Raw genomic sequence first — 144,179 nt, 5'->3', positions numbered from 1 at the left:
CATCCATAACAACTCATAGGCAATTTGACAGCATTTGATTAAGGACCACCGAGGGCATCACAGAGCCCATCCTGTGACGTCTGAGTGACATGTTTGCAAGAAGTGTTGGGAAGCTTCCTGCTGCATCCAGATTGATAGTTGAGCTCATCCTTTCATCAGAGGATGAACACATGGATCATCTAACACGGAGCCAGGCCAGGTTGAAAGGATGGATTAGAGGAAAGAGAGATACAGATGAAAGACAGGATGGATGCGCTGAGCAAGGCAGGAAAGATGAAAGAGTGGAGTGATGGAATGAGTGAAGGTCAAGAGAGAAAGAGTAAAGGATTGATGTGATTGATGTGATACAGCTTGTTCGCATAAGTCTGATGCAGACTGACTGCTCTGTACGTGGTGGTGTGTGTGCATTTATGCATCAAAGTGTGTGTGTTTGCACAGCGTCTCTCTGACTGTAGGCAGTCAGATAACTATTGATCTCAGGGTGTATCCAAGGACCTCGCTTCTCACAAGATTGTGCCCTGGCATTTGCATAGCACACACACACACACACACACACACACACACACACACACACACTCCTTCTCTAACCTCAGTCCTAGATAGATAATATCAGTCACAGCCCGTCTTACTTTTTCATTTCTTCTTCAATTTCTGATGTAAAACAAAAAAAGTCACACTCTTCTTGCCTTCCTCTCTGTCTCTCACTGTTTCTCACTCTAGTTTATGTAATCATGTGAGCACATGTGTCACAAAGGATGGTGTTTTCTTGAAAAACAGGGAGGTTTCTCTCTCTCATGTGGCTGTTGGTATTTTGATTACTTGCCATACACCACAGTGGGAGGTGAGGCTCAGCAGGGTGTCACAGGAACATTACAGTTTAGGTGTCAAGATTCTCCATGTGCCTGTCTGCTGTCCGCCACCTGTCTACTGCAGCTAGGTAGTTGGCACATTATGTACCTCATTCTTCTGCTCATTCATTTATGTTGGCGCATCTTTTGTCTGATTATGAACAAGGCAACAGGTTGAAGATTGATGTTAGATTCCTAACAGCATTCATCATACTCAACAGCTGATAAACCCTCAGCCAACTGAAGGCAGCAGGTATGAATACCAACTTGGAGGACATGCTAGTAATGTTTTGATTAAGCATGCCAGATCCACTGTTGTTGCTTTCATTAAGTCTTATGCAACCAGCAAACTTCTTCCCTACTTGACAGGTCAAGATTAATTATTTGTATACTGTGTCTCAGTTGAAGCAGTGCAAGTTATTGCAAGTTGAAAACAGTGATGCCTTTGGAGTTTCTTTGATACATTACCTTTGAAATTCAAGACAGAAGTTTAACATCTCTTGCCTCTTGGGAACCTGGTCCTCAAAATGATGTATAATAGATTTTAAAATGTCACTTTCAGTCCATTTGCTTTGGATCAATGCTATAGTCAAATACCCAAACCCAGAGTCTGAAGTCTGAGTCACAAGAAAATAATCTGAGTTGAGTCCAAGTCAGACCCCCATTACCTGAGTCTAAGTTCTCATTACTTACATTATTATTTATTATTACCTGACTCTCTTACTGATCTTCCAGTTGTGTAAGATGCTTGATTCTGATTGGTCAAAACCCCTTGACAACTGTGATTAGCTTTCACTAACATGAGGAACGCCAGAGGCAAACTGATCACACGTCATGTCAAATATATCCGCAGAAAAGAGTTCAGGCACATTTCGCTTCGGCTAGTTGATACCACAGACCGTAAGATGAGGGAAAACAGTTAGCTTCTGTATGCATCAAAACAATGTGGCTAAAACACTAGTTTCGGTTGGCATGCTAAATTGGCAGGCTACGTACATTGTCATATTGGATCCTGTCCAGCAGTGCAACTTTAAGTTACAGGTCGCTACAAAGAAACTTACACCATGAGCTGTGGTGACGGTATTAGCAGTGTTAAAAGTTGGACATATGCCTTGTTTATTTCTAAAGGCGCAGAGCTCAGAGAAGAAGTAGAGCTGAATGAGGACAGTTAAATCGACCGCAACAGGCGGCTAAGAATCCATCGCCATGGAACGCTAACTGGCGAATCACTGGGACTATTTTTAAAAACTGTATACATAAATCATTTTAAATCAATAAAATAATCTTAATCTTTTTTTGCCAACGTGTTTGTATTTTAAGTTAGTTACCGGGTACTAAGCGGGATAATGTATGGTTAGTAGGTAGTTAGCGGAAATAGAATCCTGACAGGGTGAGACGAGACCCAGACGCAATCTCTTATTTATAAAGAGGACTGCTGTTTCACTCCGAACTATTCACTGTGTGAACTTCAACTGACTGTGTGGAACCTTTTTGAAAACACATCATCTATCAACATTGGATTCTGACGTTGGCGTGTTTGAAGATTTAAATTATTGATAAAGTTAAAGGGCTGTGGATCACGTGTAAATGCCAATTGGGTCTTTCCTAAGAAGGAGACACTGTCATTGTTCTGCTGCAGTGTGATCACTGCAGGTGTCTAATAAACCGGAAAAAAAATGAAGACAGACTGCAAGTGAGTCAAATTTCCACTAACCAAACCTAATGACCCAGTGTTTATTCATGTTAGAGGCTAATGTTATCCTTAGCTTGGTAACAGTAAAATAATCAACAGACTAAGTAATGGTAGCACCTCGCTTACTTTTCTGGGTACGCAGTGTTAAAGTTTGAGTTTGTCCACATCTTCTCCTCCATGGTTCTTTCACAGTATCACAATATGCACTCCTTTCGCTTGCACTGTCCAATCTCAAACAGATTATTTGTAACGTCCCTTAAAGCACCCCGACAGTAGTCCTATCTGTTACTTAAAAACACAGCACATAAATGCACATAAAGGTGACCATAGGTGTCAGCCTTTGCTTGAAACTGAATCAATTATTAGGGCCTTCTACGAAAAATAGCAAATACAATAAAAGTTTGTCAATAAATAAGAGAGGGAGAGAGAGTCACCCTCTCTGTCTTCCGAGTTTAAATGCAGTTAATGCTTTAATCCAGCTCTGGATCTGAGTCATCAGTGCTTGAGTCACAAGTCCTAATAATCAGGATCTCAGTCAGACTTGAGTCAGAGTCCGGGTCTCAAGTACTGCAACACTGCCTTGGATACACCACATGCCTACAATAACAGAAATACCCTAAATGCTGCCTTCAGGTAATTTATCAAACCTTGCTTTTTCCTTTTTTTTTCACCTTTGATTTCCTCCATTTTCACCTCTTCAAAAAAATCAGGAAAAGGAGGACCGGAGATGGTAGAGCAGAAGATGAAAAATGGTGGAAACAGCAGCTGGGAGTCAGATATCATGTCATCTCTGACCTTGAAGATAGAAAACGGGAGTGAGACTGATAGCAACAAGGGACGGACACAGCACCCTGTAAAGTACCAAATGTAGCTGAAGAGGCAGAATGAAGGAGCACTCAGGGGCCTGCTCTTAATCACCAGTAGCTGTGACAGCATTGGGGGGAAGAGGGTTTAGAAAAAAAACTCAGTGAGAGAGAGAGGAAATGGGATGGAGATGTGTGATGATCGGTACAAAGAGGAGGAGGCTGATAACCGGTGCCAGACAGCTGGGAGTGTGTTACTCTGTCTCTGATTATGTGTGTGTGAGTGTGTGCTTCTGTTTGCCTGAGGGGGACTTTGAAAATTGTCCCTGTTATCCAATAAAATATTATTTTTATCAGGAAAAAATCTTCCAAACATCATCTTTTGTGTCTTGCAGCATCAGGATGTTTAGTTATTAAATGAAAATGCAGAGCTGTTACAATTCTGCACAAGAGTCTGTCGTAGATGAGCAGTGAAAACAGAACAGACCGTCTGACTCTGAGCTTAGACGAGCAAGCCCTCTCACTCTGTATCCTCGTTGCGTGTGGCTACAAGGTCACAGGGCTAGACAGCCAGCTTCACAGTCACACACACACACACACACACACACACACACACACACACACACACACACACACACACACACACACACACACACACACACACAGCACTACACACACACACACTCACTCACAAACACAAACACATTAACTGATCATGCCGCCAGAGAAGGGATTAGGCTGAGAAGCCGACAGGGTTAGGAGGTTTAGGGTAAAGTCTGTGTGTGTATATGTGTGTGTGTGAGAGTTTTTGTGTGGGTGTGTGGCGGGAGTAGCACATACGGTCATGGCACGCAGAATTAGAATTAAAACTGATTTCCAATTTACTTTCTCAAGAGCGAGCCAGCAGCTGTGCACGGAGGAAGAGGATGTTTTCAAAAAGATGGCTTCACACATGAATTAGTAACTAAAAGGATCTAAATTACTCATGAAGAGTTGTTTAGCTGGAAAATGATTACCAAAAGTATCTCGTGAGCCAAAATAGTCTTGATCTACAGTGAACTTTGTTGAACCGCAGCTGATCCCAGAGGGGTAAATTCACTGTTCAGCATGGCTTATTCCACATGGAGATTCAAGCGTAGGAGTACACGGAACAACAGCTGTATGGATTTGGTGTCTTGCTCAAGTTCTCTTCAATGACACTTGAAATGGTGAAAAACACACTCTGAGAGATGATATATCCCTCTGCCTGAATATGATATGTGGCTGCAATGAATCTGAATTGTATTTTAGGAAAAGAGGTTAGTATAACTCTTATTTTCAGCTGTGTAATTTACTGAGTCAACAAATCAAGTGACCGTGCCATGAACTTTGTGTCTTCAGGGAGCAGAGGAGACGGAGAGAGGAGCAGCTGTGCCAACTGAGAGACAGAGCAAAGAGGAAAGCTACTGAGGTATTCTAACCTTTCGTCTTTCTTTTCCTCTACACTTTTCTTTTTGTACCTCTTGATACATTCCCTGGCTCTTTTTTCGGCGACTTTCCCACAATAACTACTCTTTTTTTTCCCTCAGTATCATGCACTTCCTGTGCTCAATTTCTCTTCTCCAACTCCTTCCTCAGAGAGAGAGAGAGGGAGAGAGAGAGAGGTTGGGATATTAGTGTCATCTGAGATCTGCTCTTGGATCAGTTTAGGAGATCTTAGGCTCCATAAAGTGCCAGTGACACAGCAGAGTCTCGTGTGAGGCTGGTGCAACAGATGGAAGCACTCCTTAGTTGGCATGGAGTCATGTTCCTCACACACACACACATCTGTACACTGAGGCACACACATATTGTAGATATGCACAGGCAGACACATGAGCGCACACACCCTACCCACAGACAGACAGACATACACACACATTGCCTCTCATCTTTCCATGCAGGCGTTAGATGTATGTGGGGTGTGTGTTTTTTTCTCATGGAATCTGCTGGTATTCTTTTTCTAAGCCACTGGCAGCCTGGTGCGTTCAATTACACTGTCGATTTATTTCCCTTCCCACACAGCAGTCTCTGATCTCACCCTCTGGCTCCTATACAGCTCAACATATGATAGCACTCCTCTGGGGGGTTGGAGGCTATTTTAGAAGGGATGAGAGGTGCCTTGTGGGAGGGAGCAACCCCCCACTGCTGAAATAAAATGTAATAGGAGGCAACAATTCACCAAACTGCCAAAAATTGGATACGACGGAGGCTTAAAGATTATGTTTATTTTCTCAAGAAGCATTAGTTTTCACAGAGGAATCAACTAGCCTTTTCTTATATTGGAGAGTGACAGATTTCTAAAACACCTCTACCTTTGGTTATAGCATTTAACTGCTCTTTGGTCTGCCTGCCTTTCTCTTTCTTTACTTGCACTCTTTACAAAAAGTTCTGTGTTTTTGATCAGGGTGAAGACAACCGATGATACTGCACAAATGCAGGCCAACACACTCAATAATCTGCATTGATTTGTATGTGTGTATCCTCAGTACTACTTTACATACCAAAGTTCACTGTCAGAACAACACCAAAGGGATGTGTCATTCGGTGGGTGTTTGATTTGGGGTTGGCCCAGTTTTGGTGTGTTTGTGTGCCAGCCTCTTGACTTTTAGGATTCTGATAAGGCTGGAGAATAAACAGCTTTACTCTTATGTAACTGATTGCTCTGACGCTTACACTCACCCTGTGACCTGTCAGTGTAGGTTTACTGTGTTGCCCGCAGGTGTGTTCATTTGTGTGATTGTTTAAAACATGCTTACACGTGCCCTACATTATAACGGTGTGGGCTATAGCTGATCACACTCTCATCTGCCTTTTTTTTTCTCTACAGGTTAAAATAGGAGTTTGAGAGTTGTCATGGCAACGCAGGTGCAACACTTTACAAGAACAGCTGACGTCACTGCATCAGAGAGAGGAACAAATTAATAGGAAGTGCTGCACAGCTGAAGAGGAAGTAACATGGCTGAGGGAGGCTTTGAAGAGGGTTCAGCAGGAAATACGAGTGATGAGGAGAGAAAAGTCTCGTTTGTGTGTCTGTAGTACTCTGTTTATTCATACCTTATCTTATATATTGCCTCTCTTAGTAAGGCAATCTTAAAATGCAGCACTACTAATAGGCTGGTGTGCAAACTGACCCATCTTAAAGGCCCTGAAAACAGCATTGTATCATGTTAATGTCACACAGAGACGAAATAGTGTCAAAGAGTTTGGTTATTTCAACTAAGAGATTCATGTTTGTTTGTTTTTTCTGATCTCTTCGACCTGGATTGAGGTTGGTTGGTTTCAAAGTACATGATCTCACACACAGAGAACTAATCACTGTTTTGACATATTGGAATGAAAAGACATTTGTAGAGTCAGATTTAATCAAATCACAACGGCTGTTGCACCGTGGGCTCAGTGGTAGAATCGCTCATCTCTAAATCGCAAGGTCGGGGGGGCTCCTGCAGTCACATGCTTAAATTGGTCAGCGTTGTGTGAATTTGTATGAATGAGATTAGCTAATACTGATGGTCCCTTACTATAGCAGCCTCTGCTATCAGTGTGAGAAATAGGTGTGAATGGGTGAGTCTCTTAGAGGCCTGGGCAAAAAGGAAAAACTGTGAGGGGCACTCACTCATGAGCTAATCATCCCAGAGCAGTCAGGTGTGTGCGTGGCTGATTGGTCATGATAGAGACCAGGTGTGGTTAGTTTATATATACCAGTGAGTGTCAGTGCTCTGTGCTGACTCATTGTCTCACTTTAAGAGATAGTGAGAGGTTCCCTCTGTGTGTTTGAGCAATCAAAGTGTGTCCATAGTAAAGTAGTTAGTATTCCCTGGGCCTATACAAAATATGAATAAATATTGAAGCCACTTTTGCCATCTTTGTGTTTCCAGAGGAATTTTCCCAGGGTCTCCCTGAGAGTTTACTTTCTGGTCTGCTGCTTGGCAGCGGTGGTTTTGTTTGCCTTGCCCCAGTTTCGTTTTGGTTGTTTCTTGCTCATTATTATTGTCTTTTTCCTCTCTCTTGCAATATTGGTGGTTATTCCTTTGGGATAACTTTCAGAACCCGCCTTCCCTCCAAGTCCGCAATTGTGTCCCACTCCCTTAGTTTTGCTAACTAAGTGTGTGAAATAGTTGCAAATGAGACACAAAAGAGCAGGGATTCAGACATGCTTGCTTTCAAAGTTTGTCAAAAAACGGTCTAATTTTTGGAAGATGATGTCAAATATTGACCCCCGCCAACAACGCTTTGAGTTTAAGTGCTGAGTCGCTGACTCAAACAGGGAGTCAGCCTTTGTGCACAGCCAGCCTTAGTCCCTTGTTTGGACCAGACTGTTTTGTTCTACTGCTAAATATTTACCTCTCTTTTGTGACTGAGAGGACATGGGGTGAGAACAGGCAGGAATCCTGTGTATGTGTTCTGCCTGCGTCTTTCCCCAGGAACACGGTGACTTGATGTAATAGAGTGTTGGGAGCTGTGCCCAGTCTCTTATGTAAGGTGTTACAGCTCCCTGTGTGGCTGGATCACACCAGCCAGCACACTGTTCAATAACCTTGCTTTTACCAATGTTTATCTATGTCAATACTCTTTCTATGTTTGGTTTTTTTTTCTGTCTAAATGTCCCTGATTCTAGATAAGCTAAAGCACTCTGCACTCAAGGATATTTGAGAGCTCTACATTTATCAGAAACTTGAAGTTTGACAGAGTTTCAGTGAAAATGTCTGTAGTTAAAACAGGGTTTTTTGTTGCTCCTGGAAAATACTTTATTCCCTCAACTTGCACACCTCAGAGACAGAAAGGAACCATTTTAAGCATTTTGTAACCACAGCCATCTCATTTTGAGCAGGTCTGAGGTGTTAATAAATGCATACAAGCATTTGAATGCAATAAATAGTTGCATAATGAAACAGGCAATGGAGTCAAAACCCTGCCATGCAGATTAATGACAGAGCTGACTGACCTTAGAGTGGAATAAACCTTGTATGCTCCTTTTTAGTTGGCTCCAAGTAACCTTTTTTATTTTTTCCCTTAGATCTACATCAAACATGACTTGTCGTTGTAAATAGCTGAACTAACAAACTAAGTAAAGAAAATAAATGGATGGCATAGAGCATTAAAATGTATAAAAACACAACCACACATCAAATTCTGTCCCCCCCATACATTTTATAAATATTTATTTAAATGTAGTTTTATATTCTCTATTCTTAAGATTGACGATTGCTTCATACAACTCCATTTTCAAATATAACAACAACATCCCTTTAAAGCTTGTGTGATATACATACAATATATCAGCAAAAAATGATGACAGTGCTGTCCGGTAAGCCTACACCTAACATTCATCAACAGAGAAAAAGTATTCCCTATGTTTATATTTCCATGCAGGGCCAAAGAAGTGTAGGAGTTGACCTCAATGTGAAAAGCAGACATAAATGTGATCAGTCTTCTCTGCTGGAAATGACTTCACTGCAGCAAAAAACATAATTCCACCTGGCAAACACCCGTGACCCCTGACACTAGACTATAAAGCTGCTATCCTCCTGAAAACAACAAATCTTTTGACAAATTTCAAGGATACTCTGATCAGCTAATGGAACCAGCAATGGTACAGTCAAATGTTCCAAGCAAGAAAGGACTGTTCACAAGTAATTGATGTTTGTGCTGTGTCCACTAATTGTTTTTTGCGTTGGGAGCGCCCATGACCTCAATTTCAGAGCACTTCTTACCCCCGTTTGCTTTTACTACGGAAGTAGTCCCATACTTCCCTAAGGAGTGCATCTCTAGACTTGGAAATTGTACCTCGAAAAAAGGGGTCTGATAACTTTTCCCCTACGTACAGACCTTTAACATTGTTGTTGACAATTCAATTTCAGTCCCGCCCCTTCTTGATTCTGATTGGTTGGTGATCAAGAAGTGATATTGATGAGTGCGGTGTTGTTCCAAAAGTTGAATTGTTTTCAACTGAGAGCGCTGACAGCGCTGCGACACAAATCTGCAGACGCTGCCAGTGCAAAAAACGGCGCCAGTGGACACAGCACCTTAAAGATTCAGAGACTTAAGACAAGGAGGTGGAATCACCTTTTTTCTTTAAATTTTGCAGTCAAAACAAAACAAAAGCAGCTAATGACACTAAGACAATCCAGGATTTATTTGACAACAAATACTTCCCCCAAAAAAACTTCTAGCAAATGGAAGAATAAAGCACATTATCAGTATAATTTACGATCTCATAGTCATTGTTTAATGACTTTTGATAATGCACCCTAAGAATGATCATGTAAGAAAGGGTCAGGAAGGCCCATAATGTAGTTCATAAAAATGTGTGACACTGACAGAAGCTTCAAACAGTGATCCTTAGAATTAATGTACCTAGAAGGGCATATTTTTTAGAATACTATATATATTGCATTTATTAATGCAATATATGATGGACTAATGTAATATTCTTTTTAAAATTGATTTTTGTCTTGAGTATAAATAGGTCTCTTCCATAACTGATATTTGCAAAATTAGGTGCAGTTGTAAATTAGTGATTCGACAGCCAACTTTTATTCCATCAATTCTTGCAGCTGCAAAAGGTTACTTACTCACAGTGTCTGGGATAATTTCCCCTTGGTTGACTTGCACCTGCAGTTCTGAACCTTGTAACATGGCACAACGCAGATGTTGATGAAAACCAGTTGTGAAGTCACAGTGGAAAGACAAGCGAAGTAACCTGCAGTCTGTGGTTCCCCCAGGCCATCATAGAAAGGAGGGGTGACGGGATTGTGGGATTGAAGAAAGTGGGGGAAAGATGTAATGGAGGAAAGAGGATGAAAGAGAGGAACAAGAAAGGACACAAGTGGGGAGGGCAGGAAGGAAGGAAGAAAGAAAGAAAGGAAGGAAGGACAAAGGAAAGGCAGAGGTAAGAGGAGACAGGGAGGGAGGCAGGAGTTGATGGATTGTTGTAGGGCGAAGGGATGGAGACCGTGACTGTGAATGCAGTGGTTACTTCACACACTGTCTGGCTCTCGCATGCACACAGCCTGGGTCACAGGGGCCGCACACCATCTACACATACACACACAGCGAACATGACAGCTTACCGTGCATTCAGTATAACTGACACAAAGTTAAAAACAGACAGACAGCGCGAGAGAGAAAACGAGGAGGGCGAGGAGGAAAGAGCGGTGAAAGTGGCAGAAAGTGGAGTGAGTAAAAGATTTAAAAGTCAAGAGAGGTCAGGAGTATCTGTGCGGTTCCTCATCCATCTGTTAAATGTGAGAGGACTTGTTTCAAGTGGTTTCAAGCAGTGAAGGAATGTTTTCGTGACAGAAATTATGATCCCCAAAACTCTCCCTTCTGTCTGCTCCTATGCAGAGAAGTGGTTCAATGCCTCAGGCTTTACACAATCAGGCTAATAAAGGACTTTTGAAGATTAATGTTTACAGCACAGCTGTAAGATACTTCCTCTAACCATGTTTACTGCTCCCTAACAGCTCTTTTCTCACTCTTGTGTTTCTGTATTTTCTATATTTTTCTTATTGCGTCCCACAGTGGAAAGTATTATATCATCCTTGTCTGGGTCTTCACTTTTATTGAGGCTTTCAGTTCTTTTTACCCAGTTGTCATAAATTGCTGAAAATTCATATGTCAAATTTTTACAAGGCAGCTTTTTCCTGCTTTGGAAACTTGGTTCAGAGTGTAAGAAGCCTTTAAATGCTAATTATATTTCCAGGCTGAGTAGTGTATTCCTGACATGGAGGATGTGAGATTCCTGTAAAGCGTTGATCTGCATTCTGCTTCATACACACAAATATTAAAATTGCACTTGAGCTTTGCTACATAAATCGGATATTATTTGGAGTTGAGTCAGCCTTCGTTGTGTGCGTGTGCCCACAAAGATTATATCAGCATAACGTGGAAAAATGGAATATGCCTTTTGATGAGGTAGCAGCCGCTCACACTCACATGCACACACAAACCTCACTGCACACATACACACTCGCCTGTCCTTAAAAGCAGCCTGGCGTGTGAGTGAATGAGAGAGTGCTCCCAGATTTTCCCATCATTCCTTCCTGTAATCCCCCCAGACCTCCTTCTGAGGGCTGAATTTGCACGCTCACACTCCCCGGGGGGTCATACACACACCCACACACACACATGCAACTCAAATATTCACACACTCACGAGCTATACTGGCTCAAAGTTGATTTAAAACTTCTGGTACACTACCTTTGCAGGGGTGTACTTGTTTTTGATAATCAAGAGCAAGAACTACAACTTACAGTGCGGCACAAGCACGCAACCATTCACACACACTCACGACACTCCATGCATCAGCAGTTTGTTACATATTAAAAAGGCTTCATAAAACTGTCAAATCCTCACTTCCAGGGGGCTTTACACCAGCTAAGACTTAACTGAAAAGCTGGTCTGGTGTGTACTTTCATAATGCTTGTTTAACAGCAACAGCCTTTTTTAAGCTCCATATCTCCTCCCTGACTCCCATCCTGTATAAAGCCGGGACACATTTAAATTAGCTTTAGGAGTCAGATCTTGGCATCAAACTTGCAACTCTTGCAGAGCGTTCATGCATGACTCTCTGTCTGCATCTATTTTTGTGCTTCTGTGTGTGTGTGTGTGTGTGTGTGTGTGTGTGTGTGTGTGTGTGTGTGTGTGTGTGTGTGTGGTGAGTAGGCTGATGTGATTAGCCAGAGCCAGTGGAGTGAATAATATTGTGTCTGCCCCGACGAGGACGAGTTGGAATGTAGCTGCTGCTCTTTATTATACTGTAGATCATCTGCTCATCTATCAGATAAACACAGAGTCAAGTGTGCTCACTCGTACACAGACAGCAGCAATCACGCTTTCTCATACAGAAGGGGCTACTTATGAACACAGAGGGCTAATAGGCAATTGCCGTGTCAAACAGGGTTACAAGTCTGAAATGTTGTTATGTCACTGTCTTCATGCCAAAAGCAGAATATTCAGACAGCTAAAGATGATTTTATTTATATGTATTTCTTTTAGCGTTCCCTAAAAGAGCCTTGCATGTCAGCTCTTACTTTATAATCAGTTGTGATAAACAGTTATTTCCTTTACTTGTCCTTGGCTTGAACAAGAGTAATGCCCCTGCCCGTCTTATCAGCCTGACCACCTGCTAAAATGAAATATTATATCAAAAGAAGAAAAAATCTATAAAATCCACCCTTTTCCACATCATTGCTATCTCAACTCAATCTCCCTTTTCCTTTTCCTTTCACCTCCACCCCTCTCTTTCCATGGACACTTGTCCTCAGAACATTCTTGGTACATAATATGTAACCTGACATGCAGAGAGGTTCATCAAAAAAGAAGCATGTGTAAATATTATCAGAGCTTTTTGGTTCCTGGCAGATATGGATGTGATGTTGGCTTACTTACTTATCTATCAAACTGCAGGAAGTGCTGGAAAAATGGCAAATATGATCTTGAATGAGAGTTAGTGTGTGTGTGAGAGAGAGAGAGAGAGAGAGAGAGAGAGAGAGAGAGAGAGAGAGAGAGAGAGAGAGAGAGAGAGAGAGAGAGAGAGAGAGAGAGAGAGAGAGAGAGAGAATTGTAGCAAATTGACCCATGTAACACCTCTTCTCTGATTGTGTATTGATAATTAGATTATATGCATAACGTGTTTGACTCTTTTGTATTTTTTCTGTCAGGTTTTCTTTATTTACGTGAAAAACACGGAGGATCTTTGAAAACCTCCAGAGCATATAGCAGTCAGTGACTGTGAACATATTATTTGGTCTCTTATGAGACTCTTAAGGCTTTTACAGCAGAGCCGTAATGGTTTCAGAAACAGATGGGGAATGAGTTATTTGGTCTGAGGGCAGTTGCTACTTGAACATGAATTCAGATCTTGTGGTTGTTAGATATATTTAGGCTTGGTCTTGATTTTAAAGGCACAGTACTCAAGATTAAATTAAATTAGGTCATAGCTATCAATCAATCAATGAGTCCTTATTTGTATAGCGCCAAACAGAGAACTGGTCTAGACCATACTCTATGGTAAATTATTAACAAAGACCCAACATCAAGACAGGATATAATCCAGTCCCCTCTTACAGACAGGACTCGATCTTATCTCGTCTTAATCCACCATGAGCATTGCACTTCGCAGTATTTAGCTTGTTACCGCGGCAAGGAAAGAACTTCATTTTAACAGGCAGAAACCTCAAGCAGAACCAGACTCATGTTAGACAGCCATCTGCCTCGACCGAGTTTGGGTTAGAGAGAGAGAGAGAGAGAGAGAGAGAGAGCGAGAGAGAGAGAGAGAGAGAGAGAGAGAGAGCATTCCCATTCTTGTCTGATGTAGGATTTCGGCTGCTCAACACTCAAGGGTCTTCTTTTTTGTCAGTTCATGACTTGAAAATGTATTCAACCAATGACTTTTTTTTATTTTTTTTATTTTTTTTATTTAACCTTTATTTAACCAGGTAAGTCATTAAGAACAAATTCTTACTTCCAGTGACGACCTGGCAAAAGGCACAACCTTTTGAGGTGTAAAGGGTCAGGGATAGCAGTAATGAGACAAACACAAGGGTAAAAAAACTAAAAAAAAAAAAAGTTAAAGATGACAGAACAGAACATGACAAATTGGGATCCCTCTACTACAGTGGTCTGTCTCCTCTTGAGAGTGGAGAATTTGGCGTCCATGATTTCCAAATAAAAGGTCAAATTTTGATTTGTCAAACCACGGGACAGTTTTCCACTTATAGCCTCAATCTATCTTAAACGGTCTTGGGTCTACAGAAGTTTCGTGATCATGTCCACGCACAGTTTCATTTTTGCATGAACAGTTTTAACTGACGTGTGAATGCAGCAATGAACTGTGTTTTTCGACAATGGTTTTAGGAAGTGATTTTGAGCCCATGCAGTGATTTCCACTACAGAGTTATGTCAGGTTTTAATGCAATACCACCTCCAGTGTTGGCTTTTGGCCCTGTCCTTTTTGTACAAAGATTCCCTCCAGATTCTCTACATCTTTTGATAACATTGCATACTATGTATAATGAAATCCCCAGATTCTTTGTAAGTTAGCCTTTCCCAGAGTCTAGAAATTCTTCCTATCCTCACTTCAAGAGACTTAGCCTCTGAAGTGTCCTTTTTATACCTCTTAAGATAAAGTTTATTGCAGCATACAGTATTGTGTTTGGCGTATGGGCTCCGAACCTCATTACTCAGCATATATTATTTAAATGCATACATTTAGGAGCGATGAGATAGGACTAACCCCCCTCGGAGCCCGCAGGTGGATGCCAGGGAGGAGGTGGGTACAAAGTTTGCACACAGCACTGAGCAGGACAGCAGGAGCACTTGCAAAGCAGAGGCAGAGACAGAGACGGGGAGACATGCAGCTTAAATAGACCGCCAAATGAGGATATTGAGATCAGCTGATAGGGAGGATGATGACGTGTCAGTATGACTGAGCGCAGCTCGAGTTGTCTGCCTGAACTAGCTTGCAGGCGGCGCTCCATTCATGTTACTATCCAGTTGCAAATTCACCTAATTAGTAGGAAGATGTTCCTCCAGGTTTTTCTTTCAACACAATTTCTTCTGTGTCTTATTGTCCCTGTCCCAACTGTTATGACATGTGGTGCTGGCATCAAATCTAAAAAGACCATTTATTTTTCATTTTTTATATGTTGTCTTTGTCCTACTTTCAGTATAGCATTTAAATGATTTATAGACATCTGTTTTTATTAACATTTAACAAAGTGTCCAACTTTTTTCAACTTGGAGTTGAGTGTCGCCCTGAGTATTCTTATTGATTCTATTTCTTGTGTGTGTGGGAGGTGGCGGTTGGAGGAAGACTGCAGACAGGACATAGTCTCAAAGGTAATTCTTCTCAACACTTAAAGTAACCCAAGCTATTTAGACGGTACCTTTAAATATCAATCAATAAAAACAAAGATATGTGAGTTTAAACCCAAGCCAATGTGCAGAACGGTGAGCTGAATCAATCTAAACATTGTATTCTGTGGATTTATGTCAGCTTGTACAAGTTTGATCCATTCCGAGCTGTTTGCTAAAATGTCCCATCATGATCTTTTAAAGCATTGTGACCACATATAACTGGGAACCATTAAGCAGCTGCTCAACATATTCCAGTTTATTTGCTTTGGAAATTGAGTTACTCTGGGATTACAGCAACATCAGTTTGTATTTGAATTACCTCAAAACATAATACAAGTAAAATAAAATGAAATAAAAACAATGGCCCAGTTCATTTTTTTATTGACTAAAATTACAAGTTGGCCAAAAAACAACATGGTAGAGAAGTGTAATCTGATTGCCTTTTGTAACTGGACACTAGCCATTTTGTCTTTAGATGTAATGCTTTTATTATATATGATAAACCTTGGAGAAGAAAACATTTCCCACAAGTTCAAGTGACTGTTGGTGAATCATTCTTGGAAATACAAACATTTAGTCTCAGTCTGTTGAAGTCATTAAAGGTTTAGGACATTATCCAGGCCATTGTCACAGCTCAGAGCAGTTTAACAAGGATGATCCTGACACACACAATGTGGAGAAGATTATGAGGCTGTGAGACCACCAGTCTGTTTGACACCAGATAAACTAAATACATACAGAAACACACAGGCACAAAAACCCAATATGCCTTTTATTAGTCAGACAGTGTAGCAATGTCTCTTGCACTGTCTGACTGTCTGGCGGTAAGTGTTGCTAGGGTTCATTGAAACATTACAACAAAGAGGAAACTTTACTAGAAAAGAAAGGAAGAAATAAGAGCCTTCTGTGAGAACTGTCAGCTGTCAGTTGTAATTTTAAGAGGGAAACAGAATCAGTTCTTTTTTAAATGTAATAGAATATAATAGGAAGGAAAGTCAACTCTGGCTTTTATGTAAATCCAATTAAATTACCATTATCTCTGTCCAATTATGAAAGTCTTTGTAACATATGAAGATAGCTCTGCACATTTTAGCAGCAGTGGAAAACCTCTTCAGTTTGAATGAGGTTTTGGTTTGTTTAAACTCATGAAGAAGCACAAGAAGAGCAATCGGATGTTAAACATTTGGTTGTCTTATTTTAAGGCACACCATTAGGTCTGTGGCATCAATGGGCCTTTCACAACAGCAAGTTTAAAAGTTAAGTTTGATTTGAGCAACATGCATACAAAGGTAACACGATAACTGACATCTCTGTGTCATCAGATGTCAGTGATTAAAGAGACTATGTGACAGATAAGACATTTATGTTTAGTTTATTTGATTGTAGTTTACTTTTGATCACCAAAAGTGACATACATACTGTGGGTATGAAACCATCACATGCAGTACATGCCGAATCATTAAAGAACACACACTTAGAAATTTATTGCAGGTCTTATGACTGATGTACGCATGAGTGTGTGGCTGCTTCTACACACGCACACACACACACACGTCCATAATGTTTATTGTTCATCATGGGCTTCCTGACCTCACATGGGCTTCTACACATGGGAAGGAAGTGGTCACTCTTTTGCACTTTTTAAATACAAACAGCAGCTGTGTGCGTACACACAAACACACTCTCACACACACAAAAGGGATATACACACACGCACATATACACACACACACACACTATCCATGCTCCTCACACGTACATTCAGTCAGCAAAGAGGAAGTGGTGTTTTCTTTTTTGATCTAACACACGCAATCTTTGTCTTTCATACAGTCTCTCAAACCACAAGCATAACACACACACGCACACACTCAGGCTCAAATACACATTTTCACACGCCAATCCATCTTTGTTTTCCTCTGACGCCCACATCCACTGTTTCTCTTTTTAAATGCTTGCACGCATAAATACGCACACTCAGATAAACACACACTCACAGCCAAATCGTTTCAGCCCAGGACACTGACGCTTAGTTTGTCTGAACTCCAAGGAAAAAAGGTAGGCTAAGCCAAGCCTGACTAAAAATACACCAGATGCAACTTTGCCCTCACTCTTACAACAAAGCAACTGTTGACTGTCACAGTCTGATGACAAGGCCAGTCACACCGCTGTCATTGTCACGCTATGTGACAAAGCTGCTCATAACCAAAGTCCCTGTCGTATATTATGGATCGGGTTAAGACATTATTTCTATTTAGAGCTTGCACCAAAAATTATATATTTCAAGCAGCATGAAACAAAAACATGTTTATCAAAGTGTCAGTTAGAGGTTAGAGACTGTGGGTAGGACAGCATTTCTTTTGAGAATGTGTTTAAAGAAGCAGGGGGAGGGTGCAACTTCAAATCTTTTCATAAACCTTGCCTTGCAAAAACGTTCAAATGTTTTTATTGGATGTATTTCCGTTTTGTTAGTGTTCCATTTGCAACATTTTGATAGACCACTGCTGTGTCCTTGTGCCTGTCTCAGCACTTCTAGTTAAACTTTGTTACAAAGCTTTGTGTGACCTTCCTCCTTCCTGTTTATTTCATGAAAAATCAACACTTCTTTCAGGACTCTGAATTTGATACAGGCCTTATGATGTGGTCCAGACTGAATCACCGTCTAGGGTTTCATAAACTTCTTAGTGTATTTATTTTTTATAATAAAAGTGTATTTCATATGGTCAAAAGTCTCTTTTTTAAATGGCAAAACCCATATGTTCAAAAGTGCTGTTATTACTGTGTGTTAGAAAAAAAACACCTGATGTGCTAATGTATTCTTGTGAGGTGCAGAGAACTCAGAATGCATTGCTCAAGAGAGAGCAAATGAAGGAGCTTTGCAGAGAGAGGAAGTTAGAGCGGACAACCAGCAAGGAGAATAAACAAATGCAGCTTCTGCAGCTTCAGCAAGAAAGCACACAGCTTCAGCAAAAGGTTGTTTCTCTGTTTGAAAAAAAAATCACATCAAAATATATTCGGCTTTGTCACTTCAACACATATCAATAACACACATTTGGTGTCACATGTTGCCCTCCCTCTCTCTCCAGTTGTCCTGTCCTATGTTCCTTCCTCTTCACACATCTTTAATCCATTAGAATCTGAGATACAATTATGAATAAATGTCATGATTGGTTGCAGAGTGCCCTCTTCTGTGGCTCTTTGTTCTTCCCCCCTGTCTCGTCTATGTTGTCTACTATCTGAGTGATGTCTCTCTGTGCCCTCCTGAAGTTTAAGAGCAGGACTTTCCTCTTTGTTACTGTACTGAGTTAATGTCTGCATGTGACTTTGAGAAGAATATGTGTGATTAATTTCCTTTCATGCCCTGTGCATGATTGGTATGGCTGTTATAACCACTCACTCTACAGATTACTGACACACATGCATGCAGACAGTGTGTATGACGCAGTGATGAGTCTCTGTGTGTACCAAGGAGATAAACTAGAAAAAGGAAAGAGAAAGACAAAGAGAGAGATCAGACTTTAAATCCAGACAGTGGGATGAGACTTCAGAAAACAATGACTCATTAGGTGAACTGGTTTTCTTCTTAACCACACCATGATATTTATATCTGCCCACTGCAGTGAAGCTTGCAGAGTCAACAACTTAAACAAAGTAACATAGAAATAGAGTAAAGATACATAATATAACAGGTTTGTAAAGGTTAATGGATTTCCTGAGAGTTCTTGCTCAACTATTCAGCTCCTACAGTGTCTGCACACTGCAAATGCTCCTCCTACACACACCATAAAAATCAAAGTCTAGGCAAGATAACAGAAAATACGTTTCCCTTCTGCAACACATTTGGGTTAGACAGAATATTGAAATAAGATCCATGTTGTGCTATTGGAGAAATAATTGGTTGTTTGAAATGTATGAATGAAAGAGCAAAGTTGTTCTCCAGCTTTTCTAGTGATGCTATCAGAAATCAGAATCAGAATCAGAATAAGACATACTTTATTTTTCCCGGGGGGAAATTCAGTCAATAAAGTTTCTCCTATACACAATAAGTAAGAATATCAAATAATATTAATGGAATAAGTAATTAATTAGATATAAATACTAATACAATGAAAAGAATGATAATAAAAGAATGTACAGAAGACAAAATAAGCTATGTCGAAAATAAATGAGGCCCAAAACACTCTCGGTGCTATCCAGGTCTGCCAGACAGTCTGGAAGCCGTCAATGGAGACGTTGTGGTCGGGAATATTCAGATGCAGCCACGTGTCCGTGAAGCACACCATGCTACATTCCCGAAACTCCGTCTGACGCCTGGCTAGTCAGGATTTGACTCAAAATGTAGAGGAATTAATGGATACAATACTCCAGAATTAACCTCACAAAAAGTCCCCATGAAGCGGCACACTTAAAACAGGTTTAGATGTTCTTCAGAAGATTATAAATAATATTATACCCATTGATAATTTTGGCCTTGCCTTTTCCAAACTCAAACTCCTCACTCAACAGACGTTAAAGAGTGTTCTCTGTATGACTGTGAGTCCTTATAGGGAAGTCCCTAGGTCACATCCTCAAGTGTTATAGCTTTCTAATGTAAACATTACGAAGCAAAATTATGCTTTCCATGAGTCCACATTTCTGCTGACTTCATTGTTCGACTTACCCAGAGCTCATTATAAACTTAGCAACATGAAATAAGTTAGTGTCAACTAAGTGTAAACAAGTCTGAGACTTCAGGGTGGACATTGGGATCGAGAATCTGATACCCCTGTAGATGACATTTTACTGTTCATCATCAGCATTTATGAAATAGTCTCGTATATAATGTTTCTAGCTAGCAAGCTAATCACTGAGTTGCCATCGCAGTAGTGGCAGCTATGCAAGATGGCAGAACAGACTAATTACTCTCCAAGTTCATTGACAGTCTAAATAGATAGTTAACCGTATTGTCAAATTGTATTAGCTAGATGTTTAATGAATTAGAAATTATTACAAATTGCATCTAAATCGACTTCTGGAACATCTTCAGCTGGAGAGGAGACAGAGAAATATCTGGACTGCAGGATGAGCTACAGAAGATAAGGCAGAGAAGAGAGGAGACAACCCAGGAGCTTAGCCATAGCTGATGACTGAAGAGAGGAATCATTAACTTGTGTGCTGCTAATGTTCCTCTATTGTGCAGTGTGTTCACTTGTCTTCAAGTGTGAGGAAATGTTGTCACTGAACATGTAAAAAAAAAAGAGAGATTAGCATATATAAATTCTACTAATGGGTTTATGTTACAGAACCATTCAGACAGAGCCAGATTAGATTTAAGAAGTGTGTGACTGTGGTCAAAGCAACAAGGATCTAAGTAAGAGAGTTTAGAGAGGAAGAGAGAGAGAGAGAGAGACTGACAGACAGACAGATGGACGGACAGACGGACAGACAGACAGTGCTCATATTTGCTCTGACAGCAGTGAGTGTGCAGTGATGGATTTCTGTGCCAGCACCTTCCAAATGGAGCTGAATTAAATAGCGACACAAAAAGTGAAAGAGGGAGGCAGTGCTTAGAAGGAAGCAGGAAGGAGTGTACATATGAAGAGCCTGCAGGAAGGAAGGCAACTGTGCATCTGTGGTGTGTGTATTTGTGTGTATATGAGAGAGAGCGAGAGAGAGCGAGAGAGAGCGAGAGAGAGAGAGAGAGAGAGAGAGAGAGAGAGAGAGAGAGAGAGAGAGAGAGAGAGAGAGAGAGAGAGAGAACAGTAAAAAGGGCACCCCAGACATTTAACTATGTGTATCTGCACAACCTTATGTGTGTGAGTGATACACATCTCAGTTATCTGACCACTAACGCACAGAGGTCATTCAGGCCTGGTATTGACATCCCTCTCAGGTGATTGGATCACAAGTGGACAGCTTTTGGTACGAGGGTTCGCACTTTGCATCATTATGAGCCTCCAAATGCAACCACTTTTGAGCTGCTCTCTCACCTTCTTGCTCTTTATGCAAACAAAAATTGAGCCCTATTCACCTCCATTATATCTTTAAAAAACATCAAATCACAAAAAATGCTGCAGAGGGAGATAGCTGCACTCATGAAAAGCAGTAGGGGCAGAGGAGTGAGTGATCACAGAGTGAGGCGATGACGTGATATGAAACTCGATTGGACCGTGAGGCCTGATGTACCTCTCTCATTTCTTTTGATAATATCATTTATCCAAATGATTATTTTTATTTTTCTCTCATCTATTTCACAAAGACAACATGTGTTGTCACTATACAATTAGTGGGATCATTTTGAAATTACATTTTTTATATAATATCTGCCACTAGAGCCTCTCAACTTAAATTTTACAATAAAAATAGAAGAGTTTGATAATGTAATTAAGGATCAATTGCTTTTACCAGGATTTCATTGCAAATGTGCAATGTTAATCATGCTAAATTTAGCCACAATAGCATCCGTTGTCCTTCCTCACTCTGTAATGTATCTGAATGAAACATACCATTACCCTGTATATCAATCATAAGGATGTTTCTCAGTTTAAACATTGTTGGAATAGTTAAGGATAATAATGTAACTGGACACATCATGTATCTGGATCTTATCCTTGTCAAACATTTAAATACACAAAATTACAAATTGTACCCTTTAAAGCAGTGTTCTTTCATTTTGGCTATTTAAAAAAGGTTGATAATTGTAAATACGGCAAATTTACTTGAAAGTTAATTATTCAATATAAACAGTTGCTGTAGTGGGTGTTTTTGTCTTGTCAATGAATGTAGTTCATGTATCTCCACTGAAGCATCTGTAAGACTGTGTTTAAGTCTCTGTTGACTCCTGAGGGAAATATATGGTGTTTTATCTTAAAACATGGAGGATATTTATTTAAACAATGCCAGAAGAATAGAGGATGAGGGGACAAAGATACTACTAAATCCCTGGTTTTGTGTTTCAGTCTGAACAAGCAACAGTTGTATTCTGGATAAATGTGACCATATTGCCATTTTCTGCTCCCAGTAGAGGACTCATTTCAGTCCGAAAACAGCAGGTCAGATTATTTTTAAAGCTGGCAGTTGATTAACCTAAGGTGGCTGGTTCACTAATGGATATAATAATTACTGATAATTAAGATATTAGATTCTTGTTTTATAAGGTCAAACTAACTCAAGTCAGGACCCTCTCTTTCTTTTACTTCCTTTTATCTCCCTTCCTACTTCTCCTCCTCCTCATTCTCTCATCCAGCTCAGCTTTGTACTGTTGCAATTATACAGCCTTCTCTTCCTCCTCACCCTCTGTCCCTTTAACCGTCTCCCTCTCAAAGTGCCTGTCCAGATAGGTCCAGCCAGTTCAAGGTGCCCTGATGCCAATTTCACAGCTGACATGCTCTTTTATGTCATTCCTGGACCTTCAGCACAGCAGCTCCTTCCACCCACTGCCACCCCCTTTTTTCTTTTCTTTCTCATCTAATTTAAAGGGATCTTCTTTTGTGCTGTAGTTTTAAAACAGATCAATGAATATAATCCCTTTAGATGACCTCGGTTTTTTTCTTGATCTTTCGATCTGAATTTCTCATCTTCTGCCTGTGTTCTTCAGTTGTATCACTGATGATCACTCTCAGTTCTTTCTAATTCAAACCCCAGCCTTAACCATCTGTCTTCCATCAATTTTATCTTTCATCGTTAAAACACTTTTTTTGATCAATGCTTGTTTGTGTGTGGGTGGGTTGCTTAGAGATAATTAGGTTTTGATCATGACCTTGTGATAATGCTTCATTGCCAAGATATGGTTGCAATGTCAAACAGGCATCTTCATCATTCAGTGTTGAGGTGTGAGAGTTAGTTTTTACCAAGTCAGTTTTCAGGTCATTAAATGCCTCAACAATTTCCTTTAGGGAAAAAGAACATTAATGTCTTAACCCTAAACTTCTTCTTCTTGTCTGTATGGCCTATCTCGGAGGGCACCATCAATAAAAAAAGAAAGATAAACTGTGCACCCTGCCTTTGATTTTATCCAAAACATAATCCCTATTATCACCACTTCGTTGCTAAGGTCCTTGACCAACATTTAAGCAAACAGAGGTTCTCTGAACAACTGAATTTCAGGTTTTATTTACGTCAACTTTTACATTCTGTCTCCTGGCACCAAAACCAAATTTCCCTTTTTTTACCCCTCATGTTGGTTCTCTCTCTCTGTCCCCCCCCCCCTCCCTTTCTCTTCTTGACTCCCATCTCCCCTTCCTCCCTCCCTTTGCGGCTTTGTTGAAGATGGCACAGGATAAGAGGGAAAAGGTCAGTGTGTCTGGAGGAAAAGATGTCTGACCTTTAACCTCCTGCTAACAACAGGGAGGTCACACAGCACACACAGGACAAGCAAGGTCAGACATGTGTATGTGTGTGTTTATAACTTTGAATCAGAAGCTTTACCTTTATATTCTGGTGCGATTGTTTTTTTTCAACACAAGTTTCAGTGTTTCCCTAAATACAGTAAATGCTAATGAGGATCTTTGGCAGTTTTAGCTACAAAAGTACATACTTTTTTTGTGTGTGTGTGTGTGTGTGCGTGTGTGTGTGAGAGTGTGTTGGCGGTGGAATGTGGTTTACAGTTTTAGATTAAATGCAGAGGCCCTGTGGGTCTGCGTGTGACTTCCATCTACTAGCCCTGTAATCCTGCTCTCACTAGGAGCCCCTAATCATGGCTGTCTGTCTCTACAGCCAGGCTGGCATGCACATCCTTGCACACATGCATACACACGTAAACACACATGCATGGACTCACATACACTGACGCAGAGTTATTGCAAACAGTAGCTTTAAGCGTGACGCACTGCACAAGGACCATAGATATAGTGGCATACAGGCACCCTATACCCAACGCTTACACATATGTTGACAATTACAGACATTTAATGAAAACCACAGGGCTGACTGTATTTCAGTCATTATTTCCCTCACTGAATACTGACAGTAAGATTTTGGATTATAGAACACTGATCCCTTATATGTCAGCAGAGCCACATTTATGTACTCACACTGACTGACAGACCAGGCACAGATAACTCAAGTCATATGCATCATTACATATAACTCTGATTAAGGAAACATGTTTGGATCATCCCTTTACCTTTAATCATTCTGCATGACAGCACACTGCCGAAATCAACAGGCAACTGGAGTTAAGTGTTTTCAATTCAATATTTGACACAGATCTGAAAGTGTTTGTAGCATGATGAACCATTCAGAAAAATAGCATCATAAGTGGACTGTATTGATGTTAGCCTAGAAATGCAGCATACTGGACTGAAAGCTTTGGAATCATGGGCCAAGTTCCAAGTAGTGCAGAGGCCCTAATGTTTTTGCCAGGGTTGTCCCAGTGCCAAATAAATCACATTTTTGAGGGGATAAGTGTGTTCAAAAACTTGTGAAACTTTGCACTTGCATCAGATGTGGTGAAATTAAATTTGGTATGGGTCAGGCACATGGGGTTTGCTAAATAGCTACATGGGACTTAATGCTACTGAGCGAGTAATTATGTTCTACTATGCTGAGTTAAAGAAATCTCCCTGCCAGGTTTCAAAATGTGAAATGTGAAAGTGGGAATTATTGAAACTGGTTAAAGATTTGTACATCTTCCCATTGCCCTTTTCTGTAGTTGTTCTTAAAGAACATATGTTCCAATGTTGAAGCCAGTGACTTATGATTTGTGTGGAGTCGCTGCAGACTGCCAACTGGAGGCTGTCTGAGTCGTACATATAGTGTCTGTTAAATTCTAGTATTTAAGTTTGACACCCCAGCCATTTAGGGATGCATATAACAAGTGTCTGTTATCAAACAGCAGATGGTCGTACTGATGGGAACCATTAAATAGCACATGTTTGTAATTAAAGGAGCCAGTAAGCAGTATTTATGACTGTGCTCTATAGTAGTAGGAAACATGTAAAGTGATAAGAACGCATATAACACAGAGCAGGAGGCTTGTAAATGTGGGTTCCAGAAGTGTTGTTATGTAGGTAGTTCCTTTTTTATCTGTTTGTCTTTCAGTTTCAGTCTTGGCCTGACTAAACCAAACATGGCGTGACTCCAACTTGGGTCAAAACACACAGTCATGGGATTATATCGATTTTTTAATTTCTCTCAAAAAGCTGGTGAACAGCATCCTTTTTCCAAGGCTTTTATGTCTTTTGACAATAAAGAGATGAAGTTCCGTAAAGAAAATCAATCAATCAATCTTTATTTGTTACTCGCAATATTTAACTAGGTACAGCGGAAAGGAAAAACATCCTTCTAACAGGCAGAAACCTCAAGCAGAACCAGACTCATGTGAGACAGCCATCTGCCTCAACCGAGTAGGGGTTGGAAAGAGAGATAGAGGAGAATAAGAGAGAGAGATGATAGTGATGAGACGGATAATAGTAGAAGTAACTGTTGCCACTGGAGTCAGGCACGTCTGTAACAGCTGGAGTCTGCCACGTCCACAGCAGCAGGCTGTCTACGGCAGCGACTCAGAGGAACCTACGAGACAAGGGAGCTCAGGGACTCCAGAAAGGACTATGTTTAGTAACTTTAATGGGACAGGGACTTAAGAAGAAAATTTTTAAATTTAGAAAATTGCCTCAATACTACACTAAATGACATTGCTTCCTCAGGTTCTGCAGGAGACAGTAAGACGAGAGTGTGAGGAAAGGGAGGAGCTTACTGCTGCTCTGTCTCCACCTCAGGAGGAGCTCCTTGGGCTGCAGACCGTGGCATCCCAAGAGGGCTTCCCCTGATTGCCAGAAGATTCCACAGGGAGACACACCACCCAAGAGAAGAGGCATTTCTATCAAGCCCGGGTACCTCTGACTCGCCCGTCTACCTCCATGAACGCACACCAGCCCACCCCTTTCTGCCCTGACAAAGACTGAGGCTGGGGTGGCCATGGAGGAGGAGAGGGGGGAGTTTTGAGTAATCCTGGTGGTATTTTAGGTGGAGAAAAGGCGTGAAGGGATACTGCCCGGACTGAGAGCAAGCAGCAGAGTAAGCTAATTTAAACACAAGGTCCATTAAATGGTGTAGAGAAAGGAGTGCCATATGTGAACTCAACACTTATTGCATATTCAGAAATAAAGCATAATACCGTGTTGTTTAGAATTATCACTGAAATGATAATTTAATAGCATTTTAAAATAAAAGTTACTTTTCTATTAGCACTTTGATTGTTCTCTTAAGATTAAAAATCACATGTGTTTAGTCTAATGCTCCTCTAATTGCTGCTCTAAAAGTCAGTCAGTCCTGTTCGTACACAGCTAAACTCCCAGGACACACACTCTCAGTCAGACATGCACTTGTTTTCTCACAGCCCGACTCATGCAGTCTCAATGGCACGGACTGGATTTCACAGACAAACACCCGCACACCCACACATGTTCACAGACACACGCAAGCACACAGACTGTCACAAGAGCAGGGCTGAAGGAGCATGACAGTGTCCCTTGCCACCCGCGGACACAAACAAAAGGCAGGCAAACACAAAAGAAACTGTAAAGCAAGCACCCCTTGACAGACACACACACACACACACACACACACACACACACACACACACACACACACACACACACACACACACACACACACACACACACACACACACACACACACACACACACACACACACACCAATTACCCAGCACTCTCCCCCCAGGCATTGTGTGTTATTGACATCATTCACTCCGTGCAAGGTCTTTCCATCCTTTCCTCCCTCGCTCTCTTCCTCTCCCTCTACATTTGGGATGAATTGGCATGATGGGAGAAATGCGTGAAGTGTTAGTGTGTATGTGGCATGGAACTAATTTCCCCTCTTACTGGCACACATGGAAAGCTTTTAGTTTGACTTCCCCCGTGTCCCTGTCTTCTACTCCATCTGCGAAACAATACACGTGCACACTCTTCACACAGAAAGGTGGTGCCATAATGATTTTGTCATGCTAACATTACCTCAGTTGCCAAAACACATGCGCATAGCTTATGTGCTCGAACATCTCTGTCAGACAGAGGTGACCTGAAATAGGAAAAAAAAAACATTCTATGCATTAAAGCTTAGATTCAGGTTACATTAATAAAATAGGGTGCAACAAGGTGATGTTCTATCATATCCCCTTTTAATAAAACAATGCATATCACTTTTATTTGGCAGAGGCAGCATTTGCTTTTGTGGTTTGCAGCTGGCTTCTTGTTGCCTTCCTGTGTCTGATTGTGTTAGTGTGCATGGCCTTGTGTGTGTTTTCTCATTGCATGCGACTTGAGGTTGCCTTGCTTTTGTTGTGTGTCTCCAGTGAGTAATTGTTCCTGTCCTTACACCCCCATCACTCAGTTTTTGTGATCACGTAATGTCACTCAAGGACTTTGGTTGCCTAGTCATCATCACAATGTAGAGTTTGTTTGTCCATATGTGTGAAAGGGGGACGTGTTTATCTTCATTTTTTAGTCTGTTTGTTGCCTACTTTTCTCTATTTAATGTCTTCCCTTTCATTGCCTCGAGCTGTACACGACCAACGCCTGCATTCATTTATAAAAACAAGTGGAACCAATTTCACCTTGACCTCTGAACCCACAGATGAACAGAGTCTCACCTCACTTTTACTGACCCACTTGCTCCAAACTTTTTGACCCTGTAACATAGTCTTTATCAGAAGATAGAGCTTGCTTTGCTTACAGGGGAACTACATGTGCCCATGGTTTCCCTTGTTTGGGAATCTTGTCACACTGGTGTGACTCAAACAGGTACGTTTAAACATAACACACAAACACAACCTCAGGTCTTCTTTTTCTTATTTGACAATTTAAAATAGCAGCCATGAACATGTCCCATTGCGGTATATTTTGAAATCCGCTACCAATCTTCCTGCAAATGCCCTTCTGACCTTTGACCTTTCCTTTTATCCCTGTTAGACTTAGTCTCACCTCGACCTGCATGTCTTTATGTGCAATAAATAGATGCATCAACACAATCACCCACTCTTCTGTTCTGACCAAACATTCACTGAGTCTGCTCTGACCACACACAGTCTTCTTTTCTCCCCCCCTCTCTCTCTCATACATACACATATACTTGTCTCTGTGGTATCAATATTCTTTGAGTCTCTCTAGTCATCATTTAGTATTCAACCCTTCTGACCCTGTTGCTAAAAAGCAATTCCCCCTCAGTCTGTCCTCCTCAGCTATCTGTGCATGAACTTCATTTTTGATCCAGTCAGCTCCCACTTTTCTACTCTCCTCTGCTCTCCTGTCTGGGCTTTTCCCTTACCTTGTGCCCTTGCTTTGGAGCCCTTGACCTGGTCTCCATCCTGGTTTGAGTGCGAGTGTGTGTGTGATAGGAGCCACACATGCATATGAGAAAAATCTGGCCTGAATAAAAAATACTCCATGAAACACTTTCTACATCTTAATGGGCAATTCCATTTTTTTAAAGGCCATTCTGGTATTTTCATGTATTGCTGGGTTTAAATTACTAGTACGTATAAAATGCCTCTGAACTACTGCAGTATATCAGTTGGAGGATGGGAAATCTTTCCACTGAGGGGCTCAGATTGTTATCCCAAGTATATTACAGCACAACTGAAGGAGGCCGAGCAGATCTGGATATTCTGTTCAATTATAGGATACCCTATTTCTTTTCCCCAGCAAAAGCAGTTACATTGCTGTGCTTTAAGCCACTATACAACGATGATAAAAACAGTCAATTGTCATTGGCTGAACACATGAGTTACTGGTCTGCTGCTGCCCCGACAGCTGGCTTATTAATAAAATAGGAATTCATATCAGTGTCACATTAGTTCAACACATAATTACACACACATGCAAACCTAACTGGTTGAAGATGCACTTCACTAGTTCCTCATGGTTAAACTCTTGTAGTTTTGATGGCTCTGAAGGCAGCACATTCAAAACTTGTTCTAGCTCATTTTATACCCCAAACCAGGCCTAAATAAGAATTGGTCCCATAATCAAAGATAAGACTACTTTGATTCCCCTGCAATATGTGGCCCACTCACGAGGCCCACATAATAAAGAGTCATTACATGAAGATGACTTACGATGAGGCTGATTGCGTCCGAACAATAAAATGTGATTAGCCTCGACAAATGCTCACGCACACAAACATTGATATGTACACACACGCAGACCGGAGTGTGATCTCCTTGTAGTAATTATCATAGCAGGGCAGGCATGCACACGTGTCCCCGGGGAATCTGTGCAAGTTGCTCATAAACACACACACATACTTCAGGGAGTGGTGTGTGTGTATAACTAATCCCTTGTTCGTCACTGGGCGTCCCTGAACGCCTCTCTCCTGCGTCCTTATGGTCGTTCCGGAATTCTGCCGTCCCGTGAGCCCTCCCACACCCTATAATTAGTGTCACCCGGGCAACCATGGAAAGAATGCTCAGTATTCTTGTCGTCGTGGTAACTGCGTAAGTGCGAGGGCCGGAGGTGCTGGTTGTAGGTGTCGGTTAATGACAGGGACAATGAGCCCTCAGTCTGCCATCTCATGTGGTGTGCTGGTAAAAACTGAAGACATAAATCAGAGTGTGTATGGGTGTTTTTGAGGATTTATGTCTGTCTCTTAACCTACATTACACACGTGACAGTAGACCCATTTGCCATGTTTGCAGCATTACAGCTGTTTGCTTATGGCTGCAGAGGCCTACATTCAGATGGCCTCCATAAAACCTTAGAGAATGACTCACTATGCTTGAAAGTGCAAGTGGAGCTCAAGGCAATAATTTAGTCTGTGGACCCCCACTGACATGCACACCGCAGACAACATGTATTGTTTATTTTCATGCAGATCTGAATGTAAGAAGATTTGACCCTCGGGTTATCGTGTGTGAGTTGGTTTGTTGATATATTTTGAAAATAGCTTAGTTATTAGGCTATATGTATGAGTATGCCTCACATTTTGGGTCACAATAAATCAATGGGTCACAAGATGGTGACAAGAACAGATACGTTGATCTATACTCTCTTGTCAAATTAGCTTTTAGGTCATGTTCATTTTACAGTCTCTTTTATTTATCGTTTTATTATTAGCAGAAATAGTTCAACCATACAGTATTCATCCATCCATCCATCCATTATCTTGACCGCTTATCCCGTTAGGGGTCACGGGGGGCTGGAGCCTATCCCAGCTGGCTTCGGGCGGCATACAGTATTCAGGTTGGAAAAAATAGGTAAGATAGTCCTTTATTCGTCCCACAAAGGGGAAATTTAAAGTGATACAGCAGCAAAGTAGATAGTGCAAAACAGTATGAAGTAAACAAGAGCCTAGCAATTATTAAACATTTATTAGCAATTCAAATTAAAGAAGTCAAAATAAGCATATACACAACTTAATAAGTCAATTTACAAATATTTACAAAACCAGCGACGCAGTGAAAAATGTGCACAAGGTTGTTGCATATAAATAGATGGGGGAGACACTTGAGTCCGTGTTGGTGAGGTTATTGTTGTTGATTGTAAAGTCTGACCACTGCAGGAAGGACAGACCTGCGGAATCTCTCCGTGAGACAACACGGGTGAAGAAGTCTGTCACTGAACAAGCTTCCCAGTGTTGTTAGGGTCCCCTGCAGGGTGTGTGATGTGGTGACCATCAGAGAAGATAGCTTTGCTATCATTCTCTTGTCAGCCTGCCACCACCTCCACAGAGTCCAGCGGGCAGCCCAGGACAGAGCTGGCCTCCTTCACCAGCTGTAGCCTAGATGTACCCCCACAACTGAAAAGTCACTCCTTGGTTGACATAATTTGTTAGAAATAAACCTGTTGACCGGGTTACGAGTTATTTAGGCCTACAGGGTTTCTGTTCAACGTCAGTATGAGTTATCTCAGAACAAACTCTTGAAGTTTAGAATGACCACTCCACTACTTCAATTGATGTACCCATGTTTCAGAAACCCCAACCCATGTGTCTCTAGTTCTCTCTGCTGTTGAGTTTTAGTCACTACAAGCCTTCAGGTTATCAGTTCCTGAGGGCTGAGCAGTAAGTGAACACAATGTTCTCTGCACCTACTGCTTATTACGAACTGTACCTTATGTGACAAAAACAAGGCCAGACTTTTAAACTGTGGTTTACAGTTGGAAGAACTGCATGTCATTTTCTCTGAAAGGGATGCTATAATATGAAACTGTCTACATATATCAAGTAGAAAGCATAAATAAAAATATAATGTTCTCTAGTTGTCACTAACTCTGTACACCTTGTGTGTGAATTGTTTGAAAAAAAATGCATAAGTCATAAGTCACACAAACTACTACCTTTTTTAAACGGCGGATGGATATGTTCTAGACGTAATGGTGAGAAGTCTGGACTTTCCCGTAAAATACGTCACAGAAAACGTTGGTGGTGAGTCGTTTTCCTGCTGCCTTTAAGGAGCGTCGGAAAATGAACTACATGACTAAGCTACAGAACAATTTGAAGGCATGTTTATTTTCAGTGCGTGTCTTTTAAGGAGCTGACTATAGAAGTGTTGCTCTCATTGATGGCAAAACTGAGCGACGATATGGTCACAGTTGCAGACACTTGATAAAAGTGATCAATACATAGTCATTAATGGACTTTTTTGGCGTTTCCCCTCAACTGCAGGATGATAGAGCCGGTATTATTTTATAGTGATAATCTTTTGACACTGACATAGATGCTCTAAAGCAGGGTTATCCAAACTTTTTTCAAAGAGGGCCACATATGATGTTGTCAGAATACCTCAGGCCCAGTGGCTCCTACTGAGACTTTGGAATCCTAAAAGTTCTATATGAAATATCTATTTAATAACAATTATTTTAAATGTTTTCTCAATAAAACAGTAACTAGGAAGTACCATGTAAAGATTAGCAAATGTTATCTTCTTCTGGAGGAAAATGTTTTTCATTAGGGTCGGGCAATGTGGGAAAAAATATTGTATCATTATTTTCCTATGGCAGGATCACGATCTGGATTTCATCACACTTATTTTTCATGTTGTTTTTATAACTGTTCTGATCAGCAGACAACATTTTAAGAACAAAATAATTATTTTCCTGAGTTCTGAACATTTTTTATGCACCTAATTTTGCCTTTTTTTCAATTTCATAATTTTGATCTTGTGTCCTCTTTTGTGTCTTCTGACTTTTGTGTTCTTCAAGAACATTTTCACATCAAGATAAAACCATTAATTTGAAAACCTGTCAACTTTAAGAGTTCTTGTGTTTCTTTTTTATTGCCATCTCGCAGAATTCCCAGTGCTTTGGCTTTAGACAGGTAGTCCATTTGAAGCTTTTTGAGATGTTTCTGGATTGACTTTAGTTTGTTTGTGCGCTTGGAAGAAACTGCAAATGTACAGATGATTCTGAAGGTGATTAATTTCTGTGCTATAAATAACACGTTTTAAGATGGAAGCTTGGGGCCATAAATAAATGGACCTTGGGCCGCGATTGGCCCCCGGGCCATACTTTGGACATGCCTGATCTAAAGTGTATTTTTCCCAATTATTCTTTTGTGATGGTATACTTTAAATAGCGATAGCTGAGTTTCCGTGGAGCCCTTAAAGGGAGCATGAGCTTATTTACATTTCCAAAAATGCAACCAACTTAAACCTTAATGTATAAAAGGTCAGTGAATAAGTTCTTTGATCTGTTTATCCATTCATCTGTGGAAAAAAAATGTAAAATATCAAACTATATGGATTTCTTTGTTTACTTGATGTTCGAGTTATTTGTTGACTTTTTTTAGAGTTCGAAGTAAACAGTAAATTATAAAGAAAATCGTTTTCTAAAACAGTAAAATAAGCCTCTAAAATATTATCTAAGTTATTTTCCCGTTGAATAAATGGGATGTAATGAACGCAGTTATTGTCAATTATTGGATTCTATGGAACTATTTTACGACGCGGGTGTGCATATGAGTGAATTCACGAAAGTGACGTCACGTACTTTGTCGGTCATCCTGTTCCGCCATCGCTCCGTTTGTGGCAGGTCAAGCGATAGCTAGTAATCGCTGTTTTTCGGTTGAAGATGGCCGCAGGTCCTCTCTCTGTATCCTCCACTGCATCAACAAACAACGATGGCATCCTTATTGGTGACAAAGTTTACTCTGAAGTGTATCTTACCATCGACAACTCGCTCATACCTGAGGAAAGGCTTTCCCCGACGCCGTCAATGCTCGATGGCCTCGACCTAAACACGGAGACCGACCTTCGTATCCTTGGATGTGAGCTGATTCAGTCGGCGGGCATTCTTCTTCGGTTACCCCAGGTACGTTTTCCAACGAAGTGTCGAATATATGATATTGATACATGTTGAGAGTTTGATTCACATCGCCTCCGTGTTTAGCCCATAAACAGGCCTTTGCTTGGTTGTTAGCATCATGCTAATGTTAGCCCTAGACGTTGGCGTGGTGGAGTTAAAATGGCGCCGTTCCATTGTGCAAGGTTAGGCCTGAACATCAAGACAAAGTATCGACATTATGCGTCTACTTTCTCCGCAGGTGGCAATGGCAACAGGACAAGTGTTGTTTCATCGGTTCTTTTACTCCAAGTCCTTCGTCAAACACAGCTTTGAGGTAAGTTTTTGCTACTTTCTGGTGCTTAGTTAGCCTGGCGGTGTCTTGTCAGAACGTTATAGCTCCGTTTTGTGGCAGCCATGTTGTTGAAACGTAATGCTCGAGGTTAATTAACTACTGAACGAAGAACAGGAAGACCTGAAACACATACTCAGTCTCAAAACGATAAGAAAGGAGTTACAGCTTAAGAAACCACACTCACTGTAATAAATAAATGTAACTATCAGACGGTTAATATTTAAACGTTTTATTTTCATAAATGGCACCGTCGAAGATGTACCGTTTATTTTCTCACCAGCAACATTTCGTTAATACAGTTTTTAAGTTTAGTTTAGTTTATTTATTATTCATCGTGTCGTGCACCTTAAGGTGCCCAGCCCATATGGACTTACAAGACACTTAGAAAACAAAACAAAAACAAAAATAGGAACAACAACATAAGAAGAAAAAGAAGAGGTAGAAGAACAGTTACAATACTGCACGTGTCCAACAATGACCTAAAGTGATTCAAAAGCACAGTGGTACACATAAGACATTTGACAGTGACAACAACTAAATCAGAAATAGTGTGCTCCTATGCTGCTGAACAGCATTTAACACAAACTGAGCAAACTGAAACACTTTGTGAGTAAACAGGAACTGAAGTATCTCTTCATCAGACATGGAAAACAAATCAGGACATTTTTCTGATATTTTGTTGAAAAGGAGGCACCTGAGATCATGATATGAAGGACAGTAGAATAAAAAGTGCATTTCATTTTCAACTTCCTCCACATCACACAAGGAACACTTTCTCTCCTCTGGAACAGAGTGGAAGCAACCTGTTTCAGCTGAGCACAGACAGACCTCTGAGCTCTGGTTAGGTTAAGAGTGACATAAAGCTCTGGCTGATCTATTTTTTTGAACAGACAATATGTTCTTAGTTTGGGCTTACACATGACTTCTTCTAACCATTTGTGTTTGTAAGTGTCAAATAGTTTTAATACACCTACGCTTACATTGTCCCCTGATAAACATAAGATAGTGTTATGCTTCTGTATGTGTCAGATAAAAACAATGCCTGTTGACTCAAAAGGAACTATGTGGATTGTTGAATTATTAAAGCTTTCCTCACACTTGTTTAATGATGAGTTGTTTTGCCACAACCAAGCTAGATACAACAGTAAAGGGTCATACACACCTTGTAATACTTCGCTTTACTCCGTTTCTATTGTGGGAAACACTATATCCCTAGTTCCACATCTTGTAAACACAGTTTCTATCTCTCTGCCTTCCTTGTCTTCTCTCCAGATTGTTGCCATGGCTTGTATCAACTTGGCCTCCAAGATTGAAGAAGCGCCACGACGAATACGAGACGTCATCAATGTGTTCCACCACCTGAGGCAGATGAGAGGCAAAAAGTAAGTAGTAGCATTGAACCAAGTTTTCCTCCTTTGGATACATACAAAATAATACATATAACAGAAAGTATTGCTGTATTGGATTTGTTTTGGTTTACACTTGTATAATATTGTATGTTGTTGATCTGTTTTGCTGTGAAAGTGCTTTTTCTGTTCATCCATGCAATCTAAACCACTTTAAAACTTTTCAGTTTCCTCTTCACTGGTAGTTCAGAAGTATTATTGTCTACCTGTAACGCCTGAAATTGATTTCTCGGCAAATTCAGTTAAACATTGGATTTAATATTCATCATTGTAAGACAAGGCACTGCTTTATTAGTGCCTTTGTCTTCATAGAAATCTGTACATGTAAATAAATCAGGCCTTGGCATTAACTTGGCTTCTTTTTTCCCTTGCAACCAACTAACAGCGACCAGCTACATTTACCAAAGCCTGGGTGATGTGGAATGGTACGTAAGATGAAGCAGTCGGCATGACAACCATGATGCAAGGGGGTCTCTATCCTCCCCCAGGGCCACCCCACCCCCTTCCTGTGGGAGACGCCCGTGGTCTGAGCCACCGCGGGGCACTGGGATCGGGGATGACAGGTTGGCCGAAGGTCCTTGGCCCCTGGGGCTCCTTGAGGACTCCTGTGGTTCAATCTTAAGCATTGGGTATCAGTCCGTCTGCGGACCGTTGGGTAATGTAGATTTCATCTGACTGCTCCTCACCATGCATTTTGTTTGTGCTTCAAAAGCAAAACCCCATTCACCAACTGTTCTTCATGGCTTTATTAGAAATATCAGCTTGTTTGTCGAAGTGAGGGAATAATTTCTAGACCCGTAGACGATGCAGGTAATGTCTCTTTAGGATTTATTTAGAGTCGAGTGCATGCACTGTAGATTCAAGATCTACTTGGCACATGTAGTACATTTGATGATGTAATAGTTTGCTTATCATGCGTTTTGTAGACGTCTATTTTGGACTGAAAGATTTCACATTAAGCAATTGATGATACACTGATTTGGGGAAGTGTATCACTGCATGTGATTTGAAGCATGATGGTATTCAGTAGATCTGAACTGTCTTCTATTTGAGGCATCAGGATACCAGCTCTGGACTGTAACACTGATACGTATTGGAAGTGACTGTTATGTCTTTACATTTAAACAAATAATGGTTAGTCCATCAATGAACTCTTACACAGCCTGTAACAGGTTTCAGGCTCAGTGCATGCAGTGACATTTTTTTTAAGTGTAGTAGCGTATAAATATATTTAATTTTTTTATTCCAGCTAGTTATATAGCAGGTATCTTGGTCGCATGCATTAACATAAAATAATCAGATTTTTTTTGCATGTAGGACTTAGGTGTTAGTAGGTAGGTACAAGGCAACTTGGATGCCTCTTTGAATTTTGATATTACAAAAGTAAAACGAGAGAGTAACTTTTTTCATACTTACATTAGTGGAGAACACATTAGTATATAATGAGTGACAGATCAATAACGCAGTATTATATCGGTTTGACTTAGAGGTTAAGGTGTGAGGATCGCTTCATGTGTCTTGTTGAGGTAGTGGTTTAGGCAATGACGTGAGTTGATATTTCTTTTAAAGCTGTGACACAAGGTGATTGAGGTTGAGGACTGTCAACTAAACCCCATATGCTTTGACTGGAACCACAGGAGCCCGCAACCCCCCGCAAACTGTCAGGCATTCAAACATTCAAACCCTGTTGCTTTTAGTTGGTTGGAACGTGAAAAGAGAAACAGAAGTTCTTAGAACGAAAGGGCACTTTCTTTTATTTTAACTTTGATTTCTAAAGAGGGAAACGTTATTTTATTTTGATTCCTTTACAAACCAGGACACCAAGTTCATTGATACTTGATCAGAACTACATTAATACCAAAAACCAAGTCATCAAAGCGGAGCGGCGGGTACTGAAGGAGCTGGGCTTCTGTGTGCATGTCAAGCATCCACACAAGGTGAGTAAAAGACACACACTCAACATTTTGACACAATGTAGCTCAACTTAAGATTGTTCCTCTATGCCGAGGTAACCAATCAGTGAGCAGCTTTGACTTCTCGCACTTCCTATAACAAGTTTGAGCTTGTACAATAACCCACATCATGTGCTTGTGTGGTTTGTGACCGGCAATCATTTCATGTTTCAGATCATCGTCATGTACCTCCAAGTCCTGGAATGTGAGAAGAACCAGACGCTGGTCCAGACGGCCTGGTAAGTTCATTCCTAGTTCTTCACTCACCGTATCCCACAGCAGCAACTCGTGTCATGTCCGCAAGAAGTATCACTAGACCTGGGCTAAACCCTGATTTGAACGAGTTTCAAATGGTTGACATGCTCAAAGGCACTCGATTTACCTGCCTGGATCTAATAAGTGATGACTTAGTGCTCTTGAGGTTCTAAGCTCAGGTTTGAAACTCATTCAACAACCATTTTGCTCAGGTCTGGAACATTCCCTCACTCCATTTTAACCCTTCCACCTCCTTTTTTTTCTAATGGAGCAATTGATTTTATTGCCTAAATGAGTTTGGTGTCTCACTCTCTTGTCTGCCCTTACATGGCTTTGCTGTAAAGTCTGTTTGATTTGCGTTGCACAGGGAACTTGGTTTAACTTTGTCCTTTCTCTCTACTCTTTGATTAAAGGGTAGTCCATGCTGGTAAGTCACATAAAGAACCTCTGAACTCTGCCTCCTCCAACCACATGACCTCAGGAAGCTCCTCTCATTGGCTGGCTGGCCCTCTACAGACAGCCAATCCCAATGCCGAGATTCTCTGAACGGGGAGGGCGGGCCTTTCCCAACAGCCAACAACGTCTTGTTTTCTCTTGGGTGTCCAAAGGATTTGTATTTTTGGTTTCAACTGTAATAGCTATTTTGCCAAGTAGCTATGGATACACTTATTTTTAAACCTTTTTTTCTAGTTCACTAGCATCAAGTAAACTTTGCAAGAACAGAATATTTTTAAACGGGTTAACCTGCCTATTTATTAATATTTTCAGTAGTTGACTGTGTCCTGTCCCCAACTGACGTGGTGTCCAGACATGTGTCTGTCTTACAGGCTGATCCAGCTCTGAGGTTTTGCCTCCAAGGACCTGTCTCGCCCCACGCAGCAGTCAGAAACCAACGGCCATGTGCTATCTATAGTCGCGTTAGCTTGGCACTCTCACACTGACCTGTCAAAGTGCAAGTCAGGTCGTTTGTTGATGGCATGTTAGATTTGGAGTTTTTGTTTTGGGCAGGCCTTCAACAAGTATTTGCAGCAAAACTCCATTAGAGCAGTGTATGGACACACACTTATTCTGAATGTGGGGAGTTGTCACCACCAGAGAGAGGACCTGTCACAGCTTTTTCCATCAGTTCTGCATTTTTGGCTGGTTGTACTGTCTTCTGAGGAGTTGATATATGGGGATTTTACCATCATGTTTCTGTCATCACATGTATTTCGCCCCCCTGACCTCTATGTTTCTTCAAGACATAGATGCTCACATCACCCTGTATTTGCCCGACTTACATCCTGGCCATATTGTCTCCTAATGCTCTCCTGATGGCTAATCCAATTTACCAGTTATTCTAGACAACCTGCTGACTCATCCCTTATCTGTTTTCTAGAACAAACATCACACCTGGCTTCTGTGGCAAGGTGGCCACTGTATATGTAGTGGGATTTGTAGTAGTCATATCGGGTCTTAAAGCAGGGTCAAAATCTGTGGATCATCAATAGAAAAACTAAAACGCTCTCCAAATACTGCACTAGCTCTGTCAGCCTGCCACCCGACCATACATCCAGTGTCTTCCTCTTCTCTCAGATCTAACAATCTGAAAGTGTGCTACATGAAAAGTTGTGCATGTCTGGCCCCCTCCCCCCCAACCTCCTATGGCATGTTTCATCTCCTGTGTCATTATTTTCTTTGATCAAGTTACTTCCTCCCTTCATAGTTTGGTCACATAGTCATGGCAAGTCTTCAATAGCTTCTTCCCCACTTGTGTCTTCATTCTTTCCCTGTGACATACAGCCACCACCATGGATGCCCCAGAGAGAAATGGACAAAGTTAAACTTCATAGATTATTTGATACTTAGAACTAGAAATGGGAAGTGTTTTCAAATGTCAAATACACCAATGAAACCATTTTTTTCTTCAACATGTAGCGACCAGTTATTGTTGTAAAGAAGCTGCATACCACAAAGGTCATGGTGAAGATTTCTACAAGTAACAAATTAAGTGAGGTCTAATCCACAGCTGCCAGAACAATCTGGATCACACTGATGATGCGTATTACTGATTGAAGATAATTATTATATCAATTAAGATTATCATCCTGTAGGGGAAACTTCAGGTTTTGGATGGGGGCTGGCTTTGTGTAGAGAAAATGCTATGTCTTTGTTTCTATGTGTGTTCTTTTTAATCATAGGAACTACATGAATGACTGTCTGAGGACCAATGTGTTCGTGAGGTTCCAAGCTGAAACTATCGCATGTGCCTGCATATTCCTGGCTGCCAGAGCTCTGCAGGTAAGAGGATGTTACTCTGAAACACTTATTTATATCTAACATGTTTTGACAAGTAAAAAGAAATCCTCTTAAGCAATTAAGCTAATTTTGGTGTGCGTATTTCCTAGATACCTCTACCATCAAGACCTCAGTGGTTCCTGCTGTTCGGAGCAACTGAAGAGGAGATCAAAGAGATCTGCATCACCACCCTTAGATTGTACACCAGGAAGAAGGTAGTTCTTTTTTGTTGACGTATCAAATGTTCATATATGCAGTGGCAAGGATACAAACTGTCTCAACCAATTGGAAATGTGTCGTCTCTATTAAGCCTACTAAGCCCCCGTTAGGTGTTGACTGTGTATAAATTTATTGCAATTTCTTTTTCAGCCTAACTATGATCATCTGGAGAAGGAGGTCGAGCGGAGGAAGGTGTTCCTGGCAGAGGCCAAGCTGAAAGCTAAAGGCCTGAACCCTGATGGTACCCCTGCTCTGTCCACTATGGGTGGCTTCTCTCCTGCTTCCAAACCCTGCTCCCCTGTGGTTAAGGTGGAAGAGAAGTCTCCGAATGCCCAGGCGCTGAAACTGGTTAAGAAAGAGCCAGACACACGGAACCCGGTTAACAAGAGTCCACATAATGGGTAAGAGACAAAATGACAGGGTTCTATTACCATTAGGGTGTTTTGGTCAAAGTCATCTTAGGTTTATTATTTCTTCTATAGCTTTATTAGCTTTAAGTATTTTTAACAGTTTATTTCTAACCGAGCTAGTGCTTAATTGTCTTACCTTAAATATATTGTTTGACTTTCAAACTTCTTTTAACCAGAATGAGGAAAGAGGTGAAACTCGGGAGGAACAGCAGAAGTGGAAGCCGATCCCGATCAAGAACGCGCTCTAGGTCTAGATCTCGCTCTCCGCGCCGACAGTAAGTTTGTACAACATTGTTGGTACATTCTCATGGCTGGTTTATACATCTGCGTTGAACCCTATGCAGAAGCAGTGGAGAGCGTATTATGTTAATTTAGAGCTGATACATGTTGCTGTTAGAAAACAGCGATGATTACAGGGCAGAATAGAGAGGACACATCGGAGAAGATGAAATACACAGCTGATGTGCAGGGAATACAGTGCAGCCGAGCGGACCGATCACAGGGCTTGTGGTCTACGTCTATTCGATGCGTAGTTTCATTTTGGAGGAGGTGCCCATCTGCTACGTGCATAGGTCTCTGTGTAGTTATGTTAGCTACGCCGACCTGTGGCTTAGGCCATGCTGTCAATTCAATGCAGATTTATAAATCAGGCTTTGGTGTTTTTTTTAATTGTGAGTGTTGCTAACTGTTAGTCTCTCAGTGGCTGGATTTGTTTCTGATCTTTCTCTCGTGTTCTGTTTCCACAGCTATAACAGCAGACGCAGTCGCTCAGGGACCTACAGCTCTCGCTCACGTTCGCGCTCCCACAGCCGCAGTCCATCGCCTAGGCGTCATCAGCCTTCGCCCCTCCTCCCCCACCTCAAGTCAAAGACCAGCCATCATAGCAACAGCGATTCCAAGTCGAGTGGACGTCACAGTAACAGCGGGGGAGGAGGAGGATCCGGTCACAAAAGGAAGCGCTCACGTTCTCGGACACGGTCCCGCACCCCGGTGAAAGCAGATAGGGACCGTGAACGAGAGCGAGAGCGCGAGAGAGACAGAGACCGCAGCTCCTTTGACCTCTCTTCGAAGAAACACAAACACGAGCGGGGAGCCGGTCACAGAGGAGACAGGAGGGAGAGGGAGAGATCTCGGTCCTATGACAGGGACAGAGAGAGGGAGCGTAGCCACAAGAGCAAACACCACAGCAGTAGTGGGCACTCAGGACATAGCCGCCACCGGCGCTGAGATACACTCAAACACGCAGACAGGCTCTAGGACTGATGGTCACCATTGTATAATCAGTGCACTCCAAATACATCCAACCTTGTGTGTTCTCTTATCCTGTTAAATACAGTTCAGCCAACTGGAGTTGTGTCAGCAAACATCTTTATGTACTTAGAATGGTTGAGTAAATATTATAACTCAAACTAGTCTTGTAAGTAAACAAAATATCTGTTGCCTGTAACATGGCAGGTGACATGGCTGACATGTCTTTGGGTTGACAACAAGAACAATGAGTATATTGGGCACGCAACGCAGCTTATCTTTAGCCCGATACAGCTAGCACGCAGAGTTTGATGTGATTTGGAGTACGATTTGCCATCATTGCTGGGTTTCTTACATGCATCCTGAAACTGACCAATTTTACTATGATTTACAGGAATCTTGAGTTTCTTTTGTTGCCTAAGGCCAAATAAGAAAACAATTATTTTTTCATAAAGAACTTTTTGTCCCAATTGACAACTTTGTAGTAAAGCCCTGACATTGAAACACTGTTGCCTGAATCATCGTCCTGCATGCACATACGTCTAAGTGATTATTTCTTTGACTCATCTACACAATGACACACTCAAAGCTGATATTTAGCCTGCAGTGGTTGTTATTGTGCTATTGTAGATCGAATGTGTGCATATGAGGAACCCAGGTAATCCAGTTTGAAGTTGACTGTAGCATTAGCTGCCTTTTGAGAGAAGGCACTAATGCATTATGACATTAGTCTAAAGCCTGTTATCATCATCATCTCAATATTAGGTTTTTTTCTTTCTTTTCCCATGATTCCCACTTTCACTCCACACTGCTACCATCTTTCTAGCCTACCTTTGTGTCCTTGGTTTTACATGTAAAGTTGTGGACTTGGGGGGAAAAAGGAACTTATTTACAGTGTAAAGATGGATTGACGTCTGCTGACAAGTGAATGCTTTGATTTATAAAAGCAAACTGCGCAGTAGAAGGATTGAATGACTAAATGTAAAGTAAAAACGATCATTCAGGGGAGATCAATATGTTTGCACATTAAGGGACTGACAGGCGAGTGTTTTTTTGTTTTCCTTTCATGTTTGGACATATATGTTGCTTAAAGCTGTATTTTGTACAGTTAAAAAAGAAGCTGATTAAAGATGTATGTTTTTTTTTTTTTTTACAGCAGGGGATGCAGACTTGATCTCAAACATTGTAGGATCTTCAATTTGTTACACTGGTTTTAGTCTGCACGTGTTCATGTCCAATTTTTATTCAACAATAAATGAGTTACGCCACTGAACTGTGTGCTCTCCTTCAATTGTTGCATGCTGAAACTAAAGGAATCTGCATAGTGCTGTAAGAGAAGGAAATAATCCAGGATTGATTGAATGTGTTGAATGGACTGTATGTGTGTGATTACATGAGTTAGAGCAGGGGTTCCCAAACTTTTCAGACTGACAGGGGTCAAAAGTATTCACATTCATTACTCAAGTAGAAGTATAGATGCTACAGTTTAAAAAGACTTCTGTAGAAGCTGAAGTATCAACTCGAGCTTTTTACTCAAGTAAAAGTATAAAAGTACTGGTTTCAAAACTACTGGAAGTATAAAAGTAATGTAAGGGGAAAAAAATGTCTTTAAGGACAAAATCTTAGGCTGCGCCACAGGGGCCTATAGTGCACTACCCCACCTCCCAGAAAAACGTGTTTCTAAAGGCCATAATGACTATAATATATTAATATGTTAATGTTGAAATATTTTGGGTTGCACCTGTTTCAGACGCATTTATGCCCATTGAAAATGAACGCATTTTCGTACAATGCAAATACACTTAAGAACCATATATGTGTACTCCTGAGCATTAACGTGTTTCATGGAGTGGAAGATATGATGACTAGTTGCCTATAAGTATTGTAATGGTGCAAAAAGTCAAACGTAATAGTTTATCAACAGCCTTTATTTGAGTGTCAATGTACATAAATGTATGTTTTTTTAAAGATGACAAGCCGGAATGAAATAGGAGTAACGAGGCTATTTCTAAAATGTAAGGACTAGAAGTAAAAAGTCAGCTGAAAAATAATTACTCCAGTAAAGTATAGATACCCAAAATGTCTACTTAAGTAAGGTAACGAAGTATTTGTACTTTGTTACTTCAAGATTCTGTTCCTCACCTACAAGGCCATCAACAACTTAGCTCCTCAGTACCTCATTGACTTCCTCCATACTAAAATTCCCACCCGTAGTCTCAGGTCCTCCTCTTCCATCCAACTCACCCTTCCACCTGCTCGCTTGACCTCCATGGGGTTGAGAGCCTTCAGCCGCTCGGCCCCCCGCCTCTGGAACTCTCTCCCCCTTGATGTAGTATTTATGTCTTTATTTACTGTTGAGTGTTGCTTTTATTATTGCTATGTTGTAAGGTGACCTTGGGTGTCCAGAAAGGCGCCTATAAATAAAATGAATTATTATTATTATTATTTACTTGACACCTCTGGACTGTGACCCCCAAATATAGGTGCCATAGACTCTCAACCCAAACTATCCCTCAAAGTGATTAAATGTTGCGTCATACTTCATTTAGCTGGTCTGCAGAAAATTAGCCTGCATGCACGCTGCTGTGTTTCCTATGCTACTGAGGCTATTGTTTAATTAACTGTTAACTGTTAACTAAAACTAATCTCATGAGTCATCTGGCAACAAAGAAAGGCAGAAAACTAATGAGAACAACTTTAATTCCAAATGTTACTACTACTACTACTTGTCAATATTTTTTTTCAATGATGAGTAAAATATGCAATTTTAGATTACTTACTAAAAAACAACATTCCAGAAGTCATCTCTTCACCCCTCATGGGTTCCTCCTGACTCCCACTTTGGGAATCCCTGAGTTAGAGCAACTGAAGTTTTAGGAAGCCAAATTTAAGCTAAAAGGGATGCACAGGTTTCAGTGCAGTCTTGCATTTTGATCTGGAATGTTTTTCCTTTTTGTCATGGCAGCCAGAGGGTGCTGTTTGCCATGACAAAAAGTAATGTTCATGTCTCACTTTTAATTTGATTGTTCAACCAGTACAGACATGCTCCCAAGCTTTAAACAAGAAAATTCATTTCAATAACATCCATAAGAATTCATGTGCTTAAAAAAACCCAAACCAAGGTATTACCCCACAGCATCACATTGCACTGATTTAAAGACATTTGTTAAACAGACTTCCACAGAGACTGTAAAACTGTGACTTAATACAGTTTGAGGTTGTGTGGTGATGGTTTCTTTGCCAAATATTATGTAAAACAAATTATTGCATAAAAATGCTTCAGCCAAATCCTAATAAATGAGAACTTAATAAATGAGATAAGGGGTGATCCTTCAGTGAATTGCCTCATATGGTGTCATCTATTAAATTGTTGGAAGCCACAAATGACCTGGGACTTTGTTAGTTCCTGTTTGAGTATATTTCAGCAAAGATGACCATTCTTTTTAGACAAGAGGACGAGGTTTAGGGGACATATTGGGGAGATTTTCTCTTGAATTTAACCAGCCCTAACCGCCCTCTGCTCTGATGTGGCTGTTCTGCTTCAGACTTTTCACTCATTGGTTGTTACACACTTCATCATGTTGCTGTCACACAGAAAGCACAAGGACATGATCACACGCAGACACAGTGACAGCCCTGTCATCTGATGTGCGACACATTTTAAAGATTGAGCAACAACAATCTAGAGTATCTCACCAAAGTATTAGGTAACAGCCAAATCATCTATGATGCACTTTAAAGCACCATTACATACAAATTCATATTGACCACTGTTACCTGGCTGCAGGACTGAGGGATTACAGAACCTTTTTGATGATACATACTAATGTGCAAAATCCAAGATTTTCACACACTAAAACACTGCAGCAGACTTCTTAACATAGACTGTATAAAGTATGGATGTAGTATCTGTGACGTCAACCATCCGTTCCTGAGCGTTGTTTTGAAGCCAATCGACGGCGGCAGCCATATTGGAAATGCGGAACTCAACTAGGCAGACTGTGATGTAAAGGGGCGGGGTTTGAGCCTCTTAACCAACAGCTATGTGTTCCCGACCGGGAGTCAACCGATAGAGAAATTAGCTTTGTAGGGGCCAAGCTGTTTTTTGAACCAGGCTGTAAACATGTTTATTAATGCTGCAAAGATCGTCTTTTTCCCATCATGTCTATGTGGTTTCCGGTGTTTCTGCAGCCAGCCTCAAGCGGATTCTCGATGAATTGCAGTTCATAACACTTCCGCATGGGCATCCTAGTTTGAGACCGGAGGTTGCCACTTGCTTCTTAATGACCGCCTACACTCTAGTTCAAGCTAGCACTGATTTACATCTGTCATTCTCACAATCACCTGACACACATTATCCTCTCAATTTGGTGCCCTGTACCAGTACTACGCTCATACTTTCAGCCCCACTACCTCTCCGGCATTGACCTGCAGGCTCTCGCTAGGGAGGCAGAAATATCATCTCATCAGTCCTCAAATTACTGCATGTAAATAAAACTGCTTGGTGATGAGGCCAACACAAACAATATTCTGCTGCGATGAAAGTTTCAAACAAATGTGAGCTGCCTTACTGAACTTTATGGTGAGTTCAATGCCAAAAAAGAAAAATGTGCTTGTGGCTGATGAAGAGTTTGTTTATAAGAGTAGGTATTCTTCTGTGGTTTTATTGAAAAGTTTTCTTCTGTCCACAATTCAGAAATGTAAAACCCCATGTCCATTATTTTGTAAAATGTTAGACATTCATATAATTAACGATTGAAAAAGGTTGAAATTGAATCATTTTCTTGAGCTCAAGGTTGATCTTGCAGTCAAACTTTTTTAAAGTTTGTTTCTTGAAAGCCTCAACTGGGGCAGTAATGTCAGTTTGTGAATGTTATGCAATAAGCTCTGCCACCCTGACTTTTTCTGGTGCTTAAAACTGGTTTCTGAATCAGGACAGTCATGACAAACTCACATTGGGGTAACAGTCTGAGGGGTTTGGTGCCAGAGAGCTCTCTGGGGTTGGACAGAAGTACCACGCACGGAAGAGGGTAGGTTTTGGTTTACTCTCTGTGCATACAGCATAACAGTCTTCCTCCCTTGTCTCTGGGGGTGTTTCCAGTGTTGGCACAGCATCTAACATTCAAGAGCACATTTTCCCTGTTCTTATGTGAGCATAATTGTGTCATGGAGATAGGAAATATAAATTACTGCCAGACAGTGTGTGTTTGTGTTTATGCATCATATCAGGAGTTTAGCTGTGAGCGCTGAATCAATAGTCGGAGCTTTTGGTTGGATAATCCCATCATTGTGGGCTCTGTGAGTCACTTCATCTGGACAGACACAAGCCCTACTTTGTTCAAATCAATTTCTCCTTTTCTCCATACAAAAATCCAAGAAATCATCATTCAAGTGACCAAAACCAAACCCAGGTGAGGACAGACAAAGAAGGAGATCCACTGATTTCACTGGCAAAGATTTATTGAACAGTTCTGTCAGGAAAAAGAAAAAGAAGGCAGTGTGAGACATGCAAAAGGTGCAACAGGTATGTATACAATCTTTCACAATATCAGTTTACATGTCAATAAATTACAGCATTCTTTGTTTTCATTGTTAATTCATAGTAATATAAAAACAATGGAGAAAAAACAGGAAGACAAGAGAAACAAGGCAACAAGTTAAAATCACAATTCATTCATTAGTAGTTTTTTCCAAGATGTGATTGAAGTGTTACAAATGTGATTGTTAAAAAATAAACAGTGACTTCATAAAAAAATCAAAAGTAATTTACCAGAAGACTAAAGTAACAGATAATCAAAGATGCCTAAACTGTATTCAAAAACGTTTTATACATTCCGAATCTTAAATACTTGCTTCAATCAATGTAAGATGTTTCCATTCTGATACCTGCTCTCTAAACTGAAACTGTAATCTCATTGTGCTTTAAAGTAAGAGCTCAGTATTCTCCAGTGTAGATAGATAGATAGATAGATAGATAGATAGATAGATAGATAGATAGATAGATAGATAGATAGATAGATAGATAGATAGATAGATAGATAGATAGATAGATAGATAGATAGATAGGTTGTACAGTATGTATCCTCTAGTCTATTTACACAGCTGCCTACAGATGTACTCAATTAAGAGGAAAGTACCCCCAAACATTTGTTCATTTTGGCTCTAAAAGCTGGCTCTGGAGTCTTGCTAACTAGACCACACATGGCAGCGTGATGACAGAGAGTGTTCACATTGTTATTTTACACTGTTTTGACATTCATATAATCAGACATTCACTTCAACATCAAGAAATCAACACAGCAATACTGAAAGATCAGTTGAGTAGTACCTTTGGAGCAGCAGGAACAGACGTTTTGAACTTCACTTTAGGATGGCAGTGAATGTTTCCTGCTTAGTTTTTGACTATCATCAAGTGTAAGTATGGGTGAGTGTATGTGTTCTTGTTTAGCACAGGGTGTAAAAGACATCCAATATTTACCATGCCATCAACTGTTGAACTATTTTTGTATGGAAGAAATTGGTGGACCAACCATCAGATAGATCAGGGGATCCCAAACTTCTCAGCCCACGACTCCCAAAATATAGGTGCCAAACACTTGCAACCCCCACTGTCCCTCAAAGTGATTAAATGTAGCTTCATACTTAATTTATCTAGTCTGCAGAAAAGTAGCCACCTACATGCACATGTGGCTGTGTTTCCTGTGCTGTTATGAATTAACCGCTGCTACTGATGCTTTTGTTAATTAACTAAACAGACCCTAACCTGAGGAGTCATCTAAAGAAAGGCAGAACACTACTGAAAAAAATCTATTTGCAAGAATGTATTTCTAAATGAATTACTTAAAAAAATGATTTTTTACAGTAATGGCAATATATACGAAATTTTAGATTACTTTAGAAAAAAAATTGCGACCCCCAATTAGATCCTGGCGACCCCCACTTTGGTAACCCCTGAGATAGATAGACATCACCAATGCTACAGCCATGAACGACGTTTGTTAAATTATGGCACAATTTAATAAAAAAGTAGGATGAAGGGAGGAAATCCAAATGTGAAAGAAAAGCACAATGTAAATAAAATGATTAATAAGCAGATAAAGGTCAGCTCGGCTGTGTCAGGGGCGATGTGCAGAGACAGCAGAAAGCACAGACTGGTAACTCGAGCTGGTGGGAAAGGCAGTGTTATGACTGCATGTACAAAGCTAACAGGATTTGGGCTTTGGGACAATTTAAGACCAAAGAAAAAGTGCTCGTCTGTCACACAAGTTAAAATTAAAACTACCATAGGCATTTTAGATATTCATAGCACTTTATTTCTGAAACCACAAACCTTACCAAAGCAGTGTGTTCACCTGTGGGCAGACACACACCTCGGATGTGGATCCAGATAAAGATCAGAATCAGACATTCAGAATAATTGATTCGCCACAGTCGACTGTGAAATTATCTGGGGCTGGCAGCTCAGAGCTTAACTAGATCAAGACGTGTTTGTCATCCTCCTTCGTGTAAGTGAGTAACAAAAGAGAGTTCATGCGCTCTACATTCACCATGTACTGCCACAGGCTGTCATTTTCAGGTAGAAAGTCAAGAATAAAGGAAGAAAGGAACTGTCTCAGTTCATTGAAGTCAGAAGAAAAACAACAGTGTTAACAGTCAGATGCTCACTTCCTCTGGGTTCAATCACTGCTTAATCTACAGAGCACAAAACACACAAACTTTCAAACTCAGATCTTTGAAAAGGGAACATTCTAAAATGAGAAACTGCTGCATATCAACTTTAGTATTTTGTTGTTTCAGAAAAATAAAATCAAAGAGTCCTTGTAGAAGCTAGACAATCCTGATTTACTTCTGTGTTTTCTTTCAAATCTGTGGTCCAAACTCTTCCTGTCACAATTACGCAACATTTGATTCAAATGCGTTCCCAGTGTACCAAGAAGTAAATGACTACAGACATTTCTTGTTTGGGGAAGCCAGAATTAGCTCAGTCCATACAGTGTTGATTTTTTTAAAAGACCAGAAATCTGACCACTGCACTCACTTCTAGGGGGGCTTGTTTCATAAGCTACTTTAGTACGAGAGCAAAACATGAAAACTGGGTCAAAATGTTTTCTTCCAACATCATGCTTTTATATGTTGGATGACAGATTTCTGACTTTTGAATTACTCAACTCCAGCAGCTGCACACTGATGTTTAGCTAACAACAATGTAAAAATACAAAATAAATGACAAATAAAGCACATAATTAAAAACATTGGACTAAGTATGTACATCCCAATTCCCAAATAAATAATCTGTATATTAAAGCAATTATTCAAAAAGATGAGAGGATTACAACTAATGTCAGTGTTGTTAAGATCAAGCTACAGCTAGCAGCTGGTTAGCTTAGTCATGAGTTGATGTTTACTTTAGTTTTTTCCTTGTGTTTCATGCCTGGGTTCCTCTCGTGTTTATTCTGTTATGAGTGATCCATGTCTCTTGTTGTATTTTCTCATGTGTCTTAGTCTTGTCTTGTGTTTCCTGTTTTGTAGTCCTGAATCACTGTGTTTCCAGTTTAGTTTTACTTCCTGCCCTTGTGTGTTTCCCTCCTCATGTTGCTCTGTTTCTGCTGCATCGGTCGAAAGCAAAACATATGATTGGTGGCGTCTCTTTCAACATGTAAATTTGGATGCAGGAACATGAGCATGAACACGTGGCGGCCCTTGCGTGAAACTGAATTAATTATTAGGGCGCAATACTTAAATACCAACAAAAAAATTAAACAGTCTTCATCAATACATAAATCAAAGTCCTAAAGCAGTCAATACTTGAATCTGAGTCCAAGTCAAGTCAGAAGTCCTGAAAATGAGGACTTGAGTCAAATTCCTGGATTGGAGTACTACAACACTGAGTTTGACAATACAACTTAAACAACCACTAGTCATATTTTTATTTTATTTTTCTTCACATAAAACAAACAAAACATAAATGAATGATTACTAAGCCTAAGAACTGCTGTTTGGTAGATTTTGTTAAAATTAGGCAGAGCCTTTAAAGCTGTTTCCCTAATTTCAAGTCTTGATGCTAAGCTAATCCAATCATCTTCTGACTGTGATTTTATATTAACAAACAAACATAAGAGTGGTTCGGGCATGTCGTATAACTGTTGGCAGGAAAGCAAATCAGGGGATTTCCCAAAATGTTGTAACTATTGCTTTTAAACTCTCTCTCTCTCTCTCTCTCTCTCTCTCTCTCTCTCTCTCTCTCTCTCACACACACGCGCGCACACACACATACACACATACACACACAAACACACACTTCTCTAGTATGAATGCCCTTCCATGTGCTGTCCATTAGTCTCCTCTTCATCTTCCTTCCTGCTTTGGAAAGAATCTGTTCAGTCTCATTATTGCTACAAGTCTGTATGAGGTCTGTGCTTCTATCAAGTCATTATTGCTAAATACTACTCTGGACTCAGTTACATCTCCATAATTATACATCATTAAAATCAGAAAATAATGAGATGCTGGTTTTTGTAGGGGTTGTTGACGCTCACAGCTGCGACTGGACTCTAGAGGAGGAAATTCAATTTTCCATCATGTGTGATCCAGTCATGTAACACTATCATCTGTAACACTTATGTACTGTAACATTAAATTCTAATAACATAGAGTATATGCACCAGAGAGTGTAACAGTAAGTACGGGCAGTCACTATATAAGAAATAAAACCATCCATTACTCTTGATAGACACCATTCAAGAGTCTGTTATTGCTGGTTTATTAGAAGTATTTGTTTTTCTGACGAAAAAAAAAACTGCATATTTAGTTTTTTAATTGTTTTTGTCCACTCACAATGGGTTTAATGATTTATATCACTGATTGCAGATATAAAATTAAGCTCCTGGCAGTGGATACTGTGTCTTCTTGTGTGCAGCTACACAAGAAATTCCTCATTGTATGATTGCCTGTGTGAAAATGTGCATTTGTTCCTGACATATATTGTCAATAACAGTGTTGCTGTGTCCTCATTGGTTTCTCTCACAGGTATGTGGTAGCCTCTCTGTTCTCCCTCTCTCTGGCTTGAGCCACGGCCACGTTGATGCACTGCAGCCACTCCTCAGCATGTTTCTCATCCTGAGCTTTCAGCACATATGTCTTACTGTCTGTGAAGATCTCAAAGGCCCGCGGCAGGCCTCTATCACGCCGCTTCTTGGCTACCACCTGTGGAACGAAGAACAAAAAAATAAAGGTAATAAAAAGGGGGATGAGAACATGAACAAGTCAGACTTAAACATCTGTCCACTGGGGAAAGACACTGCAGTCATAATTCAGATTTATGGGATTTGGCTTTATGCAGCACTATTCTTTACTAACTTACAGCTGGAGTGGTATTTGGGAATCTGACCTCCTAAATAATGATTACTAAGACTGGAAATGCTCAATGAAAGCTTGACTCCTCACCTTGACACTTTGCACCTTGCTTAGCTCAATTGGGATGTCATCCAGCTCATCTTTCTGCAGGGTGGACAGAAAACAGAAGAGGTAAAGAATCCAGTCAAACCAGAAAGTAAGCAGCGACTTTTGGTGGAAAGTCTCAATTTTCCAACAGCTTTTGTTACTTATCAACTGGAGCAGAAAAAAAATGTGCTCAATTAGTTAACGCAGGCTTCAATAATAGATCTGTAAATGGAGAAAAATCTAGTTTGCATTTTTCTTTTAAATCATAAAACTAAGTTGAAAAATGAAAATGTTAATCAAGTTACTGTTCAGGTACACTGGGCTCACTTGATCCAGCCTGATGATGCACTGATTCTTAGGGTCATGGTCTAGGAACTGAACTCAATATGAACCTTCTTAAATCCAGAATTTCAATGTATTAATAGTTTTTAAAAATTCCCTGTAATAAGTTAAACCTAGTGCATTCAAAATGTAGCTTAAACTAAAACACTAATCTTATGTATTACAATGTTACAATGTTACAATGTCATTTAGCAGACGCTTTTATCTAAAGCGACGTACATACAGTATTACAGTTTTGTTTTATCATGACTGAAGCATAAATATCCTTTTTATATTGTACATTGTTTATCTGTTTAACCACTGTCCACATCGCTTAAAAGGAGTGCAGATAGTTATAAGAGCCTCAAACCTGTACTTAAATAGTATATGTTTTTAATTAAATTTTAGCATTATTATTAGATGTATGAAAACATGAATACTGCTCAATATAAAATATTATAATGAACACCTAGATGCCAAGGACTAGTGAATAAAGAGTCAAACTCAGCCATCTTTCATGAGTTGATCTTTAGTTTTTTTTTTTTTTTCTTGTTATCATATCTTGTGTTATATTCCTTTGTGTATTTTCTTGTGTTTTATTCTACTTTATTTTGTTTGTAGTTTGTTATCCCTGTGTTTCCAGTTTATTTCCCCTCTTTTGATGAACCTGATTTGTTTCACCCGCCCCTGTCCTGTGTTGGATTATTGTAAGCCTTCCTTGTGTTCACAGTGTTTCTTTATCCCAGTGTTTCCTGTGTTTTTATTTTTAGATTTAGTTTCTCAGACATTTGATTAAGTTCGGTTGGTACCTTTAGCTCTTTTATTATTAAAATCTTTATTTTTCTGCACATGGGTCCTTCTCCGTTTTCCCCCATCGTGACACCATCTTTAATATGAAATGAAAATATCATGAACTTATAGTTTTATACAATTTGTTTATTTAAAGAGGGATTCATACTTGCAACAAGTTCCCTCCATGTTGGATTTTTATGGACTGTTGTAAGTTTTGTTTAAAGAAAAAAAACGTAATCTTTAGCCATGTTAAAAAGCCCTCAATACAAGATCACCCCATTTCAGCATCCTGATACAGCACACAGTTTTGTTCCCAGTACCTTCAACCTCAACCACAGCCCACTTACAGGATGAACAATTACTCTTTATTGTTCTGCTGCTTCTCTGGCACAGGAAACTAAATCCTCCTGCTCTGCTACACATTACATCCATGTATTATCCCACTCGGTGTGATTTTCACTGTGAGGTTGTGGCCAGAACCAGAGCTATCTGTAAGACTTATGGCAAATGCCTGCATCCTGTCTGCGGTGTGTGTTACAGTGTGTTTGTTGAAGAGCATTCAATCACAGAAGACATTTTGCAGCTTTAAGTCCCGGCTGTGCTCTGCTGAGGGTCAGTTTGCTGTTCTTTGACAAGCCAATGCATCAGCTGCTTCATGCAGAGGGCATTTGATAGGTTAAAGCCGTATTATTAGAACACTTTTTTACCAACCAGAAAGTAGATAAAGACATTATCTCTTCATACTCCACAAATTAAAACAACTCACCTGCTGTCAATTGCTAATTTTTTTACCTTTAATGTATCAACTGCTGCCATTTCATTGCATCTGACAGCTTTTTTTAGGGAAAAATGGTACTGGTATTTAATCAAACAGTTAAAAGTCCTTTGGATTTTACTTACCACACATATTCACCACAATGGATTATCAAACACAAGAAAGTTGAAGCAACTAAATAGTGAAATAATGGAAACTAATAGCTGCCTTGGAGGTAAGAAAATGACATTCAGAACATCTGAAAAGCAAACACAATATACAAAAAAGAAAACTGCCTTTGTGTAATATAATACAAAACAGGAGAGAAAATGAAATTAAAGTGAAGGGCAGCAAAAAGCAGGCAGGTTTCTGGACTGCTACAAAACAACCTGCCAAGCTTAAATCCAGGTCTGCCTGTTGTTTGGCATCAGTCTTTGTTCAGGCAGGGAAAAATTAACGCATAAAGAAAAGGACATTCCAGTGTGTCAACAATAACCTTCAATGCAGAGTAAATAGGTTTCCTACTTCTTAGTATGTTCCACATATAGAGTATGCTTCAGAAAATAAATAGCACAACCTGAGTGTTAGTAGTGAGGTACAAGTCAAAGCTTTGTGTGGGTTTGGGGAATGTTTCCAACCTCTCAGAGTGTCAACACTATTCTATCATTCAGGAAACCACACATGAATGTCTTCTTAATCTCTCTCCCCATTTGGGAAAAGTTCTTTCACAACATACCACCACCTCGGGAACATGCTGGCAGGGGGAAACTCAACTTTGAGAACAAAGACACTCAACATTTCCAGTTTGAGGCTGGTGAAAAAGCAAGAAATCTATTACCATCTGGGTAGGAACACAAAGACTATTGTTTGAAGTGAAAAAAAAAACCAAGAGCTCAGCTCAACTGCTACCTTGTTTCCAGATACTCTCCCTGTGATGTTCTGCCTCACTCTAGTTTTTGGGAAGCAGTCTGTGTCAACTTAACACAGTCCAAAGTTCCAGTGGATACCTAATCTACTGCTGGTGTGAAGAAAATTGTAATTATTAGCAATTATTTCATTCTGTTAGATGACTGCACATCTGATTTTCTCATGAACTACAGGGGTTTTTTTTAATCATAAGCTGGACGAAAAAGAACTTACTACTTCAGACAATTGACCTTAACACATTTTTGATCTTCCTCTTTGTGTTTGTGATTAAGCAGGGGTTTCCTGTCCGTAAGCTTGAAGGATAAAAATGTGATATTACAACCACTTGGGAACTCTCCTCACTTCTGTTCGCTGTCTTGTATTCGGTAACATACGCTGTTAAAGACAGTGCCTCCTTTTGTGTGTTTGCTACTTGTGCGTAACGGTATCTGCTTTGAGTTATAGTGGGTGAGAATGACTCATGAGGTTGCAGCATCATGCTTTGGCCTTGAGAGTCCCAGAAGTGTCCTCAGTGGCCAACGTTTGTTACAGATAAATCAAGGGCCTACTCCTAGGGAATTATTGCGCTTATCACAAGATGAGATTTCCACTGTTTCATACGGTTGCATCATGATTTGCATGACATAGAAAAAGGCGAATTAATGAAGATCTTCTCAAGGAGAGGCTGGGGACAGTGCGGATGTGTGAGTGTATTTGTGTGTACGGAGGCTTTGTCTTCATTAGCTACATACCGATTTGCCTCTCCGGAAGAGTAGTTGGTTTCCCGCCAGGGTGAAGTAACGGGTTTTCCAGCGCTTGATGAACTTCCAGCGGACCTGCTTCTCCTTCAGCTTCCCCTCGATTAGAGGCTGTCCCTCCTGGTTCACAACTGGATGGCACATAGAATTCAAAGACAGGAAGGGAGAAAATAATTAGGTTTAAATACTTTAAAAAGAAAGAGGGTAAATAAAAGACTGATGTAAGCTGTATGTAGGACTACTTCAGTTTGGAGAAGTGTTTTTATAAAATAAATACATAAAACCCCTTGATGATGATGAAGATGAGGGAGAGATAGGGGTTAGGTGTGACATTGTTGCAAATTTGTTGTCTGTATAGTGTTATTACCTAACTTTCTTACTGATCTTCCAGTTGTGTAAGATACTTGATTCTGATTGGTCAAAGCCCCTTGACAACCCCTTAACGATGGTTGTTTTAATTTTCACTAATATGAGCGTGTTGCTCATATTATTATTGCTTTATGTTGGGGTCTTGTCCAACCTGTCGAAATTATATTTTCCATAACTGCCTGCTAACCATACATTATCCCTTATGTAATGATTCACTGTGATGCTAATATTTACATTCAAATGATGAAATGTAACCAACTTCAAGCAAAGATGAACCCGGTTAATGGACTCTCAGTCTTTCCAGTTTGGCCCCAGGTAAATATATGAAAACCAAAGTTTCTGAATGCAACATATGTGTCATCAGTTGCTTTGTTTAGTTTGTGTTTTCCTTGTATTGTAATCTGTCATTGATTTCCTGTTTTATTTTCTAGATTTGCCTTGTGTTTCAGGTCTTGTTTCCTCCCTGTCTGTATTCTATTTTAAGTGAGTGACTGTGTGTGTGACTGTGTGTGTCACTGTGTGTGTCACTGTGTGTGTGTGTGTATGTGTGTGTGTACATTTTCACTTGTGTTTCCTAGTCAAATCTATTTCCTGTTTTTTATTTTGTAGTTCCTTATCCCTGTGTGTCTGGTTTACTTCTACTTCCTGCCCTTGCATGTTTTCCTCCGCTTTGATTACTCTGATTAGTTTCACCTGTGTCCTCTTAACACACCTGTGCACGATTACCATTTATGTATTTAGGCTACATACTACCTATGAATGTAGTTTGCAGTATGTACTGCATACTTTCAAACAACAACAAAAAAGCAGGTTCCTGTGGATTTGCATGTCGTGATTAGACTGGTCTGATTAGAACAAGTAGCCACATCAAAATCTTAGGCTGTTTTCGAAACTGCCTGCTACACACTACCTACTAATGTAGTATGCCATAGGTACTGCCTACTACATACTTTTTTTTAATTTAGTATGTAGTATGACTGTTCTGTTCAATATGTGTTGCAGTATGCTGGGCCAGACGTCACTGGATTTCCGGTTTCGGAATGCCGAAGTAAACAACAGACAAGCTGATAGAGAAACTGCTTCTTTAGCATCACTTCTGATTTAAAAAGTTAAGAAGTGGTTTATATGGAATTTATTAATTTTCACAGTACCCAAAAACTGAGTTCCGCCCTGTCAAAAAAATAAGAGAAGAGAAAAAGTGGAATGAGCGCTGTGCATTGTAGGAAACAGTACACGAGGCAGACTGGTCCGATGCATACTGAGAAATGTTCCAGAATCAGTAGTCACCTGGGGAGTTTTGGCTTACTGCAGATTTTGCTCTTTTTCACATTCTACTCACTGAATTTTGGCCAAATCAGTACATACTGCTAGTATAGTAGGCGGTTTCAAAAACAGCCTTAGACTAATGAGTAAAGTTTTGGTTTAAGTGTATGTGTGAATGATTTTTTCTGTGTTGTTGCCTGAGTTAAAAGTGTTTCTTCTTGTGTCATGAAGTACATGTTTTTTATTTTTACTTTTTTGTTCGGACCAACACAAAAAAAGCAAAGCGATCACAGATGACTTTTCAATCACTGATTGTGAAATAAGTGTGACTGTGTTCTTGGAGAGACTGTGATCCCCAGACTGCTGGTTCAGGGTTGGTGCCAGTTAACCAGAACATCAGAAGCTGACCATAAAACAGAGCCGCTCTTTGTATCTATGACGATGAGTAAAGCAGTACAGAGATTACTGCAATCTGATCGGAGTGTGTGAATGTGTGGGCATGCTGCTAGGATGATTCACACAAGTACCCAGCGCCAAAGAGGACAAACCTTTAAAGGCCATTAGAGTCTCACATAAGAAGAGCGCAGACAGAGAAGCAGCTTTTCTGATACTGCAGCTCTGGACAATTCAACATAATAGAGAACATCTTTCTAGAGCAGAGTTGTAACATTTTGTAATAATGAATTTTTGCATCGAACCATGCAGTACCTTTTAACAGATTTTGTCCTCTTTAAAAGTAACCATCTCTGACCTCAATGGAGGGAAAGTGACTGGAAATGTGTGAGTTGTTAACAGCATGTTTGTGTTTCAACATTCATTAAATCCACAGTTAAATGGCATGCATGGGCTCCATCAGTTAGAGGTAGATTCATTTCATACAGCAGAGAAAATTACATTCACCTCCACTGTACTGAAGGAGAGGAACAAAACTTCGTTTTAACAAAAAATAAAACTGAGAGTAATGTTTATCTATTTTCTATACTGATCTTGTGATTCTCTTGATTGGAAATCAGAGTTTCAAAATGATCACTGTGTGTTTTGGGCCTTCATATGCAGACACACTGCTTATATACAGCCGGACAGCAGTTCTGTCTGACGTCAACTAACAAACATTTCTTGCTGTGGGTGCAGAAATAAACTTGTCTGGAGCATAAATCATGATTTGGCGGATGCTCTTTGCTGGGATGCTGACACCTGGAAAGTGATACCTGGGTTTGTTGTCAGCCCCAGGCAGTGGTTCATGACACCTTGTCTGAGACAAACTGAAGTCAAAGAATGAGACACAAACACTGCAAGAAAATATTTAAACTAGGGTTCTATCAACAAGTAATGTTTGAAGGTGCCAGTATGTCACTGGACTATAACTACTTTTGTAGATTGATACTTCCATACAGCTACAGGAGGGGGGGGGGTATACTTTTGACCCTAATTTGTGTTGTGTAACCTAAATTTTAAAGCACTTTGATTAAAGATTGCTAATACAATTTGATAAGTTAAAAATTAAGACATATACTGCCATAAAATACGAGATAACATTATGTTGTTGCTTATGGAGAAGTATCCATGCTACCTAGAAGTATTAGAAATTAAATAGACTGCTTCCTTTTCCATTTGTATAATGAACATTTTTGCTTTCGGTATCTTTTTATATATTAATGCCTACATTTTCTACTTTCATTACAAATAAAAGTATCATTTTAAACACAACTTAACTTGTAACAGAGTATTTAACACATTGTATTGCTACCTTCACTTCTTCCATCACTTGACACAATTATGCTTATACACTACCATTAAAGATGTCTGCTCGAATAACAAATACTAGAACTGATAATTTATTCTGAACTGGACCAGTGTGGAAATATCCCCTTACTTTTCTACCTGTAACTCTCGTACTCCACGTCAAACCTCATGACTGACTGTATTTCAACACCGTAACAAGAGTCAAGTGTCTAATTGAAGTCTTTACCTGAAACAGCTGTCACTCCAAAAAGCCTTCATTACACCCTGAGGGTGACACACAAGAAGACTCTGATGTTTGTATTTGTCTTTTTGTTTGACTTGTATGGTGTTTGATAGCATTTATCTATAAATGTGACGGCTTTATTGTAGTTGTTGGCTTCTGTGGGTGACAGTGAAATGCATCCTCAATGAAAACAAGGGCTTAAAATAACACTGACGATACACTTACTCACTCTTGAAAAAAAAACAATGATCGGGAAAATGTGGTAGTAAACAAGTTGCCCAATCCTTCTTCCGAGTAAAATGTCAGCAGTCTTTTTACAGTGAAAGAATTTCATAAGTGGAAAAAATGACAAGTTATGATTAGAAGAAAACTGCTTTGTGTTATGAGTAACTGTTGTGTGACAGTTGATTTGATTCAGCTGTCAGGCTAATCAGTTACTATAGTTAGCCTACGTTTAGCATGGGTTTACCCACTGCTGGGATAACTCATTTTTGTTTTTCTGCTTTTGCTTTGTCTTGTCTTGACATTGTCTATCTCCTAGAGTACTTTTTTTTTTTTACTACATAGAACCTTCATAACGTTGATATTTCACAGGTATTATGTAGCACAATGTAGCCTTGACAAACTCAAAGTTAACTTTACATTACATTAAAAAGTCTGGTTTCCTTTTCACTCATCTTAGATAAAAGAAGAGATGAAAGATGGAAAGTTTAAGAGTGGAGCTTTCAAAATGAATTAAAAAACATTAACCTCCACTTGTCAATTTTAAAGAATTGGCTTACATCTTTTCTCATGTCCACAAGCCTGCCTGGTAGCCAAAATATGTAACAGCACCCCAGAGAAATGCTGTCTTTTATCACTCTGGAAATGTTCTCCAACTCTGCTAACTCCATTGGTAGTAATAATACTTCTTAGCCAGGGAATCTCCTAAATTTGCAAAACATTTCCTGGAGGTGAGAGTTTCTGTTGCGTTAGCTCACTGATTGATGGGTGGATGATGGAGAGTCTTACTTGGGGTTTTCCATACTTTTGCAGACAGAGGACCTGACTTCCAGTCATGAGTGAATGTGTGTTGAAATCCCCATGCAGGGGGCATGGGCAATGAAGGGTATGTATGATCATTTTAAATTGTGTGTGTATTTGTCAGTGCCAGCAGTCAAGACAAGGTGATAACAACTCTTCTAACTATTGTTACTAATAACCTCTGTGGGGAGTCGATTATTGGCTGATGGTGCGTGGAATATATTCAAGTAAAAATGCTAAACAAGCATCCAAAAATGAAGACGAGCGCTGAACCTGTGTACCTTATTCTGACACGTCCACACAGAACATGCACAAACACACACACAAAAACAACTAGCTCATTATTGCTAACTTCAAAAGCATTCCAGTAGTTAAAGTCAGCAGTATATCATAACACGTCATGGAGCTGCAGGAACCACCAGCTTCACTTTGGCCCTCACAATGGAACACATTTCACCTCTTCTGTTTTCTTTTTTACTATAGAAAACATGAAACCAGCTCCTTGCTTGTGTTCATGTGTGTGTGTAACCTCTGAGGTAATCACAGTGTACCACTCCGGCCAAGTCAGCAAGTTTTTATTATGGTAACGCAATATAACGCATTAACAAGAAAAAAAAGTTGGCTGGTTGTAGCTGGTAATGTGAACAGCATGCTCACTCAGTGAAAAATATGTGGAGTTTTACATGATGCATTCATGAAGACAATAAAAAAAGTGGGTCACCTAGAAGGGAAATGGCACTGAGTCTAGAGACCAGTTGTTTCATAAGTTTCAGTGAGATGAGGTGAATCATCAACATCACTTACTATAACTTGACTTAATATACTGGAGGGCTTTCAGCTGGACACTTAAGACGGTTTCTAGGGAACACATTTTGTTTGTTTTCTGGTTTTGACTGCCTATTGGTGGCTTGTTTATGGACATTTTCAGCTGGGTGAAAGACTTTTCTATGTTTCACTGCCCAATTATCAATTTGTGAACCATTTCATGTAATGGGGCCAATTTGATTTAGAATTTGGGTCCAATATTTAATGGAACAAATACGAAACTGTGGCTTTTTTTTTTTAACATTTTCTAAGCGGAGAACAACTGCCCTGTAAATCTATTCAGGTTGCATAAGAGGTCCTTGTTTTTTTTGTACTGATGAGTATCACTAAAGGGTAAAAAAAAATCTGCTTTCATTTTTGCTGCTGTATTTTGAAAGCATATCAAGTACTGAATGTGCCTCAAAAATAGCTCACTGAGTGCATTTACATAGACTTGAGTGTATGATTTGTTTTTTTAAGTATCCTGTTTTTGCGTTTGTGCATATAAACATCATATCTCAATTTTAAGAAACTGGCATAAGCCAATGTTTTGAGAAGCAAGATTTTGCTACCTGGAGAACTCTGGAAGAAAACATGAAAATCTGGCATGTGGTTTCTGACATCTGCCGACCACCTTCTCACGTGCAGCCTAAGCTAAGTGTTGTATCAGCAAAACAAACATGGAGGCAGCAACAGGTGTCTTACTAGGAGAAAGCACTGAAATGTTGACTTATTCACGTTCAGGTTACATTAGAAACTACTAAAGAAACATTACTCTGATACGCCATGTCTGCAACACCATGTTGGCCTTTCATATTGCTCAGCCAGCAATTAACCACAGTGTCCTGAAGTATTTATGATGTATACAGGGATATGAATAACCATTTTTCTCTATGTGCGTGTAAATACCATATCTGAAGCATAATCAAAACCAGGATAAGGCTCATTATGGGGATTCAAAAGTCTATGTAAACACTCACTGCCCTTGTGATCTAGGTTTGTATAACTCACCCATATATCCTTACTGTGAGGGGCACTCACTCTTGCTACTTTTTCAGTTTCTTGGGCAAATCATCCCAGAGCAGTCAGGTGTGTGTGTGTCCTGACTGAGACCAGGTGTGGGTAGTTTACATATACCAGTGATTGTCTGTGATCTGTGCTGACTCATTGTCTCACCTTCAGAGATTGTGAGAGGTTCCCACAGTGTGTTTGAGCTACCAAAGTGTGTCCATAGTAAAGTAGTTGGTTTTCGCTGGGCCGATATAAAATACAAATAAATATTGAAGCTCCTTGGGCCTTCTTTTTGTTTCCTGAGGAGTTTTTTCAGGTCTCCATGAGAGTTTGCTTTCTGGTCAAATGCTCAGCAGCGATGGTTTAGTTTGCCTTCCCCCAGTTCTGTTTAGGTTGTTTTTAGCTCATCATTATTGTCTTTCTCTCCTTTCCCTCTTATCGCTTGCGATATTAGTGGTTATTCGTTTGGGATAACTTTCAGAACCCCTTTCCCTTTCCTCCCAGTCCGCAATTGTGTCCCACTCCCCTGCATCCTGACACTCACATGTGAAACTGTATCATACAAAGTCTATTTTAGAAAAAAAAAGTGCCCCACACAATTTCAACCGAATAGATTTTCAACATACTGTATGAAGGTTTGTATATCCTATCCATATCTTTCCTCTGAGTAATCCAGCTGATTGTTAACAGTTGAGTAATGATCACCTGCAGATAGAGTTGGTTCATGCCACTGAGTTCACAAGGCTGACACAAACATGGCAGGTTAAGGTGTGAAAGGTCAAAGAGGGGTCACTTCTCTGACACTGTTGCCTGTTTGAATACAAAGCAGGGGAGATATATAGTTTCTTTATTTATTTATTTAACCAGGTATGAGACTCATTGAGATTTAAAACCTCTTTTTCAAGAGTGACCTGGCCAAGACGGCAGCCCAAAATAGTCATGGTGGGAGAATTTCCACACAAACTAGGGATACAGTATAAAGCACTGACTGGTTCCATCCTATTTAGAACTGGTCTTGATTTTAACAAGTGATGATGAGGTCTTTTTTAAAAATAATCTTAATGTAACAATTCGGGTTCATGCTTTTCTTTTTGTTTTTGGTTGTATCACGACATGCCGATCCGCAGGAACTTGTTTTTTGTTGTTGTTTGAAAGGAGTGCCAGTATAAGCTATTGACAGTGGGTCTTGGGAAATGTTTCTAGACAGAGAAGTGTCTCTTAACTCTCCAAATGTGATTTATCATTGACACCCGCAACACAGAAACAATTCCAGTTACTGTCGCTGCAGTGAGAGGCAAAATCTCAGACATATCTAAACAACAGTTTGGATACCTCAAAATGAAGAGATGCTAACTTCAAAGAGATACAGAGCAAAAAGGCCATCCAAGGTCCCAAGGACTATACACATATTAGAAGACACATGTATCTATAGTCACATCACGCAAACACAACAGGGAAGTTCAACTAATCCTGTTTGAAATTCTCCTGTACTGTCAAAGACTGTCATGAATCTGAAATGTAATCATGCGCTCCCTGCACTCATTCAGCCTGTGATTACTGGTTTGTTCGGAGCAGCAGAGCTGGAAGACTGGCTTCATTGGGTTTTTGTACTGTTTGGATCAGGCAACCGAACGTGAGTGTATGTGTGTGTGTTTACTTCTGTGCATGTGTTTGTGTATTTGATGAGATGGGTGATGACAAGACAATGACATGGAAGAATTAGAAAAAGAAGAGCTGTGAACCCAGCTTAATGACAGCTTCAGGACAGATGACCGAAATGACTATTAATACCGCTTAAATGAATGAGGATCATTCAATCGGAGAGATTTTCGGAGTGAATGTGCAGCGTTAGTCAGAGTAACTCCTACGCTAGAAGATTATTGCGATTAGAAAGTATAACTTAATGCGTACAAAGATACAGACATAACCAGGTATCGGCCTGTTCATTTCCCTCTGAGTGACAGTTTAAGTTGAGCTAAAAGCTAGCCGCTGCTGTTTTGCACTTCTAGCATCTTTGACCTCCTCAGTGAGCCTTTCCACCTGCATGGCGAAACTATGTTTAGCTTGCAAGCGTTTGTCCTCCAGGCAAATTATGTTGTTCTTGATCTTTTCACCCAAAACACTCAAAAATAATGAGAATATTTCCATGACAGTAAATGCTGTCTGCTCTGTCATCTCACACAAGCGCTAGTTCAATTAGCTAGCTAAGCATGAGCACTGACGCAACTGTAGGTTTACTTTCCACTGGTAAGCAGCTATAGTAGTAGTAGAGGAACAGAAACCGTGCAAATGCATTAGTAATTTTCTTTTTTTTGTAAAAGTAACTATGAAACACATTACTTAGATTGCAGAACTAACACGTTACGTTATTTGTTACAGCAAAAAAAGGAATCCAAGATCTCTTACTGATAACCTTGTAATGCGTTTTCGCCAACACTGCCCTTATCTTGCAAGAACAATGTCATGAGTTGATGTTCAGTTGTTTTTTTCCCTTGTGTTTCATGCTTGGTTCCTCCCTGTGTGTATTCTGTATTAGTTATCCTTTGTCTCCCTTGTGTGTTTAGTGATCCATGTCTCTTGTTGTATTTTCTTGTGTTTTAGTCCAGTCTGTTGTGTTTCCTGTTTTATTTCGTAGTTCTTGATTCCCTGTGTTTTCATTTTAGTTTTTCTTCCTGCCCTTGTGTGTTTCCCTCCTTTTTTGATTACCCTCACTAGTTTCACCTGTGTCCTGTGTTCCACACCTGTGTTAATTACTCTGTGTATTTAGTTCCTCTGTTTCCCCTATCCTGTGTTGGATCATTGTATGTCTCTCTTGTTTTGACTGTGTGTTTCTTTCCCCCTGTGTTTTCTTTTGGATTTAGCGCTTGGTTGTTATAAGTAAGTCTTATTTGTACCCTCTGCTCTTTTATTTCTAAGTCTTTCTTTATAAATGTCATAATGAACCTGATGCTTTGTTTTTCGCCACCTGTGCTCAGCTTTTCGAGCTTTCCTTTTTTTTACCAGTTTGACATGCATGGTATTCAGCCAAGGAGATTTTTTCTTATTGGGAACCACTTATACTTGGTGCAGTGGCATCAATAATATTTGTAATTTTAAAAGTCAATGGATCAGTCAAAGATCAATGTTACTTTCTACCAGGTTTCTAACCCCTTAAAGCTAATCAAACATCAATGTGATGGCAGGATCAAACATGAAGGAGATAAGATGGTAAAAGAAGGCGATAGTCTTATCAGAAGTATCCTCGATCATAATAGAGCTCTTTCTCTGGTGACATGACATGAATTACTCAACATACATCCACAGTGGGCAGAGATGAAGAAGAAGAGGGCATCACAGCTCACAAACAAGGAAGTAAATAATGGTTATAAAAACCAGATGATGTGTTTTATGAAAATGACTTTGCAAGACAGAAATGTTCGCACAATTGTTAGACATCAAAATGCACACAATGGTGAGAAATTCTAACTCTAATTGGTGTTTGGGAAAACTCGTCTTTGTATTTGAATCAGAATTCAGTATTTTGAATCATGATTGTACTTATTTAAATGCTTTCCATCTGTAGGTTCCTTTTCTGATTTTAGTTTTTCCCAATTATTAGGCAAAATTCACAAGTTATTTAAGAGGTGATCGCCCCTAATCTGAACTTTCCTCACTTCAGACAACAGAAATCTAAATAAACACAGTCACACATGCACACAGTAAACTTTAACTGCCTCTCCTCTGCCTGTTTCCTTCACCCAGCAAACAACTTCCTGACTTTAACTTTGGGAAATACCTGCTGGCTCCTTATTAGCTGCCATCAAACAGCAGTGCCTGAAACACCCCTATGCTGTGTGCGACAGAGGTTTACAGCTGCTTATTAGGGACACAACACTCCTCAAGTTTCAAAGAATACTGTCTCAGGAGCCTGTCCCTCACGTTTTTACCTTTTCGCCCCTCATATTTCTTCTTTTAAACATAACATCTGCCACAAACTGCCCTCTTCTTACTCCACTTATATAACTAATAACTACCTCCATGTGTGACTGACACGAAGATAAACTCTGATTTAGAGCCTGTTGCTTCCCAAACCTCTGTCACATTTGCTCTCCTGGGGCTAAATTGTCACTCATCGATTTAAAGACCTTTTAAATTTACACCATCATCACTCACCAACACACTGTCTTCCTGTTTTCTTTCTTTGTCAGAGTGAGGCGAGAAAAGACAAAGAGGATGAATGGTTTGCAGTGTATCATGCCTGAGCAGGACAGTCAGAATAGTGAGGATTATCTGTGTGAGGATAAGCATATACATACAAAAGTTTCAAGCCTTATGCATTAAATGATATATCTTTGTCTCCTTTTATATAGGTTTAAGCCCACGGTGTGTACAAGTGATGGACAAAAACACACACAAACACACTCAGTGATCTAATCTAAAGGATTTGGTCAAAATTCCAAGTCTGACTTCACCAAGACAAAGTGTTCATTGAAGGGGGTCGCTGGTTCAACATAGAGTGATCAGACCTGATGGCAGTGACTGATTTCAGTGACCCTTCATAAGCACACTAAAACCAGACTGGCAGCTTTTAAATCAGAGCTACTCTTTGCTCTGTTTTACTTCACCGTTCTGGGAATGATTATACCCCTTGAAGGCATTTCGAGCAAAAACATGCCATGGAGCTTTGCGTTGGTTGTACCATCAAACCCCAAGGGAACCACAATTGTGCCAAAGACAAGCTGTTGAAACAACTGAAAAATGAGAAAAACATCTTTAAAAATGCTACTTTTGTTATTCAGGGCTCTGTTTAGAGGAGAAAACAAGCGCAGGAGAGATTCCAAGGAAACCAAAGAGGAGCCTGTTAGGCAAAGTGTTAAATATGATACGTCTTTATTTTTGTCTATGCCTCACCCATTCATTTTAAGTTAGATGCTTCTGACAATATGTCTTCCTAAAGGGGATTCTTATAGTGTTCATTTATCATGTTTTACTCACACTATGATAACAAGGCTATCATCTGGTAGGGAAAAACATTTGGTTGTTGTCAAGGATAACTACGTGATGAGTGTATTTCACAAACTTTTCCATGCATACATACTTCACTATGTTGTAATCACTGTTATGTATACTTTGGCTTTTATGGAGGAGAGACTAAAAAAAGAGGGAGAAAGTGTGTGTGTGTGTGTGTGTGTGTGTGTGTACCTGTGGCCTTCTCAGGGTTGTTACACATGAAGCACAGCCAACCTCCTTCCTCCTCACTGTAGCCAAACAGGTCAAAGAAACGAACCTCTTCCAGCTGAATCTGGAGACTGTCCAGGTCCTACAGACATGAGGGAGGAAAAGAGAATACAAAGCAACTGTCATGTGAAACTTTCAAATTGGAGTTTATTTATTTCTTTAATAATACTAACAGTACAGCTTTTTTTCCCACCAACAGCATTTTGATATGTCAAATTAGAGAAACCACATGTGGAGGTAACATTATCTATGGCAAAATTCCATGTAGCTGCTTCAACTTCAGGAGCTTGGTAACATGTATGCTGGCTCACTGTCACACTGTCATGTCTCACTGGGATAGTGCATAAAACGTAACACTTTAAGGATGTTTTTGACAGCTGTTGGGAAATCAATATTACAGGTATGACAAATACAGCAGCTATTCTGAGTATCCAGTATCAGACTTTACAAGCAGTGCTTTAAACAGTATTCCTGGTGTGTGTGTGTGTGTGTTCGTGTGTGTGTTTGTGTGTGTGTGTGTGTGTGTGTGTGTGTGTGTGTGTGTGTGTGTGTGTGTGTGTGTGTGTGTGTTTTTTTTCAGTACAGAAAGCAACGGAAACTGAGGTCCCCATTTCAAAATCCCTGATGACCCTCCTGCACATGGTTAGAGTTACACTTCACTTTAAATACACAGCATAGCACACTCCAATGACACTTAGGCCCATGAGATAATACGTGTTTGTCTAGTATGGGGAGCAAAAACATTCATATAAAAGGAGATGATTGATTACTGTCATCAGTCTCCATAATGAAAAAAGACTATTCTCCTGTGTGTGAGTGTGTATGTGTGTGACTTGTGTGTGTTTTCATGCTGTATGTGCACAGTTAAACCAAATCTCTCTATAATGAATTCCTAGTTTAAACATCCTGACCACCAACTGAGCAGAATACTGTGCTTCATCATTTCCCTGACCTCTGACCCCACTGCACTACCTTCACATTTTCTGATGATCCATTTAAGAACGAGACTAAGCTGGACTCACATGAAACACCCAGATGGAGTTGATTTGATAAAGTGAAAGAAAAACAGGTAGCTATAATTGCTGAGCTACTAGTGTGTTTGACATTTAGACCTCTCAGTCCTAATCGTAAAAGATACGTCAATGAGGGAGGATACAAATGTGAAAGCTGTTTTTTATCTGTGTATTCCAGTTTAAAGGAAGCAGACTACAACTGACATTTTAACCAACACACACAAATGCACACACATGATAAAAGTAGTGGCATTTAGAGTGATCCATACATCATAGAATTACTTGTGTAGTTACAACTTAAATAACTGAGGTCAGAAGGCTTTGAGTGTGGATACTGGCAAACCAGGACCATGTGTGGCTGAGAGAGGATTGCATGAACATTAACAATGTGACACAATTCAGGCGGCTGAATTGTTTTCAGGAGAGATGTGTTGCAACGGTGAGAAATACTGGTTAAAAGTACGGAAACGTTAAGCACAGACAGAAGAAGTAGAAAATGCAGGAAAAAGAGAGACATATGGACAAAAAGACAAAACTAAACAAAAAAAAGTCCAAACTTTAACCAAGATATTTCACCACACTTTAGCAATGCTGTTGCCACTTGTAAGGGTACTTCTCTCAGTTTAAAGGCAGATAGTGTTCTTTTCATTCAACTGCATTAATTAAAATAATGTAAAAACAACATCTACTGGTGCAACTCAATGGGTAAGAATAATATGAAAAAGTCATCTTTGTACTTAATTCAAAAAGGAAAATTCTATATTCAGAGGATGTCAAGTGAAAACTTGTTCAAATCTTTTTTTCATTTTAATTTAATGATTTTCTTTTTTTTAAAGTTATATTTTTGGCCTATTTGCCTTCATTTTATAAGACAGCTGAAGAGAGACAGGAAATGTGGGGAGAGAGTGGGGGAAGACATGCAGGAAATGGTCGACCGGCCGGGAATCGAACTGGCGACCCCTGCGACGAGGACTGTAGCTTCTGTATGTGGGGCACTTAGGCTGCTAGGCCACCAGAGCCCCTGATGATTTGTTTTATAGCTACTGGAAATCAGAAATCCAGTATCTATGATTATTAGAGTATTTCCTAAGATCAAAACTAAAATTCAGAAATGCCCAACTTCTGAAAAGTAAGTTAATTTATCACTTAGTAAGATAAGATACTCCTTTATTCGTCCCACAATGGGGAAATTCATGGAGTTACAGCAGCAAACAAAAAGTCGTACAGTACAAGAATTTCAACAAGAATATATGTAGAAAAGAAATGTTCATCAAAGATGACACCTTGGGCATAATTCTCCTGTCAGCCACCACCTCCACAGGGTCCAGTACTTGGTTGGGGCTCCTTTACCACCAATTCCTGCATCACTGTGAAGTGGTGTAGAAGCAACCAGTGTGGCACTGCTGAGGTGTAATTGAAGCCCAGGCAGCTTTGATAGTGTCCTGTATTTTGGGGAGTTTCTCATATTCCTCTTCAAAAAAAGCCCAACAGATTCTCTCTGGGATCAGGTTAAGTGAGTCAGCTGGTCAGTCATGTATAGAGCAACATGGGGAGTAAACCATTATGTGGTAGTTTTGGCTCTGTGGGCAGGTGCTAAATTGTATGGAAAAGGAAAACAGTGGTTTAAGCGCATTCCCCATATACAAAAAAAGAAAGAAAAGGAAATCTGCATCTCTATAAATGAAGTGCTATATAATACAGTGGAGCAAAAAAGTATTTAGTCAGCCACTGATTTTGCAAGTTTTCCCACTTAGAAAGATGAGAGAGGTCTGTAATTTTCATCAGAGGTTCACTTCAACTATGAGAGACAAAATGAGAAAAAAAATCAAGGAAATCACATTGTAGGATTTTTAAAGAATTTATTTGTAAATTATGGTGGAAAATAAGTATTTGGTCACCCACAAAGCAAGATTTCTGTCTCTCACAAACCTGTAACTTCTTCTTTAAGGAGTTCTTCTGTCCTCCATTCGTTACCTGTATTAATGGCACCTGTTTGAACTCATTATTTGTATAAAAGACACCTGTCCACAGCCTCAAACACTCAGACTCCAAACTCAACCATGGCCAAGACCAAAGAGCTGTCGAAGGACACCAGGAAGAACATTGCGGACCTGCACCAGGCTGGGAAGAGTGAATCTACAATAAGCAAGCAGGTTGGTGTGAATAAATCAACTGTGGGAGCAATTGTAAGAAAATGGAAGACATACAAGACCATTGATAATCTCTCTCGCTCTGGGGCCCTACGCAAGATCTCATCCCGTAGGGTCAAAATAATCATGAGAACGGTTAGCAAAAATCCCAGAACTACACGGAGGGACCTGATGAATGACCTGCACAGAGCTGGGACCAAAGTAACAAAGGCTACCATCAGTAAGACACTACGCCGAGAGGGACTCAAATCCTGCAGCGCCAGGCGTGTCCCCCTGCTTAAGCCAGTACATGTCCAGGCCCGTCTGAAGTTTGCCAGAGAGAATATGGATGATCCAGAAGAGGATTGGGAGAATATCATGTGGTCAGATGAAACCAAAATAGAACTTATTGGTAAAAACTCAACTTGTCGTGTTTGTAGGAAGAAGAATGCTGAGTTGCATCCCAAGAACATCATACCTACTGTGAAGCATGGGGGTGGAAACCTCATGCTTTGGGGCGTTTTTTCTGCAAAAGGGACAGGACGACTGATCCATGTTAAGGGAAGAATGAACGGGGCCATGTATCGAGAGATTTTAAGCCAAAACCTCCTTCCATCAGTGAGAGCATTGAAGATGGAACATGGCTGGGTCTTCCAGCATGACAATGATCCCAAACACACCGCTCGGGCAACGAAGGAGTGGCTCCGTAAAAAGCATTTCAAGGTCCTGGAGTGGCCTAGCCCATCTCCAGACCTCAACCCCATAGAAAATTTGTGGAGAGTTGAAAGTCTGTGTTGCCCAGCGACAGCCCCAAAACATCACTGCTCTAGAGGAGATCTGCATGGAGGAATGGGCCAAAATATCAGCTACAGTGTGTGCAAACCTGGTGAAGACTTACATGAAACGTTTGACCTCTGTCATTGCCAACAAAGGTTATGTTACAAAGTATTGAGTTTAACTTTTGTTATTGACCAAATACTTATTTTCCACCATCATTTACAAATAAATTCTTTAAAAATCCTACAATGTGATTTCCTTGATTTTTTTTCTCATTTTGTCTCTCATAGTTGAAGCGTACCTCTGATGAAAATTACAGACCTCTCTCATCTTTCTAAGCAGGAGAACTTGCAAAATCAGTGGCTGACTAAATACTTTTTTGCCCCACTGTATATTGGTAAGTGGCAGTTTTGACTTTGGACTTGATGTAACACAATGGACAAACACCTGCAGATGACATGGCAAAACCCCAAATCATCCCATACTGCAGAAACTTCAAATAGGACTTAAAACTTCTTTGATTCATTTCTTTCAAAATTAAATATTCCCCCTTTTTTGAGCAGTAGACAATAATTATTCAATTTAGATTAAAAACGCTTGAAACATTCAAGGTTACATGTCAAGTCCAGGGTCCAGAATTTATTAAATCTTCACTTTCTTAAATAACTGATGGAAACAATTGAACTTTTACATGATATTCTAATTTCTAAATTTGAATGTACCAGTATATGATGAATGTATGTATATGGATAACATTGTATTGGTACCAATTCCAAATACCAAATACTAATACCAATACCAAATCATCAAATGATATTCTAGTAAAAGTGACAGTCCTCCTGGTTCAGTTTAATAACTCTTAATAACTCTGAAGACTGTTATAAGGCAGAGGTGGTCTATCAAATAGCATGAGTGACCCATCCTCGGTTTGAGGGTGTGATGACACTCAAAATACATAATTCTTTCAAAAGATACCCTCATCAAAAAGTCAAAACTGTAAAATGCGGCATCTAAAATATTACATAAAGTAATAGTCTGCCAGTGCTGCCACTTGATGAAGACATGCATTACTCCAGCCAGCTTTGGCTTCCAGAGATAATCTGGATTAGACAATCCAATCAGTTCCTAAAAGAATAACTTTTACATTGCTTTACAACATAATAGCAGAATCAAATAATTTGTCTCTAAAAATAAATAAACAAGAAACAGACAGAAGCAGGAAAATAATGAATGACAGACTGAGTCTGATTGTGAGTCACAATTGAGCAACAATGCGGGAGTGAGAACAAATCAGGGCACATGGAGCCCAAGTTTTTCAGGATACCGCAACAAGAAATGAATCATCAACAATGTGTAAGCCTGTATCTATGTACAGTTGAATCATACCCCAGACAACTTCAAACTAAAGGGGATTTGTGGCAGGCTCCCCACACTGTTACAAACAGGCCAAACTTTAATGACTAAATGATTTCTATATGGTTCACTAAGCTGGTCTTACTGTGTTTTCAGTGACAAATTTGCAGCCAGGCAACAGGCTGATGTGGAACAACATGACCCCATGTTTGATCTGTCAGGACAAGAGGTGTATTCAATATAAAGATGAAGAAACAATGGCTCAGCTATGTAAGCTATGAGCAAGCTGTCCTGATTTAACCCCTTTTACCCCTTCAATATGACCCCCATCTTTCTGCACCTCAACCTCCCTCCCTCTGACTCTGTCTGTACATCATTGTTATAATTTGATCAAGATGCAAGAATGAAACAACACATGACTAGTGACTTCAGGCAAACAACAACGATAGAGCACTGTGTTGAATCTGCCAAATATGTCACTTTTTTTTTTCATATTCTGATTCAAAATGGTATTTTATTCAAATAAGAAAAGCTACAAATAACTGTGTGTCTGAGCCAAGCCAATAAAGTTACAGTTCACATCCATCAGTGTTCCTACCAGGATGTTAGTGTAACTGATGGCAATACATTCAATTGGGGACAGGCGATGTCAGATTTACATAAAAAATCTGATAAAGACTATTCTAAAAAAACACAAGCAGCATTAGAAGGCCTCAATTGACCAGGGAAGGTCCCACCAAAGACATTAACAGGACATGTCAGAGTAGGTTTCTCTTCCTCATCCTCTCTCTGGTTCTCTGCAAAGTATGTGGTTGTTTGTGGACACTTCTCCAGTAAAATTTAAAATGTACTATTCAGTCAGATGTAATAAAGCTTCCCTGAGGAGTTGTTGTGGTTTTGTATTTATAGAATGATGAAGAATTGGACAACTTGCTTGAGTTAGAGTGTAATTATGTGTCAAATCTGAATATACTCCCTACAGCTGTTCCCTGGATATAAAATAAAACTCACAATTTCAATATTTTTTACGATTAGTCATTCGGGCATTTGTAATTTAAGTGGCCTTTATATTTTTCAAGTTGTGGCCAAACCAAGTGGCAAACTATGGTGTTGAAAAATGAGACAAGTTAAGCCAATGAAAATCTGTAGCTCATTGGGTGTCCATTTGAGGCATGGCTACAAAAGCCAAGGAATCCCCATTCGGTCCCATGTTTTACAGGAAAATGAAATATGTTTACAACCTGCTTCAAAAACCAGTATATATATCTCTTATTTAATAGTACATATTGTTAGGGAGTTGAAGTTTTTGTATAACCAGTTTGTCTTGGTGTTATCAAGACTAAGAGTTCTACATACATTTGAACGGTTGAGTAGACTGATGGGTCAGGTGTGTTTTGGCTGTTTGCCAGGCTAGCTAAAATATTATGTTCACATGAATGGACTGACACAGCTGTATTTACATACAGAAACACAGACAACTTGACAAACAAACATAATGCCTTCTTCCTTTTAAAGATATTTAGAGAAAATGAAAAAAGTTGTATAAATGTGATTAAAAAAGGACAGTAAGAGACAAGAACAGAGAAAGTTTTTGGAGGCTTCCTGAATAGCCTAACAGGTGGAAGAGAGAGAGAGGACAGTGGGAGCTGGAGGCAGGAAGAGGAGAAGAGAGGGTAGTGTAAGACAGGTTAACAGGTGAGTGGATGAGAAGTGGGAGTGTTTGCAGGTTTACATCAAACAACATTTTAAACAGGCTTTTAGGGTACATCTATATCTCTCTCCCCCAATCCAGTCCAGTTTTTTGTCTGTTCCTTCATTATCTAATTTAAGTCACAACTTGAATTTATCTTTTGTTTTTTTAAAGGTAAACAGTAAAATAGCAGTTGTTAAGTATCTCTCCACTCAGGCTTTCATTTCTCCAGGTCTATCCATTTTTTCTCTTACCACATCCTTTGGTGAATTTTATGTAGATTCTTCACATTCGTCACTTTATGCATGTTTAAACCTACTAACCTTTTATTACTAACACTTTATCTCTCTTAACCTTTCACTGTTGATAATGCCACTTTAGTCCTTTTTCATCTTTCCTTCTGGCTTAGCTCAACGTTCTTACATCTCTCTATCCTTCCTTTATTCTCTCACACCAGCTTTTCATTATCTCTCAGCCATTAAACTACAAAACGGTGCCGTCAGAAGCCGAACATAAATCCATATTACAACTCTTAAGCCTCATAAAGGCCGGCAGCCTTCCTTTAAATTTCCCTGTCAGTACAGACATAATGCATAATATATAATGTCTCGTATCTGTCTAAACTTTCCCCCATTTGGCATCTTCTGTCTTCTTGCTCTCCACTACATATGTTTCTGATTGGCTGACAGGGACCAGAGTGAAGCTATAGGTCTAATCAGGAGGGAAAGAAAGCAAATAGGAAACGCAGAGCACATGGATGGATAGAAAGGTTGTGACCTTCTTCTTCTCTCTCCTGTTCAATTTAATCTTCTTTTAGTGCTCACCTCGCTACTGAGCTTTGGAGTTTGTTTTATCAAAGCCAAAGTATTTTCTTAACCTATGTCCACACTTTATGCTAAGTTAAAGAGCGAATATGTCAAATCCAACCTGGACTCTAGGCTGGACCATATGTTCGTGTGGGCAAACATGTATATGCTTTGCATGCATTATGCACTTTCATCAGGATAGAGGTCGACTATTTCAGCCATTTGTACACCTTTTCATACCAAGGATGCCATCAATGCTTCGGTCGGGGCAGTCTTGTTCTGCTCGAGGTTTCTGCCTGTGAAAAAGGACATTTTTCCTTGCACTGTAACTAGCTAAATAATGTGAGGTGCAATGCTCATGGTGGGTTAAGATGAGATAAGACTGAGTCCTGACTATAAGATGGGAATGGATCGTATCCTGTCTTGATGTTGGATCTTTGTTAATAATTTAACATAGAGTATGGTCTAGACCTGCTATGTTTGTAAAAGCGTCTTGACATAACATTTGTTGCGACTTGGCGCTATACAAATAGAGATTGATTGATCGATCGATTGATGGAATGCTAGGGGTTTGGATTATCAAATTCAAGGTGCTTATGAAAGAATTATGGCAAACAGGTAGTCCTCATGTATGGCATGATAGCCAACAGTAAAGCGTCGCTAACAGGGTCATAAAACAACCACAAGCATCAGAGCCTCTGTTGTAAATATCTACATAAGCACTGGATTTGATTCTAAAAAAGTAATAATCATTTTCATTAATTCATAATCTTAATATTTTGGTAGTAAATGTTCCGAAGTAGGGTATTTAGCTGTGTTATATCCAGTGGTGGACAGTAACAGAGTAAATTTACTTGAGTACAGTACTTCAGTACATTTTTTGAGTATCTGTACTTTACTTGAGTATTATTTTTGGGGAGAACTTATTACTTTTACTCAACTACATTTAGAAGACAATTATTGTACTTTTTACTCCACTACATTTCTATCAATGCTCTAGTTACTCACTACTTTTGCTTTGAAGTCAGCTCATGAATTTCCTTCTCTTTTCTGAAATCTGATCCCTAAGACAGTAAAATGTGTTTGTGTAGTTCTCTTTGTCTCAGTGGTTTAGCCGTACCTGTATATCGTGCGTCTCCACAGTTGAATGTGGAGCAAACACAGAGCAAATTTCACTCAGATCAGGCAGTTCATGTAGAAGTGGTAATGATTGCTATAATTCTCCACCTGAGCACCCATGGTCATATCTTCAGCCCGTGTTAGAGGTTTTTGAAATGAAGAATGATACGTATCGTTTGAAATGTTCTCTCTGTTTCCCACTCTGCCCAAACATACAAACATTCACTGTCCAACCTGAGAAAGCGTGTTGAGCTACGTTTCATTCCAGATGAACATTTCAAACTAAGTTGTCTGTGCTTTGAGTAACTTAGTTTCTGTTTTTATTCCATGGTATAGTTTTTAGAGCTTTCAAGTAATGTTTTCTAGATAAAGATCTTCAAAATACAATGTTTTGAGATATTTTAAAAAGTACTTTGAATACTTAAGTATTTTTAAAGCAAGTACTCCAGTACTTTAACTCAAGTATTAATTTGAAAGAGCAACTTTCACTTGTATTGGAGTAATATTTGACATGAAGGATCTATACTTTGACTTAAGTAATGAAGCTGTGTACTTTGTCCACCACTGGTTATATCGGTCACCAAACTTAAAACTGGGACAATCTCTGACCCAGAGCTAAGCTAAGAAGAATTTTAAATGTTAAACTATACCTTTAAGCAGTCAAGTTGAGAGCAGAAGGAAACTTTATTTTAGTTGCAACACAGCAGGTAAATCAAAGATTTTACTGGTAATGGTGATGCAGAGAAGACAGTAAAAGCTGAAGTTTAAGACCATTTTTGAGCAGCTTAGTCACACAACATGAGTACTTCTGCCCTGAGTACATTGTGTGTGTGTGTGTGTGTGTGTGTGTGTGTGTGTGTGTGTGTGTGTGTGTGTGTGTGTGTCCATGCTCCATATGGAAACCATAGACGGTCCATCTTTTTGCCACCATAACACATGTTTAAAGAAAGACAAATAACAGCTGTATTTTCTTTGTGGGTCTAATTGTTTCCTAGCGACCACTTAGCTTGTCACATTATGAAGAGGCTGCTTTAGGAACATCAACCACATCCACCCTGTAACAATAACACTGAAACAGTCACATATTTACATTATGGTTCACACAAACACACACATAAGCAGACACGATAAAGATGAGGAGTCAGGGTGAGCAGAGGGAATGTATACAGAAATTTCCATTTAAGTGCATTCCAAACTTAAACAAAGTGGATCTTGAACTCTGACCCTTTCCTTACTTTGAGGGGATTTTTTTCCACCACTGATGACATCATTCCCTCTGCTGGAGACAGATAACTTTCAGCAGGAAACACATACACATACACATACACACAAACACATTGTCGTCCAGTACCTTCCTGTGTGGGGTCGTTTGCTGAGTCATAGCCATGGGGAAGCTGTGAGCTCCTTTCAGCTGCGTCTTCTCCCAAAGAGAAACAAGTCTCTGGACACAATCGTCCCTGGAGCACAAGGGGGCACTGGATTTACTCTGGTCAAAGGAGAGAGAAAAAAACACAGTGTGAAAAAATAAAAATAGGGTTCAAACATACATCAGTAAAAAGAGAAACAGAGGGTTGGGAAACAGTTTATGTTTAAACTTTTATATTTGCATTCCATGATATACCTCAACGGCAAAGTTATTTGCAGATGATAAGAAGATATATGATAGTAATTAGCTTACTGTATTGGCTGCCTTTCCAAATTAAAAAGGCAAAGTTTTTGAAAAGGGCATGAGATTTCTTCCCACTGTGAGATTACTTTGTAAGCCATGCTAGGCTACTTTGGTGGTACCACGATACGATACGATACGATACGATACGATACGATACGATACGATACAGTGCGGTACAGTACGGTACAGTACAGTACAGTACGGTATGGTACAGTACAGTACAGTACGGTACGGTACGATACGATGTCCTTTATTGTCCCCGTAGGGCAATTTGTCTTTAACATCATACTGTTAAGTTAGCATGATAAAATGCCAAACCAAGATCCTGTCTGTGGTAAACAATATGTTTAACAGGAACACATTTTCAGTTTGTCAGTGAATGTTGGAAAAAGATATATCAAAAATACATGTGCTTAATAAATACATTCGCCAGCACTACTGCTATGAAAGTATGCTGGCTAATGTGTCTTATAAAGCACAGCTGTGATTAAGTGGACTCTTGCTACATGGCCATAAACTGCTGGCCTATATTGTTGCAGAATTCTAAAATTCACATGGATGTGTAACATCATGAAGCGTCACCTGTAAATGTAGCAGCATGATGTGTATCCACAGGTGAGGCTGTCGGCTCGCCATGTTGAAACAGGATTTGGTGTACAGACAGTAGTGGCCCTTGAGAGGACAGGAGAACGACAGCCTTGCCACACATCCCCGATTTGAATCTGTTTCACAAACATGGACACATAAACTTTAAAAAAAAAGGCAAAAAAACCCCAATAATATCTAGCAGATACTCAAAATTTGCAAGTAATTAAGTAAAATTCACAATACAAAACTGAGACACTCATTCTCTCTGCGTGTCTCTCTCTTTGTCTTTGCACGGATGGACTTGTGCAACCTTGGGAACATATTTAGAGAATGATTCACAGCACGCAAGGACACTGAAGCTCTGATCATAAGAACATGGCTTCTCCTCCCACCAACACCTCCCACTAACCACCCCCTGCTCGAGTCAATGAGAGGAAACTAGCAAATAGCCAGCAGCTTCTGTACTTCTCATTGAAGCCATCTGTGAGGTGTTAGTATGGTGATGGAAATGAAACAGAGTAAGAAATGGTTACTTTGAACATTGCTCTATTCAAGTGTTAAATTTTTTTAATCCATTTATTTTAGGCCTTACAGACAAAACTAAAGAATAATGCTCTAGTAACCTGGTGACTGCTTTCAGCCAAGAAAACATTTGGCACAAAATTCCCCTATTTAACATTACTGTTTATTTCATGACACTAGTTTTTGGACAGGTTCAAGAAACTTATTTAAAGGGGTTTTGACTGCCATTCAGCAACTTGATTCACTGTTGCCTATTGTTCCTTTTCTGTTTGGCAAGATAAGCTGAACTATGTACGCTGGACAGATATTAGGGTGGTTTATATAAAGAATAATGTGAAAAGGATTCAAACTATTCTCTTTAACTTGGAAGTTGTCTTCTACACCAAAATGTGTAAAAAAATCTGCACATTATAATGAATAACTATTAACAATTTTAATATCATGAAACTATCATTGCTTGATGTGACAGCAGTGTTCCAAAGTGATTTACAGCTAAATTTAACATTTACTTGTTCTCTACAAAAATGAAAAAGAGATGGCCTCTAGTTAGAAAACATTTGATTGATTTGTACATCTTTGATCTGTTTACTGTATAAATACATTAATGAGTTAGCATGTTTTAGAATATTCTTTGGATGGTGCTATCAGACTTTTGGAAAACAGATAATTTGGTGACTGAATTTCTCAATGTGTATGTTAAAATGCACTTCCGTCATAAAGTGCGTCCCACTCAAAGCACCTTTACACTACATGTCACACTCATCCATTCACACACACTCATTCACTGAAGGCCATGCCAGTGACTTGTCCAATGCTTCCACATGTAGACTGCAGAAGCCAGGGATCAAATCATTAGCTTGGTGAATAACCCACTCTTCCACTGAGCCACAGCCACACAACTGCATGTGCTCTGTACTGCGTAATCCTCATCATCCCCAGAGAGGGAGCGTCAGCAGCAGATCTGTGGGCCAGCCAAGGCATGATGACATCCTTCAGCTGAGACAACCTGTGACATCATATCCTAAGTGCTTCAGACTATGAGAGACAATGCAAAACACCAATTATAGAATGAGAAATGAATGCATGTTGAACACGTGTATATTTACATTATTTTTCAGATTCAATCAATTAACCAGAGGCCAAAGGAGGAGTTTTGTTTTTTTTTTGGGTGTGTGTGTTCAGTGTGTATTTACCCTATGACTCCTGGCTGGCTCTTAGTTAAAATGACATTAAAGCCAAAGGAGGAGCAATAACATCCTCCCCTGTCCATCAAAATATCATCACCTCTGGTATCATGTGTGAGTTTGGTGCTGAGCGTGTGTGTGTGTGTAGGTGTGGTGTGTAGTTTTCCTGTTCTTAATATGTTAAAATAATAAAGCTGCGTCCCCATGGTGTGCATTTCACTGCCACAGATGTCTCAAAAAAAGGAACACAGAAAGGACAATGCTATCGTACTGCATATTTATGTACATAGATATGTGTGTGTAAAGTGTGAAATCATGGGTTGAATTTGTGCACGTGAATGTCAATGCACAAAATTCTTGTTGCCAAAGTCAATGAATTTTTTTGTCTTCTCATCAAATATGTGGCTGTTTTTTCTTTACGTTGTTGTCGGCTCATTGGAAGCTCCTGAGAGGAACGTTCTGTTTGAGCTGATTTTGGCGTCCCTGTGGACAAAGTAATACCTTTTACATCTTTGCTGAGTCTGACAAAAATCTCATTGTGCTCTATTTTAACAGTTTCTTAAATAACTCACTGAGAATATTTGCTATATTTTCAAAATCTGTTTTCAGCATACTGTAAATTGGTTGTGTTTACTTGTTAAAGAAAAGGCGCTATCATTAATCACCCCCCCCCCCCCCCCCCCCCCCCCCCCCCCCCCCCCCCCCCCCACCCTCCCATCACTTACTCTTTAACTCTCCCTGTCCCATTGAAAGTTAATAACCATAGATCTTTCTGGAGTCCCTGAGCTCCATTGTCTCGTAGGTTCTTCTGAGATTCCGCCGTAGACGTCCTGCTGCTGTGGACGTTCCAGACTCAAGCTGCTACGGATGTGCTGTACTCCAGTGGCAAAAACATTTACAACTACTACTATCCATCTCAGCACTATCATTGCTCTCTCTCTTATTCTTCTCTATCCCTCTTTCCAAACCCAACTTGGTTGAGGCAGATGGCTGTCTAACGTGAGTCTGGTTCTGCTTGAGGTTTCTGCCTGTTTAAAGGACGTTTTTCCTTGCCACTGTAACTAGCTAAATACTGCGAGGTGCAATGCTTATGGTGGATTAAGATGAGATAAGACTGAGTCCTGTTAGTAAGAGGGGACTGGATCGTATCCTGTCTTGACGTTGGTCTTTGTCAAAAATGTAACATAGACTATGATTTAGACCTGCTGCGTTTGTAAAAGCGTCTTGAGATGTGTGTTGTGATTTGGCGCTATACAAATAATTATTGATTGATGGATGGATGGATGGATGGATGGATGGATGGATGGATGGATGGATGGATGGATGGATGGATGGATGGATGGATGGATGGATTGATTGATTGATTGATTGATTGATTGATTGATTGATTGATTGATTGATTGATTGACTAATTAACTAATTGATTTATTTCAGTGTTTCCTAACCAGCTAAAAACTCCCTACAGGGCCTCTGAGCTAAATTATTTATATAACAATAAAAATCTGCTTCATTGCAGAAAACGTGACCGCATCTGCTCAAACACGGCAAAGAAGTCTCGACTCAAGTGAAGCAAATCAAATTGATAAGTGGAAAATGAGAACAAATCAAAAGAGATGAATGGAAATAAAATATCAAATCCCTGAACATGAGTAAAACCTGAAATATAAAAAATGTTTACAAAGTTTCAGAAAACTTTAGATGAGTTTAGAGAAGTTTTTTTTACATGAACTACTTGACCCTCCGGTTTGTGATTCACACACACTGCTATAGAGCTCTGGTGTAAATGCATGTGTGTATACTCAAACAACTCCAAATTATTGTTGTAAGTGAACTATATTTACTTCATGCATACTATGTATGGGCGCATAACAATCATCTGGTTCTACTTAATCCTGACCATGCTGTTTGGATGTAATAGAATATAATGACCCTGCCCACCTCAAAACAATCGTCCACCATACCTTGATTAATTTTTACATGAAATCAAATTAGCTCTATGACATCGACCCCATAGAGTTTGGCTCAAACACATACTTTCCCTCTGGATTAGAGCATGCAGTGGAGTCAGAGGCTGTACAGAGAGATAGATCTGGTTATACTCAAAATCCCATTAAAGACCAAATCCAAAAATTGATCATGCTAAATGTTTGTCTTGTGTAGCCAAACCAGGGGATTTATGGAAAATATATAGAACATAATTCAATACTGGTTGGCAAATATTAGACAGAAGTGGACTCCAGCTGGCGGGAACATGTTGACAACAAGTACTCCATCTTGGAGCCTTTAAGATGACACAAGTTTCAATCAGTGTGCAAGCATCAGACATCAAGAAAAATGTATAAACGCACTGTGATAGTTGTTGGAACGTGGAGCTACACATAAGGAAAAGCAAAGAATGATATCAATCATTGATCGATGAAGACCCAAGCAGCAGAGATCAAACTCTCTTGTTTTTCAGCTCAGAAGGTTCCCCTGGTGGAGGAAGGATGAAATCACGCTTTCATGCCCTCTAGACGGGATTAAATTCTCTCATTACTGCTTTATATATTGAAATCAACTTTTCCTTCCAGAGTAATTTATCCCTGTCTGATCATGGCTACCGAGACACTAATCAACCTGCAGATAGTTGTGTAAAGTTGCATCTGTATGCGTGCGTGCGTGTGTGTGTGTGTGTGTGTGTGTGTGTGTAAGATTAAGTGTGAAAATGAAAGGAACGAGGGCAAGAGGACGTGCACTGATACCACATCATTAATCATCCTCAGCCACCACAGCAGACTGTTATCTCAATAAGGTTTTAAAACCTTCCTCCTGCCTCCATATATCTCACTTTCATCATGGTAAATCTCAAAGAAAACACGTACTGACAAAGCTGTTCATCATGTTTATATTACCTTCTATCACACAGTGCTCTGGTATGGGGATCTGCTGCACCATGTCTTTACAGAACTCCCTGATGGTCTCCAGATTGTCTCTTAAATGGATGAAGAGTCTGTCGGCTTCCCCCTGGTCCTCCTTCTCTCGGTCCTTGTCTTTGCTCTGACCTCTCTCAGTCTCTCTGACCCCTCCATCCAGGGCAGCAGTGAAAGACATGGAGCCATCACCTGCTGGTTTCCGCTCAGTGGGTGGAGCTTCCTGGTTCTCAGAGAGGCAATTTGGCACTGTGCTGGAGAAGATGCTGTCCGGGGTTTGATCAAAGTCTTCCCCATCATCCCCAGTGTCTGAGTTGTTGGAGCGGGAGCGGACAGCATGGAGGGCCAGGCTCTTTGACCTAAGAAAGATCAGGTGAAACAGAAATAGTGATGAAGAAAATGTAGACCTATATTCCAAAATCGAGGACTCTTCACCTTCTAATAACTAAAATGTTTTTTGTTACTTGAATGCTTCACATTGACCCACCTGTTGAATCTCATCTCCCGTCTCTCCTCCCTGACAGCTTGGCTGAGGCTGTAGCGTCGCTGGGGAGGCAGGATGTCTTCCTCCACCTCCTCCTCTCCTCCATTCTCCTCCCCAATCTTCTCATCCAAGGCCTGGATCTTCACCTGCAGACGCTGCTCTGACCTCCCCAATTCTCCTCCCCCTGGAAGAGATGCACAGGGCGACAGCGTACACACCTCGTCCACCCTGCGAAATACACACACACACACACACACAAACACACAGAGGGCAGTGAGAGGTTTGCACGTGGCATTTGAGTTACGCCACAATATAGACACATTAAAACATACTCAATTGGGCAGACAAATAAAGATGGAGGCCTTACTCTCCCTCCCCCCTCCCTCACTCTCTGGCTAGCTGTCCAGTCGTTCTCACTCTCTCACAATGACTTGCTCTTTCTCTGTTCCTCTCAGCCATGTGCCCTCTTCTAACCCTATTTTGTTTACCACATTTCACCTTTTCCCCTCTCTCTTGTGCTTTGTTTTGATGCCTGTCTCTTTTTTTTTTTTGATCGTCAACTAAAACCAATTATTCCCTCATGCACTCACCCTCCAAAGTCTATGTATTCTTTACAAGAAGTTTTTTTAACGACATAAAACAGTCCACATGTTTGTTGAAAATTGACTTTTGACTGGCCCATTGCAGTGTTTCTTCTATCCTCAGCTTCTTGCTCTTTGACCAATAAACCACCCTGCCTTTCGCAACAAATCTTACCCTCAATCTTTCCTCCAGAAGACCCCAAGCAAAGTGTTTGGAAGCCTCTGACGCTGCACACAATGTTCTCATTTAGGAGGGAGCAGCGTGTGTCATTCCCACACTGCAGCCAGATGTCAACTAATGCGCATTAAGTCAAAAATGCAAACCCACCATTCCCATACACAAGCAGTCACTTTTAATGACTTCCATTTAATATAAAATTAGTAAAGAAGTCATCAGAGGATCCTTGATGTCAAAAGATCACAAAGAAGAAACATTACTGTGGTCTATGATGTCGAATTATTCTGTTTTTTTGTACCCTAAATGAGATAAATGTGTGGGCACTAAGTCTTGGCTTCGTGCAAGAAACACAATAAGTTGACACACACAGAGATCGGCCAATCGTCAAGGCTGACAGCCAATGTTTGGAAATGTGTATTAAAACTGAAACTGATACTTCATTAGCACTTTAAAGTGCATAACATTTAGGAAATCACTTCATCACAGCTGTGTGTGGCTTAATCATATCTGATTGGAAGAGGCCGTACAGGATAAGATAATTACCGCACAGATATCAAAACGGTTAAGAACTAATATATCTGGAGTTCATGCAGGATAACGCAAGTCTTAGTGAAGAGTTAGTGAGGACAATAGCAAAGAAAGAAACACAAATATTTAAATAACTTTAATATAAGCTTTTCTTAAATAGCCTACCCATGACAAAGACATGTAATCGAACTATAACGCTGTATCTAACCTCTCCTTTATCTCAAAGATCCTCCAGAAAAAGTGGACTATCAGTTTTGTCGCCAAGTTTATTTTAGTATTTTCGGTCAGGAGTCCATCACAGCACTGCAACAGGTGGAAGTTGCAAGTGGTCTTCTACTTGCTTTAGACAGAAGACTTCTCTTTGTTCTTGTCTTGTTAGTTTTAAATGAACTTTTTGACTCAACTGAACATCACATCCTGTTACAGGGATGACATAAACTGCTAAACAAGTGTGAATAAATTTACAATGAGATGTTTAAATGGAAACACGAGATAGTTTTCATTTTTATGGAGATAACAATGTTACTGATACATGTTGTCAGATGACTACAATCAGTTAACCAAACTCAATCATTGCCTTCAGGACATCAAGAAGTGGTTGATCAGCAGTTTTCAGATAAGCCAAGGTTACTGTACTTGATCCAAATCACCACAGAGACACGCACATACTATTTCAAAACTAAGCAGAAAAAATGTGTCCATGCAGGACATGTACTGACAAGAACTAGGAACTAGATGGAAAAACTCCTGTATCAGCTCCTCTGAACTGGCACCCTGACTCTCTAGAACCAGAAGCTGTTAGTGGTCAGACAGCATCATATTTTAAAAAGCTATGTTGCACTCACGGAACTCAGTTTTGCCTAACACTTCAAAAGTGGTATGGGAGGTAGAGCCTTTAACTTCAGGCCTTTTCTGTGGAATCATCCGCTTTGTTTGAGTTCCTCTCAACTTTTAAGAGTAGGCCTAACACTGTCTTTTCAAATACAGATGGTTGTTTGGGATGGTCTAAGCTTCTTAGTTATACTGCTTTGTGACTAGGTACACCAAGCTGCTGCTTCCTTTCTCTTTACCTGTATGCATTTTTGCATTTTTACGCAGCACACTAGTCTTGCAGGTTCCTGTGGAATGGTTGTTGCGGACCAGCTGTTAACGTGGACTGCTACTAATATTATCAACCATACATAAATAACCTTTAACATGGTTGATTTTGCTAATATAAGTCTTATTTTCTACATATTTTGTTGACATTGCTTTTTAAAGTTTTTATCATCTGTTGTTTTTGTTGCTGTTTGTCTCCATATCTATCTTCCTCTCTGTCTGTCTTCCTCTCTGTCTGTCTGTCTGTCTGTCTGCCTGCCTGCCACCTGTCTGTCTGTCTGTCTGTCTGCCTGCCTGCCACCTGTCTGTCTGTCTGTCTGCCTGCCTGCCTGCCTGCCTGCCTGCCTGCCTGCCTGCCTGCCTGCCTGCCTGTAAGTTTGTTTATCTGAATCCATACCTCTCTTTCTGTCTATTCCTCTGTCCCATAGTGTCTTGGCCCCCTGGTTGAGGAGGATGACTGTTAACTAATGAACCTTGTTTTGCTCGAGGTCTGTTAAATTGAAGTTTTTCCTTGCCACAAATGCCAAGTGTACCAGTAAACAATATAATTCAGAGTCAATTTTAGATCTGCTATGTGAAGATAACTTTTGTTGTGATTTGAACCTAATTAATGTTAAACCTAATGACTAATTAACTGATTATTTCACTGAATGATTGAATGATTGAATGATTGATAGCTTGATTGATTGATTGATTGATTGATTGACTGATTGATTGACTGAACCTAATTAATGTTAAACCTAATGACTAATTAACTGATTATTTCACTGAATGATTGAATGATTGAATGATTGATAGCTTGATTGATTGATTGATTGATTGATTGATTGATTGATTGACTGATTGATTGATTGATTGATTGATTGATTGATTGATTGATTGATTGATTGATTGATTGATTGATTGATTAAAAATGGTGCCTTTGCAGGAATGACAATGGAAGGAATGACAAACAGTATTATGCAGATGATGAATTTGTATTGGCTCTTGGTTTCGTCCATTAAAGTTTGACAAACATGCTAAATACCCCTTCTTGACAAGAGCAGGAAAGCAGATTTATAACCATGTCTATGTAAAATATTTATCACTGTAAATGCATCTCCTCAAACCTGCAGTGTGAGTCTGTGCTCTCCTCCAGTCTCCTCCCCAGCAGTCTGGCTATAGCAGTGAACGAGTTGCTCATCCTGTAGAGGTCTTTGCTGCAGCCTCCCAGTACAGTTGGGTAACGGTCGGTGAGTGCTCGGATTTCCAGCAGCAGAGTGTGGTGAAAGCTGTGCTCCATGCTGCCCAAGAGGGACACCAGGTAGACCAATACGCTGTGAGCATGAGCCTTGACACAAGAGACCACAGAAAGAGAGGTAAAATAATAAAACCTGTTTATGTGGTCTATGCTGGCATCATCATAAAATTAAATAAGGGAAATAAGAATCCAGAGAACGGACAAGATTCTTGCATAAGAACAAAGTGGAACCTACATGCAGAAAGCCACATCTAAAACATTTACCTACAACAGCCAAAACAATGTTTTGTGATTATGTAATACTAAGAACTTCTCTCAGGTGTCTCTTTCAAACACAGCTGAATTTGAATGATGAGTGCTTCCTTATAAATCCAAAAATATGCACAGTTGCCTAAAAACAGTGTAAATTTTTAGTGCATGTGCAGTCAATAGCTTTGATAGTAAGCTACTTTTTGGGATAGCGTGTGAGCTATAGATAAATTGAATGAGTGACTACTGGCTTGGCTAAAATTAGCTAATTTTAGTGGTAGATTCTCAAATGCTGCTTTTGAGGCCATGAAAAGATTAAATATGTAAGCTCTTACCCTTCAACATTTTGGATATTAGATATTATTCAACAAAATAGAGACATTGATGTGTTGGTAACCATTAAACACTGGAATCATTGTGACCTCAGATGAAAGAAGATAGCATGAGTTAGTACAGCTCTCAGCTATGTTTAAAGGCAGAACCAAAGCCAACAAAACCCCCATCTGAGAACAGAAATAAAAACAGAACTTTAAGAAAACTCTATGCTTGTAAAACCTTACACTGCCTGGACTGAAAGAAGAATAAAAGACCTCCTCTGACTCAGAAAGAATGTGGCTGATTGATGGGAGGACAGAAAAGACAGATAGAGCCAGCCTGTGCTTCCAAAGCTCAAGCACACCTTGTAACGAGTACAAAAGAATGCAGTTGCTGCACAGTTTAGACACGTTTCAAGGGTTAACTTGCTTGTGAATTTGCTAAATTATATGTGGTTGCTAAAAATACCAAAACGGCAGGACTTGACTTTGCAATGTAAGACATGTCAGGTAGGTACTCAGGAGTTTGCCAGGTCCAACTAAGAAGTTAAAGTCAAGTTAACCTGGGGTGCAGACAGGCACAAAAACCTCATTAGGATGTGTACTAGGGGTTGACAAATATTGTATTTTCAAAGCCTAAACCAATACCTGATATTAGCAGTTCATGGAACTGATAACGAATATTTGGAACCAATATAGTCCAAGCATGCAGGCATGCTTGTCATACCTAAAGTCTCTAAAAGTAGTATGGAAGGCAGAGCCTTCAGTTATCAGGCACCTCTCCTTCGGAATCATCTACCAGTCAAGGTCTGGGAGGCAGACACCCTCTCTACTTTTAAGATTAGGCTTAAAACTTTCCTTTATGATAAAGCTTATAGTTAGAGCTGGCTCAGGCTTGGACCAGCTCTTAGTTATGCTGCTATAGGCTTAGACTGTCGGGGGAACTGGCACACTGACACACTGGGATCCTATCTCAACAAATGTTTAACCAAAACTGAATCTTTCAACATCATACACAGGAACTAACAGGTAACCATTTACACTTGCATTACGGTTAGGTCACATAGTCATCTAGCCAATTTGATAATGTTGTGGGCGGGACTTTAGGTGACATATAGCGGTGAGTAAAAACAGACAGAGAGGGTATGACACTGGCAGTGGAGCCAAAGTAGCACAAGTTTTAATCAATTCATTTTATCTACCATCTATGAAATAAAGTCTGATACAGATAATAAGCCTAATGCCAAGTATTGGCCTCAATAATCAGCCTAGGATGATAATCGGTCTATCATTAATGTGCAGTTCTTCTGTTCTAGAGCTGGTACTTTCATCTTTGTGACAAAAGACTCAGCAATACTTTCAAACAGTACAGCATGTTCAGATCCAATAACATGTACAGTTTGTAAGTGAGAAATGTAACAGTTTCTTCTTTCTTTAGTTAAAACCTACCAAGTCATATGGAGCCAAGTTTGTGTTTAATTGTGCAGAGAATGAGAAACATTTGGCTTTGAAATGGGGCCCTGAACACATCACTGGTTTACTTAGGGTTAAAATCTTATGCAAAAGCTCTAAAAACTAGGACAAGAACAAGAAGCTTTGAAAAAAAACTTGATGAAGAAGTAGGTTTTAATTATATGTTATCATGATCTCCAAAAATGATAGCAGGGTAACAGATAAAGCTCCCAAGTGCAGATTCGACAGGCTAGATTCAGAGAAAACGATCCATTATTCCTGCCTCATGTCAATACACAAACATAGGAAAACACAACTTGGCACATGCATTTCCATCACTCGTCTTAATAAAAAGAACTTGAGGAGCCAGTCTCCTCTGGCAGTAGCACATGTGTTCATGTACAAGTGATATCTGTTGAAAAACATTAATGTAATGTTGAATGACTCACTTACAAGTAACAGAACGAAAAAAAGGAAACACTTCATCGCTCCAGTAACACGCCAGTTCTTTTTTCTGCTCGGTAACCTGTTTTTTTTAAGCTCTTTCCATGTTTGCATGGTCGCTTAGTTTCCCCTGATTGCAGATCAGATCTCTGATCTTGCTGCTTCCTTTGGAGCTGTAATCTGGCACACAGCTCCCTCCCTAACAAGATTCATAGAGAAAGCGCCATGTGCATTAATGTGCGAGTGATCTTGGATGCATCAACTATTAACAAGTATATACATACAGCGGGGGAGAGATTTCAACTTTGAAATCTAAACACAGTATCTCAGAGACAGTTGAGCGAAGTAATTCATGCGCCACATAACATCCCTGAGTGCCTCCATCTCTCTTATCAAAACTTGATGTTAATAGTTAAATGACTGGTTTGTTCTTCTGTGTTAAAAATGAAAGGAAGAGCAGTATGCCTACCAATTAAAACATTTGTCTAACTGCATGTTTTATATCCTTTAATCCAGCTGTTGTAAAACTCATGTCTCCACTTTACCAAGAAGAACCAAAGTTTTGAAGTCACATTTGTACTCCACCTTGGTGTTGAAAATATAACATTTCTGGAGTAAGCGTTACATAAGGCATTTGTTTATTTTAAGATATCATGTTCTTCCTCTCTGCCAGCTGTTCCCAACCTAGTTACGCTTTATGACAAAGCAAAGTTAACTTTGGAGCCCTCTTCTAAGTTTCAATAGTTTTATGAGCTTTGAGTTATTCTCAAGTTGTTATTTTGAAGTTTTTATGGACCTCATGGAGGCAAAAACGATCCAATATTTTGTGAAATAATAATAATCTAGACCTTTCTTGTAACCCTTTGAGGAGGCAGTTTTAAAACAGTGCAATTTCAAATGCTTCAATTTGCTAATTACAGCATTGTAATAATAAGGTATGAGCAGCATAAACAGCTGAGGTTTGTTTTCTGGATTTTTGGGATGTATGCTTAATGGTTAGGGATGCACTGATCCGATCCTGGGATCGGATATCGGCTAGATCGGGCTAAAAAAAGCTAGATCGGATAGCGGAGACAAGGGGGCCGATATATAGTGCCAATCCATATGGAAGATCTATTCATCTCAGTTCTATGCTTTTCTGTGTTTACAACAGCCACGTGCATCTCCTGTGCATTTTTGCCCGGTGGAGCATGATGGAGGATAACTACAGAGGCTCTGAAGTTTAGGTGCATGTCACGCTTCTTTTGCTAACAACTCTGCCGAAAACTTGCAACATGTGCAGCGCTAATGTTTCAATGGATGGCAGTTGCGCTGAAAAATATAATGGGAGCCCAAAGGAAGAAGTTTATGTCAGCTGTAGCCTACTGCAAAGAAGCAAGAAACCTTCTATTAATGGATTCAAAGTGTGAAAAAGCGGACAGGTTATTGGATTAATTGTTCTGGATCCTTGAAATTTCCAGCCTCTGGTTCAGCACTTGGAACCGAGGTACAGTTCACCATCAAGTCAGAAAAGCCTGAAGTTGCCAAAACATGATTCTATCCTCACATTAAGGAATGGAGATTGTTAAATCAATACCAGGATCAGATCGGCTAGTGTCGGTATCGGCAGATACCAAAGCCTAGGTTATCGATATCGGTATTGGGACCCAAAAAGTAGGATCGATGCATCCCTATTAATGGTCACAACTTTTTGGGACTTTATGATTCTAAAAACATTTTCTGAAGTGTTATTTTTCCCACATAATCAACAGAGAGAGAGAAAATGATAAAAGCTGACAAACATAGAGAAGAACAAGACAACCACAAAATTTCAAGCTCCATCAACACATTTCTATAACAGCAGTAACACCAAATAAAACATGTCCTTGCTCAAAACTTGAATTTATTACAGGACTGGTGGATTAGACTGCATTACAGCACACTGCGCTGGGGTTTGTTTCATGTGATGTAATTTGATGGATACTGTGATATAAATTGATCTATCAGGCAATGAGTCCAAAAGCACAGTATAGAATGATTTCCATCAGGAGGTAAAGGAGCCAGGGGGAGAGTTTTGCAATCCTGCTACAATCAAGTGCAAATGCACCCAAGTGTAAAAGTGTGTGTGTGTGTGTGTGTGTGTGTGTGTGTGTGTGTGTGTGTGTGTGTGTGTGTGTGTGCGTGCATGTGTTTGTGTTTGTGCGTAGGGCACAAAATGAAACCCACAGGAGGTACTCTCCACTGCCATCACCAGGAGGCCTCAGTGGAGGCCTTTCCCAGAAAAACATCATGGGTTATTTTCCAAATGGTTCCAATGTGAAGAAAGACAGGACACTGAGGTCTGAACAGCTCTATGTGTGTGTGTGTGTGTGTGTGTGTGTGTGTGTGTGTGTGTGTGTGTGTGTGTGTGTGTGTGTGTGTGTGTGTCTTCTCTGAAGCTGGGTTGGCAGGTTCTTCAACAAAAAGATCGAGGCTTTTGGAGGAAAGGTTGCCCCACAGCAGTTTCGAAAGCTTTATTGTTGTTTCCAGAACCATCATCTGGGTATGTGTGTGTATGTGTGTTTGGTGGAATTTGGCCGTTAATCTCTGTATGTGTGTGTAGTAAAGGGGCATGGTTTATTTAAAGACAGTCATGTAATGTTTCCCCCTTTACCTAATTCCCTCAATTTGTGGTTAAACTGCCTTAAATGGACCCGGGGGAAAAGAGAGGGAGCTCACGCTGTCATGCTGTCCCACTGACACCTTCATCACTCTGCACACACACATGACGGACTGTATGTGTGACTTCATCATGACACAGTTTTGTGTGGGCGATCACATGTTACTAATTATGTCAGCACAGAATAAGTTGATATATTATCTCATGCCATACACTCATAAGTCTGGCTAGCTCAACATGTGACCTCGGCACTAACGCTTTGTGCTGAGGGTAAAATCAGGTACTCCACAGCACGGACTATAGCTTATGTTGGCATGTAAAAGAGTAAGATAATCACTCAATGGGAAAACCCTTCTTAATTCTAACCAATATGTTTCTTTGCATTTGTAAACCATGCCCATGTGTGGCCTGATGTATTCGTGATGTAAAGAGACATATTAAGTGACGTAATGACGTGGCTCTCTTTTGGCCAAGTTGAACCAATTCTGAACTAGCTCTAGCACCATCCCAGAACTAGCACCAGGGCCACAAAAGGGGTAAAGGAGACTTGCGGGAAAATGTAGCCTTATCTGAAAAAATCATTGAAAGTTCTCCACAAACTCATAAAGAAAGTTGTCTTAGAGATAAGAACTGCTCCTTGAAATGGATGCAAAGAGTCTTGCAAAAATCCAGGCACGAAGTTCTTTCACAAAAGTAAAGATCACATGAACATTTTCTCTTCTGAATTCAGTGAGATGTGTAAAAATGACCCTCCTCTTAAGTTAATGTTCCCTTAAATTGTATTTTGCTTGCATTATTAGGTTGAAACAAACAACACTGCCTGTTAACCTGTTCCTCATATAAGATTTTACTCAACCTAACAGGACAGCAGTTTGTGTTGGCTCTTTTTTTGTGGAAAAACAAAACTCCCTGACAAGTGTTTGTTTAGGACAGACGCTCTGATTGGACACCAGTGTAAGTGTGTGACAGCAGTGAGAAGCCTCGATCTGCCCATCCTGTCCAGTGTTTAAGTGTGTATTTTAAACTTGGCAGGAAAACAGAGAACAAGTCATGTGGCAGTAAAGCAGATTCCTTCCCTCATTAAAATAATCACTCCTTCCTGTTTCAGTGTGTGACTTTTGTAAAGCCATGAGAGAAAACACTTACTACCAAGGAGGCTCCACGTGCAATAGTAGTTTTATTTTCATGCCATTATTTATTTAATGGCAGATATTAGTGTCTATATTTTAGTAGCAGTCGTTGGGAGCTAATGACACACCAAGAAAATGCAGTTTTTACATCCTGATTTTGTATTGTTTATATAAGAAAAAGCATTATGAGACTAAAAAGCAGGCAGTTTACTGGTGGAAACCCAGGTTTGTTTGAATTTGCGTCCATCTTTGCCATGGCACTACCTTAAACACTTGCTTGCCCTTCATTATAAACACCTTAAGTGATTATGAAACATATGCTTCCACTTTCTGCATCAACTCCAAATTACTGCTGCACAATGATGTGCCCCTTTTTTAAATATGTATGTGTGTGTTTGTATTTGTATGTGCCTTTGTACCTCACTTATGATACCCACGGCACCATGGATTTTGGCCACGTGACCCAGGAGAGCAGGGCATTGCTGTCCGACAATCCTCAGTGTTGGCAAAAAGCTGACTAATGATGAGGGGCTGGCCTGTGACACATCCACGAGTGCGCCCAGCAGGGCCTCAGTCAGGGATTGGTCTCCTAGGTGGCTGACTAATGCAGGCACTTGAGGGCTCAACATCTGTAGGAGTAGGAAGAAACAAAGATAGAGAGCATTGTTCATTATTTTGGATTAAAGCAGAAACCCTGTCAGCACTCAGCAATAATCACCAGCAGAGAGAAGCTTGATGTGTCTGTAATGAAGGTTGGAGGTGAGAGGAGTGACCTTGGACCGGGATGAAGGGACTAGTGACTAATAGTACACAAAAGCTTAACAGTAGGACTGTGTGGACAAACTGAGTGAATGAACAGTTCTTCCTCATTATCCGGACTGCACGAGACTGGATGTGACTAACAATGCCAAACATTCCCCTCCCTCCTGCTGGCACTTAATGAGTCTGAATAATTACAAACAATTAAAGTTATGTAATTCCAAAGTGTCATATTTTTGTAATTTCTGATCTTTTTTTTAATTCTTAGTCACTTCCAGTATGAAGATTTGTGATGAAGGATCTTTGGTAACTATTATGAGTGCACACAATCACAATAGAAATATTTCATGCATCTGCGCAGGGGGTGGAGATTAGAATAACTCCAGATGGCTGGTTTAGTCTCCCTAGTGCTTCACATGTGAGCGAGTCTGTCCATGTTTAGCACCATGTGCTCTGTTTGCTGGTATGTGGTACTTTCCCCTCATGTTAAACATCAGGAGCTGGGTTCCAGATATGAAGGATTAAGGGAATTCCTACTGAGAAATGTTTACTCCACATTCACTGCTCCATTTCTTCACTTCTGACTACGTTCCTTTGGCTTTTTTACATCTCCAAAAGAACTCTTAACAGGATATGGCCCAGTTAGATGGTAAAATGTCTAATTAAACTTGACTCATGGGAAGAAATGTTAGAAAACAACCAAACACATGCTTCATTTCAAAGCAAAGCCAAGTTAAATAGAAACCTATGTCATCCACAAAGAGGCTGAGTTTGGGTGTTGTTGGATTGTGCTTTATTTTCATGACACCTCACAATATGATGTATTAAAACGATATACAGTATCTCACAAAAGTGAGTACACCCCTCGCATCTCTGCACATATTTAATTATATTTTTTCATGGAACAACACTGAAGAAATGACACTTTGATACAATGTAAAGTGGTCAGTGTACAGCCATTAATGTCTAAACCACTGACAACAAAAGTGAGTACACCCAGTGAAAATGTCCATATTGGGCCCAAAGTGTCAGTATTTTGTGTGACCACCATTATTTTTCAGCACTGCCGCAACCCTCTTGAGCATGGAGTTCACCAGAGCTTCACAGGTTGCCACTGGAATCCTCTTCCACTCCTCCATGACGACATCATGGAGCTGGTGGATGTTAGAGACCTTGCGCTCCTCCACCTTCCGTCTGAGGATGCCCCACAGATGCTCAATAGGGTTTAGGTCTGGAGACATGCTTGGCCACTCCATCACCTTTACCCTCAGCTCCTTTGGCTATGCAGGGGCCATCTTGGAGGTGTGTTTGGGGTCATTATCATGTTGGAATTCTGCCCTGCTGCCCAGTTTCTGAAGGGAGGGGATCATGCTCTGCTTCAGTATGTCACAGTACATGTTGGCATTCATGGTTCCCTCAATGAACTGTAGCTCCCCAATGCCGACAGCACTCATGCAGACCCAGACCATGACACTCCCACCACCATGCTTGACTGTAGGCAAGACACACTTGTCTTTGTACTCCTCACCTGGGCGCCGCCACACATGCTTGACATCATCTGAACTAAGTAAGTTTATCTTGGTCTCATCAGACCACAAGACATGGTTCCAGTAATCCATGTCCTTAGTCTGCTGTCTTTAGCAAATTGTTTGCGGACTTTCTTTTGCATCAACTTTAGAAGAAATGTGAGGGGTGTACTCACTTTTGTGAGATACTGTAACTATATAATACAGCTGAAATGTATTCCATTCCTGACAATACAAATGCTAACAAAATGCTTTTAAATATCAACATAATTTAAAACACTCACGAGTGGATGCTGCTCTGCAACCACCTGAATGAGTCTAATCAGGTGTTGTTGCTCCGGGGACTCCAGCTGTGATATCATCCCGGTGAGGTTGCCCAGGTGACTGTGGATGGTGTCTGGCTGTCTGGGGTAGACTGAGGGCAACACTCGTAACAGCATGTGGTTACCTGCCAGAGAGAGACGCAGAGGATTTTGGTATGCAATGTACCCAAACTCAACACTGTGCAAAGACAAGTTTCATATAGACACAACAATGGGGTTAGATTTTGGAGTACAAAAAGGTTGTTAGACAGGGTAGAAAGGTTCTGAGTCCAGAGATAACAGAAGGAGCAATTAAAACCAATCTAATATGATATGCCTGAAATTTGAGAGTAGAGAGATTATGTTTTGTTTTGTTTAAATCCCAAAGACTTTCGGTCTTACCTACCTATTCAAAAAAGGGATAATCATATTCTGCTATCTGATCAAGAGGAAAAACTATTAGTACAAAAAGATAAGACATAAGTTTAGAATGGCAGTGCCAGGGGTGTGAATCTTTCAATATCTCACAATTTGATTTGATTCTTAAAGCAAAGTATCAATTCAAAATCGATCCTTGATTCAAACTCTCTCCCTGTTAAATAGGGTTAGAGTTACCTTGGATAATCATGTGATATGAAAGGAAAATGTGTTTAGGTTTAAACAGCTTCCATATTTGAAAATGTTTTTCACATGAATGCAATAAAGTGAAAAAAAAACAGAGGCAAAGCTAAGACAAAAGGTAATGTTTGTTTTATGCTAAACTTAAAGAAATAAAGTGTTTTTAGAACCTCTCAATTTTCAGTGACTTAAGTTGTAAAATGGTTAGAACAAAAAGTTCAGGTAATACAAAATCAAAGATATCCTTAAACATATAATGGAAGGCTTAACATAACATCGAATTGTTGTTAGGGATTACTATCAGTAGCAGTTGGTAGATTATTTTGCTGAAAAGGAAGTTGGTCTATGCTCTGTAGTCAGATTGCTGCACTGAGATGTCACAGTATCACTCGCATTGGAGAACGCTTTCTCATTTATTGACGAGTAGAGGAGCAGCTCCATCAAAATGAAGAAGACTATGAATCTTGAAATTCTTTTTGCCTGTCCAGAATCGTCTGGGAGTTTGGTAAAGTGGTGCGGTGCGAGTTGGTCATATGTTTTTGGCAGCTTCTTCAAACTCCAGGTGCTGGTATATGATGTGAGCTCACACATTTGAAGTGTTCCCTAACTTTGCACACTTATATGGAATACATCATGTAAAGCTCCTTTATATCTGGGAGATTTTAGTTCCACAGAGCAACTAAACGCTGTCCATCCATGAATACGGGACTAAAGGAATTTCTTGCTGCTCTATACACATAAATGAGCAATTCTGATGTAGATTCTAATGTAGCAGCACAAGCGTGACTGGCTAGCCAGGGTTGACTGACCACTTGCTGCAGCTGTGTGCTAGGAAGCCGGGGACGACAAACAATGTCAGGAGCGTGTTTGACGTACGTAAACAGGCTACTCAACTCAACTCAACACAACTTTATTTATAAAGCACTTTAAAACGACCATAGCCGGAACAAAGTGCTGTACATAAATAGACAAACAACGCAGGCATAAAAACAATTAAAACACAGGATAATAAAACACTAAAAACAATAAAACAATAAATAAAAACAAGCCATAAAACACTAAAACAGGAGCTGAGTCTCATGCAGGGTTGAAAGCCAAGGAGTAAAAATGGGTTTTAAGATGAGTTTTAAAAATGGACAGTGAGGAGGCTTGTCTAATGTGGAGGGGAAGCTCATTCCATAATTTTGGAGCAGCAACAGAGAAAGCTCTATCCCCTCTCAACTTCCGTTTTGCCCTCGGTACCTCCAGGAGCAGCAGATCAGCTGACCTGAGGCACCGAGCAGGAGCATAGGGGTGAAGGAGCTCAGAGAGGTAAGGCGGGGCCAGACCGTTTAAAGATTTAAATACAAATAACAGAATCTTAAAATGGACTCTGAAGTGCACAGGTAGCCAGTGGAGGGAGGCCAGGATTGGAGTAATGTGCTCTGGTGAAAGTTGAAGAAAAAAAGATGTAAAAAATCTTTTTTTTTTAGGATTTTTCAATTAATTAAGTAACCACAGCACAAACTAATACAGTTAAATATAACAGTCATAAAATATTCCTGTGGCTATAAGTGTCATAATGTTCAGTTTTTATAGAAATGTTTCAGATAATTGTCAGGTAAACTGGATGAGGATTCTGAAGTCTGCATTTAGTGATGCTGTTGAATCATATCCCCCTTTACTGACATGCATTTCTATCATGTTGTCCATCTCATATTGTTTAAATCATGAGTGTAGGCTTCAAGGACCATATCTCCTCTCTGTATAATGCTATACAGACCAGAACAGCATAACACGTTTCAGCCAACAGAAACCAGGACATGTTCCTGAACTGTATAGACTACTGGAATGGTTATTTGATTGGCTGAGGAAGACGTGTATTTCGACACACATACACACAGTCAGACCACATTGTTGAGCTAATGTGGTTTTCTCGTTACTTGAGCGCCAGTTAAATCACAGTCTGACAAATACTGGACATCTATTTCTTGCAGATAAATGTGAAAACCACAAAGACTCAAATGTGTGACTTTAAGAGGGAAAAACCAGAATAGGAATAGATAGGGCTGCATTTACAACTCACTGCATTGACACTTTCCTTGGACAGAATGACTGTGTTACTATGAAGAGACTTCTTGTTGCAAAATTAGAAAATAAGACTGGAATACCCCCCTTGTGATACAACATCTGTGTTGATGAAATAAATTTCAACATTCCTGTAATTATGGTAAAACACGTAACAAGAAAGTCAGGGCTGACGCATGGCTGGACTCAATGGCATTTGGAAATCAGCATGCAATCCTACAAAAACCATGGCATTACTCAACAGCCTTAGACTCACGTATGAGACATCTCTCAATGATTCACATTTCTAAACAAAGACTTTTGTTCTAAAATGGAAGGTTCATAGTCGCTGACATTTCAAGAAACAGACAATGGCTTCTGTGTCCTTTGATGAACCAAACACCAGAAAACACATTGTAAATTGAATGTGTAGAACAAGTGACATTTTTAAGCTGTATGTGTAATTAAGGATGTCACAGGTGTGTCAAATGATATAGAACTCTAAGAACAGATGGGAACAATGAGTGTGGATTGATGAGCAAGCAACAAAGAGATTACTGGCAGAGCTTAAACTCAAAACTCTCAATAGCCATGAATCATTTCCACCTATGGAGAAACAAGTTCTGTGTCCATGTGTGCTAATGTTATTCACATCATATTAACCATTTGACTGGGAAAAAAAACACATTTAGTGAGTAAAAGCACTTTCAGTGGTCAGAAAGACTAGAAAAACGCTATATAAGTACAAGTCCATTTACCAATTTAACCTGCAGTTCAGTGCGCACTAATTCCAATCAAATAAATTAGTGGAGTACATATAATAAAACAATAGACAGTATAAAAAAACTGATCTAATCTCTGTGATGTCATCCAAAAGTTCCTGAAGAGTGGTTTTCAAGCCAAACAATGGTGGTCACCATATTTGAAATGATGACTCAACCTAACTATCGGTCAACACGGCAACACCTGTAAGTTAATTCAATAACGCCTCTAGTTATGCAATCTATATATAACTCCTAGCCTTTATATCCTCTTATGGACAAGCTAGAAAAAAAATCACGCCTGTATAGTGCATACAAATAAAGAAATTAACATTTTTTGTACGTAATAATGTTAATTTACCGTAAAACTGGGCATTGGACTGAGGTGACAATGGGGATTCTTGGCATTTTGGAACCAGCCTCAAGTGGACACATGAGAAACTACACTTTTAAAACTTTTTTATTTGCCACTGCCTTCCTATCTTAGCTAATTTTAACTCACTTTAAATGCAAATTTTAATGTAATTTTTAGCATATTTTTAATTTTCCTTTTTTTTCTGTTGTATTATATTTGTCATTTAAATTGTGTTCTTTTATGCCTGTCTGAATGTTTCCAATGCTTTTAATGTTTTAATGTAAAGCATATTGAGTTGCCCTCATGTAAGAAATGCGTTGTACAAATAAAGTTGCCTTGCCTTGCCTTGCCTACCACTCTAGCTTTAATTGTTCAACACCAGAGGTTGGCGCTTGATAAAAGTGCAATCCTGCCGATGCTCTTCAGCTTTTTTTATTATTGTTTCAGGCTTAAACTCCCTAACTGATGCAATCCCAAAGTAAAGCTGAGAGAAGAGTATTGAGCTTTGCAGATGTTAAGTCAAAGTACCTGACAAAGCAAATGATGCAAAGTTAAGAGATCAAAGTTATGGCTAGAGGTAGCGTTGGTCTAGGGGATCAGCAAAGTCAGGTGATTTATCAATCAATGGAAAATGTTAAAATCAAACAGAAATCTATGCAATAACTGCAGATAAATTATATCTGGACCAAAGTGGTTGGAAAGAATTCAGTTCTGCTTAATTTCCATTCAGTTAACTTAACAGCATGAATGTTTTACATTGATACATTGCACTTTACCGCTGTGACTGCATGCACACATTACTGCACTTTCTCGCTGGTTTTAAACTACGTTTTTATATTTACTTACTGTAGGCTTTAGGTTATGTGTTTATTTATTTATTTATTTATTTATTTATTTATTTATTTATTTACTTATTTATTTATTTCTTTATTTGTAGAGTCTACTTTTAGCTTGTTATCTATTCTGTATGCTGCTGGACCTGAGTAATGTGTTTCGTTCCTTCATGTTTTTAAATGTGACTGAATGACAATAAAGTGAACCTTGAACCTTGAACCTTGAACCTTGATATCTAACATCAAAGTATGCAATCTAACAGTTTAGAGTATTTTTTTCTGTTCCACATTTCAAACAGCTCATAGGTCATGATGTGAACCTATGGTATTTCATTAAATCTTGCAGCAGTAACTAAAAAAAAGTTGTCAAACTACAGGTGAAACACATCGACAAATCACTTTAATCACAGTCATAACCCTGCGACAGATGACTTTAACTTATCAGTGGAAAGAACTGACTGTTCTGTAAACTCTGTGTAAAGACAAAGGAGGAGAAGAAGAGTGGTCATCTTCTCTGATGTCCCCGCTCTTCCCTAATTTAGTCATAGCTCACACTGTGTAATATCACACTGACACACCCATCTCTACACTAAACCACACAAATCACTGTAAGATGAGACAGATACAGTGCACACACAGAAGACACGAGCAAGTTATACCTGTAAAGTTTTTAGTTTTACAGTTCTGTTCAGAGGAATTTCATGAGGCAGGAGTGCACATGTCCACACAGAAGGACTCAGATTTGGGATTTATAGAGTTCACCTTTTGGAGCCCGAACATCTAACACACAGGCTTTACACACACCCTCATCACTGCAAGTTTATTTTGTGTTGCCACCTACTGTGTGAGTGTGCGTTTGTGTGTAGTATCTGACCTTAATGCCTTCATTCCAGCAAACGCCCCACTCATCCTGATGTAAAAATCTCAGCAAAATACCTCTTAATAACCTTTGTTGTTTTCGCACAACGGTGACATTTTTGAAAGGTTTCTCAGATATTTTCCATGGAGTCTGAGAAGAAACTGATCACTCAGACCTATTGTTACTTTCAGTGAAGAGGGAGGCAGCAGAGAACATGATGGCTTTCTTTTGGAGCGCTGTTTTCCAAATGTCCCATTTAAGGCCAGTCAAATATCACATATTCTGTAGGGCCAATAAGATTGAAAAACAAACTGTTGATTGGCTGTTTGACAACAATTCTGTCTTAAAATATCTTTGCAAAATGAAGGACCCACCACAGTGGACATTAAGACATCTTAAGTATCACTCACAGTGCTGGGACTAGTGCAGCCAAGTTAAAATCACCCTCTGAGATCTGAATCAAAAACACACATGTCAGCAAATTTTCTTCACCAGTGTCAAAGTCAAATGCAGCCATCAAAGTGTTGATGGCTGCATCAACAAAAATGGCTACCAACTGAAACCAGTCACTTGATAGCAAACACCCAACTGTTTTGTTGCTTGCAAAAAGCATAACTTACGACTGACTACTTTTCCTAATTTCATGTGCATTGACAAAGAAATCAAGTTTTGTTGTTAGCAGCTCTGTCTTGGACAAAGACAGGAACATTCCATTCATATGTATGATGTACATGACATGCCAAAATAAACTCTTAAACTCAGAACTCTTATGCAAGGGGGTTGTTGTACGGGAAAAAAATGCAGAGATCAGCACAAGTGGTATCCAGAGGGATGTTGCATAGCTTTACGACTAAGACATGTTCTTTTGCAGCTTACGGCTATCAATTTGTGTATGTGCAGTGTGTCTGGGAAGCCATATATTTAGCGGCAAGATATAACCTCAGGTGGGCGAGGGCAGTGAGAAACTGTCAAAACTAAATGTAAGAAGCAGGAGTCAAACATCTCCCAGACAGCTTATATAGTAGAGATGCTAGGCATTTTTTAAGATCAGCTATTCCTCCTAATGCAGTATTCAGGACTATATGAAGTCTGACTGCCCAGCTCTGCTTTTGTTATCAAGTGCAAAGAAAGAATGTAACATTTTTTCCTCACCTGCACACGACACTCAAAGTGTTTCATGCATAAAAACATTTCATACCTAAATCATAAAGTGAACACCATAACAGCAGGCCAGATGTGCACCACTGAAATTTATAGCTCCAACTCCATTTACACATGTACAGTCTCTCCTGCAGAGCTTAACTTTAAGACCGGCCTGTCCTTTCACCCAGATAACTTCATCCACACACACCGTCTGAATGTGAAAAACGAGAGCTCCACTTTGACTTGAACTCTCTTTTTGTTTTGCATCATAAACATATTTTTAGATTATAATGAATACTAAACAAAGTTACTCAGCAAGACTATCACACTGCTGAGATATTAAATGCAGCGGGAGCTGTATTGGACACATCTGTACTTTTTATGTCATAAGTCAATAAATTCTAATCAATAAGAAATCGTTGTTATCCAAAGTCAACCACTCTACAAAAGAGGAATATTTTACGCCCAACAATTCCAGGTGTGATCCTCTCCGAAGTTCTTTACTAATGTCACACTGTGTCCTTCTTTGGCCTCTTACACTTCAATCTTTTTAAACAAATGTCAAATGCAGTCATTTTTTTTTCCAGAAAACAACCTTATAAATTTGCCTTTTCAGTTGAATACAAGTGTGGTCATAAGCCTGGATTATAATTCTGCATCAAATCAACGCCATAGCGTACGCTGTAGGTTCCTGTAGCCCTAATTCAACGCAGGAGCCAACGCCACGTAGCCTGATGTGCACCTCCTTCACAATGTAACTAAACTGAAATGACGTGGACAACAAGCCCTGTGATTGGTCCACTGGGCTGCCTCATATTTCCTGCATTTGCAACATTTCTGGAATCGCTGTACATCGGCTGTACATTCTATCTCCTCCGACGTCTCCTCGCTGTTCTTCTTTGTAATATGTGCTGTATGATCAATGGTAACATTAATCAGCTCTTATTTAACAACATAATCAGAGACACCATTATTCCCTGTGGACAAGCAAGTAGAAAACATACAGGAAATCTGACTAGCTTAGATCACACTGTCTATTAGCATTTAGGTGGAGTATTGCAGAGTGACACGGACACAATGACGCACAAGTACAGTATGTGGTGCTCAAGACCATGTTGGGCACACACAGAGCCATCAGCTATTTCAATCAGATCAAGGTCTAAAACATATATATATACATATATATGTATAGTATAGTATTGTATTGAAGATCCAAACAGGCTGTACATGATTTTGGAACTATGTCTCTGAACTTATTCTATGTCACTGTTCATCAATCAGTTTCCTCTTTGTTTAAGTATTTTTCTTTCCCCTGTCCTTTCATGACTTTGTGTTGCAATGTAAAGTTCCTCCTGCAGTGCTGATGAAACAACTCACAATGCTCAGCTTGAAGCAAAAACATTATTATTATATATATTTTTTTCTATTGATAAAACAGGCAGTGGACACTCTGCACGTCTGTTGTGACTAATGGATGCACGAAGTAGGAAGTCCTCCAAGGTAACTGTACATTTGATCTTCAATCTGCAGTGTTTTTAATTCATCAAAACAAGACACTTTTATGAGGGACACTCACTTTTGTGCGTGCCTAATTGACCCTGATATGGAGCAGGTGTGGGAGGCTTATATATTCTCCTGGGGTCCAGTTCCCAGTGCTAACTCATTAGCTCACCTTCAGAGTTAATGAGAAGAGCTCCTCTGTGATCTCTGCATTGTACAGTTTTCCTAAGCACCAAAAATCCTTGTTTAGGTTTATATGAAAATAGTTATTGAAGTTGGGTTGGCTGTTACCCCAGTCTTTTGGTTTTCTTCCAAGGTCTCTAGCAGCCCTTAAGTTTCGCTAAAGGGTTTTCCTGGGTGTCCCTCATACCTTCGTTCCAGTCAGTTGCTCTGCAGCAGTGATTTAGTTCCTCTCATCATTTGTTTAGGTTTTGGAGTCTCTTTAGCCTTATTTTTTTTGGTTTTCCCCTCTCCATCTGATCGATTAACTTTAAGAAACCCTGTGGTCCGCACTTGTGTCCCACACCCCCTCATCCTGACACTTTTACCCCAGAAAGTATCACATTGGCCAAATACAAACATAAATAATGGACATGCACACACACTGGAGTGTTTTTTTTTTTTACTGGTCTGTGAGGGAAACATGTATGATGTGATTCCAGCTGGCTGAACTCCAACCTCAGGTGAGAGAAAATGTGGAAACATTTACTCTGCAGACATGCAGACAGAAACTATGTACCTACCCACATGTTTTTTTTTTTCGTTTTACATTGGGTTGCCTCTGCACTCCCTCTCTATGAGGAGACATGGTGAGGTGCAGGTCCAGGTGCTAATACAGCTCTGTTTTAATACATTTTCTGATACTGCTGAATCACACTTAATCAATTGAACCATTCTTGGCCAGTTAAAATGTGTTGTTCCTGTTAAGCCAAAACTATATTCAACTCAAAGTCAAAAACAGAATTGTGTTCAAGTTGAACATTTAGAGTCAGCATGTTTCCCTGTCATTTAGAGTCAAACACTTGACCTAATTCAGGAAAATTTGTTTTTCCTTGAGAGTCCAAACATTATTCACACACTTTTTGCCAAAATTCCAGGAACATCAGCTCAGTTTCTTTCACATCTTAAATGTGGAATCAATAGAAAGATGAAGGTCAATGCTTTCATCAGGCTTTCACTGCTTGTTTCTGTGTTTTTAGTTAAAGGACACATGGGTGTCCTCCAATGCCCCCCATTCAATGTTCTCTGAGCTTTAAAAGTTGTGTCCTTAGAAGTTCATGCTGAGCAGTGTTGTTAAACTGCTTTTATTTAATATGAATCTTATTGATTCCAGAGGGGGAAAACATGCAAAAGTACTGTAAAGTTAGCATGACATTAATTGATGAGAACAGGTTTTTACCATCAAAGTACCAGCTATTGCATATGTATCCATTGTTCCGTTAATCCTTGACTTAAAAAATATGTGGACTTGGCAAATTCTTAAACGTTTTGTTTTTGTTCCCAAAAATGTTTTCTCTTTTTTTCATTATGATTTAGAGATTACCTTCCAGATTTTCAGTTTCATCCATAAGCACCATACTAAATATAATGCAAATGCATTTCAGCTTGAAAAGAAGTAAAAGTCTAATAAGTCATATAATTTACTTAGTCGTTACTTAAGCCTGATTTGTACTTAAAACGCTATGTAGCCTACACAGCTTTCGTATCTACGCAGAGGCCGACGCATGTAGCCGGCGCGCACCTCCTCCAAAATCTAACTATGCTTCAAATCGACACGAACCACAAGCCCTGTGATTGGTCCACTCGGCGGCATTGTATTTCCTGCATTTACAGCACTTATGGGATCCCCACACATTGCAGTGTATTTCATCTCCTCTGACATGTCCTCTGTATTCAATGCAGAAGTGTGGAATAGAGAGGCCTTTAGTCTGCTGGCTTTTCTGCTCATAAAGAATGATGATATTGATATGAAATATGTGAACCTGAAAGTTTCATTTTGTTTCATTACTCAGCAGTTTGTAAGATAAAAAGAATACAAGTTTTGCATAATAAGAGGCACGGCTGACTTGACAGATAGGTGGGAAAACTGTAACTGTTGGCAAGGAGGCTCAAAGCCCTCCTCCTTTACCTCACACTAGCTTGACAGCAGTTAGGTTGCATTTCCAACATGGCACCTGCGGACGATAGGCTTCAAAACAGGGTCGTCTATTTATTATACAGTCTATTGGTGAGATGTTTAAGTCTCTGTTTGTTACTCATTTGTCAAACTTAACTATTTCCCTTCAACATATCAGGAACACACTTGTAACTGTATGTATTCTGGCTGTTTTCTTTGCCTCACATGCAACAATCAGTTGATGCTCATACTGAATATTTTATTATCCCAAACAAATCACTGCAGCAACTGCACCAAACAAAAGACTTGTATGCATTGTGGAATATTTTGCAGAGACAAAACCTGCCGTACATGATACCATAAGAACTGTCTAACACAAACCTATCAGACTGGAACTCTTGCAAAGAAGTTGAACTCAACACTTTCAAAAAGGCACTGTATGCACTTTTGCTGCATCCCACATTTTTTCCCACAACTTGCTCTCTCTCTCTGTAGCTGTCTGAATGAAAGGCGTTCTCTACTGAGATAACAAATGAACAAGTGTTTGTTTCAGTAGGTGCTCAGAGAGGAAAACACACAATGAAAGAGAGACACTGGCAGACAGACAGTTGGAGGGAGGGGAATGAAATGAGAGTGGGAGAGAGGGGAAATCCTGAAATCTCATGAGGAAGCTATTATTTCCATCCACATGAAAATACATACACAAACTACACATACATCCACACCACATTATATACAGGACATACACTCATGCCATATAAAAGCAGATGGAGTATATACACGCCAATGTGCACAAACACACATGGTGAGGCTGACAATAAATACATAAATAAATAAACAAACAGAGCAAAGCAGGAGAACAATAAAGCATTCAGAAACCCCTGATGTCTGGGTTCCATTCAAACTTCCCCCAACACGCAAACACAATCAGACACACACACACACACACACACACACACACACACACACACACACACACACACACACACACACACACACACACACACACACACACACACACCGTCTCAGTATGGGGCAAAAACCAAGAAAAGTTTATGTTCCCTGCTTCCTCCATCTCCTCCTCCTCCTTCCATTACCCCCTCCCCCCTCTCTTCTACTCTCTGTGAGTCGCAGGAGCTGCAGTTATATCTGATTACGACATGCAGGCTACCTCCAACGACGCATTACTCACTGCCTCGCTCACACACACACACACACACACACACTGCCTCTACATCGAGCCAAATGTTTTCACAAGTATGGACATTTTGCAAATATTTTCAACATCCCTGCACTTCTTCAAATGATATTTCCCATGTGATTTCATCTATAACTTTGGTGTAACAAGGGGGGTTAAGGTTTAGGGTTCAAAAAGAGCTTATGTTTAGGGTTAGCGTATACATAAGGATTAGTATAAAGTTTGCAGGATGATCGCAGTTTATTACATATTTTCATGAAGACTGATGTCTTCTGTGGGTATTATTGTACAAAACATAATAAATATTGCGATCTGAAGCCAATCTCGGTAAAGCAGATTCTCATATTTTGATTAAACAGCTTTGGATCGAGGTTTGATAAGTGAAACCAATTGAACAGAAGAGGATTTTCTCATTTTGCTAATGACATCCTTCATTTTGAAAAACTTGATTCAATAAGCAGCTGGGGACAGCATCACTGAAAACAACACAGCCCAGAGCCTCGAGCTGTTACATGATCAGACATATTTGGACAAGTCAAAAAATAACATGATACAATCAGTAGACACCATACACTGTACAATAAATGGATGTAGTATCTGTGACATCACCCATCTGTTTCTGAAGTGCTGCTTGAAGCCTATCGTCGGTGGGTGCCATATTGGAAACACTGAACAAAATCTAACTTTGTCCGAGCTAGTGTGAGATAAAAAGAAGGGCTTTTAGCCTTTTCACCAACAGCTACATGGTGCCCGCCTGTCAATCAAGTCAGCCATGTCCTCATTTGGGCAAAACTCGTATGTTTAATATCTTCAAAAATAACGAGTTATAAAAATATTGTGTCGAAAGAGAAATTAGCTATTCAGACTAAAATCATTTTTTGAGCCAGGCTGTAAACATGTTTATTATTGCTGAAAAGATCGTCTTATTCGAATGGGTGTGTATGTGGTTTCCAGTGTTTCTGCAGCCAGCCTCTAGTGGACGCTCAATGAACTGCAGTTTCCAGCACTTCCGCATGGGCTTTATATTTTAAGACTGGATGTAGCCGCTTGGTAGACACATATCACAGCACACAGATTTCATGGTTCAACAAGTGAGTTATCACCACTGTGTTACTTAACATTCACATTAATAATGCTGTGTCTTCCTACACTTTTGGCTTGTTAACAATATGTAGGATTTGTGTTTCTGGCTTAGGCTGAGTTCGCTGTTTTCCACAGCTTAGCATTTACTGTGGTGAGTTATCTCAACTTATAGAACTAATGAACAAAGCTACTGAGGTATAATTAAAGTACTAATAAAGCAGATTTATCCTTTAAGGAAACAGTATGCAGGTCTAAGGGCTGCAAGTTTATGGATGAATACAGTAAATCAATGCTAAGTTCTGTATGGTAATTCAATTGTGTTGTGTGTGTGTGTGTGTATGTGTGTGTGTGCGTGCGTGCGTGCATGAGTGTGTCCAAAGCAGCCCCTCTCTCTGGTTGGAGTACTCTACACTGCTGGGCTTCCTGCCAAAGGATTGCTCAGCATTTAACGAGAAGGAAAGAGAGAGGAGAGAGAGAGAGAGAGAGAAAGAGAGAGGGAGAAAGAAAAAGTGCAAGGGGTGGGTAGTCATTAGGGAGGAGGGACAATAATGTATGAGAGCGTGAAGGCTTGAAAAAGAGAGTGGTGGACCTGCAGCCCTGTAGAAAGACAGACAGAAGGAAGCAGCAGAGACAGACCAAACACACACAGCCAGACTGACTGTTACCTTCTCTTAGAGCTCACACACACACATATACACAAACGTTCTCAGATAACCAGATAGGTAGAGGAGCTGAAGACCTGAAGCTTTACCAGACACACTCATTTGTCCTCAAACGTTCACTCACACACGCAGCATGTTTCGGTGGAGGCTCCCTCAGGCAGTGTGCATGCTGTCGGCGTGTGTGTGTCTGCTGCTCGCCTACGAGGATGATATTGAGGTCAACTACGCTGACCCCTTCTACAATGAAATCACAGAGGGAGATACGCCAGAACGTGAGTATATATATGAGTGTGTGTCTGTGTGTGTTTGTGTACTGGAACAAATTATTTATCTGATTAAGATTCTCAGATTTACTTCAATTCTTGAGCGTGAAATTGATTTCTTGTAGGATTGTTGCTTGGGGTTGCAAGAGAGGTGAGCTCAGGACATTTGATTTTGTGTCCTGAAATGTTCACTCTGGAAGAAATCGACAAAGAAAATGTTACAATACAATGACTGAGGGAAAAAAAGTTTCAAAAGAAAGAAAAAGTTGGGGTCCAGTTACTTTACTGTGCACTTTGACTCAGTGGCGTCACAATTTTAATTGTTGATGGTGTTTCTGATGTTCTCCAGACAGTCACTGCCATCATACCCTTGATTTAGCTGTTAGATATGTAAAGGTTTGATATTTTATGTTTCAAAATGTCCCTTCGAAACGCAGAAACACAATTGGAGAAGAGTTAAAAAGTACCGCAGTGTACAGTATACAGACAGTTGGCAGTCACACAGTTGGTCCAGGAGACACGCAGGATCAAAGAATATGCTGAGCCAGAAAATTAGAGGGCTTTCTCATCCGCCGACCAGTATCAACACATATTACAGCATGAATGACTGGCCACCGATCGCTGCATAACACTTCGGTGCATCATTAAAATCTTTGTCAGCTGTTTTGGAAAGCATAACAGTTTCAGTATGGACGTGCAAGAGAAAGTGAGAGCACATGTGGTTGCATTTTGCATTTGTTTGTTGTTTCAAAGCTGGCAGGGGGTACTGCAGCTCTATAACATGTTTGCTCTGGGCACAGTATGCAAAGTGATTAAAGCTGATTCAAGGCAAAAATCAAGAGTGGATTGAACTTATAACAAAGAGTATCAAAAAAAACAAAAAAGCTCATTATTGCAACAGTAAAGGGGGAAGAGGTTGTTTCTGGCTGCCAAATAGGGAAAAGGTGGCTTGCTGGACAGGAGAAGTCATAAACTTACTCATGTGACTTAATCACAGGTTAATGCAGGTGTGTGATGAAGGAGAGAGAGAGTGCTAAGTCATTGCCTGCAGATGACAATGAATCTGAGGCCGGAATTTGTTTTACCAAGGCTCAACATGTTAAAAAAGGCCAATATCTCTACAAAATTCATAAAATGAGGTAAGTGCAGTAGCAGAATTGCTGTAACAAGCCCTCAAACTCAGAAGTTAACTCCCACAAAGGGTCAAGAATCCAAGCCTAAGTTGTCGCAGGTCATTTTACACCCTACTTAAAGCCACATCCATCAAAATCCCTCTGGCAGACATGTGCTTTAGCCGTAGAAATCAGTGGGAGCAGAGTACGTGAACCCTCTGTCTAACTGACTCCGGGGGAGGCAGCCAAAACATATCCTGCAGCCTTGTGATAAAGCTCCTCTAACAGAAGTAAGCAGGTATAAACAGAGCTTGAAAGGCTTAAACTCTAATCAGAACAGTGTCAGACATATTCTCACTCCTGGGCTGTTTCACCCTCATTCCTCTACGTTTCATTCTACCATTGTTTTCTCTCCTTCCTTTCTTTTCTTGCAGTCTAAAAGAACATTTCCTGTTCCTTGTTTCTGTCTCCTTATTGAGGCAGAAACCCAGATAAACTTGCAGGAAAAGCACAGTGGTTTACCAGTCAGTTGTCCTGTTTCTTTCTCATGGTCTTATCTCTGCCCTTACCACTTTGCTTCCTCTTCCTGCAGCATCCTACGGATTTCATGCTTTCTGTTTTTCTCTTTACATATGCTGCCTTTAGGTTCCTTTCAAGCTAAGGATATCATAGTGTGTCCAAATCTGCACAATTTCTTGCTTGCCCTCTCTGAGGCCACATCTGCCCTAGCATATGGTAAATGACTACACTGAAAGAGCAATTCACTTTTCTATTCCCTTTGTTCTATAGAAGGGCAGAATACAAAGACTTATAACAGGATGACAGGCGATAAGGTAAGGAGTTTATATCCTGGACATTTCTGAGCCAGGAACATTTTGTAAAGTGCAAAGTAATAGAGGGTATTCTCTTACAAACCTTTGAGCAGGATGGTTGCTGTTTGAGTCACAGTCTGTAGTTCAACTCAGACTCATAACCAGTAAAAATCTGAACATGGAATAGAAAAATTGATGATTGAAGTGAAAAATAACAGGGTCCATATATTTGCTTAGAATCAGAGCAAAGAAGAGGCTCCTTAAAACTGTAGGACTTGCCTGAGAATTATCTAATTTTCATTTTTTTCATCAGTGTCAAATTCATGATGTCAAAGTTGTTGGTGCATCGATTGGTGCATTGAAAATAGGTAGCCACTCTCCTGATGTCTTAGAAGTCCAGAGGCCTTTTTGATTGAGCTTTCAATTAATTTATACGTGACTCATCTTTTCATCCACCCAAAATATGAAGGGAATTTCATTTCCAAAGATTGCAGTTGACCATTTCCTAAATCGAATCAAGACAAGGATAATTAAGGAGCAAAAAAAACATACATATCTTATTTTTTCTTTTTCTCCAGCAACACCAACCTCGGCTCCCTGCAGTTCTCGAGACCTGACCAAATGGGACAAAGTCTTCTCGATGCTGGAGAACAGTCAAATGAGGGAGAATATGATGCTTCAATATGCCGATGACATCATCAAAGTGGAGATGGGATCGCTGCGTGGGGAAATGCTCAGGTTGGTTGGAGGAAGGTCCCACATGAGGGGACATTTGTTCATAATATATAAAGAAATTGTAATCATAAGATCTGAGAGAATGGAACTCAACCACAATCTTAAATGTTAGCAGTATCTGCCCAATGACTTAACAGTGTTCATAGCTCTACGTAACATTAGTGAAGGGGTGGCCAGGTTGATTCCAGGCATATTTGAATTTCCCCGTTGTGGGACAAGTAAAGGAATCTCTTAATCTTACTTTGGGTCCTTCTTGGTTGCTGATTGAAGATCCACAGGTGATCATGTATTTTACATTGCTCCTTCCCCTCAGGTTTGTAGCCCAGTATGGTGGCTCCTGTGGTGTTGCTGTGGAAACAGCAGGAAGAAGGATGGCCTTGCAGCTGGAGGGCCGCCTAAAAGAAACCATGGACCGCTTCAAAGTCAAAGACCAGACTTCTACTGCTGCAGGGAATTCTGTTGGGAATTCAAACCACCTTGAGGGAACGCTACAGCTGCTCCTCACTGCATCACGAAGCCAAGCTACCCGACTCGCCAAGTTGGAGACCAGCTGCTTCAGCCCAGGAGCCGGGATAGGGAGGAGTTCCAAGACAGGATTCCTGTTTCAAGACGGCAGAGGAGCTGGGCTTGACGAGCAAGAGGTAACATCACAAGATGTAACATCACAAGATGTGACATCACAAGATGTGACATCACAAGGTGTATCACAAGACTCGGTTCTGGCTGCGCTGCAAAAGACCAGGATGGAGCAGGAGGAGGTGCTGAGGTCATCAAGGCAAAGATACCTTCCCGCAGGTAAGACATCCATCTCACCATCAGCAATCTTTGCGTCTGTCTTTACCTGTTGGTCTCTGTATTTGTCTTAACCTTGCTCTACGGAGCCGCCCAAATGACTTCCCACCTTCAACTTGTTTTTGCATTGACACATTCAGGTCACGCTTCAAGTAAAAGAATGAGACCCTCCTCTGTCAGGCCTTGATCCTGGATAACTAATCGTGCAGAAAATGTTTGTTCTAGATACCCTTTTCCACTTACTGTCTCCAGGCATGTAGTCTTCTTCAAGTAGAAACTTATCCCCTCCTGTAATATTAGTCTCAGTCCAGACAGACACATGAAATATGGAGCAGAAGGGCAATCTTATTGAGTTAGTCCTGTTTGTTTAACACTTATTCAAAACACATTTTGTTGGATCAAAAAATCCTTAAAGTCTCAGTGAGAACTCATCTATCAATCCATCCTTTGCCTGCAGCTCTTTTCATAGACAGATGCTTAAAGTGACTTGTAGATGTTCAGAGACAAAAAAGACACCAAGTCTTCTCACACGACAGCATGTGGTGTCAGTTAACAAGCTAGTAAGGGGTTTACCCTTAAACTAAACTGTGACTAATTACAATGTAACTTCAGAGATTAAGTGACGAAGAGTGAGTAATAAAACAAAGGAGTTTAATCCCACACAGGGACCCCATGTTTTAGGTGGGACAAATTAATTTCCGGGAATTATTCACATAAAAATAGCAACAAATATGAGAGGCTTCATTACTCATGTAGTGCTCATACACCTTTACAGTCCCAAAAATGTAAAGTGCCCTACATACAGAGCAGAGGGAAGTTTAATCATGAGCAGGTCACCACATAAACCACACCAAAGCTCCCTGGGAAAGCAGAACCAGATGGAAACTATCATGAACAAACACACATACACACACTCAGCATGTCCAAAGCGCCTTTTTCCATTGTTATTTTCTGAGTGGCAGAAACCTGAAGAAAATGTAACAACAGGCCTGAATGATAAGTGAGCGCTGTCTTTATCTTGAATTGAACAAACATTTCTCCATTCGCAAACACAAGCACCCCTGTTTACTAAACCTCCAACAAAGCTCAGTATAAAAAACAGTTCACTCTGCTTTTTTTCAGAGGAATACACCCAAATACTACCAAAACAAAAATTAAGGGAGTACTGGAGAGTTTGAGTATATTTGATGATCCAAAAGAGGGAGAACAATCAAATTAAACAGAACAAAATAATGAACTATCTGACCTAGATAGGGTGGTGTGTTTGTGCGTTGATGAGGCAGGAAAAAACATCCTTAGATTTATGATCTCATCACTTGACCGTCAACTGAACCATGACTGTTTTTTTTTTTCAACTAAAACCTCCGTTACTAATGGTGCCACCTGAATGTGCCTTTGCAAACAGCATTCACAGGGCTGATAGTCAGGAGAGAGAACAGCATGACTTAACAAGTGTATCCAATCTAATTTGGACAAAGACGTTGATCCATATTATTGAATGAAATAATAAAGCACTTAAATATGGAGCAGTTCCAATCTTCCCATGCAGCCGTACAACAACATGGTAATGTAAGACAGATTTGAGCAATTTTACCAAATTGTAGCTTTGTATTTGTTTAACGTTGGTATGACAATACAAAATCTTGAATCCTTGAAACTTTTTCAGTCAAGTTTTCAACGTTAGCTGTGTGGAGTTCCACAAGGTTCAATTTTTGGACCAATTGTAATTTATTAGGGATGTCGACCACAGGATTAAATGTTGCTCAACTAATTATCTATATCTAATTAATGTCGGCCTGAAATCTCAGGCATATGTTGAGTCTTATGTGTAGCACAGCCTCCCGTTGCTATCGACAGCTACAGTTCCAGTTGATGACGACTTTTATCAAGTTGTAAACAATTATAGATGACACATTGCATCTCATAGAGTAGAGCACTTTGACATATTTTGACTTGAACTTGTATGAAGGCTGTGTCTGGTTAACTGGATTGGGCATGTGAACGGACTGGAGGCTGGTGCTCCTAGCTATGCTAACATTAGCCTCACTTAGCCAAACCGTTGACATTGTTTACCAGCAGACTCTGTGTTACCATGTTTAGCCATCTTAAATACATTGAGCTTATTATTTTTTTTCCCTACCTTCGGACTTATCGGGTGGTCAGAATATAAATTTGCATTTAAATGGCAAGCAAATTAGTAGCCTTGGAACATCCACATTTTCTATATTAACATACTCCTCACATGCAACATCATATTCAAAAATTTAGATCTTCTTGTCCAACCTAGAAGTGTTTTAAAATAAACAAGCTGCTCAAGATGCACACAAGAACTCTAAAGTTCATTAAACTGGAAACCTTTTTCCAGTTGAACAACAAGAACTTTCTAATTTTCACACACTGTCCTGAAAATTGAACCATCTTGACCATTTTCTAAAAATATAAGCAATCAAGAGATCATGGAACCAAGCACCAAAGCTTAATCCAGTTTCAAGAACTTGTTAACTATTTTAAGTCTCTGGTACCTTAGGCATCTTCATCATGCCTGGTTCATCTGGGTTCTTACCTCTCCAAACGGAATCTATATAACTTTTAAAGCTTTATAAAAATAGGTTTATTATTGATGGCTGAGTGCATGTCATTTTGGCTCTGTCCATGTGACAAGCTTTCATAAAGGAAATTCTAGCTCAAACTAATAAAAAACACAACTTGAAGTTAATATTAACCACAATCAAATCTTCTTGTTCTTCAGGTTGTGACATGGCCCTCCTCTTCCCCATGCGTTCCCGTCAAATCTACACCTCGGTCATGCCAGAGGTTCCTCTCTCCGTTTCCTCCTTTACTGTCTGTATGTGGGTGAAGCCAACAGCTGTCTCCAACAAAACCGTGCTCTTCTCTTATGGAAACCGGCGTAACCCATATGAGATTCAGCTGCTGCTTGCCCAGACTTCTGCACTCTTTACCATTGGAGGGGAGGCTCACCTGGTGGAGGCAAAGAATGTGGTGAACCCAAGCGCATCAGAGTGGATCCACTTGTGCGGGGCTTGGTCGTCCAATCAGGGGTTGGCGTCCCTGTGGGCAGGTGGGAGAAAAGTGGCGTCCACCCCTGGAGTGGCTGAGGGACATGTCTTACCCGATGGAGGTTCACTACAGCTGGGTCAGGAAAGGAATGGCTGCTGCTCTCCGCCTGCAAGCATCGGGAGTGGGGTGCCAGGGTTTGAGAGGGGATTTGATCACAAAATCGCCTTCACAGGGAAGATGACTGGAGTGAACATGTGGGACAGGGTGCTGTCAGAGGAAGAAATTTCCCAGCTTGCTTCACAGGAAGGCCAGGGCTGTGAGCACAGAGGGAATGTGGTGGCGTGGGGAGTGACAGAGATGGTACCACATGCAGGTGCACAGTTTGTCAATTAACAGGTTCATTCATGTCTTTGTGGTGAAATTTTTCATCAGAATCATCATCGTCATATCAGCAACATTGTGATAAGCTTTCATGCTCATACTGAAAACTTTCATCATCATTCTTTGTCATAATAGTAATGTGTATGTTATATCCTCCAGCATCTCCATCATCTATTTAAACATGAACACAAATGCTGCATTGAACTATACTGGACATGTTCCAATGAGAGAAAGCCAATCCAGTGTGAGACAGAGGTTTATTTTTGTAACATGACCCTTTGAACCGAGGCCTTACAGACACACACTCACTCAAACACTGACGTGCCTTCAAATGAGAAAACTTGTATTGTAGCAGGAAAAGCAGCATTCACCAAAGACTTAATTAGACTGCCAGGAAGACAAAGAGTTTATTGTTAAAGTGAGCGGGTTCTGAGCCAGCAATCAGCAGACAGTCATGCAGGCGAGCAAAACCAGAGGTCACAAACTGATACAAGGGATCATCTGGTTACTGAGGATCCAAGGTCTTTTTTGATGCATTTTTTTGCAGTCAATCAACAGCTAATACATAACTATAATACAATTTAAATGTGCATTATTGCAGGCAAAACTAAAAGAAGAGCTACCCTACTAGTGTGACATATTTAACCCTCTTTGATCTTAAAATGCTGGACTTCCTTTAATTTCAAGCATGGTCAGCAAGCACCTGCAGAAAAACCTCCTTACTAGACATTTTTGTTTCATCTTTGTTTTTGTTTTTTTCATTGACTTTGTGACCTTTTAAAAGCAGATCTTTCAACCGTGTAGTCATCAAAGTGTTTACATTATTTTCTTCATATAATTCCTGCTCTACTCTGTTAGTTCCTGTCAGTAGGTCTCTTAAGGTAGGATAATGTTGAATCTTCTTTTTTTGATACTGCATAGTGATAAGAGTAAAACTGTTTTATTTGTAACGTGAGATTTGATTTTTGTATGTGATAAACAAAACTGAGGACAATGTTTACATAATCTAATCTTTGATGAGCTAAGCTGTCTTGTATTATACTGTAAATTCCTTTTTATTTTTGTTCTTGTGAAATGGTGAAACTGAATGTATTTTGTATATAAATATATTTTGTTTAACATGACTGAGTTAATGGAGAGTGAAGTTTGAATAAACATTTCAAGTTATTACATTCCTTTGCTTGATTTGTAGCATCTACGAGTCCGCATCAAGTACAGCACTTATACAATGCTCTCAATTACCCATCATACATGCACTTCCATGCTCACAAAGAAGCTACCCTGTAGAATGCAGGCCTCCACATCTGGAGCAGCTTGTGGTTTAATGTCTTGCTCAAGGACATTCAGACAAAGAAAGATGGACATCAAACCTCCACACCGGCAGTAAATGTGCAATTAGCTGCAGTATGTCAGCCCCACACTTCTATATCCAAGAGTACGTCTTCCTTTTCTCTGTAAATCAATAGCTTCTGACATTTTAATCATTTTAAGTTACCTGTAAAGTGTAGCCCTGACAGCTAATCTCCCATCAATGACGGAAGAATCTGAAGTAATCCATACGTTGACTGTATATTAATATGTACACTGCACCTCCTCCCATTGTAGAATGTGGAGCCAAAAGACCGTCTGGATGGGCCCTGATATATTGTGCTGGTGGAGCCAAGGCGTGTGCAGCAGAGATCTGTCTGTTTGAGCCTGACGTCACGCCCCCTTCCGCTAACCAAAACACACATTTAACTTAGTGATAAAATGTCATACTTCAGGGCGTTATTTGCTAGCAGAACAGATTATTATATGGGTTTGAAGCAGACACCTAAGGCTATGGAAAGTTCAATGGGTATCCAGTCTTGGTGTTTGTTATTTTTTGTCACACTGTTCCTCCTTTATTCTGATAATCAGGTGAAGAATGCTGCAGGAACTGCATTTGTCACTAAAGCTGTCACTCAGTAATCTGTTTAACATCAATTAGCTAATAAAAACTTCTCAGAAAAATGAACATGAATATAAATCTGGCAGGGCAGTGCCAGAGAGCATGCTATCTTAACTTTATAAGTTGTTCCATGTTCCTTCAGGGTAAGGGTTAGTATAAAGGGCGTGAGGATTTTTACCTATACTGCTGCAAGTCAGCAGGACAACTTCAAGTTTGGCCTCACATATATACAGTCCATGTGTATCTCTTTTCCATAGATTAGAACAATGAAGGCATAAACCACACTGGCACTGTCCGTATGCAAGAAATGAATGCACAACATTATAAAAATGTTTGCAATGCTCCCAGGTTGCACACCATTTGTACGATGGTGTTTGCATTGAATAGAACCAAACAGAGTAGCACTGTGGATCACTTGCATTCAAGTTTGCCCTCAACCTCTTTCCAACACATGAACTTCAGAAGACAGGCAGCCAACTGTCTGACAGCAAAAAGCTGTACCTGAATTCAGCACATGTATACAATCTTGGCCATTACAACAGCAAGGAAACTTACAATGTCTAACCAAGGGCTAAATCTGAGTTTGAGAAAATATCGTTATCTAACTTCTCAGATGCTGTACTGAGCTAATGCTAGTGTGTAATGCTGCCCTCCACAGGCTAGGTTTTATTACCTATTGGTTGAAAAGATAGATTTGAAGGAAAAGGATGAGAAACCCAGATCTCTGAATAACTGCAGTCTTTCATTTATATATCTGCAGCAGGAGAAAATAACATGCTTAATAGTTTCAAACTTCCTACACTGAGATAGAAGGAGATGTGTTTTTATGATTTGTTAAGTGTTACATGCCATAGTTTTGTGGTGTTTTTTCTCTCTGTGCTCCCAACAGGTGCTCCCAGCCTGCTCCCAGTGCGTCTGAATGACAGACAGCGAGAAGTCTAGTGCAACATCTAGAGTTAAACGTACAATCTCATCTCATATGCATGCTGCACCGTGTTAATCAACACAAAAGTCTGACATTGTAAATATATATTTAAACTGTTCACAAACACTACGCACGTTTTTCTTCCAAACATGTGCTTTCAGTTTTCCGAGGCACATCCTGATACAGACCCATTAGTGAAATAAAACAGATCTCTCCTGCAGCTACAACCGCTGCACAGTCTCCAAATGTGTCTGTAGCCATGACCCGTTACGAAATGGAAACACTACATTTGACACTCACTCCCATCTAACCCACCTGCCCAGAACCTCCCTCAACATTACAAGCAAGCGTACAGTAACTACATATGTTTCGTAGCAGGGGAGCCAGGAGAGACATATAACTCTGTCAGATGACACATTCTTAAATCCAGTGTTAACTTAGGATCAGGTTTTACTTAGAGAAGAGGGAACTTTTGGCTCTAAAATCCCAGTGGGGTCAAAGCAGTGCCATATGTTTGTGTGTGTGTGTGTGTGTGTGTGTGTGTGTGTGTGTGTGTGTGTGTGTGTGTGTGTGTGTGTGTGTGTGTGTGTGTGTGTGTGTGTGTGTGTGCGTGTGTGAGAGAGAGAGAGAGAGAGAGAGAGAGAGAGAGAGAGAGAGAGAGAGAGAGAGAGAAAGTGAGAGAGATAATGACTAAGTCCTGTAGTTTCAAACTGTAGCAGGCAATAAAAACATTCTGTATCCTGCAGAAGGCTTCCTGTGCCTTGTAAACACACGTGCACGAATGAGTACATGCACCCGCGGATAAAGCTCAACATAACTTGAACCAACGGGCATATGACATTAAATACATAAAAAAAACGCAAAACCATGTGACACTTCTTTTTAAACAAGATCACTGAAGAGTAAAGAAAATGGGTAAAGAGTAAAAAATAAGCCCTTCACATGAAAACTCTGATCCTGCCCAAAAATTGTGTAAACACACACACATGCACAGTCCATCCAACCCAATAGCTCATGTAAGTAACACATCACACCCCCATTGTCAACATCCCCCAAACCCCATTACATCAGCTCACTTCCTGTACAGAGGGCTGCTGCTGCTATGAAAAAAAAAGAAAAAGGGGATCATCTGTTATTGCGAGCAACACATGTGTGCATCTGTGCATAGTTTGGCATGCGCCCATGTGTTTGTAGTCCAGTGTTTATGTTGTGTTGTGTTTATGTTGAGCTTTCTGATGGGATGAGAGAAGTGGAGGCTTGTTAAAAAGGCAGCAGGAGGTTCAAATGTTCAGAGCGCAAAAAACGAGCCTCAGGGGTGGGTAGCAGCAGGGGGTAAAAATGTGAAACTGCCGAGGCTGCATTAATAAATGCCCGTGGAAACATAAATCTGAGGTTGCTATATTCAAGTCCTCAAGCAAACTGTGTTGACTTTCATCCACTCCCTGCTATCAAAATGTTTGTCTGTAGTCCAGCTTTAATAAGGCTCGCCATAAGTTTTCTAACCCCCTGTCAAGTTGGATCACAGCCACTGGAAACTTGAGTGTATTATTTGCATAAAGCGTTCTCTCTCTCTCTCTCTCCCATCTTTACCACCACTTCCCCCCTCTTTCACACTTGACCGTATAGCATTAAGTTTCATTGTGAACTTGACTAAAAGAGTGTCCCAAGTGTCGTATTATCCACTGACTTTGGGGGTGTCATTGAACTTTTGGAAATAAATGTTAGGCTCTTTTTCTCCTGAGCAATGTGAGTGTGTGGTCTACAAAGTAATGAAAGTCATCAAAACTACACAACCAGTGTGGGACTTCTCTATTTGCGTCTCTAGTCTATCAAATTCTTGACTTTGGCGTGACAACAGTTGCATAGAGAGTAAGGGCCAGTTAGAATAACATTATAAGAGCGAAGCAGAAGAGAAAACAGAAAGCACACTCAAGCAGAGAACTCTGCTACTGTAAGGAAAAAGTATATTTAAAAAAAAAATTTTTAGGATGGAGTTTTTCTTATTGCTTGTTACATCTTCACATTAACTAAGAGGCAAAATCTAAATGGGTGCAACACGTGTTTTAAATCAGGGCCTGCCTGACAACATATTGCTGTCTATTCAGTGCACAATCTGGGTGGTAAGTGAGACGCTGGAAGCAAGGAGGGAGCAAGCCCCTTGATTATCCATAGGTATGTTTTGGCCATAACAGGAATCCCAGTCCCTTTAAGAGCCAGGTCGGCGTAATGTTGCGTTCACACCAGACGCAAACGATTGCACCATTCGCACAAATACAAATGTGAGACGAGTGCCAAAGACCTTCGATCTTTGTGAGAGGGGCGGGGATCCCACGCCACACCAGTCTGTTGCTATCAATCAAGGCTGAGCTCAAGTACATTGAATGGAGATGCCGGTTATGCTAAAGGAGGCAGAGTTAATTTGCGTCATTTGCGCCACCAGACCACTACTTGCGACTTTTCGCATCTTTACATTGACCTACATGTAATGAAATTTGTGCAAATGATTTTTGGATTGAACGCCCGATAAGACTCTAGACCACATTTTTTGCTGATAAAAGGCGGAGGGTTTTTATGTGTCCCCAAGGTACCAATGCGCCACGTTTCCTCCTAACCTTACCTCATTTTAAGACAAACACAATCATGCATGCCAACACAGGTGAAGGTTTATTTGCCATTTACAAAACATGGGCGCTGTGTGTATAAATGAAGAGTGCTTCAGATGAAAATAACAATGAGACCATGTCGAGACACTTTGTGCCGGGTGTGTGATTGAGCCCTCAGTGACTTGAGTTAGGGTTAGCTGGCTGCATTGTTTCTTTTCAATCCAAACCCTTTCATACCCTTTCCTAATGGGAGAATTATTCTAAAAACACCAATCAAAAGCACATAAATAAAATACAGACGGCTAATTTGAAGAGATGAATCTGTTTCTTAAGAGGTGAATATTTAACAGTGATCAGAGGACTCGTCTCTGAATGCACATTTGCCTCAAACATTAAGCTGTGCTGACTGGCAGAAAAAGCTAGTGGCAAAATACAAGAAGTTGTCTTCTCAGCAAAATGTAGCTGCTGCATCCACACATAAACTTCTGAAAACGTCCACTGTCCATTTACCCCATAATCCACATGGAATCTCTATTCTCATTCAGTTTTATGAACCAGAGGTGTAAATGTCTTAAAACTGTTTGACTCCATAAGCCCTAAAACTTGGCTGAACATCACTTGTAAAACATCCAGACAGTGCTAAGCTGTTTCATGTGCTGAGCAGATAATGTGCTCAGTGGGAGCATCACTGGGGTGGGTACCTCACTGTGGTGATTAAAATTACAGTAGTTAGTGTGTGCAAGTCTGTGAATTCATTTTTGAGGTGCTAGCTCGGCAGGTTGTCAAAAACATTGTAGGATTGACAAAGAAATACGCACCTGAATACACAAGTATATCATCAGCGAAGAAAAAACATGTTCATAATCGGAGACAATTATTATCTCGTGAAAATATTCAGTCCTAAGTGTGAAAGAAAGAGAAAGAGAGGGGGAGTAAAAACGGAGAGAAAAAGAGATAGCCTGAGGGATAGATAGATCTCCATCCGGCAGTTGTGGCTAACTATGACACCTCCAACTCACACACCCCTCTAATGAGTTAAAGAAGTGTCTGTGCTGAAAAAAGGTTAAGAGGGCAGATAAATGTTTAAGAAAAATCTGTCTTGAACTGCTGCCCAGAGGTCAGCTTCGTCCCCTGTTTGACATTAACAGTTAAGATAGGAAGTTGTTGAAAGTACTGATCAGATTAATGCCGCAGGACAATCCCACCTCTCACTCCTGGAGTATTTCCCAAGCACTTTAGTTCTACTTTTAAGAGGATATGAGCACTTCCTCACACACTGTAGAACTAGATTCATACTGCGGGTTCCTTGGGAAAACAATTTCAATGTAATTCCTTGTGGGGCTGAATAAGGGAATGGTCTGTAGGCTGTGTGAATTGCAAAATCTTTATGAAACGAGCAAAAAAGTTGCATCAGCTGGAGAATAGAATAACATGAGTGGATGAGATGGAAGAAAAACGTATACAGCAGCCTGACAAATGAACGCAAAATAAAAACAGCAGCCTGGCAAATGAACAAAAAAACCAACATGTTTTATGTTTTTGATCACAAAGTAAAGAAAGGAAAGTAGAACAAAGTTAAAAAGTGATAAAGCAGCACACAGAGAAAGGGCCCTTTTCTCACCAGTACACCTTCTTCTGTGGGAACCTGAATTCTGCATTAGAAAGCCATTATAGGTGATATTATTTATCATTAAAGTTATCTGCAGCATGCTGTAAGTCATCATAACATTACTTAGGATGGCTCCTGATAGGATAAAACTGATTGAAACAACATTCCTTTTTTCGTCTCCATTGCACCAGCCAAACTCATTGTTGCAGCCTCAAAGGAAGAGCATAGATGTTCTATTTCTACAAATCAAATCCCTAAGTCAGCCATTTAAAACTGAATGAAAACAACAGTTATGACTTTGTAAGAGAACCATTTCAATGCAAATCTTTAAGCAGAGCTTTTCTGCACAGCTGCTGATGGACACACGCCCACACATGCACATCTCCCCAGGTGTGTAAGAATATCTGTATCTCTAATAAGTGGGACACCAGAAACAAATGAGAAACATAGATATTGCATTGCATAACTCTAGATCTGAAGGGGGTTTCTGGGAACGGAAGGAGATCGCACATCCCAGGAACCCTCTTCACTTGTTACATTCACCTTTTTAAAAGCAACAGTAAAGCATGGCAGCAGTGCACAGTGATACTGATGTTTTTGTGTATGAATATGTGTGTCTCCTTACCTCCCAGTACACTGTGTGTTATGGCCTCCGTGTGCTCAGCCAACAGGTCAGCCTTGGCTATCGCAGCCAGAGAGAGATAACTGGACATGTTCCTGCTGAGCTCCCTGTTCCCTCTCTGCAGGAACCGAACTGCTACCGGGACTGCCAGCACCATGACCGATGGACAGCTGTAGTTCTACAGGGACATACAGTAGGAATACGTGATCGTGATACGTTAAAGAGCGGCAAAGAACATGTCAGATTCTTGTCAGAACATTGCTAAAAAGATACCACTCATTTGCAAATTACAAATTAAATACTTTAAAACATGTCATAACAATATTTTCAATATGGTTTTTTTTCTTCTGAAAAATCATGCAGACGTTACACCATTTACAAAAGCACTACCTACATTTAATCCTGGCCAGATCTACCTGAGGGAACAAACCTGAACAAAACACCATCAATCGTTATGCATGTGACAAACCTCAGCTCACAGTGGGCTTTTTGTATATAATCAGTGTGTCCCCATATAAAATCTGCATTGTTAATTGGTTTGCCCTTAAATATTAAAGCATGAAAAAATAACAACAATGAAAAACGTGTGAAAATATGAGTATTACTGTATGAACCAATAGGCAGTGCTTGTGGAAAGGTATTTTGCAGAGTATTACTGAGTTAATTCATTAAGTACCTGGCACTGACAGAGGCTGGGATGTGTTTGATAGAGGTCTAGTTCTAGTCCTGTGTTTGTATAGTGGCCAAAAAGAAAAGGACCCTCCTGCCCCCATAAAGTAAACCTTGATTTCCAATATCATTTATAGCCAATGAGAACAGGTGCTCAACCTTTGGAGACACATGAGGGCTGAGTTGGAACACATTTTCCTCAAGCAGTGCATTGACAGTCAGTGAGTAGTGTTGTGTACATAGTTGGAGACATGCAGACATTTGTCCCTGTGAAGATTTTGGAGAGAGAGGATGAAGGGAAGGGGATTTGAAAGGCACTAGCACCCTCAACAGGACAGACTGAGACCAAGTCTGTTTGAAGGTGCACATGTGCTTTTGTGTGTGTGAGGAGGATGAGGAACAACAGAGTCTTAAGAGTGTGCTGCTGAGCCAGAACCCCTAGGGTCTGCTTTTAATTTCACAGAAGTCAGTCACTTTTTTTACCCTTTTTTTTAAGCAGCAGGGGTCTGCTGATGAAAGTTAAAAATAAACACTTGCACTTGAATGAATGAATGACTGTGATTTTGAAGCATGAATCCTCCCGTTGAAATTTTCAAGATTAAATATTATGATTGATTATTAATCTGTAATCTTCACTGCACCCCCTTGGATATTGTGATTCATCCGTTAACACCAACTCAAATCTCAGCCATCCTGGTTCTTTTTTAGAATATCCAGAACGCCGTTCAATCTGTTATTTGTGTTTAGAAACACTGAATAGTCTCCCCCTGTCTTTGTCAGTCTCACCTCAAGTAGACCACAGGATGGCAGTGTAGACAATCTATTCACAAAAACGACATTATCCAGCAATCAGGATGATCCATCAAATTATTTTGATTAATTTGGCTGTGTGGATTTTAATCTAAGCACAGAGTGGGTTTTTTTTTTGCCCAGGGCTGACCGGACAGGTTCCTCATATCAGGAAGCAGTGATTTATGTATTATATTACCTTATGAGAAGGAGGCACTCATTTCAGATCAAGCAGCCCATCTGAAAAGCCTTGAGGATGCTGCTACAAGCAAGAAATCTATGAGCACATACTTGTGTGACTGTGTGTGTTGTGCAAATAAAAATAATCCTCCCTACGGTCTGTTGCTAACTTCTCCCTTCACAGTGGGAGCTTTAGCAGAAGGCTGCGAAGAGAGTCTGTGCACCCGTAGATTCCAAATGACAGCAAGACAAAGAGAGAAGAAGAGATCAGAGAAGAGATAAAGATAGTTGGAGGGTAAGACAAGGTAAGACAGAACATTTGAGACAGGGGAAATGGGTAGAAAGAAATCAGAAAAGAAACAGATCAGAGACAGAAACAGCGACAAGAGTGAAGAAAGAGAGAAGTGCTGCCGAAGTCAGGACATCAGAGCCTGGAGCCGACGTTAGAGCTGTCAGGACTTTCAGTCTCACCTCTATGTGTGTGTGCGGGCCTTTCATCAAGAATCAGTCTCCTTACACTGGTATTAAGCACATTCCTATTCCCGGAGGAATTGGAAAGAGCAAGAGGGAGAGAGTGAGAGAGTTCCTCGGCTTTTAAGTCTCAACAGTCTGGAGGTCTGATGGGCAGGGTAGGCAAGGTTTACATTTAAAAGACCCCAAGTGCTGATTATATAACTATGTTTGCTCTTTAAAGCATTAATCCACCTTTGGATATGTTGCATGATGAATGTTATGATTTATGCTTCTGTACCCACTTTTCCTCAACCTCCCTCCCCCCCATGTTATTTTACTTTGAAACACCCAGCATGCCTTTCAACGTGATGTTTGCTGTTTTAAATAGCAGACAATTTGGAGCTTGTGATTTGCATTTTCTCTGCAGCATTAGACATTAAAAAAATATATATTCATAGCAAAATAAATTCCCTCAAAAGTATTTTAAGTATTTATAGTAGAGAATTGGTTCCCAACATGGGGCTCAGGATCCCTCACAGGGGTCACAAGATAAATCTGAGATCTAACAGAAGATGTTTCATACAGCAGAAAAAGACAGTGTTTTGCTACTTCATTGAAATTATTAGATTAATGTCTCAACTTTCCTGGGTTGGATGTATGATTTAATTTAAATGGTTTAGATGATAAAATGACTTACTCGTTGAACTGCTCACAAAAAACAGAAATATTGACCATGAAGAAGACGTCATTAGAGCTGTTGTAAAATGGTATCTCAAGAGGTTTACTCTGGCTCCAGTAAAACTATATAATAAAGTTTATGTTAGCAGTATAAAAGATAGGTCCAACTAGCTCCAAATGAACAAACTACAACAGTCTTCTCACTGATATATGAACCATTAATACCAATGCATATATGCAAAAAAATAACAGCTTTGTGTGGCACTCATAGACACATTGATAATGTTTTAAAGGCTCCTTTGCTGTCCGGAGAATAAATAATAATGCTGTTTATTTAACAATGATTTTATTATAATTACAAAATATCCTCCAGGGGCTCTGGTGGCCCAGCGGTCTAAGTGCCCCATATACAGAGGTTATAGCCCTTGTTGCAGAGGCCGCTGGTTGGACTTCTGGCTGAGACCATTTGCTGCATGTCTTCCCCCACTCTCCACTGCCCATGATTCCTTTCTCTTTTCAGCTGTCCTGTCCAATGAAGGCAAGAATTCCCCAAAAATGTAACTTAAAAAATGTATATATATATATATATATATATATATATATATATATATATATATATATATATATATATCTTCCTGCAGTTCCGTGATCTCAAGTAACTTCTTCACTAATTGTATTTGTTTATAATTTGTAATTGTGTGTGTGAGATTAACTGGCTGACAGTGTTGTAGGTATATTTAGCCGTTTCATTCCTTTTGTACTCGACATCAAAGGTTAAACGAGAGGCAGCACCTCAGTTGCCTGCAGCTTTGCTCTGCTAAATGTGCACTGATTTCGATCGTCTGCAGTAGCTGCTATATTTAAAGGACTAAGACTGCTGGGAACTCCAAACACGTGCAGTTTAGAGTTTATTTCCTTTTAATGATCGGAACAAATTGTGTTCAATGTCTTTGTTTCTCGCACTGATAAACCTTATGCCATTGTAACCTTTTTACGCCAAGTGAGCACCAAGAAATTGAAGCGTCCAACGGTATGTGATCTAGTATGTTCTGTATGTGACATGAAAAAAACTTCCCCCTGGAGTAGAACAATACAAAACAAAAGTCAAGAGTGTGTGAGCGTGTGTGTACCTGCAGGATACAGCTGGTGATGTCGGACGCTATCTTGGCATGTGGCGTGTCCTCTGTGTTTTCACCTTGCGGGGTGAGGTTATGTTCCAGACAGGACTCCCACAGCCCCACCAGCGCCCTGCTGTGCTGCTCGATGGAGCATGTCTCCCTTATGGCTGTGGTGATCCGTGTGATGCAGATCTCCACCACTGCCTGGTCGTTGTCATTGGTCAAATAGTCCTGTCAGGTGGTGGACGGTAAGAAGATGCACAATTATGTATACAGGGATAAATTAAGGACAAAAGGATGAATAATGGATAAGAACATGAATGATTTAAATCAAAGGTGCCCCCTAACATTTGATTAGCAACATTGTACATCTCTACTGACCGGTGAGCAGGAGATGGTCTTGATCTGGTCCAGAGCCTGAGACAGACAGTCTTTGATCTCTGTGTCCTCCAGAGAAAATAGATCCCCTGCTCTGGATAGATCCCTCTGCCCCAGCACTCGGCTGAACAGTTGGTGCATCCTTGCACTGACTCCTTTCAGACCAGTTTGGGACTGGTGCTGCCCGGTTTAGGATCCCTTACTTGAGACTGAATACCTCACATGATGGTCCATGAAAACTTCTAAAAAGAGTTTTCCTTTGGGTTTTTAGGGGATAATTAGGAGAACATTCAGAGTCCTCTGCATTATAGGTACAACAATGGAAAGCAATCCCCTTCTAAAATGACATCAACTTGTGATTTCAGGCACTATTTAAGGCATCCTGGGTCATTTGAATGAAATAAAAATATTCACAAATTTTAAATAAACATATATTTGAAGGAACACGAATTGTTTTCATTTTGGTTCATCTCCTCTTTAGTACAGTCCAGTATCAGGTTAGTTGGATGAGTGTGGATGAAGTTTGGCCCGGTGCTTTTCTGGGACTGCCAGTGGCCTGTTACCATGGAGACAAGGCATATTCTGGAGAAGTCTCTACAGTGGAGTCCTGAAGGAGAGAGGGGAGAGAGAGAGAGAGTTAGATTAGCTAAAGAGAACCACCTGGCATACTCACAAAGAACACAAAATTATATACTTAGAAGAAAAAAATAAAAGCTGAGATTTTAAGTATCCATTATGGGACAGTAAAGAAGCTCTTGAGGTTCAAACTGAGATTTTTGGCTTTGATACAGACTGTATAACTTTAACAACCAAGAGAGACCAGGCCAATTGAAGTGGAAGCCATTTAATCAGATTTTTTCCATATTTTTTTCTTCAATAAATTCTACCTAAGAGATTATTTATGAGACTGAAATTACCCTTTGGAATATACAGCCTGCAGCTGGACACATCAACTGTTTTAATCACCAGGTTTGTTTCTTTTGGAGAGGAGAAAGATGATATGACTCCAGGTGAAAACCTTGTGGACAATGAAACCTTAAGTAATCGGAACCTCAGTACTTATTTGTGCTTTGTTCTATGTTCACTGACAGCTTACAGACCAAAGTGCACATTATGAATGTACAAAATGCAAGAGGAATCAGTGTCTTCTAAACTGAGTACCCCTCCTTTAGGGAGGTAGCAATACAAACAGTTATTTTGGCTCTGTCCAAAGGTTACATAATTCCTCTACCTTTGAGATTTGTAATGGGGCAAGAAGAGAGCACTTGGTAGGTACATTTAGTTGCACTCCCTTGTAAAACCATGACCTGATCAACTTTTGTATTTATTGATGAGCTTCAGGTGAACTTTGTTAACCCTATGCCAAGTCATGCATGAGGTTTCAACCATGTTTGGGGTCCTGATGCTAAGTTTAGCCAACAGGCTACAAAAGGCAGTTATATATGTGTAATGCACAGACATTAGATTTTTGGTAATACCCATGTCATTCACAGGAAAAATGTATCCCAAAATATCAAGGAACTGCGGGAGACACTCAGTCACAATGAAAGTAGTGCTTCAAAAAAAAATCTGTTTATGTTCGCAGCTCCTATCTCCTCCCTTTTAAGATCCTTTCCCTTTGGAAATATTCAGGAATGCACAATATATATTGATAAATTATCAGCTGACATTTTATTGTGATTAATTCATAGACTGTATAAATAATGGACGTAGTATCCGTGACGTCACCCATCTGTTGCTGAGCGCTGTTTTGAAGCCAATCAGCGGCCTGGTTGTGGAGCTCAACCAGGCATAGTGTGACGTTAAGAGGCGGAGTTTGAGCCTCCTAGCCAACAGCTATGTGTTCCCGTCCGGGAGTCAGGTCAGTCATGTCCTTATTTGGGCAAAAACGTATAATCTTAATATCTTCTGAAACATCGCGTTGGAAAAAAAATGCACCCCCCATACAGTGCGTGCCGATAGAGAAATTAGCTACGTAGACCCAAGACGTTTTTTGAACCAGGCTGTAACATGTTTATTAATGCTGCAAAGATGGTCTTTTTTGAATTGGCGAATTGAATTGAATTGTGGTTTCCGGTGTTTCTGCTGCCAGCCTCAAGCGGATTCTCGATGAACTGCAATTTATAACACTTCTGCATGGGCTTCATAGTTTGAGACCGGACGTTGCCGCTTGGATTAATTATTTCTAATATACAGTTTATGCGGTAAACACTTCTGACAGTAGACATTATGCGATTTGCCATTACAATCAGAGAATGCAAACAAGCATCGCCACAGCAAACTAACGTATGAGAAAACATGTCGTCAGTCACTGGTGTGTACTTTTTCTCAATATTTCAAATGAGGATAACACAATAATAATGTGTAAAATGTATACCCAAAGTATTCCAAGAGAAGAAAAAAATGTCCTCAAGTTTTCACACAAGCCTTGTACGTCATGTGAAAGTATATGTCATAGACTTTAATATCTTCGAAAATATTGTGTTATAAAATAATTCACCCCCTGCACAGTGTGTGCAGATAGAGAAATGAGCTATTGAGACCTAAAACATTTTTTAACCAGGCTGTAAACATGTTTATTATTGCTGTAAAGATAGTTTTTTTTAAAATTGGTGTGTATGTGGTTTCCTGTGTTTCTGCAGCCAGCCTCAAGTGGAAGCTCGATGAACTGCAGTTTTTAGTACTTTAAGTAGCCGCTTGGTCTACATACAAAGTAGCAGTAGCCACAGCTAGCATTAGCATCAAGTGTGTGTGTTTGTGCTGATTTAGGCATTTGAGAACTGCAGAAAGTTTAGCCATGATCTAAAGCAATTAATAACAAATCATTGAATGTACAGCACTTGACAACCAAGCTGTTTCCAGGTAAAAAACAGTACCATGCGTCCCTGCTGTTTTTCAGGTATAATCCCACCTGCCCTGTATAATGTGATCACTAACCACATTCACAGACTGATCCACAACAACCTCAGTGACATCAGTCCGATCATGGACCTCTCACATCAGTCCAGTTAGTATGTATACCGTTTCAGCCCAGCGACTGGATGGACACTGAAACATGATAAACACATTATCTTGCACTTTTGACCCCCTTTCTACAGATACAGTAAGAGTATGTTAATGTGTGATGTTGTCCACTGAATGACTCCTTGGTAATGTGTGACACATCTGCTGTGAACTCACACAGACCTACGAAAAAATGCACACACAAACACACACTCACTCACACAGACACGCATGCATGGGAATGTGTGTCTAGTTCACAGAGTTGTTTGCTTAACTTGTAGAGCCTCAGTGACATTTTGGGAGACAGTGTGTGGGGGAAGTTATGTCACTTGCGCCACTAGCTCAATGAATTCTCTTCATTATGGGGGATTGATATGAAACTCATTGTCTTTTCTAAGTCAGTATTTACATGAAGAATCTTGCAGTTTTTAAAACAATTCAAAAATATATATAATTATGTTATTAAGTATTAATAACAATGTAATAAAATAATGAATGACTAAGTAAATATTGTGGTTGAATGAGAATGACAGTAAGTGTTATGAATGGAGTCTGAGTTGTAGGAACTCAAATTCACTGTTAATCATTATCGCTGTTTCTGTGAACCTTAATTAAACATTAAAGCATTAACACTAGAAGGGCAGGGGGAGCTTTACACAATATTTACACACACACACACACACACACACACACACACACACACACGCACACGCACACGCACAGAGTCCATGTGTATGCCTGTTTCTAAAAGGTTGCTTCAGCTCCAGCCTCATTCAACGATAAGCATATCTGTCTTCTACATCAAAACCAGCCACACACACAAGGTCCTTTGCCAGACATATTTTGCAACATACACACACACAACACACACTCCTCAAAGCAGCATCCCGCCTTGTCTGCTCCTCCTTCAGAGGATGAGCAGCTAAGCGTATGTATCTGTGTCATTGTCTGCTCCCTGTGCCCCTTTTTTCTCTACAATCAGACGTCAACTTGTCCTCACAACATTCCTCTGAAGTCACACTGGAGCAGGCCCAAACTAGACCAAAAGGATGGCACAAAGTGGTGCACTTGGGAGACCGTTATCTGTCCTGCCAAGCCGGTGACTGCCATGGAAACTAGCCCATTGCCGGGATACCACATCAGGAATTCTTATTGGTCCATGCCAAAACAAAAAAAAACAACCATAAACACGGTGGACGACGATGAATCTGTCACTCACACACATATACGCACACACTGGGTTGTTTGGAGCAAGAATGAGTGATATTTAAGTGCATAGCTGGAGGGTGACCAATACACCTTGGTATAATAACAAATGCTGTTCATGAGATGGTTGGATAAGAATTGGAATAAGTATTAATATTGATACTGATAAGAGGATACACTATAAATTAACAGGTAATACAAAAATCCAAACATTCAGAGGGAAGATTAGGGGAAGAAACACACAAAGACACAACAGAGAGGTAAAAAAAAAAAGAATGACCAGAAGAGGAGGAATGACAGTTGGACACATTCACACTCAGAGAGAAAGAGAGACAGAGAGCAGCAGAGGAGCTGGCAGACACAGAGAGACAGATAGAAAGCCAGAGGTGGATAATGTTTCCCTGTCCTGAATTCCCGTTGAAACCTGCAGACAACTCACATACTGAGCTTCCTTTATTCTACCTGACTGCCTCAGAAACACTCCCATACACACACATATATATGTGCACAATATATGACGCACATACCAACCTCTCCTGCCTCACGAATGAACTGTTGTTCATTTGCTGTATCAGTTCTTGTTTCTATATCACAGCCTTCCTGAGTGACTGGGTGCCAGTGCATGTGCGTGTGTGTGTGTGTGTGTGTGTATGTGTGTAAAAGCAGAGGAAAAAATAGGCCTGAGGAATTTCACTTCTTAAACAATCAGCTAGTTACTATTAATCACCCAGCTACGGCTCAGCAGGCAAAGGAATGCGGTCTTTAAAAACACACACACTCACACTTGTAGTCAGCTTCATTGGCTTGTTTTCATCTGTATTTAATGCTACACACTTTGATTTAAATAACAGGTAACTGAACAGCATATATGCGTTTTCATTTCTTCTTCCTGTTGATATTTTCTTTGTCGTACCTTTGCAAATACTTCGACAATATTTCAAAGTTGCATTCAGCTGAAAGTAAAGCTCTAGCAGGCACCCACATGTTGCAGGCGATCTGTGTGAGTGGGCCACTGGGTGAGGGGTGACAGGGGGTGTGCGTGCTGCAGGGGGGCCTTGCGGGGGGAGCATGGGGGGCTATGTGAGGACAATGTGACCGAAGGGCCTCCCTCTCTTTCCTTTACCACTGCTATTACTGTCTTCACTCTGCACTCTGAGAGCAAGAGAGAGAGAGAGAGAGAGAGAGAGAGAGAGAGAGAGAAAGAAAACACTGGCTCTTTTGTATGAACTATAAGACAGACCACCCTTTCCTCTCTCCCTCTGTCTCCCCCCTTCTCTCTCTCTCTCTCTCTCTCTGCTCAGTGGGCCCTATCCTTCTGTGTAATGTGCACCTGCTTAGCCTTCAAGACAGCAGCACATACACATACTCGCACAAATACTTTAGAAAGGGTGAAAGAGAGAGAGAGAAAGGGACTACCGAAGGAAAAGACCCTGGATTCCACTGTTCTTTCTTCAGTACTCCTTCATATCGGAGTATGAATGAAGAAACAAGAGTATGAATGAAATATTGCTTCTCTCTTTCTCTGTCTGCCATACTTCACAGAAGTTCCCAGTTGATTTCTTTCTTTCTCTCTTTCAGTCTTTATTTATGCACATAATTATTATGTGGATTTGAGAGGGGAGGAAGAAGAGGGAGAAGGAGGGTGGGGGTAGTCTGGAGTAGAGGCATTCTCACCCCGTTCGTAAAGCTGCTATTCAAAAAACGTTTGAAGTTTCTCATTTCACACCATTAGGACAAAAATAAATATCCCATGGCTACTGGTTTGCTACTGCCGGGACTAGAGGGTTTGGTGGATTGATATATGAAGACAACAATTATCACATTATCATGGTCTCAATAAGTCAGCATTTTCTTCTTTCATTTTTAATATTAGACAGAATGCACGTTTAAGAATGGCACTACAGTATTTATTTTAATGTGAACCCATAACTGTCTGCTGCAGTTTAGATCCATTTGTAGAGCATGTGTGGCACTGCTGGGAGAGTTAGACGGTTTCCTGGGATATTTGGCCAAATTGTCCAATTAGGACTGTGAGCAAGTGTGCTCATCAAAACTCCAAAGTCTCCTTCCCTCAAGTATTTGAAGCTTTGATTTATTTCCCATGAAAACTCTCATTTCTGTATTGAAAGTATGCAAAAAATGCTCACAACTGTGTAGGAAAAGTCATAGGTATAGGCTAATTTAATCACACTGTTAAATATATTACACTGTCCGTTTATATAAAGTAATGATCCAAAAGTTCTCAAAGTTAGTTTAGAGTAGAAATTTTCCGTAGCGTCAAATTTCCTTGTCACTCAAACAGAAATTTAAATTCCAACTAACTGATCAATCTCAACTTCTCAAGGTACGAAAAATAGTCATATTAAGCATAATTGATTTAACAATGTTAGACGCTAGATCACATAATCTGTAGCTAAACAATGTTAAATTGTTTTGCTGAGTGTGGCTGTAGTTAGAGCTAGCACCACCAGACTTTGGTCCTCCTTGCAGGTTTCATAGCCTCATGGCTATGCCTTTACTTATGCATTGTAAACTTGGGAGCTTCAGTTCAAGCAGCAATCTCCCTTGGCATTGAAGCCAATGCAAAAGTGTCAAAAACTTGAGTGTCTGCTTGAGCCTGGCTCTGGAAGTACCAGAAACCACATACATACAAAAAATTTGTTTAGTCTGAATAGCTAATTTCTCAAAAGGCACACACTGTATGGGGGGTGAATTTTTTCTTAGCGTGGCAGTTTAGAAGGTATTAAGATTACTAGTTTTCCATTGTGAGAGGCACAGCTGACTTAATTGACATGCGGGCACCCTGTATCTGTTGGCTAGGAGGCTCAAAGCCTGCCTCTTTACCTCACGCTACCTCGACAGAAGTATGGTTGACTTCAGCGTATCCATTATGGTGCTAGGAGCAGCCATCAGTCCTCCCTTCACATTAACATCCACATGCATGTGATTATTACGCATCACTCCAGTCAAGGCTACCAGACACAGCCTACATACAACTCAATGCTCATTTTCTAAATAAAATAATGCCAATGGCACCGCGCTATGAGATATATCCTGTCATCTGTGATTTTTTGGAACTGGTAGTAGTGGTCATTAGCTGGACCTACAGCTTCGGCCAGTGCTTGGTGGCAGCGCTAAAGCTCAGACACAACATATACAGTCATTTCAGGCCTATACTAGAATGTGAATAACTTGTTTAGCCAACTAAAAAACAGCAGCACATCTGACTTATCAATTAATTATTTCAGGTTTAATCTGATCAACTACCTGACGGTATAATTGGACACCTCTTTTCTGCTGAAGGACTTCCACAGAACAAACACTCTAAATATGCCCTAAACCTCAGAAAACGTCCTGCCTTATCTTTAGCAGATATCTATTGTCTGTATCAATGCTTTCATAAAAAGCGGCTAATAGTATTTTCTATAACTGGGCCACTTGGTTATGTAACTGATGCCATGAATTTCATGAATATGTAAGGCGAAAGTCACAAAGAAGTGTTTCCCTGCAGACTGTAGAAATAGGTCCACGCTGCTGCAGAGAACTCAGTTACGACAAGTCTTGAAAGATAGACCCCCCAAGGTTTAGCTTATCAACATACTGTAGGAGTGAACTCTGGTATATATGTTTGCATGTGGGGAAAGGGAAAGTTTTCCATTATTTATACCCTGCAGTAAGGCAGCTGTGCAGCACAGATTGGGAATTACAGTAAGACAGAAGCCACTGACAGAGGTACTGTAGAAGACACCAAAGCCACAGACGGATAAGGACTGACTTACAAGGGGAACAAGCAGGGACAGAGGGAGAAAATATATTTAATTTATGAATGATTGGTCAACAGGAGCAGATATCTTTCTATCTTTCTCTCTGAGAGATGGAGAGATAGCCTGGTTAGAGAAATCAGAACTAGAGCAAAGAAAAACTTAGTCTGACATTTATAGATACCACAATGCCTAATGTAGAGTCAGCAAAATCTGTTTTAATTGTAAAGAGATAAATTAGAGACCCGGCAAGGAACTGACTTATGCTGTGGCTTTTTATCCTGCAAATGGGCTAATTGATAAAAAGTGGAGCTAGTACTGATTTAATAGAAGTATAAATCAGGATTTATATCGGTGAAATGAATGCTGTATTTAGTTACTTCCATTCCTTTGGTTTTTCTTCAACATGACTGCTACCATACTATTCACACTCTCAGCTTTAATCCAGACCGGTCACACGAAAACATTCTCTGGGACCCAGCGTGTAGGATTGGAAGGTGAAACTAACTGGAGTCCCAGACAGGCTAAAAAAAAATGCATCACGGAAAGAAAATCCACTTCAAGTGGAGCATCTCTACAGGCCCATTTCTTGTGAGAATGTTTTCACATGGGTGGATATAAGTGTGTGTATATGTCTCTGCAGGCATAACTGTGTCAAATGGCAGTGAATCCAGACCCAGAGTGGAGGACTTTGGCTTTTCTGAGCTGTGAGACTCCTAACTGCTGAGAGGATTTCCACAGCAGAGAAGAGGAGTGCTGGTTGGAGTAGTGCATTACGGCCACACTCCGCCAACTAACATTCATGCACATTTTCTAAACCATTCATTATTCATCACTCCCTGCTGCCTTCCGCAGCCCAAACTCAGACCCTTTCCCTGAGAGCTGCTGAACTGAAGTATGTTTTGGTTTCAGCACACAGATCTGACCCAGGAGTCAGGATTAAAGCAGTGAAGTCAGTGCAGAAAATGGTCTTAATGAGCTGCTTTTACATATCCTCAATACATGTTTGATATGTTTCTAGTATCACTAATCTTTTCATAACTTGCAGCGATCTATTGCTGCTGAGTAAGTAGGCTAAAAGGGGGATTAAGACTAAGATAGAGTATTGCATCCTCTTGCTATGTGGTAAATTATGAATTTTATTTTATCAGGGTGTCATCAGGAACAGACCAGACTTCCTTTTCTTAAAAATCCCCTCATCAGCTCAAGCAAATGCAAAAATGCATAAAAGGTACCCCCACAAAAACTAAGTTTGCCAAACCTTAAATGAAACTCAAGAGGTACACTTCAACCACAAGAATTGAAGCCAATGCAGAAGTGTTAAAAACTGTAGTTCATCGAGTGTCCATTTGGAGCTGGCTCCATATGTACCAGAAACCACATACAAACACATTTTAAAGAGCCAATTTTTACAGCAGAAATAAACATGTTTACAGCCTGGTACAAAAAACGAGTGTAGTCTGGATAGCTCAGGGGAGTGAATTTTTTCTTAACGCTGCAATTTCAAAGGTATTAAGATTACGAGTTCTCCATTATGAGAGGCACAGCTGACTTGACTGACAGGTGGTAACACTGTAGCTGTTGGCTAGGAGGCTCAAAGCCCGCCTCTTTGCCTCACACTAACAATAGCAGTTTGGTTGCGTTCAGCATGTCAAACATGGTTCCTGCCGATGATTAGCTTTGAAACAGCGCTTCAGAAACAGATGGGTGACGTCACGGAAACTACGTCCATTATTTATACAGTCTATGATGAAACTAAGTCCTTATACTGTATCTTGTTAACATAAGTCATATGATCAAATGAGTTAAAGGCGTGCAATCAAGAAAGATACAGATTAATGCACAAAAATAAAAGTAACATAATGGCTGATGTAGGTCATCACAGGCTGGAAAAAAGTGTGTCAAGGAATATCTGCTGGTGTGTCTATTAATGTGTCCTCTGCCATGTGATGGCAGCTTCCACACTGTCAGACATGGCAGAGGAGAAGCATCAATGATATCAATAAATGAATGGATTGTGGAAGCTTTTTAATGAAGTAGGCAACTGTTGACAAAAGTAAATTCCTCTCACACTCCTGCTGAAAAGACATGTTTATGCCCCTTTTTATAATAAGTGTTCAATCCAGACTATATCATTCCTTCCTGGGACATCAGCATCTGTCTGTCTGTGACCTTGAGGAGTGTCACCCCACCTCCCCCAGCCCCTCCCTCTCTGTTTTCACGCACGCACACACACACACACACACACACACACACACACACACAAAGAGAAGCAACAGTGGATTTCGACTTGGTCACAGGATTAAGAGAAGAAATGCACAAAGTAAATGTGAGTAATGTCACTGAACTTGCCTTTCAAGCTCTGAGAGCACATTCCACTGTATTTACACTGAAACACCGAGGGGGGAGGAGAGAGAGGGGTGTTGGAAGTAAAGCAGGTGTAAGTAGATTTGATTATGTTTCCAACCAAACTTAATAAGTCTCCCCCAAAATGTGTGAAATGTGCCTATAACGCAACGTTTCGCACATTTGATTTTAAAGGAATGTTCAAAGATTACCAAGTATTTCACCCTGTTACATTCAGTTCATAGAGAACCCTCTTCCATGCACCTGCACATTCTCCTGTGTATTTTTATTTACGACTCCTAAGGATAGTGTCTTTGCAGCACGGTTAGAAAATGCTGAGGCACATCATTGCTCTGATTAAAGCTTTCACCTCATCCAGTCAACTTTCCCGACATCACGGAATGTGGGTGGCATGCATACATTCAGCCCGACAACGCGCTCCTGTCTGTAATATCGGAATGCCATGCAACAAGAAAAATAAACAGGATTCATTTCCTTACTGCACCTATACGGCGTCGAACAGCTTACCTGCTCCATGCAGGGCGAGGGAGCACGAACATCGGATATGGAGCTTCGTTCAGTACCTTCAAACCGCGGTCCAGAATCGGCACGGAGACATGATTACCCCTGTACCGCTTCAAGTTCCCCTTAACAGAGAAAGGCTCTCATGGATCCGCAGACACAAGTGGAAAGCGCGCCATCGTGCGGGCATTGATAGCGCACGACGCAACAGGTGCATAGAAGAGGGAGGTTGGAGTGATGCAGGCATGTCCAAAGTACGGCCCGGGGTCCAATCGCGGCCCTCGGTCCATTTATTTATGGCCCCAAGCTTCCATCTAAAATTGTGTTATTTATGGCACAGAAATGAATCACCTTCTGAACCATCTGTACATTTGCAGTTTCTTTCAAGTGCACAAACAAAACTAAAGTCCATCCAGAAACGTCTCAGAAAGCTTCATATGGACTACTTGTATAAAGGCAAAGCTCTGAGAATTCTGCAAGACGGCAATGAAGAAGAAACACAAGAACTCTTAAAGCTGACAGGTTTTCAAATTCATGTTTTTATCATGATGTGAAAATGTTCTTGAAGAACACTAAAAGTTCAGAAGACACAAGACACAAAAGAGGACACAAGACATAATCAAAATTATGAAATTGTGCAGAAAAGGCAAAATTCGGTGCATAAAAATTGTTCAGATCACAGGAAAAATAATTATTCACTTCTTAAAATGTTGTCTGCTGGTCAGAAAAGTCTTGAAAACAACATGAAAAAGAAGTGTGATGAAATCCAGATCGTGATCCTGCCATAGAAAAATAATGATACAATATTTTTCCCACACTGCCCGACCATTTTCCTCCTGAAGATAAAGTTTGCTAATGTATACGTGGCTTGTGGAGAACTGAGGACTACCTAGTTACTGATTTATTGAGAATTTTTTTTTTAAATTGTTATCAAATGGAGATTTCATATATAACTTTTATGATTCCTAAGTCTCAGTAGGAGCCACTGGCCCTGAGGTATACTGACAACATCAAATGTGGCCCTCTTTGAAAAAAGTTTGGACACCACTGGAGTGATGCTTTCATGTAGGAATCGGGACCCCAGTGGCCAAACGAAGCAGCTCAAATTTGTGTACATAATAATAATAATAATAATAATAGTACTTTATTTATATAGCACTTTTCAATACAAGTAACAAAGTGCTTTACAGTGGGCAATAAAAACAAGAAGTGCAAAGCAGAATTAAAAATAAAATTAAATAAAAGCTCAAAAAACCTACAAACCTATAAAACAGACCATTAAAATCAGAGCTAAAATTAAATAAAATCACACAATAAAAGCTTTCCTGCAAAAGTTTGTCTTGAGTAATGACATAAAACAAGGGACTGACTCTGCAAGTCTGATCTCCTCTGGCATGCTGTTCCAGAGTGTAGGAGCCCTGACTGAAAACGCCCTGTCCCCTTTGGTTTTCAGTCGGGTCCCCACATATCATGAATAGATTCAAACTATCCCCACATTGTCTGACACTTCATTGTCTCATCCTGTACTGACTCTCTGGCTGACAATATATCATAATGCATATTACATTATATTATTATTATTATTAGTAGTAGTAGTAGTAGTAGTAGTAGTAGTAGTAGTAGTATTTTATACCATGTTGTATTACATTATTATTGTTTATTACAACTGATCATGGTGCTATTATATAATACTTCTTTTTACTATTCTCTTTATCTTCATACAGTCATATTAAATACCCATATATATATATATATATATTTATTTATTTAAATTGCTTACAATCTGCCATAATCAAACCATAATGTCACCATGTAAACAGTGGCGGTTCTGGGGAGGGGCCAACAGGGGCCAGTGCCCCTGTAAAACTGAACCTGGACCCCCCCTGTGGCCCCCCCTCCACACCAAACAAATATTATACAATAAAAAAAGCTTCGTTATCGCGCCGATGTTACACTCGGAACACATGCATGTGGCACTTGGTTCAAGTCCCTTGAAGCACTAAGGGACGCATGTTGAGTGTGAACAGCCAAACAGCTGCTGTCAGTCTGCATTTTGATATAGTACACAGTAGTATATATGTCTAGTATATTGGGATGCACTGATGTTTTTCCTGTTTGTTTTCAGCCGGTCCTCGCCCTACTCAGTCTCTTATGTCAGGGTTGAATGTGTCCCTCTGACAACACCCTTGGCCCCAGCCTGGCCCCCCCAGTAAAATTGGTCTAGAACCGCCACTGCATGCCAACCTGTCGCTACGGAGTAATATTTGCCTGGTGTCTGTAATTCTAACTATTTACACCATGTGTAACATTTGTATTAACTACCTTACATTTTTATTCTTATTTTTATGTATCCATTTTTATTTTTCTTATTTTTTACTTGTTTCAACGATTTGTGCTTATGTCTGTGTTGCTGTTACAATCAAATTTCCCCTTGGGGATCAATAAAGTATTATGTGATCTTATCTTATCTTATTTTATATACTATGGCTCGCCATTAGTATCAAAGAAGCCTACTGTTAGTCTACCTGTAAGTAAAACTAAACTAAACTAAATTTTATTTCTCAATTAATTCAGGCAGACATCACAAGTTTTCACGCTCCTTACTGAAGTTTTAAGATATAAACTAAGCTCCAATATCACTTCAACATTTTGTCACAGAAGTAAACTTGCTCCTTTCTTGGCAATTCAATTATAATCCATCACTTTGAGAGTTTACATGAAGACCTCAAAGGCAGCATGGTACCACAGAGGGGATTATGAGAGAAATAGTTGATGAGGACTAATGACTTCATGGCTGCATTCCAAACCAACTTATGACTAATCTCTTCTTCCACCTCACACATATTGTTTGATGTTTGCTTGAGTGCCGTAATGAGTCTACTGCAAGTAGACTCAAAGTTACAGAGTCAGGTTAGAGCTCATTACATTATTTCATTACACCAGCTAATATAAAAATGATAATTGTGTTTTTAATGCATCAAAAATATTTTTTAGGACCATTATTATTATTATTATTATTATTATTATTATTATTATTATTATTATTATTATTATTATTATTATTATTATTATTAATAAGAAGTATTAGTATTGGCAGTAGCAGCATTGTTTCAATTAAAGTATTTTATGATGCAACAGTTATAGACGTGAATGCACTGATGACTGTGACCAGTAGGTGGTGTTATTTCTCCAGGAGTCAGGAACTACGTCGATTTGTGGAGTTTCCGGGGTGTCAGTGTGCTCCTTTGCTTTCAAAATAAAAGTTTGTTTAGTGTGTTACATCAAACGTATTTATTTGCACAAATTAACAAAAAACTCCAAAAATATGCACAGAACCAGAACCAAACTCAAGCAAACTGAACCAGGACCAAACTCAAGCAAACAGAACCAGAACCAGAACCAAACTCAATTAATCAGAACCAGGACCAACTCAAGCAAACAGAACCAGAACAAATTCAAGCAAAAAGAACCAGAACCAAACTCAAGCAAACAAAACCAGAACCAACTCAAGCAGACAGAACCAGAACCAAACTCAAGCATACAGAACCAGAACCAAACTCAAGCATACAGAACCAGAACCAGAACCAAACTCAATTAAACAGAACCAGAACTAAACTCAAGCAAACAGAACCAGAACAAATTCAAGCAAAAAGAACCAGAACCAAACTCAAGCAAACAGAACCAGAACCAACTCAAGCAGACAGAACCAGAACCAAACTCAAGCAACAGAACCAGAACCAAAGTCAAGCAAAAAAATCAGAACCAGGTCCAACTCAAGCAAACAGAACCAGAACCAAACTCAAGCATACAGAACCAGAACCAACTCAAGCAAAAAGAACCAGAACCAAACTCAAGCATACAGAACCAGAACCAAACTCAATTAAACAGAACCAGAACTAAACTCAAGCAAACAGAACCAGAACAAATTCAAGCAAAAAGAACCAGAACCAAACTCAAGCAAACAGAACCAGAACCAACTCAAGCAGACAGAACCAAACTCAAGCAACAGAACCAGAACCAAACTCAAGCATACAGAACCAGAACCAACTCAAGCAAAAAGAACTAGAACCAAACTCAAGCATACAGAACCAGAACCAAACTCAAGAAAACAGACCTGGAACCAACTCAAGCAAACAGAACCATAACCAAACTAAAGCAAACAGAACCAGAACCAGAACCAATTCAAGCAAAAAGAACCGGAACAAGAACCAAACTCATGTAAACAGACCAGAACCAAACTCAAGAAAACAGAACCAGAACCAACTCAAGCAAACAGAACCAGAACCAAACTCAAGCTAACAGAACCAGAACCAACTCAGGCAACCAGAACCAGAAGCAAACTCAAGCAAACAGAACCAGAACCAACTCAAGCAAACAACCAAAACCAAACTAAAGCAAAAAGAACCAGAATCAACTCAAGCAAACAGAACCAGAACTAAACTCAAGCAAACAGAACCAGAACCAAACTCAAGTAAACAGAACCAGAACCAACTCAAGCAAAAAGAACTAGAACCAAACTCAAATAAACAGAACCAGAACCAAACTCAAGCAAGAAGAACCAGAACCAACTCAAGCAAACAGAACCACAACCAAACTCAAGCAATCAGAACTAGAACCAACTCAAGCAAACAGAACCAGAACCAACTCAAGCAAACAGAACCAGATCAAAACTCAATCAAGAAGACCAGAACCAACTCAAGAAAACAGAACCAGAAACAAACTCAAGCAAGCAAAACCAGGGTTAGGGTTATGATTAGGGTTAGGGTTATGATTAGGGTTAGGGTTAGGGTTAGGGTAAGAATTACAGTTAGGGTTAGGATTAGGGTTAGGATTAGGGTCAGGGTTAGTGTTAGGGTTAGGATTAGGGTTAGGGTTAGGGTTCGGGTTATGATTAGGGTTAGGGTTAGGGTTAGAGGTCGGGTTATGATTAGGGTTAGGGTTAGGGTTATGAGAAGTGTTCGGGTTAGGGTTAAGGTTAGGGTTCGGGTTATGAGTAGCATTTATATCTGAACATTTAAGGAAAAATATTTAAAGTCTTGTGTTTTATTTATACATCTTATACTTCAAACATTTGTTGCCCATATCCCATGTATATATGTTTTGGCATTTCTTATAACTGAATTGTCTGTTAACTAGATTTTTAGGGAAGGGGGGTTGTTCTGTTGAGGGGGTGGGGCGCCCCGTTATCAAAGCAGGAATACAACCTCATTTTATATGTGGACAATCAACTCAAAAAGA

At 40.0% G+C, this 144,179-nt stretch overlaps 3 protein-coding genes across 3 annotated transcripts; 2 read left to right on the top strand and 1 right to left on the bottom strand.

Annotated features, from left to right (window-relative positions):
* The first annotated feature begins 33,126 nt into the window (after window positions 1–33,126).
* On the top strand, window positions 33,127–42,829 carry ccnl1a (cyclin L1a). The gene is made up of 10 exons (XM_034700473.1): window positions 33,127–33,464; window positions 33,697–33,771; window positions 35,062–35,171; window positions 37,012–37,132; window positions 37,322–37,386; window positions 39,583–39,682; window positions 39,790–39,894; window positions 40,049–40,299; window positions 40,485–40,583; window positions 41,055–42,829. The coding sequence occupies exons 1-10, from the start codon at window positions 33,225–33,227 to the stop codon at window positions 41,533–41,535; spliced, it is 1,647 nt and encodes a 548-aa protein (XP_034556364.1). The 5' UTR covers window positions 33,127–33,224; the 3' UTR covers window positions 41,536–42,829.
* An 8,470-nt stretch (window positions 42,830–51,299) lies between these two features.
* veph1 (ventricular zone expressed PH domain-containing 1) lies at window positions 51,300–139,120 on the bottom strand. Its single transcript, XM_034701686.1, has 15 exons — window positions 138,948–139,120; window positions 128,107–128,710; window positions 127,738–127,956; window positions 123,842–124,016; window positions 95,845–96,008; window positions 93,695–93,904; window positions 86,918–87,138; window positions 83,427–83,651; window positions 82,922–83,298; window positions 78,319–78,458; window positions 77,419–77,553; window positions 67,145–67,262; window positions 55,522–55,658; window positions 52,000–52,053; window positions 51,300–51,759 (listed from the first exon to the last, which is right to left on the bottom strand). The coding sequence occupies exons 2-15, from the start codon at window positions 128,242–128,244 to the stop codon at window positions 51,577–51,579; spliced, it is 2,496 nt and encodes an 831-aa protein (XP_034557577.1). The 5' UTR covers window positions 128,245–128,710; window positions 138,948–139,120; the 3' UTR covers window positions 51,300–51,576.
* Window positions 108,872–117,319, top strand: ptx3a (pentraxin 3, long a). Its single transcript, XM_034701687.1, has 4 exons — window positions 108,872–109,308; window positions 111,802–111,961; window positions 112,272–112,753; window positions 115,500–117,319. The coding sequence occupies exons 1-4, from the start codon at window positions 109,170–109,172 to the stop codon at window positions 116,159–116,161; spliced, it is 1,443 nt and encodes a 480-aa protein (XP_034557578.1). The 5' UTR covers window positions 108,872–109,169; the 3' UTR covers window positions 116,162–117,319.
* Window positions 139,121–144,179: the final 5,059 nt, after the last annotated feature.

Source organism: Notolabrus celidotus, chromosome 14 (assembly GCF_009762535.1).
Source record: "Notolabrus celidotus isolate fNotCel1 chromosome 14, fNotCel1.pri, whole genome shotgun sequence".
NCBI lineage: Eukaryota > Metazoa > Chordata > Actinopteri > Labriformes > Labridae > Notolabrus > Notolabrus celidotus.
Note: the sequence above shows the minus strand (reverse complement) of the source record. Positions and strands in the feature narration are given on the sequence as shown.

Coding starts and splice junctions, on each gene's coding strand:
- veph1 (XM_034701686.1), bottom strand. CDS start 128,244: ATGCACCAACTGTTCAGCCGAGTGCTGGGGCAGAGGGATCTATCCAGA. Junction 83,299..83,426: donor CGGGAGATGAGATTCAACAG/GTGGGTCAATGT, acceptor GATCTTTCTTAG/GTCAAAGAGCCTGGCCCTCC. Junction 77,554..78,318: donor TCATGCTGCTACATTTACAG/GTGACGCTTCAT, acceptor TCCTTTGACCAG/AGTAAATCCAGTGCCCCCTT.
- ccnl1a (XM_034700473.1), top strand. CDS start 33,225: ATGGCCGCAGGTCCTCTCTCTGTATCCTCCACTGCATCAACAAACAAC. Junction 35,172..37,011: donor AGGCAGATGAGAGGCAAAAA/GTAAGTAGTAGC, acceptor TTTACAAACCAG/GACACCAAGTTCATTGATAC. Junction 37,387..39,582: donor ACGCTGGTCCAGACGGCCTG/GTAAGTTCATTC, acceptor TTTTAATCATAG/GAACTACATGAATGACTGTC.
- ptx3a (XM_034701687.1), top strand. CDS start 109,170: ATGTTTCGGTGGAGGCTCCCTCAGGCAGTGTGCATGCTGTCGGCGTGT. Junction 109,309..111,801: donor AGAGGGAGATACGCCAGAAC/GTGAGTATATAT, acceptor CTTTTTCTCCAG/CAACACCAACCTCGGCTCCC. Junction 112,754..115,499: donor GCAAAGATACCTTCCCGCAG/GTAAGACATCCA, acceptor CTTGTTCTTCAG/GTTGTGACATGGCCCTCCTC.